Consider the following 121,896-nt stretch of genomic DNA (forward strand, 5'->3'; position numbering starts at 1 on the left):
TTCTGGCGATGTGGTCTTGTGTCATATGAACACCACACTTGGTCTGGTTGTTGGACAGGAACTCTCCTGTGCATGCTGCAGGGCCTCAGAGAGGAGGATGCAAAGAGCGTGTGAGGCGAGAGAAACTAAGGACCTTCTGGGGGGTGGGGGGGGGGAAGAGAGAGAGGATGAGATATCAGAAGTTCATATAGATATCAGGTCCATTTATGGACTGGTACGATTCAGGCCTGTGGCCCTCCCTGCTGCTGCCTTTTTGTAGGAAGGAAGAAGTGCCGCATGAGCAGAGAGGACAGCCTTTTCACGTTGTCTTCATCCCTCCGGCCCCCCGGACTTTACTCTTTTAAACCCAGGACCAGTCCTGTATAATGGTGTTCTCATTCATCAGTAGATGAATACGTCACTCACTCAAACAGTTGCTCTAACAAAGTCAGACAGATTGATATACTGGTTAATTTGATGGTGTTTTTGTGTTCTATATTTCATATAGTTCCCAGTGTTCCTCATAGATTTGGATGGAATGCCAACTAGCGTGTTTTTTTTAAGCCCTCACAAATTAAAGATAAATAAAAAGTTTGTACTTTGTTGAAATAATAATTTTACAGATAACAACGGGGGATATACATTATAGCTCAATGTATAAGGGAGCGCAAAAGCTGAAATGGTTTAAAAATAGATTTTGAAGAGCAGTAAACTTGAGCTGTGATGATTAATCATTTAGTCGATTTTAATAGAAAAGGTAGACTGAAAGAATTGTGTGTCATTTCAGCTTTTGCGCTTTATTAATTAAGGATGCAGGGAGAACATTGATTCATGTAAGAATCAAGATTCTTGAAAGATGAAATTCCAATAACAAATTTTAAAACTTTTCTTTCAACAAAATAATGTAGTTATTATTTCAGTATTTAATTTAAAAAGAAACATGTCTAACTGTGATAATTCAATACAATATAGCCAAGAAGAACCCTTTTATTGACGCAACTAGCAGCATTTCAAGTTGAATTTGTTGTTTTTGAAGTCATTCAAAATTGATAAAAAAAATCTTTGTGGGGAAGCCCTATACACACTTTGTCTGCTTTGATGCCATCGTTACTGCTTACATTAAAGACTGAAATGGAGCAGATGCTGACATGACCACACCCAAATGTGCAGAAGGAAGAATGAAATCGTTTTTTTGATTTACAATATTTTATAACAGAAGTTTAATGGGCTCTTGTGATACGGAAAGGTTCACACCCCTAGACCTAATTATAAGGAGCCGACCAGACAGCCACACCATTAGTCTCCAGCCCGGGCCGTGAAGGAACGTTACTCTTTGTGGCAAAAGAGGAAGTCAAAACAGCGCCTGTTTGGCAGTGAGGATCGACGTCAAAAGCAAATGAAGGGGCGCGTTTGTACGGTTTCGGCGTATTCTCAATCGTCGCGTCGGTTCTGATGCCACTCCAGATCACAGGCGATGTTGATGGCAGAAGTTAGTGCAAAGGGGACGTCTTGTCAAAACTTGAACCCCAGCCCCGTCTGTAACGGCTGCAAACCTCGACAGTCGGTCTCCCAACAAATGATCACCAGTCTGGCCTGGTCCTCGTCATCTTTATTTTGTAACTCTAACCTCATCCGCAGCTGTTTTTTTTTTTTTTTTGCAGCCCCTTTGATTTCCCCTTTTCTTCCCAACAATCAGGCCAACTGGTACCGCGTTGCACTGAAGGCTGCTTCTTCTCTGGCGCGTGACAGCTTAACAGTTTCTCGGCTTGACAGAGACGGAGTGCAGCAAACAAGCGGGCAAAGTCCCAGGGATTCAGCTGGTGACTACCGCCAGCCCCAGACTTCACAGACGCCGCTAACCGTGTTTATTACGCCGGGTCAGAGGTTGTGCATTTTCCTAATAGCCTAAAAGTCGGGGGCAACGCCGTTGTGGCTGGCTGCGGGGAAAGGGGCGGTGGCGGGGCGAGAACGGCTGTCGCACTTGTTCCTCGCCAGGAGGGAAGGAGGGGAGCGAGGACTGCGGGTTTTGAGTTTTGGGAATTGGGAGGGTCTACACCTGTAACCCGTCACTCAAAACCTGTCATCGCCGGTCTCGGCCATTCATCATGTTTGTAAAAATCATTTATCCGCAGCAACTGGATGCAGATGGGATCCATCTCTGTCTCGTTCCGCTAAGCGATACCTTTATCTGTTGCTTCTTGGTACAGAGGCAGCAAATGTGACGTTAAAGCCTTGTGGTAACTCTTGTAAAAACTCTCTCCCTCTCTCTCTCTCTGTGTCTTCTGACCCGAGGTTGTAGCAAGCACTCGCAATAAGCAGTGACACATAAATGTATCCGTGGGTTCTCTCCGGGTGATGAAAACCAGGATGTGGTCACATGCGGCCCCAAGTCTTCGCCATCTATCATGTTGTTTTACAAGACCGGACAAGAAAAAAGTTTCACATGCGCAGACCTGAAAGCGGTGGATTTGTACGCTGGCTGCAGCAGAGGTAATCTCCCCAGACTTGGCTTTATTGCCTCTCTCAGCCCGATAATGATGTTAGAACTCTGGGCTGCTTTGGTTTGTCGTGCTCCGGCTCCCCAATCAACCTCCATTTGGCTTTGGGGAAGAAAATGATATTGGCCAGACTGTGTTGAAACTTCCACTAACAGGTCCAACCTCCGTTTGGCAATGAAGGAACACGTAATGAAAGTTACTTTCAAACACGAGCATTCACAAATGATTTGTACACAGGCACTTACACATGTTAAAACTCATTAATAAACATAACAATGAGTTATGGGTGTCAAAATGCATTAGTTAAAATCTATCCAATACCATTGGAGGTCAAGCGGAACACACCACTGAGGACATTACATTTTAGATTATTATAAAAAAAGCTGTGATTGTGTGAACAGGCTGTCACAGAGGAGTGGTAGTCAAGTGTAGCTATGCTCCAGAAAATAAATATGAAATCATGGTTGTACCGATGCTTGACAGCACTAACTGAATGATTTTCCAAACCCAGGACTCTTTTTTATTTATTTATTTCTTTTATATGGCTACATCGTTATTCTTACAATTTCTTTAAGGGAGCTGATGCATCATTTAATACACATTTGGCCAAAACTCAAACTTATCTGATATCTTTTGGAACTCCGACAAAATTCCAAATAAAGTTATGTCGGCTGGACGATACGCGGCAGCACAGCATGAGTTTGTAATGACTGAGCCACAGACGGACTGCTGCTTGTTAAATTCTTTTAAACTAAGATTTTAGATTAAAGCCGGAGTTTTTAAATTGGTCTTATTTTCCGCCGTTTATAGAGGTTATGACAACACTGTACTCAGCAAAGTAATTGCTGTGATCTTGGGATGTGGTTACCTGCTTAAACGCAGTCCGAGAGAACTAATAACATTATCAGATTGGTAGTGCGCGAGCGACCTATTACGTTTACGTTTACAACCTTGGCTTCACACATTAAGCTTTAATTCCAGCCTAAACTGTGATGGATTTTTAAGATTGGTCAATTTTCTCTTCCCCAGAAGTAAAGCATGTTTATCCAGGGAGCTATTTAAAATAAAACTAATCTGATCATCTGACTGATCATGCTTCTTACCCTGTAGAACTTGCGTTTAACTATGTCCATGTTCCCAGATCTCAGTAATTAACTTTTTTTATACAGAGATAGGATCGATGGCAAACGCTACAAAAATAAGACCCGGGTTTAATGTAACTGGAATTTCCCTTTTAATAACATTGTGAGGACAGCGTGGGCGTAAAGGTGTAGATGCTATGCTGTTGCCAAACAACATAAAACAAATGATGCAATTACTGCCCGCTCATCTCTCCCAAATTGCACAACGGTGAGCGTGTGTGTGTCTGTTTGCGTGTGGCCCTTCGTTCACATGCTCTCTTTTGAACCCATCATGTCACATAAACCCCTGGTTGCTTAACTCCTTAGGGGGGCGTTTCAAGAGCCGCTAACTCTCGCAAACACACATTTAAAAACGCGAAAAAAAAACCCAACCGTGCCTGTGGGGTTCAACAGTTCACCTTTTGAACTACCTTTGAACCTTCGTTAGACATCGGTGGTCCCGCTACTCTCTCCGGAGCAAAGGGAGGACTTGAATGAAATAATAAATATCCTCAGTGTGGCTCCCACATGCACGCCAGGCCACTCTGACCCCTCTCAGGACCTTCCAAACCGGGCAGGAAGAGCCAGCGAGGGGCAGGCAGCGGGAGGATGTAGGAGAGGGAGGGCTGTACGCTGCTCAGGTGACCCAGGAAATGCCTGGAAAAGGCCGGGGGACCATATGATTGTTTCGGCGAGGCCCGGGCGGTTCAGCGGTGGCCAACAGGAAACAAAAGCGGAGCCATGGCTGATCCGGGGTGAGCCAAGCTTAACCAGGCAGCTGGCAGACATCACAGGAAATATGTTTGTGTGCTCTGGACTCAGCAGGTCAGGAGGGCTGTGATCCAGGGGAGAGAGAGAGAGAGAGAGAGAGAGAGAGAGATGGAGGAGGCAATGGAATAAGGAGATGAAAAGGAGAAAATAAACTGTGAAGGAAAACGGAAAAGGTGAGAGAAGGAGGAGGGGGCGTGAAGTCGAGGATAAACTGCTAAGATCAACAACACACAAATTAATTACAACAATATATACGCTTCATTTTTGTTTTTGCGTCACTGAACACAAAAAAGCCCCCCATATTTAGTAAGTAGAAATGAAGGTGGTTTCAAAAAATCGACAAGATACCTCACCGAGCTTGAAATTCTCTCAAACATCTGTTACGGGATCATACATCCTCCTCTCGCAAACTGTATTTTCTTTAACAAGTGATATATTTCTCCTCTTTTTTGATCCCCCAATGTGTCCTTGACCCCGAACAGGACACTGTAGGAGTGACGTCCACAGGCCCAGATGCTGCTTGGTCTGTGAAAACACGGTGTGGGCGATCCCCCTCTCTCTCAGGGCTCGGGTTCAGAGCTGTTATAACATGAGAGGACAGTGGGATTAGGTGAAAACCTACAGCTGTGGCTGGAGTGTGTTTGCAGTGGGGAAAAAAAAGGATGGAAAAGATTAAAGGATGGGTGGTAGATTCAAGGATGTCTTGCATTTGTTTGCAAGGAGGTGCACATACAGTATGTATACTTTTTGCATTTGTGTGTACATGTGGAGGTTAGTGGGCAGCACGCACAGGATGACTGTAATTTACTGGGCAGGTTTCAATCATGAATGTGTGTACTGTATATTTAAATGTAAATTTAAGTTTTGAATGAGGGCAACCAGGAGCAGGTGACCTATACTTCTTGACGAATACGTATATACGAAACATGTGGCCCTTTAAAAAATTATATGTGTGTCGATAAACATGGAGCTGGAAGGCCCGTCGTCTCCTGATCAGCTACAACAACAACAACACAGTAAAGTCAAGGACAACGTGTTGGCGTTGCTACACCGTTGCTATACCGTTGCTATGCTATGTTGATGGTGATACCACCTTAGATTGTTCTATTTATTTTATTTTAACAATTGCTTAGTATAAAATATTTGTTTCGGTCTATTCAGGGTGTCATGGGGGCAAAAAAAAGCTACCTCAGTCCACAGCAAAAGGATTTTCTTCATTTCTGACCTTGAACAGATCTGTGACTTCTGTTTATCGATACACCTCGCTCAAATAGACAATATTAAAGAGGAACAACTCTATTGAGGTGTTGTCACAATAACAAGAAATGTGATGCTGTGTCAATTTTGCTGAAACTTGCTATTCTGACAAAGCAAGAGATAATCTACTCATACAGCTTTATTTTCAGAGAGTGTGCAGCGGCACGCTCATAGTACACGGATTGGGTAAATAAAAAATGAAATGCTTGAAAGAATTCCAAGCAGAAAACATGGCAGCAGCGTCCAGAAGTTTATCACATCATTAGAATCCAAACCAAGCTGTTTGCCAAAAACCTGTGCCAAGAACCAAATTTCCAACTATAACACTAACAGAGCTGAAATAAACCAATGTCCAAACATCAGAAGCAGAATCACGATGAATTGTTGCTGTTATGAAGCAGTTTTATGAAACATTTTTGATATTTAGGGTAAAAAGAATCACGATCGTATTTGTTATCACAGATATAAACCACTATCAAAGTTTCTCCCCGTTCTCTTGCATCTGTCTGTGTCTCCTTCCAAGAGTCATCCAGGGACAGGCTTCAGTACAGCACATTTCTAAACAGCCTGTCTGTGGGGGTTCGTTTGTTTTATTGTCCCAGCAGGAGGGCTGATGGGAGTCAACCGGGGTCAGGGCAGGCTGAGACTTCATAGCAGTACTTTGACAGAGGGGCGTAGCCTCTTCAGACCCCACAGATTGCTGGTTCAATAACGGCGCCGCGCGCCGCTCTCGGCGAGTTTGTGTACCCTTCATGGAGGACAACTTAAATCAACCACGGTTGAGCTGTTTGTGTGATTGTTTTTAAAGGAGTGGTAGGTCCTTTCTGTTTTCTAATCCGTGTCAGTTTTTCCATTAGGAGCGCGTGGGATGCAGTCGCTCATAAACCTCTCCTCGGCTTCCCGCCATTAACGGCCTCCGTGCGCAAAATGGAGGGACATTTTTTATCAAGCTAGTCTTTAAACTGAAGGTTAAATGTAAAACTTTCCTGGTCCATATGGAGAATGGTGAGCAAAATGAGGGTGTTATTAAATATTCAAGCGGCATGCCATCTTAGCATAGATGAAGTTCCCTTCTTTTGTTGGGATGTATTGAGGCCAGAGTTTTTACCCGCCGTTGTCGTCGTCTTGCATCGTGATGTCCCGCCCCTGGAGGACGGGCGGGAGAAGTTTTACGGGGAGTGGCGAACAGCTCTTGGCAGATGTGAGCATCTGGGCTCCTGCAGAAGGGCTACTTAAAGAGGCCTTACAGGTGCTGTAATGAGCAGGTTTTTTTTTTTTAAATCCCCCCGCCGCCGCGCTCCTAATCAGCCTCGGGGCTATTTTTACCAACCCCTACGGGCCCCTCGGGCTCATCCACGTTCAGTTACTCTGAGAGGGCACGTTGTTCTCGCTGAAACAGACAGGAAGACGGTGACACAGCACACACACTCATGTACTTGCAAATTGAGTACACACACACACACACATGTACACACGCGCACAATAACACATTCATATCTAATGTGAAGCCACAGGCGAGCAACTGTTCACGTGCTTTCACTGTGTCGGAGCTCTTGGAGGTTCGGCTGGCGGTTTAAAGTTTCGTCTGAGAAGTACTGAAGGTTTTAACTCCTGTATCTCTCGAAATTGGAACAGATATCCCGTACAACATTGAGTTTAAAAAAAAAGAGCAGTGTCCAATTTGTCTGCAATTTAAATTGATTAAAGTTTAAAGAGTAGCTTTCAATTTTAGGAGCTGCCGTTGCTGCGGAAAAACCCGATGAGCAGTGTACATCACTTTAATTTCATATTCAATATAGTCTTGGAAGCATCACTAAGGCTCATTGGGATATTGGTAGTAAGAGCCGTATCGGCCTCACAAAACCGATGGTTGGAATGTCCAGTGATCTGTGACACTAAAGAGGAAGGTGCTTCCACTCTGTTACACTCGTGTCCTGAAATTGGTCCTTTAATATCCATATAAACTTGTGATGCACTAATGGTCCACCTTTAAAGGTCAACCCCCCCACACACACACACACACACACACTTTAATCAATAGCTGACTGAAAAGCAAGACACAGGAGCTCCACACGGACCTAGAGGAGTAGTAGCATTTATCTGTTAACAACAAATGTTACCACACAATGCACTGATGCCCATTTGCTGTCGATTTCAGACTCAACGTTAAGGACAGGTTCTCCCCCTCGACACTCGTTGTTATCAACACACTGCCTTGAACCGTGACAGGTCACGCCAGGCCGGCACACAGCTGATGGCTGCACTAATTGATGCGGCGGCTGCAGTGCCTTGAGCACTGTGATGGGTAACGTTCAGCGAGTCTAAACTATAGATTTTCAAACTACCCTGTCCTGTCACTCCTCTTCCCTACGTGTTGCCTAAGTTGACTTTGACTGTGGAAGGTCAGCGACATGCTTGGTGCAAAAGGCCACACGTCAACAACGCGCGCAAAACCCACAACGCAGCGCGCCGCAGCCCAACTCTGAAGAAAGCGGAGGCGGCGCGGTGGGGGCGTCGCCATGGCGGCAGCTTGCATTTGGCCTCTTGGAGCTCCGTAAACTCGTTAGTCCGGGTTACAGAGATTTGCTCTGCATTTGGGGATGCAGATATTCACACAACTTGATCTCGCATGACATACCAAAGGGGGGTTTTGTGCTCAGTCTGGTGCTGGCATCATCATCAGGGTAGTAGTAATGATTTTTATTTGCGTGTTTGCTTCCCCCACAACAACTCTTTCTCTACCCATCTGTCTCTCGGTCTGTCTGTCAGGGAAAGCCAACTTTTTGTCCCCCTCTTTCTGAGAAACTTCTCTTCTTCCTGCTTGAAAAGTGAAACTGCCGTTGATTTATCGTTGGTCGCTCACAATCCAAAAATAAAAAGAAAAGGATTGGGATTAATTATCCGACATGTGTACATTTTGAAGAGCAGAGTTCAAGGCGGCGCTTTCTCTTTGCCTTCATTGCCGTCAAGGGAGTTTGACGTCCCTGAAAACCCTCTGGTGGTCGCTAATGTTTTTAAATCCGTGCAAGGCTTTTAAAAGCGTTGCACAGCAAAGGAATGTTCATTTTAATAATATATCATTTTCTCATCTGCATTTGAAGTTCTGCGCTGCATTGCAGACGGGACGACTTGCAGTCTGTCTGATGCAGCAAATTCCACAAACCAGGGCAATCACTTCCTGGAGCTGCAGGGCCCGTAGCCCAAGTGCATATATTCCTTGATGACGGAACAGAAATAGGTTGTAAATCCGGTCATTCATCCTCCAGTGACAGATTTGCGCACAAAATGTGTACCTACAGCTGATAGTGGCTCACTCCGGACCCGCGGGCTATAGTTCTGACAGTCTTGCCTATTAGCCTGACATTGTATCCATGTGGATTCCTAAATTACCAAGTAGATTTAAACTCCTCATCTCCCGTGTCCCTTAAAACATATGGGTACAGTGTGTCGTATGCAGCGTATGATTCTCAATAGGCTCTCAAATATCAACCCAATAGTACCTTCAAGGATAAGCGTCGTGTTAATTCCCTTTTTGTTTGTTGTTTTTTTATCTGAAAAAACAATGAGTTTGTCTCAATGAGGTGTGATCTAAAGATGGGTTATGAACAAGTACTTACATTTTCCTAAAAAGTTATTTCCTCAAACAGCCGTGCCCTGAGTGACTCAAACAGGAGTTGCTAAACAGTGAATTTGTTGTGGACTATTTCAACTGTGGATTAATACGTATTTGATGCTCGAGGTGAGTATCAGGCAGCAGGATAGTAATAAACTGTGTGTTCGTGGTAATGAGGGTGCAACACTATGTTTTTAATCTCATAGGAGGAATAAAAGGAATAAGCTACATCAGGCTTTGACTGCTCTGAAAATAATAGTGGGATCAAATTTAAGTTGGTTTCGGTCTGCTCATGGGATTAGATGACAGAAAATGTAGAATATCCCCAGACTTATCTGTTAATATTCTCTCATGCGTTGCTTTCACTAAGCTGTAGTGTCACTAAATAACTGGTGTAAAAAATATTCAGTGTCTACCGAAACCACAACATTTCTAAATTGTCGTACTAATTATAAGCTTCATTGTGTCACGGTTAATTTGAACTGTCCATTACGTCGGTTATTAGTGAATCACACTTGTCAAGGTTGTAATGTATGTAAGTTTAATTATTATACTGATAGCAGCATTATTATATATGGAGATGATTGTCTCACACACACACACTTTATGCCCCTAGTTTGAATTGGTATCATCGCTGGTATTTCTGATATGTAACCAGATATTTTGGGTTTTATGGGTTTTATATGGTATTCTGGTAACATTAATTACTATGAGGAGGTGGCAGAATAATTCTGCAAAAGGGTGGGTTTTATACACCCATCTTGTAAATTGCAACCTGGTTTTGATATAATTGTACTTAACTTTTTATGTGTTCAACATGCATGCTATTTCATCGTGATAATGTCAATTATTATCGTTGCGCAGGCAAGGCATCAGGTCCAAAGATGAAGCTGTATATACAAGCGAGAGCTGCAGACACAGTCTGAGAAGCCAATTATTTCCAGTTTCAGTGGCTGTAAGAATGCTCCACTAATTATAGAAAACTGAGCTTGTTCACTTGCTGGAAAGCTGCAGCTACTCTTGAACAATTTGCACCCATTGAGTACCTCGGGTAATTAACGTCAGCGACGCATTTGAATAAAAGTTTGTTTTGTAGCCCTCCATTTACGTAAGCTACTTTGATGTACCACCTTAAACTTCAGAAGTATTTCAAGCAGCTGCGACTCGAGTTTTACCACCGGTGAAAGGAAACCAAAATTTTGAGGAATCACGATTGCACCACTCGTGATCCCTCAAAATTTTGGTTTTTAAATATATCTACCCAAAGGGAGAGGCGCACCGCCTCTCCCTTTGGGTAGATATATTTAAAAATGTCAGCTTCAAAAGACTCTCTTCCTGAGACATAATGGGAACAAGATAACAGCTATATTTACTAAAGTGATTTCATGCAAAGTTACCGAACTGCCAGTGAAACACAAACAAACTGATTTGCCCGAATGCACAATACACACAGTGACCACACACACACACACACGTATCTAAACACTGCACAAATAAATGCACACAGAACACATCTGCCACACAAATCTCTCCCTAAATCTGCGCAGTCTAATCTCCTCAAGCCAAGCTATTCAGCCTCACCAGTTTAAAAGAAAGTGCTGCATTTAATCGGAGCAAACAAAATGCGGCAGTGAGGCAGAACATTGCGACATGTCCACGCAATGAAAGAAGTTAAGCAAACTTAACCGATCAGGCCGAGACATGCATATACAATCCTACAGTGGTGAGCTGGGGGAGGGAACAAAATGTTGTGAGTCACTCTGGGATATTTACCACACCAGACATGTTTGTCTCCCCCTTCACTGGAGAGGACCTGGACAGCCAAAGGATCACCAGAAGGGGTTATTAACCCAGTGACCTGTGTCCGGCTTATTGTTGCAGGATAATGTCTTGGACAGAGGGAACTGGGGAGCCGTAACAGAGTCACGTGGAGTGGACGCACGGAGGTAAAAGGGATCGCCGACCCAGGAGGTCGGAAAACCTTCCAGTTTTAAGAGGGTTTACAGGGTCGACATTTAAAATTCCACCTTTTTTTTTTTTTTTTTTTAGAAAAAGATGAGGTCACAGTTATAGCTGTTTAAACCATCTGAGGTGGATTCAAAATGGCCGCTGGCTCCAGAGACTAAGCTGTGGTTTCTGTTAAGGGGTTTCTCCGGTTCCCTTCATGCAGGCGCTGAGAGCAGATCGGCCAGAGATCTGTCTCTGTGAATCATCAAGGTTAAAGAGATGATTGGGAATGATTTGGCATTTGTGGAGTTGGCAGCAACGAGGTGTAAGCTAAAATAAAAATGACCACAATTGAACATAAGAAAGTATCTTTGAGTAATGGTTTCATTCCCCTCATGTCTTCTTTGAATCCGCATTGTATGCATTAATGCCTGCACAAATATGTGTTTTTAGCCGTTCGCATCTGAATCTTTGTCCATTGGTTCAGTTTGTGATGGGAAAAAAAAGTGTATTAGAAAGATCACAGCAAACCATTTTTCAATTAAATGTCACGATGAGTTCTTTTGGCTTTTAGCTTCAACTAGCCCTCGACTAATTATAAGAAATGTAAATAAAAGGTCAACCTCCTCATTACTCAAACGTAATATCAAACAACTGCAAAACAAAGTAGAAAAAGAGGATAGGACCCGTGTAATTAGGCGCCCCGCCGCGCCGTCAAAGCCAGCGAATGAAATAAAGGTGCGACGGTTATAAAGACATCTGCTGGAGACGGAGCAAGGCCGCAGGAGGGACACCACACCGGAGGATCAGGAAGATCGGAACAAAGAGGAGGCAATTCAGAAAGACTAAGCAGGTAAGGATGAGGTCTGGACATCAGAGGCCCCAGTCAAACTGTAGCTTCCCCACCCCCTCCAACACCGTCACTCAGCTGTGGAGTAATAGGCAGAGTGAGTCAGTGGCTGCGGAGCCTGAAGGGACTTTATTGATAATATCCCAGCCTGCAAGGCTCAATCATCCCCCGGGGCGCTCCGCAGCCAAAGGAGGAAGAAGTCCCTGGACGGTCTTTTGGCTCCACGGCCCCACTCTGCAGCTAGAGGAAGCCATCTGAACATGATAGAAGGCAGGTACACATACACACTCCCACACGTGAAAGCAAACGGGCGCGATGCCCGGGCGCCTGCCCCACACCTCATTTATTCTCATTTTGAGTCTCTCTCCTCTCCCCCCTCACTGCAGAGTGAGCAGTGATCACAGAGGAGGCGAAAGAGAGGCACGAGAGAGGGGATGGAGAGAGAGAGAGAGAGAGAGAGAGGGGGGGTGGGGGGGGGAGAAAGAGTGACAGCCTACTCCGAGGATCGTCTTCCTTTCTTCTCTCCCATCAGAAGTGCTAATCCAGCCAGCGGAGGTGGAGACCACCTCTCACACCTGCCTGCTCCTCTCCATCTTGTTAGGGGGGCCAGATGGGAGAGAAAGTGACTTCCTGCGGTACTTCCACCACAGGGCTCTTTCCTTCACATTAATGCCTTTACTACCCGGCTCCATTTGTTGCACACACTCTGGGGTAGCCCGGGGCTGTGAATGATGGCCGTATGCAAAACTGTGCTCATCTGTAAACCCCCCCTCCCACCTCCCCCCGTAGCTGGAACAAAGTACAGTGGGCTCCTTCAGCGTTGAAACCAAGGTTAAGATTTCGGAGCGGTGCCGTGCACGGAGTCTGATTCAGCGGCTCGGCCTGGAAGTTCCCCCAGACCTACAGTGAGGTCAGGGAAGTGGCTTTATAGTTGGGTTACTGGTTAAAATGTAAATGCGCGTGTGTGTGTGTCTAAAAATGTCACAAGGCAGGTAAAACAAGACACTCGCTGCAATACCTTTTCGAGGAAATCACTGTGAGAGTCATGTGACCGCTCTGCAGCGAACAGCAGCCGGCTGTCTCGCCGCACGACTGACGAGCGTAGGAGTGTGAATGTGAAACAAAGCAGAGCTGCACACTCAGCACTGCCCTCCCCCTGGTAAATAGAGGAAACAACGGCAAAACAAGGTGACTGATGGGTGAATCGGAGAAGAAACGACGCAAGGCCCAAACAAACCAATGACTTGCCATTAAAATTCAAATAGGGCAAACCAAGGGTATGGAGACGAATACGCAATGATGTACTTTGTGTTTGTGTGTTAATGTGGGCATGTTTGGCCATGAAACAAAATGATGAAAGATTATTCTTTTGATTGCAATGATAAAACATGTTCTAGTTAGTTTGCTGATTAATGTGGCCTTTTGTGCTTGTTGAAAGACAGAAATGTGATGACCTCTACTTGAATAAACACATGTCACCTTGAATAAGCTCCATATTCTGCAGTTCCCTCGTGTGTGGTTGCGTGTGAATGCTGTCCTCATGGTTGGGATGAGGTGTAGGTGTCGATCACAACTAACAGCGACATGCGCTCCTTTTTCTACTGTGCTTTGTTTGTTACACTTCATCAATTTATGTAAATTATGGAGACTGGTCTTTAGAGAAATCATTTTAAAAAGAAACATGAGAATATGAGCTGCAACTCTTTGTTTTATGTTGATTAATCTGTGATTATTTTCTTAACGAATTTCTCAGTCTTCAGATTACATTGAAATGTTCACAATAATTCTCCACAGCTGGAGGAGGAGGCATATTGAAATGTCTCGTTTGCTCCAAAAACCAGAACTTAATTGTTCATCATAGAAGCTGCAGGAAGATTTTGGTAAGCCATTGTTGACGAATCAATTTTTCTTTTAACAATAATCTGAACATTCAGAACAATATTAAGACAATTTACACCGCTTTTCAAAGCACAGGGCGAAGCCTTTAAAAGGGCATCAGAGGTTCCAACCCCCCCCCCAGCATAAACTGAACTGCAACCACAACCCTAATGGTCTTTATTTGGTCTTGAGAACAACTAATGTCTACTCATTTTATTCCTATTTGCTCATTAATTAGTGGACTAATCATTCCGACTTTAGTCCAGCACTAGCAAAACTACACAATTTAAATAGCTTTTCAACCCCCAATTATATTTTTCTTGTATAAATAAATTAAATTCGGCCACTATGTTAATTAATCAAAAAAACAAGCAGTCAGAAGTCCCATTTGAATCATTTTGCACCCTGCTGGAAAGGTCCCCTCACTAGTTAAACGTCCTGTGGTCAAAGACCTGTGTTGCTGAGGAAACCGAAATGTGTGTGTGTGTGGTAAATAACCGGAGCCACTGGCAAGAGCGAAGGGAAGTCCATCCAGGCTCCTCAGCGTGCATGTGTTTATCTATTGGTTTAAGGCCCCCCGCTGAGAGCAAAGTCGCTGCAAACGAGGCCCCACGGATCATGTTTCGCAGCAGGTGTCATTGAACGTGTCCCTTTGAGAAGACACATTAAACACACAAACACCGGGACATAAAGGCAGGTGTGAGGCCTGAAGAAGCATTAACATGTGAGCACACACACACACACACACACACACACACACACACACACACACACACACACACACACAAACGTATAACGCAGTTCATTGCACACCGTGTGGGCAGGAGACATAACACCACACACACACACACACACTGTCATACACAGGCTGAACACGGGCAATATTTGTCTGATAAGAAAGGTCACTTTTAAAAGCATTCAAACCACTACAGGCTGCACTTTTAAAGCTACACTAGAAAGAGAAAAGAGGGCAGCCGAGCCGCCCGAACACCTCGCTCAGCCAGTCGTAATTACAGAACAAATCACACTGCTCTTTTCCCTCCATGTCATTTCAAGTAGTGGATTAAGAGCACCGAAAATCAGTGTTTTTTTTTTTTTTAGGCTCGACCATCTGCGTTTGCTGCAAGAGCTTGCGTGCGTGTGTGTGTGTGTGTGTGTGTGTGTGTCTCTCTCTCTCTCTAACCCCCTCCTTATCTCATCTGAACCATCCACCTCTCTCGCAGATCCCAGTCGCCTTTTTCACTCTCAAAGCCGGCGAGAGGTCGGCTCGGGGCCCCCGGAACTGGGTCATCTGGGTGTTGTGAAAAGAAAGGGCTGGACTCTGGCTGCGGAGACGACTGGACGCCCGCTCAGGTAGCGGAGAGAGAGAGAGAGAGAGAGAGAGGGAGAGGGATGGGGCCGATGGAGAGTGACGAGTGGAAAGGTCAGAACAGTGCGGCGCAGCTCTGCTGCATGGGGAGATATTTTTGGACAGCACGTCGGGGTCACAGCGGCAGACTGTCAGCCTCCGCTCCAGTCCGGTTTTTGAGGGGCCCCGGCCAAGGCGGAGGCAGGGGAGCCTCAAGGTCACGGCCCTGCACCTTTTCTGCTGACGGAGAGAGGGATGGGGGGGGGGAGGGGTGGTGGGGGTGGAAAGGTCACAAGAACCTGAAGGCCATTGCCGCATTTCCGGGTCTAAATAAAACTGTCTTTTATCGTTTTAAAGAGGAGGTGCGTGCGCACAAGCGATCATCCGCGGCCGGGTGGCGTTCAGGTCAAGATGGAACAAGAAACGGCTGCCGGGTACACACTCTCGTTTCGGGCGGCGAGGGGCGGTTCAGGAGTGTCGCCCTGCCCATCCCGTTCCTCTCGTGTGAAGTGTAGCATCCCTCAGAGGCTGACCCAGACAGGCAGAAAGCCGCTCGAGTACCGAATATCAGGTGGAAAGGAAATTCTGAAGCCGTCAGATTGACGGCACTCGAGTGTTTAATTAGTTCTGCCTGAATCATTTAGCCCCAGTATTTGCTTCAAAAGCTCCTAGTTCTATCAATACTATCTCGGCTAATTAACGGTTTGCAAAGTGACAGTGAAAATGATTGAAGTTGCCTCGCCATTATTCCAAAGAACATCAGTTGGTATTGGCTCAACCACGGCACGTCCCCCAAAAGCACACCGCTCCTCTCCGTCTTCATTAGCGTTCCGTCTCCACGCAATCTGCCGTCCATTGCAGGTCCAAACGTAGAGTGATGATGGAGTGAAGTTTACCCGAGCGGCTCGTGTCGCCTGCCGCTCTCTGCTGAGCTCGTGCCCCCCACCGTCTGGTTCCCCCCCCCAAACACTTTGCAACAAGTTGTTACGGGTTTTGTCAATGGTTTATGTTGGAATTTAACATCATTTTTCATTAGCCACCTCTGTCGTGTAGCTGGGTTTCCACTGGACTGGTAAACAGGAAGTAAACAAGATATTTGAAGAGAGCACAAAATGCTGTGTGTGGCTCCCACTTATTGACTTTTAACTTAACAGGTTGTACGAGCTATATTTCAGAATCAAGTGGGTAGAGACAGCCATGTCAGGTGATGAGTCATTTGATTGCACTTTAACGAATGTCAGCCGTCATTTGCTGCCACGGTAGTCGTCCATTCTGCAGCCTGATGGAGAGCGACCGGAAACTGGTGGAAGTGAGACCAGGTGCAGCGCAGGCGGCCTTAATATTTGTGATTAGAAGATGACTAAAAGAAACGCATTGAAATTGTCTGCAATCGTAAAATGTCACATCGGGAACCACGGTAAAAACAGAAAGACAGAAAGGGGAAATGCGTTTGTTTAAATATTTTATTGCTATGTAAAATTAAAAATCTCATACCTTCAATGAAAAAGTACTACTCTTTACACAAAGGAAATCAGGCAAAATGAAAATATTTGGCATTGTGCGGTAGTGTTAAGTGTATGGGAATTAAATGGGACCGATTCGGCACAGCATTGCTGCGACACTTGTTAGTCAGGATCGATGTTATAAAATGCACACTGACAGACGATCATCTTTAAAGGGTCTAGTGCCATCTCACTGGGTCAGAGCCAAGAAAAGTACATCGTGAACGCTGCGTTTCTCTCCTCTCGACGTGTAATGCATTGTCTAACTGAGGTCGTACTGTGTTTCGTGACACGGTGGCCGCACTGAAAACCCTGAACACATGAAGTACGTGTGCTTATTATTGGCACATCCGTGATCTCCCTGGCGTTTGTACCTACGGCGCGGTGGGAGAAAAGGCGGCGGCCGCTCGTCCCGGTGGGGAAACTTGCCGCCGTTAACAGTCCTGAACGTTTGAGCTGACGATCCAAGTGCCACACAAGCTGAAAGTGACGTCCTTATTATCTGTGACCAATCCGTACTCCGGACCACACGGCTAAAGAGTGAAGTGTCTCCTTCCTAGTGAAAGCGCTACAAAGACACAATAATTAATGACGGAATAACAAACGAAAAACTTCAAGTATATTCCAAACGCAGCTCCACCTCATCTGGTTGAGGGACTAAAAATCTAAACATGCAAACACTACTGCTATGTGCACCCACTTTCTCTTTCTGTGACGTACTGCAATGTGCATATCAGGAAACTGGGTGCTCTCCTAAGTCTTTAAGTTTTGGCCCTTTGCGCTGTGGCATCAAAGTTAGCTCCATCTCTAAGAGGCAAACAGGCTTGGCTTTACTACATTGACATTCTAAACGTTGTGTTGCTTAATAATGCAGCTCTCAATATCACAAAGGTAAAACATGAAGCATCGACATTCAAAGGTTTGCTCATTCAGAGACATTTAGTGCCCTCAGACCACCATCTCTCCACCGTAAAGTCCTGGAACATAAAGTGACTATCGAAACTCTTATAAACGTAAAGCCTCTTATATAAGTTATGAAATAAATTAAATTCAAATAAGCAATAACAGACATACATCCATACATCAAACAAGGGAGAGGTTTGTTAATCATTCCATATCTGCATTCTGCATCAGCATTCACTGCATTCGTGGAATACGTTCCAAAATAAGTAAGTACATAAATAAATAATCCTTGCATTGTTAAGTATTTGTCATTTTTTCCTTTTACAGTACCATGACTTGTAACTGTACAGTGAGTAGGTATAATACAGCAATTACAAGGAGAAATGATCCCCTAGTCTGTTGTCACTGGGGCTTAAAGGTGGAGCTTGAGGGTACCAGCGGTCTGCTGGTCTATGCCGGTCCAGACTAAATTGAAAAAAGGCCCTTCGGCAATCCGTAATCACCCGGCCCTTCTGTGTGGATCGGCCAATGGGGGAGTCGGCTCGCGTTTTAGGCCCCCGGGCCGCTTTCCGGAGTATGCCTGGACTTTGCATCTGTGCCGGACATGCTGAGATCGGTGTTTGGCCGGGTGAGAGTCGGAAGAGGGAGGGAGGGAGGGAGGGAGGGGGGGAGGTTTCGGGTCAAAAGGCAAGGTGAGGGGAGCCGTTGTTGCCCCGGTGACCTCAGAAGTGTCCCATCCTGGCAGCCAAAAGGCCACGTGGCCGTGGCACCGTCGAAGAGATGCGGCCAAAGCTGGACGAAGGCCACTTCATGATGAACTGGGAGGTCACTGGCAGCAGATACCTGGACAGACGGAAAACGAGCGAGGGACGGAGGGATTAGGGGAGAGGATGAACATAATGAGAGGATTAGATAGGCACAGGTCACATTTTAGAGGTCAGGGCGATCAGTGCGCGGCACCGAGGCCACACATTGCAGACTTTTCATATATTACAGCCATCGCCATTTGCACATTTCAACCATAATAATAGCTTGGTGATTTTGAGATATCATGACATCACCCTCCCCTTGAAAACGAGAAGAAAGGTTTGAGGTCCCGGTTATTTTTACTAAGGGCTGCTGTAACTGAGGATTAACATTTAATTGATCAATTAATAAAACATTTTGTCTATAAATGCCAGACATTAATGTAAAATGACGGTTTGATTCCTCACAAACCAACGTGACAAAATGTTCTGTTTTGTCTGACCAACAGTCCAAAACCCAAATATATCCAGTTTACTTTCATGGATGGCAAAGAAAAGCATCACATCCTCAAATTTGAAATGTGGAAACGGACACTGTTTAGGTTAACTATCAGTGATTAAAATAAGAATAAGTTTTCCAGTATTTATTCCAGCTCTAATATCATTCAATGTGCTCAAACTAAACCCTCAGTTAAGAGTCCGGTTTAAGTAGATTATATGCAGCATTCATGTGCTCGTAGAAAAAAAAATGATTGACCTCATACTGATAGAAGCAGATCCTTTCAGGACAATGGGATTTCTCAACTTTGACCTTTTTTTTTTGTTTTTTTTAAATGGTTGGTATCATGAACAGAAAATCCTCACCTATCATTCCGAGGCACAGGTGTCAGTACCTTTCTAAGACTTTTCTATGACACCTTCCACCGAGACAGAGCAGTGAGGCAGCTCCTGCTAACAGCGTTCCAGTACCTGAGAATGAGACCAGCGTCAGGTTGAGATAGAGTAAAGAGGGGCTGAACCCTGCTTCCATCTTCCTTAGCTACTGGAAATGAGTCAGATATGGTTGTCAGAGCAATGTCAGATGAGATGATCAGATCGCGGGGGCGAGGTTAACTGAAGGTTATGCAAATGTTGATGTTCAGACGACCGGAGCTCCCTTGGCTGATCAGTTGGAAGAATGACTTACTTTCTTACACACATGTTCTATTGCGGCGTTATACGTCATGTGACCCTTTTGCCACGTCCGCAGCGGGGATCTTTGGCTAATGAAAAATGCATCTAATAATCGTTTAGTTGAAAGAGTACCGTGGACAAAAGAAATCGTCCCCGTGGAAGTGTTTTAAAAGGACCCAATCCAATCAAAAGGGAGCCACCGGGCTGGTGGATCACAGGAGTGAAGAAAGGATATCTTCATTTAAGCTGGTGCAGAGATAGAACACGTTTTCCTCTGACAGCTCTCTCTCTCCGTGTGAAATAGCTCTTGGACAAATTAGCCGAGCAGTTTCTTCTAAAGTCGACCAGTGAGAAAAAGAAGAAGAAGAAGAAGAAGAAAAAAAAAAATGTCGCGAAGGGCTGCCGCTTGAAGACAGCCCCGGACTCAGGAGAGTTAGAACAGATCCAAATTAACTTCATTTAGTCCCAACGAGAGTGTCCTTGAAGCAGCTCCAAGTGGGCCGTGGGTGTCCCTCCAGCACGCCGCCTCTCCGGCTCCGGCTGGACCTGGTGAACGACGGCTCAGTCCGGCACTGGTGAAACTCCGCCGCTCAAACCCAGGAGAACCGGTGGGGAGCATGTGTTCAGCCCACGAGCCTCTCATATGTACTTCTGAGTGAAGTCTTCAAGGTGACATTCAGTGATTCCATACCGTGATTTGGTGTCAGCCTTGTGTTCAATTTCTCCGTTTGTTACGTTTCTGCTCGGCAGCTTAGTCCGCCCCCCCCCCTCCCCTCTCTGCGGTTCAATGTATTCATCCATTGGGATTCTGTTCAGGAATTTTTTTTATTTCTTTATTCCCTCCCTTTCATAAGGCCGTGGCTGAGAAACCAAAGCCCAACCATGGAAATGAAAAAAAACAGAAAGAAAACCAAATATTAAACATCTATTGGGGGGGGCGGAGTGTGTGTTCCCCTCTGCTATTCACTTTGTGAATATTCTGCTTACAGAAAGCATCACGGTGCTGGTAAGAGGCAGGGGGGGTCGGGGTAGGAGGGCTTCTCACGTCCGAGCGGCAGCCGTCTCTGCAGGCCATGTTTAATTGGATTCCCATTCGCTATCTTCCAGGTCCGTCGTCCTTTTGATCACGAAGCAGGTCTTAATACGGTGCATGCTCGAGACAGCCGGAGTGAGGCTTGTTCGTGCACTTGTGCTTCTCTTCAATCCGTCAGGTGACAGGGGAGACGGAAAGCTGCTCTCCCGCTCCGCTCCTGACATGCGAGAGCCACGACCTACGGCGGTTCCTCCTGACGGGCCTTCCACGCTTCCCTTTAGTCCTCTGGCGGGACGCAACCGCCACAGCGCATTTGGGAGGAGGCCAGACAAATACCAAATGCCATGACAACGGATGGAGGGAAAGACGGACTGCCTGACGCCGTCATGAACCAAGAGGTGCGAAGTGCCTTGGAGGTTATCTGCAGCCCACATTCAGCTCAACACCCCAATTAACCCCAATTACTGCCACGCTTTGCAAACGGATGGAAGTTAATAGAATCTAAAACTTTTGTCATCGTGGGGAAGTTGTCTTTGGGTAGTGACAGCAATTCCAGGCTTAACAAGAAAGTCATTAGTGGAGAAGTCATTTTGGCTACTTCCTCTCATCTGCCCACACAGACTGAAGGACTTTGCTTGGACCAATGGGGCTCTAGACGCACCTGATGAGGGCCCTCAGCAGAGGAAGAATGCTTGAACAAGAGCGGGCAGGTGTGGTCAACAATGTACATGATCTACACTTTGTTGCGTGCCAAGAACTCTGCGAGTGTTCATGTTGTGCGTGCGTGTGTGTGTGAATATCGGGTTAACCAGAAGAAATGCGATGTGGCTCAAGTCGTCTAAATGGGTGGGGTTTAATGACGTTAATGCTTTGTTCTTGACCCACTATTTGATTTTGTCACATTCAGTTTAGTTCAATTAAATTAAATCGAATGAATTTAATTATTGTTTTATTATTAAATCTTGTTTTTAGAAGTAATTGGGAAGAACATCCTCAATCGTCCTTCCACCCACAGTGCATATGTGCATAAGAGTATTGCTTTACATAAAATGAGAGGGGAACTGATTGAGTAGTTGCCGATGACCGGAGGCTGAACGGTCAGTTTATATTTCCATCTCTCGCTGATCATATTGATCGTTGCACACGGCTGCCTTACAAGCACAGAGCGTCACCAGTGAGTGAAGAAGACATGAAGCACACAAATCATCACATCAACCGTAAAAACCATGTGGAACAATGAACTTATTGAGACACACCTATTTTGTAATTGTAATTTGTAATTTCCATGCATGCTGCTCAGAGTTACCACGGCGACGTGCTCGTCTGCTGACAGCGCAGGGCCTCTCCCTAGCACAGTCCAATTTATTAGAGAGCAAACGGCTAACTTTAAGTTATGCCATTATTCGTGTTCAATTGTAGTCTTTAATCTTTAATACATTCGGTTTAAAAAGTATATTACATTAAGCTGACGCTTTAATCCAAAGCGACTAACATTGCATTAAAACCCATGCGTTTTGCTGTAATAAAACAAAATTGAAACTTGTAATTCCGAGATTAAATACATAATTTATTTCCTAAACATTTGAATTGTGTTTTTCTCCAAATAACCGCTATAGATGAAATTAATATAGTTAATAATCGGCTGAAGCATATAGCTGTCATTTATAGTTCTTAGAGAGAAAAGCTGAATGTGCAAAAAAAAACTTGGAAATGGAAATGGCCCAAAAAAAAATTGATGGCCCGAGAGAAATAGTGTAAGGTTAGTTTTTATGTAAAACATTGAGGGGTCCAATGAGAGTTAAGTAACGCTGACATGCCATGTGCATGATCAAGCACACATTCACACACACACACACACACACACACCATTTACCCTCCCAGAGAAAATGCATAAATGAGAGAATAATCCTAATTGCCTCTCTTCTATCTGAAGTGGCGCCACGTTGCGTCTGATCCATGCATGCCTGTTGGGGAGATGTGAAACGGCAAACCACACGAAGCAAGCCAAGCCATTTTCTGTCTTGTTTTGACAAGAAAACGAGCGGTGCTTACGCTGATCATGGCACTGATGCGATGTAGGTGAGGCTGTCAGCTCCCACTAAGCCCCCCCCCCCCCCTTTCTCTAAATGCACTCAGTGTAAGAAGCTCTTCATAAACGTCTCGAGTGAAAGGCATAGTTAAGCATGTGGCAGCAGGGGGATTGGCTGGTGACATACAACAAAGCCGGCCGAATGGTTGCGATGTGGACAAAGTGGTCTCAACAGTCTTCATGTGCTTTCTTCTCCTTCCTTTCAAACATATTCGTGATTGTTTTTTTTTGGGCACCAGATCTAATATGAAATGCATCCGATTCTCCTGCATAAGTGGATTCCACTTATTTGAATATTAGTGAGGGAAAGGAGAGGAGACCATGCCAGACTGTTGGTTGTGCAGCTAAAGCAAACACCGTCGAGCAGGCGGGTCCAAGCCGTCGTTGCAGCGGTGAGGTGGTGCAGAGCAGCGGAGAGCAGGGACGGTGCTTGAAGATGGTAAGTGCGGAGGGGGGGGGGGGGGGGGGCTTTGGGGTTTAGCAGAACTACACCAAGCAAAGACCTGCGTCGGGGGGCGAAGAGACGGAGGAAGAGGAGGAAGAAGCGGCAGCGACAGCAGCAGGGGTGGAGCCATGGGTAGAGGCTGGTCCAGCGGCAAATGGTAAGCTTTTTTACACAGACATATAGACAGAAGAAATAAGGAGAGACAAACCAATGCACGCTAACAGGGACTCTCAAGCACGACTACTGCAAACGTGGGTACATGTGTCATTTTGTGTTTGCCTGACTTATAAAATCCAATTACATTCTTATCTTAAAATCCACAGTGCCGTCCTCAAGTCGACTAATTTATCATCTTGAATCCCCCCCTCAAAATGAATGTGGTTAAAATAAAACAATCAATGGAAACAAATTGAGATTAGTCAAAGCACAAGTGCCTCTACAACTGTACACAAAACCCCCCACGCGCATTTATCTTTTAACGGCAGAGGTTTTTATTCTGGAGGCGCAAAGTGATAGCCTGTTAAAATATGCGCAAGAGTTATGAATCATGTAAAGCGAGGCCCCAGGAAAAGAAATCTCTCTCTCGTAAGGTCATTTGCTGCACGGGCTCATCTGCGCTCTAATTGAATTAAGCAGGCCTCGGGGGGCCCCGGGCTAACCTGAGCGCTAATCTGTGGGCCATTATTTCCTGTTAACAGCAACCCCCCCCCCCCACCCCCACTGTCTGCCAGCCCAAAGCATATGTGCTTTAAAAGTTCCCTCACTCCCAACCTGAGCTGCTGTCTCCAGCGGGGATCAACTGTAAAAAAAATAGAATGAGCGTTTTTTTGTTCATCAGGGTTATTTGATAAAGATGATAGCTCTAAGAGGGGGTGGCAGAGATTTAAAAAAATAGTATTTTTTTTTTTTTTTTTTTTTTACTTGTGTAGTTAAATAAATCAAAAGAAATTGAAGGGAGCTATAACAAAGTTTAAAACCGTTTTTTGTGTTTCAATACTGGCATCACCTACTAGGATATCTGGTGCACTAGTTTAACTACGGCAATATAAGCCAATTTATTTATGGTCTGAAAGCTTTTCGCGCATTTAGATGACTGCCCTTTTTTCCTCTTGAAAGTTGATACCAGGAACAACTGCAGACCAGCTGACTCATGAATCCCATCCTGTTAATGAACCGTATCCAACCACCATAACTCTACCAGGAACCTTTTATTACAGCAGCAAAGCTTTACGAACCGTTTGAAAATAAAGACCAAAGACCTCAAGGGGAAGTCATTGAAGGCCAGGGTGTCTCACCTGGTGTCGTCCCACTCTGGGCTGAGTCCGGTCAAAGAGCCCCGGGACTCTGAGACGAACTTGTAGACGACCAACAGGCAGTCTTGGCAAAGCTGGACCAGGCGGCGGGAGCACAGCAGCTCCTGGGGTGACACCACCTCGCTGCTCTTACTGAAGATGGTCTCCCACGATGACCTGGGGCACAAACGAGAGGGCGGGCATCAGATAGAGTTAGTAGTTGAAGACGACCATCGCCACGCATTCATCACCATGCAAAAAACGCATAGAGTACACATGTGCTGTATGTTTGTATTTCACGGATTAAGTCCCATTTGTTTCCCTTTTGTGTTCTTAAAAGCGTGTGGCCTCCACTGTACACCGTGTGCTCACACATTTGCATAGACGCAGACAGGCAGGAAGACACACAGGGAGGAGGCATGAAACAAATCCAAGTACAGTTAACCCCCTTTACAATGCCGGACATACCCCCGACTGTGAGGGAGCTTCAACAACTGAGACACACAACCCAGGGGGCTGCGTTTGATGTCCACCCCCCCTTTCACTCCTCGGGAGGTGGGTCGTGCTTCCTCTGAAAGGGTTCAAAAACAGAGTCTTTTTTTTTAAATTCTCTTTCTTTAAGTCGTTTTCAAAGCCTGTTGAATTCATCGCCCACAATAGCTGCTGGGCCGTTTGATTGTCGTTAAGTCCCTTGGATAAAGTATCAAACAAGAGAAAGAGGGTTTGGGGGGGGGGGGGGGGGGCTCTGTCGCCGCATGATGTCGAGCCCCCCTGTTAGGCTCATCCATGTTTGGGTCCGTTGCCTGTGGTGGGGAGGGGCCAGACGGTGGGGCCAGCCTTCTAGCTGGATCGGCCAGACTGGCTGTCGTGGGACAAAAGCTGCTCCGGGTGAAGCGTGCCGGGGGGGGGGGGGGGGGGGGTGGTGGGTGGGGGGTGTTAGCTGAGGCTAGGCTAGGCTAATCCTGCCGTGCATCTACCCCCTCCAGCCAATCTTTCCTCGACAGCCTTTTTTTCAATCAATCTTCTCTCTTTTTCTCTGTCGCCGGGGCCCCCTCCCCGCAACCCCCCCCCCCCCCCCCCCCCCCTCCCCCCCTCTCACCTTCTGCTTATCGTCCCCTTCATCTCTATCACCCGCTCGCTGCCTTTCTCACTCTCCCTCAATTACGACTGCCGAGGAAGTTAGGGAGGAATGAAAGGGAGAGGTGGACAGAGACTTCAATTACACCCTTTGAGCCCTATGTGTCGAGGAAAACATGGCCACCGAGCTACTGAACTGTAAAGAAGATGGAGGGGGGGGGGGGATGGAAGAAGGTCACACCTCCATCCCCGAGGAGATGAAAAGCTTCCGGCGCAGCACCTGTCTGAATGTGAGGGTTGTTTGCGCGCGCGCGTGTGTGTGTGTCGGTTTTTGTTTGAGCCTGAGTGTAAAATAAATAGTATGACAACCATTCTTGTCTTTGAGGGGAGCAAAATGTGTGTTTAAGAAAGCCAATATGAACCACTGGTGGAAATGTGTGTGTGTGTGTGTGTGTTTTTGTGTCTGCTGTTTGGGGGTTTTGGGGGAAATTGATCAAGTTGGCTGTCACCGCCGTGGCTCATCTTAGTAGGAAGCCACTTACTGTCGGATCAAAAAAATTACAAGAAGAAATGAATAAATAAAGAAGAAGAAGATGCCAAATGAGAAGTTCAAAGTATCTGATAACACACCGTACTAAAAGAACTGAGAGGCCTTCATTCACCTCCTTCCTGCTTCCATTCCTCCCCTCTCCTTCTCTTGCTCTCACCTGTGAAAAAGCCCTGATTAACAGCCCAGATTTGTGACCTTAATTTGCACCCAGCCTCCCCTGGGAAAATGTTTCTTTCATCCCCAAAGAGCTTTCAGGAAAGTGCAGCGGGGGCCTGGTCGGTCTGTCACTCGTTCTCTGTCATTCAGCTGCAGTCGCTTCGCTCGTCATACTGAATAAAAATGGCAAATTGTCTCAGCTGTCACTGAAAATGATATACCTTGACAAACACTGGGCTTAAGGACGTGGGGAGATTGTAAGGAGGTAGAACTTGTAGTTGTTGAGTTGAGAGAGTGGCGCTATGCTACGACGGGAGTGATAATTGGCCTGCAGTGGGATCGCTTCAAAGAATGAATGTCCACGAACCTCTCTGTTCAATCAATGGTGTTCTTTGTTGATGGTCAAATTTTTCCTGCCGCCTTTTGATTTGATCTGAATTTTTTTTTTCTTTTCTTGTTTTGAAGTTGCCAACTGCAGTTCTATTCGATGATTGTAGGCTTTTTGCAACTGTGAGGTGGTTGAACACTTGAGAGCGGCCTACCCGCTGTTGGAGAAGCAGTTCCAGAGGCCCTGGCCGTGACTCCACAGCAGCCGGTTGAAGACGCGGTTGAAGAGCCGGTAGAGGTGGAGACTTTCTACATCCGGCTCCCTCCAGATCCGCTGCAACACTGAGCGGACATTGGTGCGAACGATGTCCAACACCTGCGGGACAGAGCGAGTGGTGAGCGCAAAAAAAACCCGAGAGAGCCACAACGGTTGTATATAGAGAATGTGACGAAGAAGGAAATTACTCTTGCAAGACAAAAGGTGACCGCATTTCTAATTGAAATGCATGAGTTGTCCTTTGTTCCAAAAGGACTATTTCTTTATTTTTTTATATCTTACCTTAAAATTAGCAATCACAGAGGCTAATGCATTCACTCAGTAACCCAGAGCGAGCGTGCTTTAATGAATACAGAGACGGATGCATGCGCACACCCGAGCACGCCGGGCACGTGTTGTAAATTAACCAACACATCCCGAAAACATGAAACGCAGATAATGAGGATTTGTGCAGGTTTACCGCCGCATTCGTGGTAAAGCAATGCACAGGCGCACAGCCCGCGTGTAGTCTGTGCTTGTGTGGCTGTGGTAGAACAAGGATGGGGGGGGGAAGCTGGGGCAGACAGTGGAGAGCACGGGAGAGGACTAATTGCTGCACCGACGTCAGTCTTGGAGAGAAGGTGTCAGAAGTTCCCAAGCGGTCTGAGGACACCTGCGCCAGCCCTCCGTCTTCCTCTCCTCGTATCCCCACCCCTACCCACCTCGCTGCCTTCTCCTCCTCCCCCTTTTTCTGTCTCTTTTCACCCCGCTCAGAGTGCAACACTCTGGCTCTTCGTCTTTGATTCCTCGCTCCTCATTACTGACGTTCCCCGGCTGACTGTGTGTGTGCGCGTGTGATGCAAAGAGGGAAGATTTCCAAAATGAGGCGAGTTGCACGCGCGCGCGCACACACACACACACACACACTCCAACAAACTGATAGATAAGTAAACACACACACACTCACTCACGGATATGTTTTGGTTATGGTAATCAGATGGCGCTCCATTCCTGACCTCTGCCTGCTGCTCATTAGGCTGCTCCACTCCAAATAAAACATCGGCTCGCACCGCCACGGCCCACAACAGCGGCGAGCACAGTTGTGCAGGAAGCAGCGGCTGAGAGATCACATCATTACCGACACGCCTACCGGATGGCATTTCTCGTCTTGTCCCCTCTTCTGTAATGTTTACATCCTATTTGGTGTCTCTACCTCTCACTGACTGACATGATAATGATCTGCAGGCGTGTCTGTTTTTCTTCGGGGTTTTTTTTCCCTGAAGCTTGATTTGGGGATTATTTTCGCACTTTAAAAGTTTTTCAAAAGGATTCAGAGTAGGTAGGAGTGGTGACATTTTTCCTATTCACCAGTTTTAACAACGTCCATTCTTTACCGGGTGACTGTATAGGCTGGGATGAAAGGGCTAAGGCAGGAAACTTGTACAGGTGTCAAAAGATAAATCCGGCTCATTTTTAAAACTTCAGCATTTTCTCGGACATTGATCTTTGAATATTTCTTGCATACCAGTTTTTCCGTTTCTTTAGTAGGGCTGGGAACCTGATAATCTCTTTGTTTTGAGGCCACATTTCCTCCAGCCTTTTCCTACGACTCTCAACTTCTCTTTATTTCTTTTTCTATCAGTGGCGTTGTCAGCTAGTCCCCTCAGGAAGCAGTGACCTCTCATCCAAATTCTGGATTGATAATTAAGTTGTCCTATGTGTACTGTATCTTGAAGAAAATCAATATTTGCTGAGCCTCGGTAGCCACAAAAGACAAATTCAAATTCTCAGGAGGCACAAGTAAGATTTAAATTAGCTCCGATATCTATGATCTGATTCTAGCATAATACTCACCTTTCGCTGTTTAGTAGAGTCCAGCTTCACTAACCAATAGGAGGCCACTTTTGATTTGTGATATTTCCAGGTGTCCAGGATCTATGGACAAAGGGGTTGAGGATTAAAAAAAACTCAAGTAACCCATTTATATTTTTTAAAGTTATTCTTTTGAACAAAAAAAAAATACTGCAGGTCTACTTGACATTCTTTTAAATCTGCTGCTTCCCAGCAGTCCTCCATCAGAACCTGGGGCTACCACAGCACTCTCACAAGGCGGACTTTAGGTTGGTTTATATTTTTGGCAAGACAAAGTCGGCCAATTGAGAGCACGATCAAATATTAGTACTAGGGATTTTATACAGGCACGTTTTGTTGTGCACACACATTTAGATATATGTGATATACGTTTATATAGTGATGACCAACCAATAAACTAGGCAATAAGATCACAATAAAATTACATAACCTTGCAGACTGCATTTCATAACCCCAACATGGAATATGTCACATTGCTTAGTTCATCTACCTGATAACGTGATGCATCTTTTGCTTTCACATACACGTAGATCCCCAATAGTTCTGTATATATATATAAAGTACCAGTCAAGTTTGGAAACATTTTCTCATTCAATTCCATTAAAAAGTGTGTCCAGGCTGGTATTCTACATATAATATACATGGAAATGTAAATTGGTTAAGTGGCCTGCCCTAAATGGAAAAACACCTGATGCCATTTTCCAACTGATGTGTAGAATGTGTTGAGCATTTAGATACCACAGTGCTTCTCCGTAACAGACGTTTGTTTTCACAGGGATAATAGAAAAGTCAAGCAGCGATCTTTGGTTCTTAAGCGGAAAGAAAAGCCCCAATGTTTTACAGATGTGTGAAAAATCCTTGGGGCATTTGTCGTAAGGCTCAAAAGCTGGGCGGGATATTCCCATGCACTTGCTCCTAGTAGCGGCATCCCTGCATACCTACAGGCGCTGCCATCGTTGCTCTGTTTACTTTGTCTGCATCTCCCCAGTGGTGCACATAAACCTCTCATGTGCATGTTACATCCACCAGTGCTCCCATTGGGAGGCTCCAGTGTAAACTTTATGTTTACTCACACACGCACACAATAAACCATCATCGGTGATTCACTGAAACAGAGGTGCAGAGGAGCACTTTTGATTGCTTTCTAGAAAGTTACTTGTTTGCTTGTTTAGTATTCCCTCTCAATGAAACCTTATGAACCTTGTCTGGTAAGATGTTCGACTATTTGTCACATTTGTGTTGTGCGTAAACACATTACCCTCAATTAGAGCGTAACAAAGCACACACTCCATACATTTCCCCTTTAAATTGTTCCAAATGTGACAAAAAAAAGGTTTTAAAGGGAAGGATAATAGAGGTAATTACTCAGATAGAAACACATCATTAGTCCAATTAGACGTTACCTTTAACGTGGAAAAAAGGAATTGCCAAAGATGTTTTTTATGCCAAGAGAACACTTGTGTCTCTCCTGAGGCGAGAAGTGAACAATACAGATGCAATTGCTCATCTGCGTTTCCACAGTGCTCTCATTAGGGTTTGTTAACAGTACAGGTGCGGTGCTAATTGTCTCTCACGACCCGGACACACCCAGATGTCAGGAACTTTTTCTTTTTTTTTGCTCTTGCAATTGGTATTTCTATAATTAGTCAGCCTGGTGAAGACAGTTTGGCCGGCCGCTGTCCTTTCAGCACCCCGGGAGATGTGTTGCTGAACAGACGGCTGGTTCTGAGGGCGGCGGCGGCGGCCATGACGGAGGACAGAGTCAATGTGGACTGGACGGATGAACGCTTTCACAGTACATGTGTGCCACTGATGCGTGCCTTCATGAGTTGAAGGTTAGCCTGCGTCTCCCTTTTCATTATCTTTTTGTTTATGCTTTGACAAAATGCAATATCAATAGTAGATAGATAGTTAACTGTTAGCCATTGTCTTGCCAATCTTGGACATCCTGCTTCCAAAAGTACATGATGAACGTATCGATAAAGAGAGGAAATTACTGCCTGTCATATGATCTCATTCCTGTTTTTTTGTGCAGTACATTAGTATATTAAAATAAATGACTTTAGCAATAAAATACTGTACAAACACGCACCAAATGAAAGGACACGGAGATCTGACCAGGCATAGAGGTGGCATTGATTAATACAAAGGAGCAGTGGGGAATAGTGTGGGCCAGAAAACTGACCGACGTGTTGTCTGCTGGGCTTGTTTGAAAGACAATGGGAGCCAGGCCAGAGTGGACAGGCTATTGTGCCGGGAGGCAAGCAGGTCACTTTTAGTTAGGCTGCAGAGTGACCGCACCTGGTCCCACAGGGAGCTCTGGGAATACAGCGGGTCTGTATTACTTGTAATCCATGTCCGCTTTCACTTTGTCTATTTTAGTCTTTTTCTCCTGCTGCTTGTTTCATTTTCGTACAGTCTGTATCTACCTCTGGATCGGAATAATATAATTAAAAAATACATATTATTACATTATGTTGATTCACACACAAATGCAGTAGAAATGGTGCACACACCTCGTCCAGCACTGCCTCAGCTTCCTCCTCGGTTTTGCCAGGAAACCTGATTCTCATGGCGGTGAGCGCGGCCAGAGTCTGACGCACCAGCTCAGTTTCCTGCTCTTTGCTCCTCAGGTTTATCAGCGGATCGCTCTACACGCACACACAAGTCGGGAGAAACGGATGAGTCTAAAGATACACGTTACAATAAAGGTAAAACGTTTCACTCAAAGCTATGGCGTTGTAACACTGTTTATTATAGTTCACCAAGCAGATGTAATAACTTGAAAGGGTTTCAATTAACATATCACTTAGGATAATTAATTGTGAACACTCCTTATATATTTAGGAGGGTTCCTCCAAATGACCGAGGGACAAGCAGGCATTAAGGTGGTGTCCTATACAAATGTGTTAACGTGTCAAAACAACAATTCTCTGAGCAGGGTGTAATGTGACATCACTTATGAATATTAGTCATTATTATGAAACTGCCATTTTTTCCCAGAGCTGTCATTAATTTATGATCCTGCTGCCACCAGTATAGTCACGGATCATTATTGTGTTCACGTAGTAGTTAGCACGCAGCAGTTTCAGTAATATGCATCACATGAACCCTCCTCATTTAATACCATTTTTATTATTGCTTGAGCAAAGCACTCACCGGTGAACTAAAATCTAATATGAGATTTCCTGTACTAGTTTACAGCATCCCGAGAGGTTTAATTCCCACAAGGAATGCAAATGTGTAAGGAAAAAAAAAACAAAATCTGTCATTTTGTATACGTGTGTTTCAGTATACATGCACACAACTGGGACAGTCTGTGGCCTTTTTCAGTACAAAGGTTTTCCATTTAGCTCTATTCTGAATGTTAATTATTCTGCTCCATTTCAGGTTTGTTACAATGTGTGCAAAGGTTACCAGCAATCTTGTAAAGAAGGAAGGGGAATGGAGGAGGCAGGTGGAAAGCAACAGATGGCAACATAATAGAGCGTTACAGTAGGCTTATACAGTATTGAAGGAGCTGCTTAGGAAATTCTATCAGGGCCAGGATATAATAATATATGCCGCAGGAAGAGAAGAGTAACGATGGCAGAAGTTAATTTCTTGGTCAGACTTAAATACCTTTTTTAAAGGAATTCTAGATTGTTCACTTAAAACTCAATTAAAGGAGTTGCTCAGCAGAGGATTGCCACATGGAGCAAAATGACAGCTTTGCTACTTGAAAATGAATTTCATGTAGTTTTCTATAACCAAGGACTTATCTGAGCTACACTGAAATTGTGAACAGGTAAATTCTGCTTTGAGTAACGTGGTCAAGTCTCTCACTATGTTGGAGTGGATGGTCCCCAGGCTGTTGCTGTGAGGCACGCGGTGGGCGGAGCCGCTACGGCTCAGCGAGTGAGAGCGCAGCGTGGCGGAGCTCGGCCTGACGAGGGGAGTGGCCACGGGAACTGTGGGAGAAGGCCTGGAAGACAGCGCCCGCTGCTCATTGGGCGACGAGAGTGAGGCGATGGAGCGTGGGCAGGATATGGAGCGTCTGATTGGACCAGAAAGCGTTGGGGAAACGGAGGGAGCGGGGCTGGTTTTGAGTGACTTGATTGGAGGTTTCCAGTGCATGCGACCTGCAGAGACACAGAAGAGAGGGATAGTGAGTGAGTGAGAGGGGGGGGGGGGGCAGTGACACACTGTCACATTTCAATTTCTTTTCTTCCCTGATCCTGTCTCTGTGCTGCGGTCACTGTCAAGCTCTCCTCTCTGCTTTCCATCCGTTGCCTGGTGGCTTTAAAACTCCCAGCGCCGCGTCGCCCCCGGCGCGCCGGCACAGCGGCCCAGTGTGCGTGCGTGTGTGTTATTAACGACCGCAGCATGTGTAGTGGAAACCAGAAACTGAACAGTAGTCCTGTCTGCTTTGGGGATGGATTAAAGAGCAGCTCTCTCTCTCAGACACGCACATCTACACACACACACACACACACACACACTAATACTCACTAATACACACACAGAGACTAGAGAAAAACGGAAAATAAAGCTGAAACTCCACACTTCACAGTCTCTGTCAACCTTTGGACTCCTCCAGATTATCTACCAGCCAGCGTATGAGTGTGTTGTTGATTCGTGCAGCTTGTGTCCGCCTGACATCAAGTTTGCACACAAGTGATTATAAATGTGCGTGTGTGTGTGTGTGTGTGTGTGTGGAGTGCTGCCCGACTGTCCGAGGTTTGGACATTTTGCCAAATGAAAGTATTATGTGGCTTAGTCCATCAACCCTTCGGTGGCTTGGTATGGAGTAGTGCTTGGCAGGGTTTCTGTCTCTCTCTCTCTGCACACACACACACACACACAGATCTTAAAGTTGGGAATTTTCATGGCTTTGTCCCGTATTTGGTGACAAATGGAATGAGCCCATCGAGCAGCGGTTCTTTCGATTGAAAAGTGAAACCCTCCGCCCAAAAGGCAACCAGAGAATTTATTCTTTACAAGGTTTGCACAGAGACTGCAGTGAAAGGTGCCGTCTGAGTCCCTTCAAAGAGCTGCGAGTGAGTCAGTCTTTGTGACTTATGCGATTTGGTGGGAATGCTTGAGACTTATCGCTGTCACTTTAAAACGAAGAATATTCTATTATTAAACTCAAGGTGTTTTCAAGGTAAACACCGAAGAGGGTCTTCTTTTCTTTCCTTTCCTCCTCTCTGCCGTCACCTTCCGTTGAGTGCTGCTGTACTGTTCCCAGTGCTTTTCTCCCCTCGAGTGCTATTCAGTCCTTCATCATTTGTGTGTGTGTGTGTGTGTGTGTGCGTGTGTGTGTCCAGCTAGTGTGTAAAGCTAGGAAGCTACTTAACTTTAAAAAAATCCACTTTTCCCCAACTCTCAGACAATGATCACGATGCTAGTACTTTGATTAAAATCTAAGGACCTGCCTTCAATTTTATCACGTCAAATATGAACATATATATATACTGGGCTGATAAACATCTCTATTGCCCTCTCCTGCTGGCTCACATCATCACCACTGGCCCTGTGTTGTTGCTGGGGAGTATGTCCCTATGTGAGCTGTAGGTACTGATCAAAGCAAAGCATATGTATAAGTGTGTCTGGTATTACAGGAAGAATTTTGCATCATATATATATATATACATATATAGCATCATTTCAGCACTCAGTGATATTTAGATAGGATTGAAATAGCTCATGCTTCTTAATGAAGACATTCTGAGACACTTTTACATCCATACTGCCGCTTTACCTGAGCGCTCAGCCAAGTCCTTCTCCTTGCTCTCCCCGAGGTCATAGGACACTTTCTTCTCCCTCTTCTCTCCGCAACTTCCTCCTCCTCCTCCTCCTGCTTTCCCCCTGTCCTCTTCTTCCTCGTCTGAAGAGGAGCAGGAGTTATCGGCGCTGCTGCAGCTGGTGAAATCAGCCAGGTAGTCCGGTCGCTGCCGTCTTGGTGTCTGGCTGCATTCTGGCATGGCGGTCATGGGCTAACAAACGCAGATACGGACACGTCAGGCAAATACGAATGGATTCATGAGACGTGCATACCATGTTGCATTAATTAAGACGCATGACACAGCCTTGCGCCTTTTTGAAGACTTGGGACCAATGTCTTCCCTCCAAAGTGTAAAACTCAAACACCCTCTACAAGGACATACGGACAACCGTAAACAAACCCTCACACACGCGTGTGCGTAAATACATTGAGACGTTGTCATCCTCCCTGAGCCTCGCCTCACCCTCAGTCTGTTACCATCTGTCACCGGGAGACCTGGTGGTGACTCGGCGAGCCCACGTCCCCACGTGAGTGTATGTTTGCTCGCGGGCTCGTTATGCAGGGATGCACGACTACACATGCACTTTGCTGTCAATGGGAGCGGCAGCTTGAACACATTGGACCTGATTGGTCGATGGATAAAAGTTAAGAAATGGGAGTTTAAATGTTCCCTCACATGTCAAATGTCTAGGCTGACTGTGTAAATAATACAACAAGGAAATTGGAAGTCAACTCGAGGCTGAAACTATGGTTGCATCTTGTCTTGATGAAAACCAAGAGTGGTCCTAGTTCTGCACATGTGACATTGAGATCGACTTCGCCCTAAAAACACAAACACATTTTTTATAGCAAGGAGTTCATTAAGTCGAGCCTTGTCTGGTTCACATCCTGGAAGGGGACATACTGATAGCATTAATAAAGGATTTACACATCTGTTATTCAACGGTTAGCTCGGGCAGTGCTGTCAGGCCACCCGAATTAATGGGCAGGAAGTGATCACAGGGCTTGCGCAGTCACCGCTGGGTAGCTGTATGGGTGACTGATGGAGACAGACAGATTAAATACATGAGAGGAGAATAAAAGGGAAGATGGGAACACCAGATTGATGGTGAGAGAAATAAAGAGGAGTACAAGGTGAATCTGAGCAGGGAAATACAGAGATGAGCCATTGAATAGACGGCGTGAACGGAAATGAGCACAGAGAGGGAGAGGGAGTTGGGTGGAGAGACAAAAGAGACAATGAACATGTTGGAGAGAGAATAGGAGACAGGAACACACAGTGGATAAACACAAGAGAGGCAGACAAAAAAAAAAAAGCGACGGCCAGACACTGAACAGATGAGGAGCGAGGACTTTGGATGACTGAGAGTGAATCGATATATTCAGCCTAAATAGTCAGCTGTGAAATTTGATAGGGTGAATATCCTAATTACAAAAACTTGACACGAGAAGCCAGAAACAACTAAATATGAGGAGAGACTTAGAGGCACTTGCTCTCCCTCCTTTTCACCATCTTGCTCTCTGACTCCTGTCCTCTGCGTCTGAACATTTCCTCGGCGACGGCAAACTCCAGCGTCCCTTCCATTTCCCACCAAATCCTGTCTCCTAATCCCTCCGCCTCACTCCTCTCCCCCTCCGAGCTTTTTCGCGCGCTCGCCCGGGTTCCGTTTCACCAGATGGCTCGCGAGCGCTGCACCCCGAGGGGCGAATCCACCCGTCACAGCGCTTCCCCCCCCGCTCTCAATGTCTCTCTCAGCACACTCGGCAAAAATCGAAACTGACGGAGTCCAAATTAATTTGGACAACAGTGATTGTGTCTGAACAAGCCCTCATTGCGGCTAAGGCCCCTCTAATGCTGCGCTGTCGAGTCCCTAACACACTCTTTGAGTGTTCCGGCCAATTTAGCCCTTCGAGTGAGGGACGGATGTAGATGTGCAGAGAGGGAGAGAGAGAGAGAGAGAGAATAGGGATGAGGTGAAGGGAGAAGAGGGAAGCAAGGTGATGGAGGGAGTAATGTGCTGTCGTGGGAAATTGAGGGGGCATGGAGGTGTATGTGACAGAGGGACAGAAAGGAAGAGGGGGGGGGGGGGGGGGGGGGGGGAGAAAGACGGAACGAAAGATAGCACGCTGAGAGCGCGAGAGACAGCCTGACAGCTGTCCCCCAAGGGAGTCGGGTCTTTTCTTTGGCTCTTTTTGGGATTCTTTTCTTTCTCACCGCTGGCCCCCTCTTTTATTTTTAAGAATCATGTCCTGTATGCTTAGTGTGGGCGTTAACTTCAGGCACCTGCTGTCCCCCCTCTTCCTCTTCCCTTCTCCCCGATAGTTCCTTTGCACTTGTGCCGTGGTTCCCTTGAGTGTTGCGGACCTTATTGTCCCTCTTCTCCGTCTCGTCTGTGACTCGCTGACCCTTTCTCACTCTCACCCACCTTTGGGCCTCGTTGCCGGGAGGTTTTGCCCATTAGCTTCTCGTCGTCCAGCTCACACTGCTCCAGCAGGTCCAAGATGTCCTCCTCCTAGACGCCACAATAACACAAGGTTGATGAGAATGCGCAAAAATGTTTGTAACATTAAGAACATGATATAAAGTTTCATGCGTCGCCAAAGGCTAACCACGTACTTCAATTTTAACGGCGGTAATGTTCTTTTGATGGTTTATCACTATAATTAAGAAACTTTACTTAAAAAAAAGGGTGAGGCATGAAAAAGTTAGGCTCCGGCATGTGCACCTTATCTGGGGGTTACAAAAAAGGCCCTGGCTGCACATGCATTGCTTTTTGGCAGCGCTTAGAGGCTGACTTTGAAAAAAGGGGGAGTCACGGCCAGAGTACTGGGGTCTTGGCCATTTGGCCGTCGCTGAAATGTAAGCAAAGGTGATTAATGTTGCTTCACGGCTGGGGACATCAAAAGCGCCCACTCAACGCTCAAATACAGTTGAAAAGTGATTGTTTTCTCTCAGATTAGCCATCAAGCGGCTTTCTGGGGTTCCTGAAAAGGTCACCGGGCTCTGGCTCTCGGTGTTGCCGTGTTTGTGCACCAACATCTGCGTGTGGATACAAACGATATGTGCACACTGGCACGCTTTCACGTTTGGTAAAGTATGAAAATACCCCTGTGCGACTGTGCAAGTGTTTATGTGCGCGATGGTGTGATTGAGCCTGAACTGATCAGACCGTTTTAGCTGTTCAGAAGAAGAAAAGTGGAAAACATCAAAAGGTGTTAACATTTAAATTCTGAATGGAAGTATTATTCAGAATTTCAAAAGGAGAAATGAAAGATTTTAGACTATTTGTTTTTTAGCCCGTATATGTTGTGGCTGGATGTGACGCCAGCAATCTCTGTGTATGGAGATCATAAACTATATCGTCCAAATAAAGTGCTTCTTTGGCACAACCAGGTCTGTCCTGTCCAGAGAGCTTTTGTATTTGTATCCATTATTATTAAAAAGCCGTCATTTTCTCTTTCTGGCAGCTTTTACCATAACATTCACTGACTTCATATTTCTTGGCTGTTTGACGGATGACTCTGTCTCATCGTGGTGAGGGATTTACTTCCTTGACTTAGAAAAAAAAAAAGAAAAACATACCCCCGAGCCAGAAGAAAACCTCTTGCTAAAATCATGCTCATTCTTTTAGACAAATAAAAGAAAAACCCAAAGGACACCTCATTCATTCTCCGAAGCATGGGGGATAAGCTTTGTAGAGACTCTTCCCATCTCACTGAAAAAATGTCACCATTTTTAAAGGGTTCTTATATAACAAACAGCAGCTGTAAAAAACACAATTCTGCCAATCATTCCGTGTAAATGGGTTGTTTTGGCCCGTAGGTGGCACTGGTCGGGCTGGAGCTACAGGACTAAAAGCGCTGCGTGATGCCGGCCCGACTCGTCCCCCCCCGACTCGTCCCCCCCCGACTCGTCCGATGTAGCAACTTGGTCAGTGAACCTGCCTACACAAGACGCGCGACGTATCTCGCTGGGTCAGTTTTACATTTGTCATCTTCCGCTTGTTACGCCTATACAATGTATTTTCAAAATAACCTGCGCTGCTATAATAACTTTAGGAAATAAAACAACTTGGTTGGGTTAGAAAAAGTGTTCTGTTTGCAACTTTGTTAAATATATTGAGATTAGAGCAGGCTATATCGGTCCAGGTACTTGGCCTCAATTATGTGTTGTTTTCTGTTCCTAACTTGTAACTTAAAGCGCCTATAGAGCTCATGTTTTCTTCCTATGTTCCTATTCTAGTACAAGTACTGGGAGTCAAGTTTGATGTGTGCGCAAAAGGGAGTATTTGATTTCTTTCCATCTCAGACGGTCATTACTGTGTTTTGCTGTTATTTACTGACCCGCTGTGTTTTCTCTCTCCTCTCCTTTGACCTCTGTGTTTGACCGGGGGCAAAGCTTTGTGTGCACAGAGCTGAGAGACACACTCGACAGTCCGCTAACTTGTTTCTGCATCCACCGCACTGCCTGCATTAAAGGTGTGTCGCGCAGATTTTTGTATTGAAAACATGCAGATTTTTACATCAAAGCAGTTTTCTATTAAAAAGATAATTCAGATTTTTCTGAAACTAGCCATCTGTTTTAATATAAAATATTGAGGATGCAATGTATTGAAATGCTTCTAGAATCTCTTGATTTGTTGACTGAATTGTAGTCAAATCCAATCGTGAGGCCAGTGAAGATTCACACCTCTGACTGTGAAGTGCTCCCACAGACATTTTTCATTACATTGGCAGCTTGCTACAGGCCAGCTGAGCATTTTTTATTTTTTAGTGTCCATATGAGAAAAACAGAACAATGGGAATGCATCAGCTGAGCGGGTTGGAAAGCACGGATACCTAACAGAACATACAGTTTGATGCATACCTGTCAACCATCAGTAATGAAAGTGGGGAGAAGAGTGATGTAAACCCTGTAGAAACGGGCATAACCACTGGGTGTATTGTCTGTAGCACAGCAATGAAGCCAAGCTCAGCAGTGCATGTTTTCGCCAGGATAATAACAGTTTTATTTTCCTTGATGGTGTGACAGTCCATGACATTTCTCAATTCATGGTCCCGTGAAGCCACAAAGGCATCAAACATGAGTCTTGCAGGTACAATGTCTGTCAGACTTGACAGATGTGTTGAACGACTGCTGGAAAAATGACCTCTGGCCCCAAAAAAAACCGTCCAAGCAATTCACGTCAGACTATGACAGATTATTGATCCCACCAGGGTTGTGGGCCAAAGTACAAAGACTATTGCACATAGTTAAAGGCTTTGGATTAACACACAATCATAAAAATAGAAAGGAGGAATAGGTTTATCCACAAAACGTAAACGTTCAATCAACTTGTGTTTTTCCCTTGTCTGCTGAAAATAATATTCAAATTGAGGAGCATCCTTTCTACTCCTCCTCTCCTACTTTTAACAACAGTCACATTTCTTTGTGTTGACTTAATTAAATTTACCTTGGCCTTTTGTACCATCTCCCGCCTGATATTTAAATGACATCTCTAAGGATTCTGTAATGCTAGTTGCTGTTTGGGTAGAGGTGTCTCTAAGATGCAATCATTGCATATTACATCTCCTCTTTGTGCTTTGGTGGAAATGTGTAATGTCAAAAATTAGTTGGAGATAAAAAAAAAAGTAGTATTTACTATTATTATTTACGTCTGTTTTTTTCCGACTCAATGCATCTTCCCTCCATGTGCTTTATTACCCCACGATGGCTTCCTCTGTGTCTTTTTGTTTAGTTGATTTGTTCTTTGTGAAGAAAAGCGTCTTCACTTTGAAATCCACAGAAAACCTGCCTGTCCCAGTTTTCCATTAGCACTTAAACGCAGCATACGTTTGTAGATTTATGTTGAGCAGAAGGCCGTGAATATAGGACTCAACACACAAATGTAGTTATTACTTGTAGATATGCAGTTCCCCTGTTTGGTAAAATGTATGGCGACAATGCTTTAAAATATAATATGAACTTTTCATGTTTGGAATTTGTATGTGGATTGAGACATGCATTTGTGAATGACTTATAATACACACAAATCCCTGGACAGCTTTTTAAATCCTAATTTTAAACTATTTTATCAATCTAGATAATAATAATTTAAGATACATTTAAATTCATATACCCCCTTTTTCCTCTTAAGATGTATGTAATGTACAACTTCTCTTCTCCCCACATTTTATTACCCTCAGGGTTTAGCTGAAACTACATTTGTTCTGGTACCAAAAGAGACTTGAAATTTATATTCCTCTACCTTAATTCAAGCATGTGCATGTCTTGGGTGGCGTGTGTTCTCATAAACATGTTCAAATGTATGTCCCTGAATCTTAAAGAATAAAAAACGAATAGGACTGACATTGTTATGTGGTTTGCGTTTAAGAGCTCATGTAGGTATTTGCAGAGGAAGTGAGTGAATGACAGTCGCAAAGTAAGGCAGATAGAGAAGAAGGACACACTGTGAGACGTCTTAACAAATCTAAAGGACTGCGACACACTTTCTACATTACTTGCGCATCCTTTCGCGTCTCTGTGGGCAAAATCCTAATAGAAATGCAATGTGTGTTTCTTTCCCTTTAGAATGTGCTTGTCCACAAGAGTCTGCATATTGTGTCTATATGTTTGTGTATCTATGCATGTTTCTATGATGTTTGTGTCGGTGTGTGTGCGTGCGTATCTGACAGTCTGCCACTGACGTACGTGCCTTCATTCGTTTCAGAGGATTATTCATTTCCTTTTGAAGTGAGGCAGCTCGCCCGGCGAGGAAGGTCTGAAAGGCGGCCGAGAGCAGGCTTTCATACTTCTCCAGCAGCAGCTTGTCGTCTGGGGGGTAAATACGTCTGTGGGCCGCAGAGACGGAGAGAGAGAGAGAGAGAGAACAGCCAGGAGAAGGAGGGAGGTGCGGAGAAGGGGGGGGAGAGAGAGAATAGGCAAAGAAGGAGGGTCATCAGTGCAGCGAGAAAAGGGATGAGATGGGTGAGAGGAGAAATGATGAAACAGAGAAAACACAGGTTGGGTTCACCAAGGAGAGGGAGGGGGTGATGAGGTGGGGAGAGAGGAATAGAAGAGGTGGATTGGGGATCAGCAAAAAATGATATGAGGTGAGAGGAGGAATGGGGACAGTTGGGAGGGAGGGAGCCATGACAGGGGGGGGGAGAAAGGGTAATAAAAGTGGAGAAAGTAGGTTGTTTGAGAAACAGAAAAAGGAAAGGGAAGCAGCAAGAAAAAGAATACATAGATGAAGGGGGGGGGCAGATTGAGGAATGAAGAGGGAGGAGTGGATCGAGGGGAGGCAGAGAGAGGTCGAGGCACAGCAGGTGAGCGTGGAAGATGGACAAAAAGACAGCAAGCAGGAGGGGAGAATTATAAGTAATTCAATGAGAGGCGTGATGGAGGGACAAAAGAAAGGTGAAGAAGTATTAATGGAGACCTTGAGGCAAGACACTGTACAGACTTAAAAACTTCACACTCCTCCCCTTCGGGTGGAGTAGTGCAATAATGCTGTTTCACACACACATGCAGTACATTCTCATACACCCTCGTTGTGATGGGCACTTTAATGGGCTCATACACACTGTCTTCCCAGCTCTGTTTCTTTTTAACAATGCTCAGTGTTTATCTTAGTCTATAAGGGATTTGGAAAATGTCTAAAACTCCGCCTGGTTATCCTCATAGTACATCTCCGAACTCCCCCCCATGTCATTGCTTTAGCCATCAAATCAAAACAGCGAAAGAGTTTTAATAAGCATTGGCCAGTTCGGAGTGTAAATGCACGGAAATAGCGAGAGCCAGATTCCTCTCGCGTTGGCCTCTTTGAGTCAACAGTTTAAAGGGACTCAAAGGCCAGCCGGGTTTTTTCTAAACAAGTAGATGCAAAGTGGTCTTTAATGTTTATGCAGCGTCATGACTAAGCCATTAATGCAAACTATTCACACATATTGGCCTCTGATTTGTCTATATTAATGGCAGTGCAATGCCAAGTCAAGTTTAACACAATTTAACCCAAATTCAGCATTAAAACTTTTAATGCGTTCCATCCGCCATCTAAAAACTTTATGCATAGAAGCTGTTCTGAGTCACTTCCATATTGTTGAGAGGTTGACCCAATTCCATGGACCTATCACTTCATTACCTTCCTTTGGCTCTATTCTATATACAAGATTGTATAACTGCCACCCTTGTTAACCATCTTTAAGGTATACGGACCAGATTTATTTCCTCTTGAGAGCAAAACTGAGAAATGTGGAAAAAATGATCTTCATAACAGGGGGATAAACTGTATTTAAATCGTAACATATGAAAAGAGCCAGAACTTTTTATATCCTCAACAAGCCAGATAAATCACTTGAGTGGAAAGCAAAAGTTCAAAACTTTAGGAGTGGGTGTTAACTGCTCCCTCGTTTTGGCATATTATTTGAGGGTGACCCTGCAGTATTTTTTTTAAATTTAAAAATGTTCATGCCGGGTCTTATTTTCCACCCAAACAAAAAAAAAACATTCTTGTCATATTACATCATTTTACACTGAACTGAACTGTTGTTTTGGTCAGCGGTGTCTCTCAAACCTCCCGATTCCAACTGTGTAAATCATCTTAAATGAACATCTACAATAGCATGAGCCCGCTGGGTTTCTTCCTGATACCGCGGGGTCCTGGCTTTTCTGTAGCTGATACAATTCTCATCTAATAGCAGAATGTAAGTAAGTTCATTACCAAAACTCATTTAATGAGGAGCAGTGTGTTAATCAGACTCCAGTGCAGCGCTGGGACACCATTTGAATGCTAAGAGGTCTTTATTAAGGATGCTCCAGACAGACCTCAGCCTGTCTGATTGACTGTCTGGCTGCATGTCTGAAAAGAGGAGAGATGTGACAGCACTTCATGCAGGCTGGGATCAGTATTCTCACTATCCATTCCCGTCAAGTGATGAGTCAAGAAGTCACTTACACTTGGGCAGACAGCAAGAAAAGTGTATGTGTGCGCGTGTGTGTGTGTGCAAGCCAATTGTGTAGGCATGTGTGTCTGGAGGAGAGAGAGGGAAAGTAAAAAACTGGGGATGTGCATGTGTGGACATGTTGGACAAAGAGATAAAAGCAGGAAGACAAACTGAGGGACTGATGAGGCTTAACTACTTGGAAAGTGATAATCTTCAAATCAGAACTTTGTGTGGCTGAGTCATCCTCGAAGATGGATCTGCTCCATCTGTGAGGTGACTATAAAGAATTGACACCCTCAAACGTCCCAGCTGGAGTTAAAGGAGCAAAGAGTAGAAATGTGGTGGAAAGAGGAGAATAGCTTGCAGTAGTCAGGCAAAGTATACGTACATTATAATTTGTAAAACGCTGAAAACATGAAGAATAGAAGTAAACGTTTAGTACTAGACATAGCAAACTAACTCTGATTCACTTATTCTCTGTTTTAGTTCCTCCACCTCGCCTCCTTAAAGACGTTGGGTGTTCTCTTGTGTTTTATTCTCTGTGCAGCAGCATTATTTATTCTCCTGAGAGTGCAGCGCTGTGCAGATAACCCCATGAATGTAAGCGGAGGCCGTGTCGATATGGTGGGAGGTTTGTGGAGGCAGAGCCCCCTACACCCAGCTGTTTCCCTCTGCCTTACCTGTAGTTCCCCAGATGTTGCTTTTCATGCTGCTCCCTGGAGATCTGCTTGCGAACCTGGGCCAGTCGCTCTTTCTAGAAATAGGAGAAAAGCAAAGGAAAATTACCTAATCTCGCAGGTGATAGTCACTGTAACACCCTACTTAACACTTCTTAAGGATAGAGAAAAAACTGTGATAAAAACGAGGCAAAAAAGGGAAGAAAAATTGAAAAAGTCATCTCACCGAGCAATACCGCATAAATAAGAGGCATATTTCCAACTATTCCCTTATTGATATGTAAGGAAGGTATGATTATGGAGCTTAGTTGTTCCAATAATTATACCTTCCTTCCTGTTCCAATTCCGCATAAAACCGAGAGGGGGGGATTCACTCAAATACTGACAATGGCGTATCATTGAGCTCTAAACGATATGTGCCTTCAACAAGAACCGATCCCCGTCTTGCACTCCAGCAATAACAGTACTCAACCATAAGGTAGTCCTAAAATTATGCCTCTGTGGCACCTTTCCTAATTCCTATTGATTACTGCCAAGCCTGATAAAAAGGCTAATCAAGGAGCGAGGGAGGCCGAAAGAACTAGTAGCCCCTACTTTTCCCCCCTAAAAGCTCCCCGGACCCTTTCATTTCAAAGAGGTGAGAGACTGCCAAGCCACCTTTTGTGCTCATTTTGGTGTGGCCTAAAAGGCTCGGGAGGTACAGTGCGCCTGCACAGCCAATGTTGTAGTTTCCAGGTTAGTTTTCGAAAGTCTTTTGTGGGGGCAATGCGTGCGGTCCGTTGCCAACTGGCGTGAATAAGTGTAAATGTCTCCAGTTGTCTTGCTCAGCATCGTGCCCAAAGAGCGCCATCGGTGTGTGCTTGTGCCTCACCAGCTCTTCTCTCCTACGCTCCAGCGTGTGACGTTGTTTCTCCCAGTCGGAGGAGGCGGCCGATAGTTTCTTCGTGGAGCCGTGTCCGTAGAGCCGTCGTTGGGCCTCTGCCTTTTGCTGTGCTAGGTTGCGTTTCTTATCACTGGCTCTGAGACAACATGGGACATGTACGGAGTTAAACGAACGCACATTTAAAATGAAAAGGGTTTAAATTTGTCTTGTTTTTTTTTTTTCTTCCAAAACCGTAATACTTAACCACTCACAATAGCATGTCAATGTAAGGAAAAAAGCACATTGAAAGCGCGTTTTTTCTGTTCATCAATAATTCAAACTTTTAACAATTTAACAAAAATGTTTCTGCAGCAGGTTAAACTGCACCATTACTGAAATGCTGTTGTCTAAATCTGCTCATGTTCTCACAACCTTTCTCATATCTATTTCATAACAACGTACTGTCATCGTTGTTTCAGAATACAGTGTTCACGAATGCAAGCGACGAAGGAGTTTAACAGCATGCAGGTCTGTAACATTTGGAGCAACCTGAATTTTCCCATCATCGCGGTAGTCAAACAAATAAAAAAATCCTCACAAACAATTCAACCACACAGAGATAAAGGATAGAGCCGAGGCACAAACAAAGTGACAACCACAGGACGAACAGGACCAGACAGCTAATTCTGAACAAGTGGGCTCCTGCGGTCTGGAGAAAGGGCAATTCATTTTAGTCAATCGCTGGCCCCTTAAATTGGATATTGAATGCCGTTGGGCGGCTGAGGTTTATCAATGTCCATGCCCGACCGGGTCTGAATTGATCCCAAGTTGATACAGTTGGTGTTGGGAGCCGAGCTGAGAGCCGACCCTACCTCTACACACCACCGACCCCTCCCTTGTGGGAAGCACGGCCATTGCTATATAAGGGAAAAAGTGAGCGGGGTAGAACAAAGCCCTCATTCACTCCAGCATGAACATACGCAGTTTGTCCAGTGGAAAAATACCTCCCCGATGCCGTTCAAGGCCTCCTACGATTTATTTGGCACGAAATAATCAAATCTCCCCTTTTAATCTGTGGGAACACGGCAAACATCGGCCATGAAACAAATCATTTTGATAAGGGATTTGTCTGTGTCGACTGAAGCAGGGCGGGAGGAGAGGGGGGGGGGGGGGGGGGTTGTTAATGTGGGATGGCTGCACCCAGCACCACACTTGGCCAAACCACATCTACGGGGATGCATGTAATTGATCAATTGATCTGTGTGTTTGCTGCATTTGTGCATGTGTGTGACTCACAGGGTTGCCACTATATTTAGAGCAGTGAGAGGAGGACGAGCACAAAGAGAGAAAGAGGAAAAAAAAAAAAAAAAAAAGGAAGCAGAGATCCAGAGGTCTGGTGTGCGATGATCAATCAATGGACCGGCTCTCTGTAGCCAGGGGACAGAAAAGCATGCCAGCAAACACGCACACACAAACACACACAACACGTACACAGAAGAGACATTACACAACAAGAATGAGCGTGCGCATAACCTACTGTAAACAGGCAATCAAATACAGCAAAAGTAAAAAGTACACAGTGAGCTTATATAAATATAGAGGAGGAGAAAAAAAGTAAACTTTTTAAATCGAGATAGCAGAACTTATTGTTGTTTCTGTAACGCACACACACACACACACACACACAGCATGCCTGATTAAAGGTTGCACAAAGCGCACAGTAGTAGCATAGCTTTGTACCTTGGCCATTGTCTGTTTTTATATCTACTACAGCAGCACCAACACACATTTACAAGGACAGCAATTTTTTACACCCACAGCCCCTCTCGGGTTTCAGACTAATGTTCCTACTGTGACGTCAGATTAAAAGTGAACCGGGATGAAAGCTGTATTGTATTGTGTAAGTTTTCGGGGGTTGCCAAATAAAAGAAACCTGAAAGAATCAATTTGAAATCCTGAAATTCAGAGCGCAGAAAAATAAGCTTTGCCGTGAGCTTTGTCTACCTCTACAATTCAATTCATGTATGTTTATGTACAAGCCCGTGCGCGGGTGTGTAGGTCCACGGTGGAGAACAGTACCGAATGTTGAGTAGTTTCAGAGCATTTAGCAGCACCCCTTTCTTCACGTCGTAATCAATCTTCTGATCGGTCCCGAAGCTCGGCGCTCGATTGATCTGCCAGAGAGGAGAGGAGAGAAACATTCAAAGAATATTTTCCTACTTCATTTCATTTTTTTTCCCCTCTTTCTTCTCAACACAGCAGACAGAAATGCAATTACAGGAGTGTATTCAGGGCACGTTTGGGGGGGGGGGGGAAAAGGACATAAGAAGAGGAGAGAGGGGAGAAGAAAGAGATGGAAAGGGAGAGTTTTGTCTTCTTGAAGGACACTTTGGATCTCTTACTCATTGCCTGGGCTTGAATCTACCCCGACACTGATGTGTGTATGTGTGTATATACTGCATGAAGCAGGGGCCGCGTGTGTATGACTGCGTGCATACGAACAGATTGCGCAAGTTAAACAGTCACCAGATCAGTGACCCTGTCCCCTTTTCTGCCAACTGTCCGTGCCTCAGTCATTTGAGTGATCCAGGCACCGCGAGGCCAATCCGTACCAATAATCTCTTTGTGAGCATCAGTGAACTACCGGCGCTCTGCTCAATCCCGTCATATAAAATTGAGATGGCTCGCATAGGGAGACTTAACCGAGCGGGGACAGGATAAGCCACCTGTGATTCGAAGGTACAAAAGCCAGTACCACCAGGGGGAAAATTCAAGAGCAGCTTAGCATTCTTAATCATTTCCAGCGATGGTGCAGCTGTTCAGATATCGGTTATTACAACTGACACGACAAATCAATTCTTCCCTTTTACTCTTTGTTTGTTCCTTCTGTCTTCTTGCCAAGGTGAGAAAACAGATTGGGAGACAACAAAAAAGGATTAGCAGCTAGAGAGAAGTGCGGCGGGAGTGTGAATGAACTGGCAAGCGCAGTGGAAGTGGTGTCGTCCCGAAGAGGTGACTTGAAATGAAAATGCAACAGATGGCCTCCGAAAGGCTGGCTCGGGTTAATAAACCGCGGTGGTTGAAATAAGTCGGGTCTCGTCCTAACGTCGTTAAAACTGCTTTGCTGTTTTTCATTTGTCTTTTGATTTTATTAGATTTGTAAAAGCTGCAATAAAGATGTACTTTATGAACTCACTTTGGTGCAGTGTATATAGACATGGGTGTTTTTCTCTGTTCTCTGGTGAAAAATAAAGCATTGTTTTCTTTCTGCCATACTGATGGAAACCTGCCCCCCCCCGCCCCGCAGTTCAGTTATGGAACTCATATTCTATAACCCAACGTAAAAAATGTGTGATCATTTTCAATCAAAGAAAGGTCACAGCTAATAGTGCTGTGGCTGGAAATGCATCCCTATCCGTAGCAATAACTCGCAATTGGGGGGAATATTTGTATCACAGAGACATAATTCGTCCCGTTCCTGTCTTGCAAAAGTAGTTGGATAGAGTTGAACTCATGAAAAGCAGCACAGCAGCCAATCACAGATCGAGACTTCCGTAAACGCGGCAGCATTGAGCCAATCTGAGTATTTAGATCCATCAAATCAACCATTCAGGACCTTGCGTAATCCTACCGAAGGGAAAACAGATCGACGACCAAAATCAGGCCATTTGTAAATATATAGATATTTGGGCAAAAATCTGCAGCAGAACCTCAAAGCTGTACAGAGAACAAGTAGCACTCCGAAACTCCATCTCGTGCTCTCTTTTTCTTCTACGGTAAGAGCCATTACTAATCCTGACACAAAGGTGCTCAACGCTGTGTGGCAGATTGGGGAACAGTTCTGTAAGATGATATTTACATCACAACCAGGCTCCAAGGAACACAGAAAGCCAGTGGGTTGAATGTGTTTCCAGGCGAGGGGCAGCTAGTCCAAAAAAGAGCCGGTTCTACTCAAATGTAATAATCAGAGAAAAATGATTAAATACAAACTCTGGCCGCTAAGTGAATCAGTGAAGTTGCTCCATGCTTCAACGGCTCAAATATATATGAGAGGGGGGGCGGGGGGGGAGGGGCTATCCAACTCTATCACTCAATAGAATGAACTGTCCCATACATCCATCTGAGACCTTCAACCTACTGTACCTTACCAAAGGAAAAAAAAACACAAAGGAAAAAGAGGGAAAGGGTCTGTTTTCACTTAGAGCCCTCCCTGATATGACAGCCACAATGAAAAGAGCATGGCGTCAGAGCGCCGCGGCCCGTAGGTAACCGCCAGGCTGGCGGTGATCCGGGCGACGGTTGTCTCGTTACTTGTCTTCGTTTCTCAAGGTTTGATTTGCGGTGTCAAGCTGTCACGGAGTCCACGGGCATCGCTGTCTCTCTCTTTGCTCTCCCTCAAATCTCTCGTCTCTCTCCGCCTACTCCCCTCTGGTCGCCCCTCTTCTTCTGGTTAGTTTCTCTTCCCACTCGGTGTCTTCGTGTCACTCAAGCCGCTTTCTGCCCGGTCACTCGTCCCCCCCCCCCCCTCCACTCCGCGCAGTCCCTCGCGCTCTGGTCATTACCTCTCTTCTTCTTCTTCTTCTTTTCTTCTCAGTGTTTCTGTATTCTGCTTTTCCTCTCTGGCAGAGAAAGTTGGACCGGTCTGGGACTAATGAACCCCTCCAGGCTCCCAAAACCCCTGCTCTGATTTCCTTAAGTGACTCTGGCAGGGTCTTAAAGGAGCTTTCGGTTGCTCCAAGACGCATTCAATAAAAATGTCAGATGAAAAGATTAGAAACTCCTTTTTACTCATGCTTTGATTTGGTTCAGCATCAGCATTGCATCAGTGGGGCCCAAATAGCACTCGGCCAAACGGCAGAACCCAGCATGTAGGAGAAGAACATATCAGTCTGTAATTTTTCACAGGACAGGTTTATCCTCATCTGATCAGGGGGCTATCCATTAGGTTTGAATTATCTGTGAACTAAATCCTTTCTACCGATTTTTATTGCAGGCCCTAAAGTATAGAGAGGTGCAACCAGCACATTTGACTTGCCTTATTTAACATGATGTAGTGTGGGAGTGACAGGGGAATTGCTCAAGTAAAGTTAATAAGTCAGCAAATTCCCACCCTCACACTAAAACGACCATCAACGTGGCCACGGGACAGAGAATTCACCGAATCCCGTCCACAGCGACTCAGGGTCCGACTCGACTCACTCATTGTTCCAGACTCACTTATTGTTGAAAATGTGAGCCTCGAGCAGTTTTTGCATGTGGCCTCTGCTGTGTCACACCGGCCCTAATAACACAGCAGCAGCCATGGATCAACAACAATCACCAGCTTTCTTTTCCACAACAAATTGCTTCCCCCCCACCCCCCCACCGACATCCATTCTGTGTCTGGAAAACTCGTCAGACAAGTGCAAGGGCTGCTCGTGATTAATCGGTTCAGCAAAAAAACAAAAAAAAACGACCCCCCCCCCCCCCTCTTATTATTCCTGGCAGAGTGTAAACAACTACTGCTTTGACAAGCCTCCCATCCTGCCCCCCTGCACACTCGAGGGTATCGGCACAGTTCAACCGCTGTCAGAGAGGGTTTGTTGCCGCACAATGGCGGAATGAGAGAGCGAGGCGGAGAGGGGGGGGGCACACGAGTAGCGGAGCGACAGGAAGACAAGACAGACAGACGGCCGCCATGTTGGAGTCACTCTCTTGTTGCAGCCGTCTTATCAATCACTGTTTTTTGTTCCTTTCGTGGCGTTCCTATTGGTCCAGTCGGACCCAGGGAAACTCTAGCCGCGCACGCTGAGCTGCCGGTAAAAAGGTCCTGGGAGTAAGCGGGCCGGCGCTTAGCGTAGCCACCAGTCAGCCTGACCTGCCTGACTGACTGGCTGACTGGTGGCTGGCTGGCGGGGTGCAGCGAGGGCTGCAATTCCTGTTGTCGCTCTTTTCTCTTCTTTAAAGCCACGCAAAGATCAAATCGGACACAGCCACAGAAAGCAAAAAGGGGGGCTTTAAAGTTGCACAGAAAGGTAAAAGTGTACATGGCTTTGCAGCCGTGCACGCACACTTTCAAAATTACGCTCGCATACAGCAACAAAACACACCTCAGGTGTATGTCATAAATATGCAAGAGTATGTCTATCCCTTTATAGTTTCTAACACACTCAAGCACGCGCACACACACACACACACACACACACACACACACACACACACACTAGGGTCCCATATGTCACTCATAAACCTGCAATATATAACTTCCCTCTCAATCAAATGCATGCACACAAACACACACACACACACACACACTTGTCACTGCTGCTGCCGTACATGCCTGATGATAAATGACTAAATGTTGGGGTGTGTTTTCCACTGCCCCACATACGAGGCCTGTGCTCTCCTAATTTGATACTTATTCCATGAAATAGTCATGTTGGGGGAAAATGGATGTGGATAGAGACAGACAGTCCCATACATCATTCTAATTATTCTTTAATAAACCTCATAGAAGCCAAAGAGTGGCTCGTAGGTAACTACTGCCACCTAGGGATCGCAGGGAGAAAGACGCCCCCTCAGAGCTACATTTAAATAAGAATGAATCCCACTAAGTGCAAAAGATTGATCAAAGGCAAAATGAGAATGAAAGGTGGAAGGGTGCAAGAGAAACTCTGAAAGATAATTGAGTATATTAAACTTTATCTGTTCTCCTGTATCATTTTTCACCCTAGAAAATTCAATCACGAGGGGATGAAATTTGGAGAGCACGGGTAGCAAGTGAATTCATCCTTAATCACCCTGAATACACAAGGATGTTTGACTCTGTTGTTTTCGGGGCTAGAAAACACACCCCTCAAATTTCCGGAGGAAATATCTGAAAGACATGCTAACCTCTAAAGCCTTCTTCTAAAACTCCTAAGAAAACAGCTACACTTTGAATGGCTACACTTCTTTACGGAAGGAGTCTTCATCCAATTCAGCACAGAAGAAACTGAATTTTTAATATTTTCAGTAGTTGTAATACATTGCCAAGTCTCTTTTCATGTGTGTTGGAGATGTGCAATAGTTTCTATGTGTACGTGGGTTTTGGTGGCATCTGTTTACACTTGCCAGCGCCGATTTCTCCCCGCAAACACAGCCCCGACACAAACACCCACACATATACACTTGCATTCAAAAGGAAAGGAAGTCTGGATTATGTTGGCTCTGAGGGATGGAGAGGCAAAACCAAACTCATCTTGAAACAATTGCAGGGCAAAGCACAGAAAGAGAGGAAAGTTGCAGGAAGGGGTGAAGGGAGAGAGAAGGAGGGGTGAAGAATCACCGCCCTCAGGGGAGCAGTCCAGCTGCAGTCTGTTGTCGTAATGCCCATTCACACACACACACACAAGCGCACAAACACACTCAGACGCAAACAAACCAGTGCCACGGTTGACCAAACCGTGCCCGCCTCATTAGCTGCCAATCACTCTGCACGAGCCGTCCTGAAGCGGGGCACGAGGGGGAGAAAGGAAGAGAGATGGATGAGGAGATGCTAGTTAAGTTGCAGCCATCAATAATCAAGCCGCCTAAGCTCCTGTGGCCAATGGCATCTCGGCACGCAGCGGGGGGGAAAAAAACAACACAAAAAGCTGTCACACAGGGCTTCTTCCTCCTCTCATCAATCCGTTTCATACTGATTTCAACATTTTTTATTTATTTTTTTTCTCTCTTTTTTGGATAAAAAGACGTGCTGTAGAAGGGAGTTGTGTTTGGGACTCAGATCAGAACGTACTGACACACGCGCAGACACACGAGCTGCTGCCTAACGATTGTGCCGACTAGCCTTTGAGCGGCTGGAGCCCGACAATAGATGGACAGCCTTTCACAGAGCGTTTGGAATTATACACGCTCACTGCAAACATTTGTTTCGTTCTCATTTAGAGTTGGCCAGCGCTAAAAAAGGCTTTAAAGCCGGCTTCTTTTTCTAACAACACAGAAAATGAAGTCAGCCACAGCCGGTAATGAGGATGTGCCTCAATCCACCCGCTCTTGTGTTTTTGTTGTCTATGGATACCAATCAGGACCACATGAGAACAATTAATTGTGCTCTTTATCGAGTTCTGTTCCAAAACAAGCATTTAAAGAATGCATTTTTTTTGCGTGTGTAAATATTCCCTTTGTCCTCGCCTATTAAAACCAAAGCTCAAGTCATTTTTTTCAGATTTTCAGATTCCTTACTCCTTATTTGTCACGCCGGCTTACAGCACATGGGCCCTGGATATACTTGAGAGAGGAAGGGGGGGCAGAGGTGGCATTGCTGTTCCATTGCTATTTTCCATTGAGTAGAATTCATTCCTCATGACGCACTGACTTTTAAAAATGACTGCTGTCCTCTTTGATCCATGTACCCCAATTTTAAGACACCACCACAATTTATATGCAACGCCTATTCTGAGGGAAGTTTCTGAGCTTAATTAAATCTGGATTTTTTTTCTCTTCAGTTTGGTAATTATTATCTTTCTTCGTACTATTATTTATTATTTTGCGATAGAAATAAAGAAAGCATTCTTTAAACGCCTTTAAAGCAAAAGGCATAACACTAGCAGCATAAACCACAGCCAAAGCTCACTGGGCATGTGTGCGTGTGTGTTAAGAGAAGATCACGACTCAATGAAACGCCTTTCCCATACGAGACACAGATGCTGTCTGGGCTGGTTTAGTGAAAGTCAACGTCTCGGGTTTCGACATTTGAGCAAGTGTGTGTGTGTGTGTGTGTGTGTGTGTGTGGGGGGGGGGGGGGGTCTATGTAGTGCTGATGTTTTGAATGTCAATAGCAGGTAAAACTTGTGTTGAAAACTCTGGTGAATTAAGATAAGGATCCCACAAAAGCCGGCCTCTCTCTTTTTACCTTCTCTTCTCAACCTTCTGTACTCTGAAGGGCACAATGTGCCCGTTTGATGCCTGGCCTTGGGTTGAGAAGCATCACTCTTGCCCCCCCTCCTCCCCCCCACTCCCTTGTGACAAGCTATTTAGCAGGGTTGCGCTGGTCTGTGGGTTGTTCCTCTTGAGTGTCCCTATTTGTTATCAGTATATTTGGAAGGATTTCTCTTTGCGCTTGTCGGCTTACAAAGAGTCGCTGTATTGAATCTTGAACAAGGGTCTTCTTGCAAAATAGAGGCGACAACTTGCCTCTAATCACAGGGGTTTGGAGTTGCACTATTTTGAATACCTGGTCTTGAAAAAAAAAAAACAGTGGCTACTTTCTGGAGTTGTAATTGGAGGATGTGAGAGGCAATCATGTTCATTCTGCCCCCTCAGCTTCCTACACACACACACACACACACACACACACAAAATAGCAGACCCAAATACAAATATAAAAGGCAAGATTAATGTTATTTGACAGTTTGTTGTATATGATACTATTTAGCTTTCAGGTATACGACTGACTTGGAGTTTACACAGGTTTAACTTTCATTTCCTGGCTGAGAGTTTGCATGTCCAGCAACCAATTTTGACATTTTAAAGAGTAAGAGAGGAAGACATTGTCGCAACAGCAGTCTGGGTAAAGGCCCAACGAGGCATGGCATAGGTAATTCACAGTGACACTCTTAGGAAAACTTGAGAGCTGTAGTCCAAAAATTCCAAACAAACCTGTGAGACCTAAATTGTGTTCCAACTCCATTTTTTAATTTTTTTCCGATTCGAAGGGGTGACAGAAATAAAAAATGAAAGATGTTGAAATGCAGTGAAATGCATTTGTGTTGCCACAAAGATCTGCTGAAAAATGTAATTTTGACCAGAGGGCTTGCCATGGGGCACCGTTTGTGGCAACCAGCCTACGGGCCACACTGCGTGTGTGTGTGTGTAGCGTCGCTTCAGAGTAACAATGAACGTCAACAGGCTAAAAACGGAAATGAAGTTATTTTGAGGCTTGACAGCTTCCACTGTGAGGATCTGAGAAGGGTTGTCTTCGCTTACAAGTATCTCACTAACTAATCAGCTATTATTTTGGAAATAAATGATTGTTGTTGTAAATGTTGCGTGAAAGTGAAACACTGTTGTTTGTGTGTGACTGGTTGTGTGTGTGTGTGTGTGTGTGTGCGTACGTGTGTGCGTGGGATGGTAATTGATGAGCTATAGAGAGCTGCTAGTAGCACAGAGGGGATCATTACTGGCGGAGTGGAACAACTGCATTCACGGCTGTTTGCCATGTCTCATACACAAACACGCGCACACTCACAAACACACATACGTACTATCGCAGTCAAAAGGGAACACCGCCGTCTTGCTCTCTCTTGTACAACCTTTTGTCACATAGTACAACTACTCAACCACGCAGAGTCAGGTAATTATGTCATGATGGGGAAAAAAAACAAACAATTATCCTCGAGGCATTTCTCTTCCTTGAGTTAATTTGTGGGAGAGGAGGGGGGGGGAAAAGGCGCGCAACCACTTTGGGTTAAAGGATTTAGGTCAAGCTTTAACTGACTGGCTGACATCAGAACGGTGAGACAGAAATCCTGGAGTGGATCTTAAACCCAAATCCATCTTCTGATTTAGTGACACTCGGAGAGACTGACACGGAGACAATGGGTATTCAAACCTTTCATGTTTGCCTTTGTATCAGGAAAAGGGGTCTTTTGTCTTGTCATTTTACGCAGCTGTGTGGGCCTGCATCTCCATTTGCAGTCGTGGGTGTGTATGAATGCACACAGCCGTGTAATTGTGTGTGCATGTTTGTGGTTGTGAACATACCTTTCATTTTACATGAGAGTGTGTCTTCTGGTTGTGTTTGATTGTGCATGAATACATACTTGAGACTGTGTGGATGTTTGTGTGTGTGTTAGCGCACCAGGGACAAAAATGTGTAAGCAAAATCAGGGTGTGTTTATGCTTTCCGTCAGTGCGGAGCAACGACTCCCTCTCTCCCCCACTGATGCCACATTACTTCAGTTTGGGAGTCGCTGTCACTTTAGTCGCAGCACAGACAGGTGAGAGAGCGCAGGCTGCAGCCCTCCTCTCTTAGACTGGCAAACCATACACAGCCAAAAAGTCCCCTACAATGCTTTTCAATATTTTTCACTATGTGACAAAATATAAAACAACAATTACAACTTTCAAATCAGTAAATTATACTGTCCCGGTAAATGTATTAAATACATTTCTTTGCCAATGCCAAAAACAGAAAACCGATTGGCCCATTTCACCCCGCCTCCCTCACACACACACACACACACAGCGTTGTACCTCAAGCAGCCAGGGTTTGAGTTTGCGGTCCAGGATGATGTCAAAACCCAGGACCTCAAAGCAGACGCTGTCGCTCCCTGGTGGCTGGCCGGGTCGACACATCCGATAGGCGTGCAGTACGTGGGGCTCAGCCACTATAATGGTCTTCACCACCAGCTCCTGGCAGGATAAAAAACACAAAGAGATGGAGAATTACCATACCTCACTTGCCTATATCCTAAAAAGCTATATGCTGCAATTTTTATAGGAGCTCCTGTTTTTTATGCAGGTCCTCTTTAACGGAAAATGCTGCAATTAAAGGTCTAGCTTTAATTGCAGGTTGTGATTGCAGACAGATGCTTGAACCTTTTAGATTCAGGACTAAACTCCGACAAGTGAGTAATCGCAGCACATACTACACCTGTAATCAACACCTTCTTTAAAGAGGTGGGAAATGATTCACTTGTTCAAAGATACTCATGTACGAGTATAAAAATATTAGACACAGACTTGCCTGTGGTCCATCTGTGGGGCTGGTGGCTCCCAACCTGTGTTCATGTGTGTGTGTGCACATTTTGCTGGCTGCTACTTGCCGGCTTAAGCCCCACTGTGCAGCACTGCACAAAGCTCGCCGTCACCAGTCAGGCCCCAGGCAGTGCTGCTGGCCTGCCATTTTCCCAGTCTGACTGCCGCGTGCAGGAGTGGGGTACGGTGGTCTGGCCCTGACCTGATAAGGCGGCAGCCCCATCCCTTTTCTGTCTGTTGCTCACACACCTCCATCAGCGCTTCTGACCTACGGGCCGCACCAACACCTGCTCCCGCCGCTTATGCCCAAAGTCCCCAATACCGGCTGGTGTGCGTGTGTGTTTTTGTCCCTACCCCCCATCAACTCCCTCCTCATCCTGAGCCCCCAGCACTAGCCGCTGCCTAGCGCTGTGCATGTCGCTTTTGTTCGCAGTGGGCTGAAATGGTTTTATAATCCTCTTTGAACCATTTTATCTATACATTTTTCTGTTTTACCGGCATACATTTTTTAAAATGATGTGTGTGCATGTGTGATACATGTTTATCGTCTCGGTTTTAGCAGCGTCACGAGCCGGTGGTGTGTAGACTTGTGGATTCAAGTCACAGAATCTGCAACCGAGTCACAAAATGTATTACACACAACAAAAGTATTTGTTGACTTCATTTGGACTCAAATCTTGACTGACTCAATTCTTCCCCCAAGCCCAAAGATTAAAATGTATGCTATTTAAAAAACCTGCCGAGAATCAATCATTATCATCAATCCACTAAGGGTAACTGCTTTCATTAACGGCAAGTCGACACTTAATTCCCAGGTTCCACTGACTTAGAACCAATCCAACAGTTTCCAATCACGATGCACGAGCGAACCCTGACGCTACGTCACCGAGCAGCAGATGGAGACAATCATATTACAGATAATTGAGTTGCATACATAAACTATGCAGGGTTCAAGAAAAAACAGAAATGTATCGATCGCACATTACAGACAAAGACGCAACTGGTAATACATTTGTTTAAAAGCTCACGAGGACTCGTTTAGGATGTGAAACTTAAAGATTAGCACATGGGACTTGACTGATGCACGTATGTGCCTAATACCAATACTACTTGGTTACTCTGACACACACAACATCTTTCCCTTAACTAGTCAAGCCCCACGCAGGGCTGCTGACCTGCGGTTTTGTTCGCAACACTGCGGGCTGCAGGAGAGCGGTACGCGGGTGTTGCCCTGCACTCTATAATTAGTATTGGTAGTCAGACGCTGCTCTCAAAATTACCCCCGCATGATAAAAGCTGTGGCTTTTGCTGGCCAAACCTTGGACCCCATACAGCACATCAATAATACCTCAACATGAAAGAGAAATCAGTGAAACATGGGGGGGCGGGGGGGGGGAAGAAACAAATTGACTCTATATTCTTAACCCCCACAGACAATCTTTTGGCAAACTCTCGGACTCTGCGACCGTGACCGCTGGCGGGAGGGGTTGGGGCGGCCTGCTTGGTCCGTACAGGAACAACATGTAGGAGGAGGAGACGAAAAGAGACGGGACGAGGAGAGCGAGCGGGGAGCATAGATACCGAGTTGAAACAAAACGGACAGCACTGACACCAAAGTGAGGCAGCTTCTGAAGAGCAGATGACGGTGAGAGAGCGAGAGGAGAGGATGATGGCCTAGCTGAGGCAAAGGGTGACACTCTGATGTGTCACAGAGAGGCAAAAAGGATGTGAGAAAAAAGATTACAGAACATGGATAGGAGTGGAGCATAATAAAAGGAAACATTACCTAAACAGTATCTTAAACGTGCGAGGTAAAAACAGTTTTGGTCTTAAACACTTTGTACATGAAAGTGAACACAAAGAAGAGCAAAGGCTGATGGAGAGAAGAAAAAAAAAATTGCCTTGAGTATAACAACCAATGGGATTTGATTTTGAGGTTGAACGCTCGCAGCACAAGAACAGACAGTGGAACATAGAACAATCACTGAGGGACCATATACCCTAAATGAATACAGAGGGACAAAAACTCAAGGTCAAGACGAATGAAATAGAAAACGAAAAGGGCGAAAGAAAGGTGTTCCTGCGAGAAAGCTACCAGAAAGACGCCAGAGCAAAGGATGGGATGGATGGGTAAAAGAAAAGGTGCGCTGGTAAAGGTGTTTGGATGAGCCGAGAGAAGGACCGGATAGAGCCAGCTCATCCTCCTGGAATGATGTTTTCACCGAGCTCTTCCTGGAGTTAAACAAAGCTCCGTAGCTCACTGAATCACTGTCATAACAAATCACATCAAACCTTTCGCTGGTCCGCTTGTGTTCTCCGCGAAACATGTTTTGTTTGGTGGAAAGAGCACGAGTCCATGTGAGTGTACGCGTACACAGATTACACCTAGGGATGCGTGCATGTGTTGTTTGCACTTGTGGTGTGTGCTGTCATCATACCGCACATCCCTGCCTTTGTGGAAGCACACATCCGCCGCCATGCCACGTACCCTGCAGTTTTTGTGTGTGTGTGTGTGTGTGTGTCTGTGGACTACCCACGTACAGAGACGTCTCCCCAGAACTTGGCCACGTCGTAGTCGTTGGCGCGGAGGAACTCTGTGAACCAACTGATGGACCTCTTGCTGCCTTTGTCCACCGTCTCGTCTCGCTCGAAGTTCTCGTTGTGTTTGTTGACTGAGTAGTTGGTCAGATGCATGTAGAGCTGGCTCTGTGGAGACAAAAGGTGAGTTCAGAGGGCGTCTCCTCTGAATGTCTTTATTTACTTCGCTGATGAAGAAAGCAGCCTTTTGTTTAGCTCTTTCCCCAAATTTAGATGCAAAAATGGCTGAGAGTCAAGTAAATCTGCTTCCTAGTACTAATGGCTACAAATTACTCCACTGAAGCAAGTTCAATGGCAAAATGAAATGTTATTTTAATACATGGAGTATAAACTGGATATTGTACCTAAATAGCTGTGGTGCCCGTGCAAGTGCTCTTTAGCGTAATTATACCTTTGTCAGTGATTATAATCATCTGAGCAAACAACATCCTCAAGTGTGTCCATGGTTTCATCCCCGCAGTGCACCTACCCACATTGTAATGTGAAACATTTTCTCATAAGTAATAAGGACATGAATAAAGGAAAAAATAAAAACATCCCAAACGTGTCCCTTGGCAACAACTAAAGATGGTAAGAAATGGTGCAGTAGGAAAAGTAAAGAGCAGCTCGCTTTGCTATATGGGGATTTACCAATGCTGATTAAAACCAACTGCTTTGTCTTTTTAAACACCATCCCTCACGGTTGAAGACAATACATCCTTGCCCTTAGCCTCAAAGGTAATAATGCTGTGACCGCGGGCCACTCCAGCCCATGATGGCTGCCTGGGAGCCCCTCTCTGTGGGATTGAACATCCATCTCCGTGACACGACTCACTCCATCATGTGTCACACACTGGGTAAGACAATACACATTTGTGTCACAGGAGGGGTCCGGCGCGTCTATGCGAGCGTGTGTTCATATTATAGATAAGGATCACACTTGATGGGAAGCTGGGTGGGTGTGTGGGTGAGTGAGTGAGTGAGTGAGTGAGTGTGTGCGCGCGCGCGCACGCGTGTGTGTGTGCGCGCCTATGCATCCCATTGTCAGCGACAGACTGTGCTTCAGCAGGTGCAGAACCCGGAGGCAAATAGGAACGGCTTAATATTACAGGAGACATCTGGCACGTTGACATTTACACTGTTACAGTACGCTTTTCCATTCTGTGTGTGTGTGTGTGTGTGTGTGTGTGTGATCCAATATCAGCCTCACAGTTGTCTGCATTTGGTCACTGTTGACCGTGTATATGAGTGCATGCATGTTTTGCGGTCTAATTTGATTACTTCCACAAGCCCCACGTCTTGGGTTCACGAGAGCGTTCTGTGAATCTCCTTCTACTATCCGTCTGTGGCGCATTATCTGACTCGCCCCCCGATTGGCCACACACAAAGTTCCGTAGGTTATTTCCAATTTTAAATCCATGGACCGTTGAGCTTGTGTCTACAACTCATCAAACTGACCTTGCGCGCAAAGAAGCATGTCCTGCCGTGAGCCACAAGGTTTGTGTGTGTGTGTGCGCTTTTCTTAGTCTAACACTAACAAACGTTCCCATGGCCTTCATCCGCGGTATTGCTGCTTGTGACTCACCAGGTTGGCCTCACTGGGCGCGTGGTACTTCTCCGTGCCCATGCGAACCAGGCCGTCGTTGTAGAGAAAAATGCGAAGTGGGTCGCAGGAAGTGACGAGGATGTAGATGCGCAGGTCGAACTTGTAGCCCTCCATCAGGAAGGGCTTGTCCAGGTACTCCTGAACGATGAAGTGCTCCTGAGCCGGCAGCTTCTCCCAGTTGCGGATAAGCGAGATCCTGCATAGACAGAAACTTTATTAATCCTCGGGGGGGAAATTGGGATGTCGTCAGCAGGATAATAAAATATGGCGTAGTAAAGACAAAAAAAGATAATTAAAAAAATGATAGATGGCAGCATAGCGGAGACCATGAAGATGACTGATGATATTGGCACGGTCTCACATACGCGTTGAAGCAAAAGAATTAAGCCAAACAGTATACAGATTTGATGGGTTTCAACACGATATGTCATTCCAAATCATCAGGAAAAGTTTATGACATATTACTGGGGGGGGGGGGGGGGGGGCACATCTGCCATTTATGGTGGGACTTTTAATCTTCCCACTTCCAAAAGTAGAACGAGCAGTGGATGCCATCGTAGGGAGAAGATCTATCCTTACTGAAGACATTTAGCACTTAGCAGTGAGCGGCTCAGAGTCGCCGTGGCCCTGGTGGTATTCATGATACGACCTTTCACTTCCACAGAGCGTTCCCTGAAAACATATGTAAAGTGTGCTCAGCATGCCTGTGGTCTGGTCTTAACGGCGCACTCTGTTTCTGGGCATTGAGCGTTCCAAAAACCTTTTGATATTCTCTTCTTCATCACGTGGCCATTTAAATACAACTCTTTCCAAAAAATCAATGTGCGACCAACAGACGGCTATGAAACAATGCTGGTTTGTCCTGACAAATATTTGGCAGGCATCTGGGTGACGTTGTGATTTTCTGTTTGAATGGCAGCGTGCATCGAATGCTGTAGCGGGGTCTTTTAGCCGGTCGCAGGTTAATAGGGGCGGACATTGTGCTCTGGTCGGACCTTGACTGTAATTCATTTGCTTTGGTCTCATGTCACTGGCACTCAGGCCTTATGGTATGCAGGCCTTTGCGAGCTGGACCTCAAGAAAGCGTTGTGTTGGTTTATGTGCATTCATGTGGCCGTGCACGCGAGGTTGAGGGGCGACATTTCTGAAAACTTTGTGAAAGTGTGTTCTTATGTGTGTGGGTGTTTGCGTGTGTGCTGCGAGGGTGAGGGGCGCTTTTTCCTAAACAATCTCCCACTATGTACAAGCATCGCGACTGACCTATATCCCCATCACTCTTACTCAAGGCAGACTTGGACTAAATTGGTTACATGCACAGCCTGGAAGGCTCCATTGTAGACATGCAAGCAGGAACACCACATTAAAACACAATATATGGTCAGGAAGTAAAGTATTGGTTGTTTAAAAAAAGTACATTTGGCGGTATTAATATATTGTGTGCACAAAGCCACAGGGGGGGCAAACGTCATTCTGCTCTGTAATCACAGCTAGAACGTTATGTATCATTGGAACAGAGCATTCTATGTTGTAATTCAACAAAATAATTCACCTTGGTTCATTCGAACGACGGGAAAAACTGGAGCATTGGTGATCAAGTATCGCCTTTCAAGTTAGTTAAGCTCTTGTTACTTTCAGGTTTATCAACCGCCTGCTCCTGCCGACTGGAATCTGGGCGCTTTACGGACGAGCGTGTCATCGGCCTGCTTATCACAGTGATGGAATAGAAAGGAACAGGGACAAGTTGATAGCGGGCTGGCCGAGTATGTGAAGGGCCTTTCAAACAGCAGGCTGAGTGATGAGGACGGGGTTAACAGCGTTGGTTAGTCAAGGAGGAGTAGCTGAGGAGAAGACTCCATGATTGATGAGCTGGGGTGTCAGATAATCACGGCCCACTCTCCCCTGCCTATTTAATTTGCCACTGGAGGGGATCGCCGGCTTTTTTATGCGCTTTTATTTTGTTTCCCTTATAACACGCTGCGCTTCAGACACAAACAATAACTTAATTTAGTTGGCCGACGGAAAAATAAATTACAGGGGGTAGATATAAGTTAATTTCCTGCCGCGTAACAGTGTGCAAAAAAAAGAGAAAAATCTAATCTTGTGAACGCCCGCCGCTGAGTGGTCGAGCTAAACTCATCATCTTTCATATTCTTAATGTATTGCTGTGATTCAGCCTTTGCTGCCTTTTATTCTTTAATAAATAAGGGCTTAGTGCAGCATGGAGTTATAAGTAATGCTCACATTATACCAGAACGGACAAATTCAAAGAGAATTAGAGGGAGAGGTGAGGCACACTGAGCTATTTGTACTTCAATATCCCCACCTATTGGTGCCTGTGATGAATGCACTCCAAAGTATTTCTCCAGGCACACACGACAGGGATCACATTTCCAAAAAATAGCAAGTAAAATACTACAGTTTCAATGTATTCTGTACTGTGCAACGTGCAAAAAAAATTGCAAATTCTGTTCAGAGCCCAGAATTTTTGCCAAAATATATCATCCACATTTTTGTCTTTTATTTTTATTTCATTTATTTTTTTAACCACTTTGCATTCCCGTAAATGCTTGCTTTACCTGCACCCAGTAGGTTAGAAAAACTCTGTTTTGAGTGTCAAATGAGTTTTCTATTGCTCCTAAACAGAATGCTAGAATCTGTTACTCTGTTTATTTTGTAGACAATTTTGGATGCTTGTGTTGTACGCAACAATATTTTGGTTAAATAAGTATCCTAGATTGAGCAGGAAAGCTCAAATGTCCCTTTGCCCGGGAACATTGCTGATTTAGGTCAACAGATGTCTTAGTCAGTGACACCAGGAACTCTTCCAAAAGCAAGCAGCTTTAAGATCAATGCCACCCCGATACTCACCCAGGCTTAGAGGGTTCACTTCTGTTGACACTGTGTCAGAGAGCGGTCAATTCAACCCTTTGGTAAACTTTGCTTTGTCCACACCTGTTTTCCCAGCCAGGGCTTCACTGAAAGTCTGTTGATTGCTGGAATTTTACATCTGATTGCTTAAGAGGGTAAAAGTGCACCTAATAAACCGGTCAATGTGGGGGCTGGACGGTGTGTCAGAGTAAGGAGTCACCATGATTTGATGCTGACCAATCAATAATTCAGGATTATAAAAACATCCTGGATAGTAAAGACACGCCTTAGGAATGTTAGATCAAAACCTGAGAGTGGCGCTGACCAAATGGGCCTGGAAGTTTGAAATATGCCTTCTGGTGCCACAGCCAGCTTGTGTTTTAAAAAAGAGATGCTATCGTGAGACAGAGTCCCCTGCAGCAGCCATCTTGGTCCATTTTCTGGACTGATCGTTGTCTGCTGATGGTGCCTCATAAAGGAAATCCAAATAATCGCATGCAGAGACCTTCAGGGAAGGAACTACAGTAACTGCCAGGGACCGTGTGTGTGTGTGTGTGTGTGCGCGTGTGTGTCCCCTCCAACGGCAGCGATAGCCTCTGATTTATGGAGAGTGTGACCATCGAGGACAATGAGGCCAACAATGAGATTCACCACACTCTCTCAGCTCAAATATTCAATCTGGTCCCAGCCTTAATACCTTCTCCATAGACACTCATGTCAGGGACACAAACCTCTTATTGCCTTGTTTTGTTGTGCTTGTCATCTATTTGCTCTATATTTTCCTCCTCTACTCACTGAGCCAGGCACTCATTATCTTGCTTAGTTTCTATCCTCTGCTTCAGTGACTCTCCCTTTTGTTAGATGGCTGTGGGGCGCTCGCTAGCCTCTGACCTACCCGTGACCCATGGCTCCGTTGGCGGGTTTGACGATAAAGGTCTTTTGCTTGCGTTTCCTCCGTAGCTCCATGACATAGTTCTGGAACTGAGTGTACTCGGCAGGGAAGATCCACGTTTTGGGTATGAAGCTGTACTCTTGAGGCTTGCACTTGATCATTCTGGGAAAAAAAAAAAAAAAAAAGTTTGTGTGTGTGTGTGGGAGTAAAGCAAGATTTTGTATTTGTACAGGTTACAAGTTGCAAAAAGTGAAGATGAATTTAGCGTTTTTTCAGTATCTTCCAGTTATTCGGCTTGTGGTGGTGGAGTGCTACAAGCACCCACTTTTTAGCGGGATGGGCGGCTAAACACTGTGCTTCGAAATACTCATCTTTTTTGTACATTTAACTCCTTCAAAGCAATCTCCTTTCAAAACTTACTTGGACATGTTTCTTGCTAGGCAGTCCTTCCGGCAGATCTCGCCCATGCCGGGGAAATGGTTAATTCTCTGCAGAAGGACAGGCAGACATAATAATGTTGTTAGGCCCATTACGCCACTCAATTCCACCCCCACCCCTTCATAAAAATGTGCACATTAAAGGCAGCAACCTGAAGTGAGCTTACAATGTTCTGACATTTATGCCCAATTACGGACCCAAAACAAAAAGGTGACGCTGAGACCTTTCTCAACCCTTATTTAGTTTAGCATGTTTTCTTTTTTTAAACTTTAAAGGTTGGGGAGGGAAGAGGCGAGAAAAAAAAAAGATCAATCTCAACTGCGAGGGGCCGAGGTAATTGGTTCTGCATCGTAAGCTCCTGCAGTGACAGTTGAATGAATTGCTTTGAATGCGCCGAAAGGGTGGTGGGAAGGAAAAGAAAAACTCTGGGTTTTCTGTATTCTTTGACCAAATGAGCCTGAACAGGGGCGTTAATTAGGCTCATATGAAGAGAAACTTGACAGCAAACTCACAGTACATCACTAAATGGGAAAAAATGAAAGAATTAAAAGAGGGAGACAGAAAAAGCGAAGCGGAGAAGAAAAAAAAAAGAGTGTAAAAGGATCCCATGATTATTATCCAAACGAGACAGACGTAATTAGGGATTCGGAAGAGATTGCACAATTATGCCGATGCCGCGAGACGACGTGGCTTGCGAGGGGAAATCAAAAGCAATTGTTGAGGGACTTCCACGTTTCTGCTGAGAAATTATCTCATGAAATAACACAGCAGAGCAAGAGAGCAAATGGAAACAATTGACAGCATATCACCAGTTCTATGCAAAAACATTTGCCACGTTGCTACACGTTAAACCGTTACAGTAATATTCAATCCACTTCGCTGAACTCTCGCTGCCCTTGTCCTAACAAGCCATACTCTTCCTAGCATGTGATTTAATCGATCATTAGTGCCCGGTCTAATCAAATAAGCACTCTGGAAGATGGATGGTTAACGGTCGGAGCTGAGGGGAAACCAGTTCAGTCAGCAGGACAAGGGGAGGGAGGGGCGGGGGGTCAAACAGAGGTAAGATCCTTTCGGAGAGACAACACTAGTTGCCCTTGTTGTTTAGGCCCGTCTTGTCAACATCACTGGACACGTCAAACCTGCCCCGGACCCCTGCTGCTCACAACTTGTCGGTCTTGCTGTCAATCTTCTTATCTGTATCTGTGTACTCTGTGTTGTTCCCTCTCCCTCTTTCCTATTTGCTGTCTCCCTCTTACCTCCCAGGGTCTGATTAAAAGCAGATGGGCGCTTTCAGAGTCTTTCATCCATCACCACGTTTTCATTTGTTTCCATTCTATTTTACTTTATTCTGGTGTTTGCTACTACTTTGTCCAAAATATCTCTATACACCATCCAAATTCATCTGCTCTAATCTATATATAGTTAATGGTAATAGTTGTTTTTTTTTATCACCTATTCTTTTATTTCAAACAAGTACAAAAACGTATTTTATGGCAGGGTGGTATGCAAACCTTTTGGAAACTCTACTTTGTGTGGTTTTATATGATTCTTATTTGGATAAAAACTTCCAGAGGTCAGTTATTTGAAGTTGTAAAATAATTAAGTAAAATAAATACGCTTTAATGAGTTGATTAAATCCACTTTTCAGGGTTGTGGCATCCCACTGATCTATAATACATTACATTACATGTCATTTAGCTGACGCTTTTATCCAAAGCGACTTACAATAAGTGCATTTCCACAATACAAGTCTATAAACTTATCCATAAATGGTTTGCGCTGGAAAAACTTATTGTGGGTAATTGTGTCATCTGTATCCAACGCCTACCAAACCAGTTTAAAGGAGGAAATTTGGTTTTCTTTGTCAGAAAATCATTTAGACACTCATAAAAAAGCATGGGCAGGTTTCAGTAGCTGTCGTATTTGTTTCATCCTTTGTATTCCTTTCCACTTTCCCTGTTTCATTTCTGAGGCTTTTGGTTTTCTCTATAAAATCAGCTGAACACAAACTGCTGTTGGAGGCCTTTCACTTCCTAAGTTACATACAGTACATCCGCTGGGAGCTGATCTGTATCATGGCCTTTGCTGCGGGCCACTGAATAGCTTTCTTGGACTACTATAAAGGCTAAGGTCCCGTTTTTTTTTTTTTTTCTCTTCAGTGCAGCTATTGGATCTGACGCCGTTATTCTCTTCTTTAACCTCGAGCCTACAGTGCCCCTGAGCAATGTTTGCTGACTTGACATGGTAGCCATGGTGTGTACCTGATAATTCCTGAGCTCAGCGATTTTCTCATGCTGCACGGCAGAGTCACTCCAGATGAGGTTGGCAGTCTCGTCATCTTCCCGGGTCCTGGTGAAGTCCACCTCGTTGATGACTATACGAACTGGGGAAGAATAATCACATTGGATTTTATATATATATATATATAGCAAAATTAGCTCCACAGTTATTAAAATAAACTTTATATTCATGATAACAAAGTCACTTACTGTTGCAGACACCAAAGAGGACACAAGATGTGACTCACAAATCAATTATTTCCACTTTACAGATCAATGCTTCACTCAAAGAGTTTCACTTTCTGCTAGGCTTGTTTTCTGTTTTTGCATACATTAAGAGCGAAATGGATCCGGGAGATTATAGATCAAAAAGCTTGCAGCAATATTTACCATTCATGGAGCAACCTATCGTAATGCCTCGCTTCAGACTGATAAATTAATTGTCTGTAATGCATTCGAATCCCACTGGAAACCTCATGGTATGAGAGATAGGTGGCAAGCCCATTTGGACATTAATCCAACAACTATTCATTATTCAGTGGGTAATGAAAAATTCATATGCCCTAACGAAACGTGGTATTAATTAATTTCTTGAAAGCCTTCACAAACCAGGAGAAGGCCTGCCTAATGTTGCATGATGGCACTTGAATGGGAAAAAGGTGTTTCCGATGTAACTTCCTCCATCTGTTAATGTCTGTGGAGGCCAACTGGGTTTGCATCACAGCAGGCCTATGCTTACAGATACCAGTAGGGTCTTTGAGTGCAAAGCTATAATCAATCCTGAGACATATTGCGTAACCGAGCCCCCCCTTTAGGCCAGAGTGTACATTCCCTTCTCAGTGGGTGTGAAGCACATTTCCAACCTGACCTTTAGCCTTTACCTGTAATACTATCAATTCTGAAACAAAAAAAGACAGCTGGGGAAAGAGGCTACAGCAGAAATGAGCCATCCATCTGGCCCTTAGTGTTAATTTTACTTTATAGTTGCCCTGCACTACTCTCAGAATGGCCACCGCGAGGGTCTCGTCACAGCAAGCAAACTGAATCACAGCTAGACTCCCATCTACCTACAGGGTCTGGTCAGCCCCCAACTTCCACTTTCTGCTGCTGACTCCTTCATTTCACAGGCCCGGAGCTCACCCTTGAGAGCGGCGCTGCCACACTGGCATATACTGACCATGTGAGGAGTGCTTACTATGCTTCTGTTTGCCCTTCTCAAAAGGACCTGACTGCCAAGGTAAATTACCTCAATAAAGATTTATGTATGCACGCAGAGCCGAGCTGCCTCTGTGCGAACTAGTTGCTGGACTCCGACTCCATTAGGTTTCATTTTAACACGTTAAATAACAATGGTCTCCTTCAAAAAAAAAACAACACGGCTAATTAGACTTTATTGTCCCAGGGTACTGTTTTATTGTTGACAACATTGTTATTAGATTTGCTGTGTTCTAAAGGACTGACTGAGCCATACTGAGAGCGGTTTCCAAAATGAATATACAATCCACTGTGTCACAGTACATTAATCTTACCTGCAGGACCACCCAAGATGTTGGTCTTGCTCACTCATGAAATTTTCATGAAGAAAATCATTATGCTTGAATGCTTGATATCTGAGGCTTTAGGGGTGCAGGCTAAGTATACACAATGTAGCTAAATGGGAATGGGACAATTCGCATTTAGTGTGTGTTCGTCAGGGTTAACAGGGCATCCAACATTTATATGCAGGCAGTAATCTGAGAAAAGAAAACTAAAGTTATACATTAACACTGCTGCTTAACCATTTCAGGCAACGGAGCGTTTTTCTGACAAAAACAAGATCAATGCGAGGATAGTGTACAATGTACACTATCCTCGCATTGATCTTGTTTTTACACTGTACATTGATGAAAGGGTTTCATGTCAAAGAAAGCCTCTTCTCATCCTGCACTGGTTTCCCATTAGGACGAAGTCTGTGATCAATAGATGTCTTGTGTTTCTGAAGTGCACCTGCCCGGTCCAGCTCCTTTTTTCTAACACGTCCCACTCCCAAATCTTCACTAAACATTTCTATATATTTGTGGCGTCGGGCTTAACGTAATTTGAAAAGAGTTTAACGCCATTAGAAACAGAATACTGTACCAATCTCATATTTGGTGCCGGTGACGTTGGCGGCGATGGAGCCTTTCTTCTTTTTTGTGCGCACCTTCCTCTTCCCGATGCTCTGGAAGGAGCCCACAGATGGCCTGTTCATGGGGGACGCTCCTTGATCCTCTGGAGGAAAACGACGGCATAAAACAACACGAGATACAGTCACAGCTTGTGCACCAGACTGGGAGGGGAGCCGGAGTTGCTGGAGTATTGTAATATATTTTGCTCATGTCTTCGGGGGATTTAGTGGGGTTTGTTTACGGAGCTGGGCTGTAAATGAATTAGGCGTCTAGTTTGCTATAGACGCATGCATCATGATCCGCGGTGTGCTCGTGTGTAGGTGTGTGCTGCTTGTGTGGCTCTGCGCAGGGGAGCATGGCACGGATGATGGCGGGTACATACATAACCAGGTGTTTGTGTGTGTCAAAAACAAATTAAAAAAAAAAATGCAACCCAACTAACCATGTAACAGAATAACCCTGCTAGCACCCAGAGAGATGGAGCTCTCTTACTCACCTCCTTCATTGGGAGGAGAGGGCATCTCGAGCTGGAGGAGTGAAGGGGAGAGCCAAGCTTGGCCAGGGGGGGGGCGGGCGGGCCTCACAGGATCCTCACACCACCCTTTAACGGATCTCTCACACTCGCAGTGGTTAGTCTTCACTGTCTTGGGTTGCGTGGACGCTGTGGTTGAGGATGGCCCAATGGATCATCTGAGCATCTCCCCGGGGCCTTTCAGCGACACGAGGAGCAGCGGCAGAGTGAGAGAGGAGGGCATGGAGGGGGGGGAAGAGGGGCCCTCTCAGTGGTTTACACAGACCCAGCTCTGTTACAGCCCTGAGAGGAAGGAAGGAAGGAAGGAGGGACAGAGGGGCGGATAGCACGGCCTGTGAGGAGAAGGAAAAAAAAACAACTATGTTTTACAGTACAGTAGTGGGAGGCCGACTGCGAGTCTGTGCGCATGGGCTCTCGAGTGCATTGGACACGCTCTTTAATGCAATGCAGCAGCAGCAGCAGCAAGAACAGAGGCCTATCACAGGCGACATCAGTCAATCTGACACCGAGCGTAGTTCCGCTCCGAGGCTGTAGTACAACTAATGAAATAATCTCAAGCAGCGTGACGTCCGCCCGGACTAATTGGTATTCCACGGAACCACCGTGAAATATTCATGCGGTTTGTCAAGCAAAGGGTTTGCAGACTCTCACTGTGCGTGTGATGCTCGTGCCGGCTGGGTTTCCTTGTGTGGCCGAGGTCACTTCATTCAAACAGATGGCATCGTGGCAGTGGTTTATTAAAAGGCCGCTTCGGGCTATGAAGTTGTGTGGGAAATTAACACCAGTCGCCCGCCAGATTATGTTATTGTTTGGCTGTGCTCCGAGGGTGTCTTCAAACATCAACCACTGCGTAGATGCCTCGTCACGTTTCATTTTAATGCCGGCAGGGTGAGCAAAGTGACCCAGTGGTCAGCAGTGTTGCGTCACAGCGAAAAGGGGAATATCTTCAACTCCCCTGTCATATTTGCGTGGGGGTTTGCGTGTTTTTCTTTTTGTCACCGTAGGTTGTTCTCGATTCCTCCCGTTGTCATGAGACATTGGTTAAATGCAATGTGTGTGAATGTGCGATAGACTTCATAACGCAACAGACTGTCGAATTAAATGCAGTTGGTGTTCGTTGCCTCGGGGCCTGACTGAGCGCTGAGTGAGTCACAGCGGGAAGAGTAACGTTGGAGGAGAAATGGAGAAAAACTCTAGACTGAAAGGGTAGGCGACGCACTCTTGATTTCTTTTAGGGTTTTGTTCAAACTTCTTTTTGCAAGCGGAGAAGTCGTCCCCTGCTGGTCAGTGGAGAGAATGCAGGTTCTAAGAGACCTCTATGCCTGGTGACAACTTGCTTACGGGTCGCACTGGAAAGAGAGAAAGACACACAAGACAAACCGAGAGATGCACTTTACAAAGTTAACAAATGTTAAAAGTGGTGAAAGGACTCTAAATTTCTACTTTAGCAAAATGGCAATAGTGTAAAATGCTCTACCATATTAAGTTGAAGTATGAAAATATCATAATAAAATGTATTTGAGGAACCCAAAGTGAAAGTACTCACGTAGAATAATGTGTATTGTATTAGTAATAGAATATTAGTTATGTTGGGTAGTGTACTCTATAATAATATATCACAATATTAGATAATATTAATACATTATATATTTGGTACTGCTATTTTGATTCTAATCTTAATCTAATCTGAAATAACTATTTCTATCACTTGTGGTGCAGTAAAAAATGAAAAAATGAAGAAACTCAAAGTGCTTCAACATTTTTCTGGATTACAGTAAAAGTTTCCTTACAACAGTTTTTCCAACTTTAGTAAGATAAACGTGGTGGTAGCAGTAGGGTATTCTGTTTCTACACAATATAATACTAGTTACCAACAAATATGCTAATATATTGAACAACACTATAATTAATAAATCCGTAATATAAACAACACTTGCTTTGTGTTAAGACACCTTATATTTTTAATGATGAAGACGTGTGGCGCTACTTTAAATGCAAATAAGATGCTAGAAAAAAGCCTAAAAATTACAGCTTGTTTATAGAAAATAAAGAAGGTTCTGGGTATAGGATCCCCCCCCAAAAAAGAGATCCGGGCGAAAACCCAGGTGCCCTGAAATCTTTTTTAAAGACGATGAACCTTTGAGGTGAACTGGAAACTCCAACCTTCCCCTCTAATGATGGATTTGCCAGTAATACATTTACAGCATGATGAAGCGACTCTAGCTGCTCATGGTCCTCGCAAGTCAAACCGTGCATGCAGCTGATCAACTTTGAATCGACAGCGATGGACACTAAAAGGTTGAGAGGTCAGAACCCCCCCTCCATCATGCAGCCGCAAGAGACATTACAATAGTTGTGACACGATTAAGGGAGAGATAAAAGAAAAAATCATATTTGTTCAACGCAAAATGAGGCATGTTCCTCTCCGTGACTCAAGAACCACAAGACACCAAAACCACATATTGCATGTGTGTAAGGGAGCTTCACGCTCAGCTTCTTCCTATGGCTGAAACGGGGGACATGCACATTCTAATCAAAATGTGTCATTTTACATGGAAAAATTGCCACGGTAAGAAATGGCTCATTAAGACACTGGGTGTCAATTCGTGAAGTGTAGTAAAATCACCTCAAATCATAGGGAATATATACCGGGGTATTTTTTTGGTGCTCCTACTGCATTTCATACGGAGATCAACAGTAACCTCTAGTGGTGCCGCTGTACGGAAAACTCATCCTCTATCTACCCGAGTTTACTGTCCAGGCACGCAGATGTAGCTGAAGGTCTACATGTACACATCTGCACATCACACAAAAGCCCAACAAATTCAATCAGCATAAGCTTGTATTTTGTATTAAGCTATGACAACTTTAAATTCTCGTTATCGTGACCAATGAACGCAATAGAGCACCCTCATCATTAGAAATTCATTTTTTTAAATTTCATGTCTGAAAATGTGATGCCATTTTTTCCTTGGTCCCTCTAAATTTAAGACTTCTGTCTACGCTTGTTTGCATGAATCCCGCTAATGGACAAGGTCACAGTTGAAGCACTGATTGGTTGCTGATCGAAGACCCAGCAGAGAGACCTTGAGTACCGTTCATTTGTCTTAGTGGTGGTTATCGGCGGCAAGTCGGCCTCGTTTTAACTACTGCGCTCACAAGATAGGAGAGGGATTTGAGTGTAACCTGACGCCAGATTAGCGGGACGGATAGAGGTTTGGAATGAGCTCGGTGGTTATCGTCACACGCAATACTTCCTGCTGTCATTTTGGTTCAAATTGAGTCAAATAGAAACCACATTTTTTACATAAAGATATTACAAACACAGCATGTTTAACTTATAATTAATAGTTACATCCATAATACAACACCGTCCTTGATAGTGACTGTATTATGTTGAAGGATATGTGAGCTTTGTTCAGCTTTTTTTGCCAATTCTATGAACCCCCTGTTTGTTTTTTTGTAACATTGTGAGGAATACAACACGAGTACATTCACAGAGTGGATTCAGGCTTTAAAACGATGATACAATCTACTAATAGCATCAACACAATTAATCCTCGAGTGAAGTATTAAATAGACTCTAAATGCATTCCTTTCACTGCAAAGAGTCTGTTTAACCTATAATGCCACGACACTTTATCTCCAGCAGAGGGAGCCATAGGACCACAAAGGCAGAGCAGTGCTGAACAGGCAGAGCTTCTATTGATGCTGATCTCATGCACTTTTCCCCACGGTCCCAACAGCTCAGAAAGGCTTCATTGTGGACAGGCGGCTCTTCGTGCTGCTCTTCTGTATCACTCTCTGTCTCACGGGTCCTCAATGCGTGACAAAGGCCTGTCTGTCTTGCGGGGCGTTGTTATGCAGAATGTACGCCTAATTACCATGCACAAGTTGAAGTTGTAAACGTGTGATTCACGTAACTATACCCCAAGGTTCTCTCTCAGGAATGCTTCTCTTTCTGCAGCATTTAGACTACATCACGGAAAAATACTGACTCCATATTCAGAAATAAAGTAGTTCTCGTTCAGAACTCTACCAAGAAATGTTTCCCAAATCGTTATTATCCAACCGCCAAAAGACAATTGCACTTCAGATATACGGTAGTCAGTTCAATATAAAAAGCAAATTCAAACGAACAGAACAAAGGACGTTGCAGAAAAGTGTGCCAAAGGAAAACCTGAACCAAAGCAGCAGACTGTTTGTTCATGATAGGCAGCGTCACATCTATTAAAAAGTCAACAACTAGCGGTGCTTCCCTAAAGGGATCGTTTTTTAAGTTCTTCCTTCGTTTCAAGAAACTATGTCCTGAAAACCTGAAATACAGAATCAATAGAGAGGCTTGGGGAAACACCGCTTGGCCTTGTGTCAGCAGTTCTTTTCTGTACATGCTGTGTGCCCCGGTCTTGTCGTTAGAACATTGCAGAGACCTCAGGGTATCTACAACCAATCAAACACTGGCTATAGACAGAGACGATTTATACAAATAAACACCGAAAAGCCAATGTAAACAAAATGCTTTTCAAGTAAGAAAGGACATTGACATTGACACTGAAAGGAACAATGCCGATGTGATTGTGTACATCTCATCCACTTCGCTGTTATCACCACATTGTCCTAAGAGGAAAGATTATAGCCAGTTTTTCTGGCTATTCTCCCTGCAAAGAAGTTGGTTTAGAAATGCCGGTGGATCTAAAATTAGCTCAAACCAGTGACCCAACTCCAGCTTTGGGCCTTCTTCCAGATAGGAGCGAGTGTGGGAGCTGTCAGCCCACTGGGTACTGAAATACACCAACAAAGCGCTGAATGCTACGCTTAACTTTATTGGATATAATCTACAGTGATTTGTAAAACTCAGACATCTCTTAGAAATGCCATTACACTTTGACATTAACTAGGATCTTGCCTGACCTTATTTTCTGTGGGTCAAAGTGGGGCAAATGAGGTACAGTTGCAACAGTGGACACATTGCTCTTTGTTCCGAAGCGATGGGCTCAAAGTGAGCTGTACTGTGCATGTATGCTGATGTATCATCGCCACATATTATTAGGAGTCAAAATGTCAACGTTGCTCAAACAGTGTGCAAAATCCAGTCTGATTCTATCAAATCAAGACTGGGTTTCGGGTTGTGGTTTAAGGTTGCAAACCCAGCGACAAACTAGGTGTCGACACAGAATGCATTAAAACGGTTGTGCATATGGCATGTAATTAAAAAGTGTTCAATCAATTAGTTATCGTTGGTTCAATGTGCTGCAATGAGTATCCCGTACTGACAGAAACGTTGCCGAATCCCAACTTTAGCCTGCATTAATATAAAAGCTTACACATACCACATCCTTCTCAATAGCCAAATCTCTTGGATTACTCCAGAGATTACTCTACAACTCATATGTTATGTTGCAATTGTTATGTAACGAATTTTTTTTTAGGAATTGTAATCTTCGTGTGCCCCCCCCCCTCCCTCCCCCCTCCCCCTAACCTGCAAATCAAATGGCTCTTCAAAGAACATGTAACACATCAGGGTAGATGTATTTACACACAGAGCCTTAGCCTGAACTAGGAAGCTATGCTACACGAGCAGCTAGGGGACCAGTGCTTGTCACAGCATGGTAGTCATCACGCTATCACCCTCATCACTCGAAGAATAGTAGGCCATCCCCTTTAACGCCTCTCGTCTGTATTTCGGGATTAACTCAAGAGCGGATTTCTTAAAACCCCCGCAGGCATCGTGGGTACCACGGTCCTCCAAGGGATGGAAATTGTTCGCATTTTCCCAAAGCCGAAGCCGCTGAATTGTTGTTGTCCGCGAGTTGCTAGCCAACGGCGGCTAACGTTGCATAGGTCAGGTGGAAGGATCACACAAGGAAACAATCTGGTTCACTTGCTTGCCGTCAAATGTAACTGCTGCAGCTATTTCGTAACGGCCTCGCCGTGTACTGCAGCTTCCAAAGGAAACGACACATTGCCAAGTGGGATGCGGTCCGACACCTGAGAGGAAACACCGTGACCCCGGGCTGCTGTCCAGTTAGCTTAGCAGCACTACCTAGCGAAGGGATGGAGATGCGGAAGGGAAGTAGCCCGTTAACGTTACCTTATTTATTCCAGACAGTGCGGCTCTTTCGCTCGTGTCGTCCGAGCGACACAGCCGCCGTTAAAGTACACCGTGGTCTTCTTTCAAATAATTAAAATAAATAAATAAACAGTTCAGTCGCTAGAGTAGTTTAAAGAATAACACTGTGTTTGTGATGTGAAAAAGGCGTTATTACGAGCGTAGGTTGGTTGACTAAATCTGTATCTTGTAGTCTCTTGTGTGTTGGAGCGAGTCCATGGGCTAAACCATTTGCTCTGCGAGAGGGGGGGGGCTGAATCAAGTGCTGAAGTTTGCATTCTCAACGTGACGTTTGAGTGTACTTTCATGTAGTACGTGTGACGTTAGCGCATATGATTTCAGTTTGAACTAGAAGTGAATGACAACACAAGTCTTACCGAAGCTGTACGGTGTAATTTGCTCATCGTTCGGGTCATTGTTTACCGTGGGTTTCGACGCGACTTTTCCTCCACAACTCGCAGATACAAACACGGGGAAGCTCCCTAGCAACTGTGTCGCTGACCGTGGTGCTAAAAGTGCACCTATCGATCAGAGGTCATTATTTATCGCTGTGACAGCATGACAATAATCTCAAACTGACACTTTATTTCATACTCATATTTTGTACAATAATTTATATCCAAATCACAGTTATAGTAAACAGGTAATTGGATTATTTGTTTGTTATCTTGTTATAGGTCAACTATGAAAGAACTTCAGAGCATCGATTTAGTTTAGTGTTTTTTTTTCTTGAATCATCTTTAATTGAATGAATCCTTCATTTTATTTGACATCACTGTTTTGAAATCAAATTTATTCCATTAGATTACATCATGCTGCTTTGGCTTTTTTCAATGGTTTGTTGGAATGTGACTTTTATTTTTCATTCTTGTTTTATTAGGCAATTCATTTAAGGTGTTTGAATAAATGAGTATATAAAGACATACTTACGTTTCTGTTCTTACATGACACATGGTGTAGAATCATTAAACAGGGGGTTTATTAACTAATACTTACAAGCAGGAGGTATAATTTACCATATACACTGAGATATGCTTCAAGGCTTCACCAAGGTCTTTTTCTTCATCGTCAACATATATACTGGAAAGATATCACACATGTGAAAGATATCACACGTATCCAACCTTGGAGGGAGGACCATCATGTTCTTTACCCCAAGACATACATCTCTGACCATCATGGGATATCGAGTGGCCATCTGCACATCGGAAATATTATCTCAGTTGACACGTCACACACAGATCACATTGTACAAATGATACATACATAATCTTCTCTAAAAACCCTTTCTTACTATGACATTACATTTTTGCAATTTTCTAACAGGGACTTCGAATCACAGGACACAGCTGCCTGTCTGGTGTTTGTAAAACTGTGTATTATGATGTAACGCTTCTGATCCTTGAAGGATATGTAATACTGGACTTGTGCCCCCGTCAGTACCCCTCTAGAGCATCTCATGAAGATCAAGGTCGGTATATTTAGCAAGTTATACATATTGTTACATAACAAGTTAAAAGTGTATATATAACAAACATTTTACCTCAAATTTAAGCTTTTACTACTACTTTACTACTAGAATGTACAATGATCACTGATTAATCTTATCAGGATTTTCTCCTAATTTTGGTTAATAATGTTTGCATGCTTTCCTACAAAAACAATCGACCCTGAGGAGGAAGAACTGACTCATCTGTCAGTGATGAAATAGACATTTTTACTTTCTCATTAATAAGCTTTAGATTTGATCTGTTAAAAGTCTTTCAGCAGAATAGTTGTGTTAATTTGCATTATGCAAAATGATAGACTTAAATAGGGACTGAGAAAGGACAGTTGACTAGTTTTCAACTTAAAATGAACACTCTGTTCACTATGTAAATGAAGGAATGTATTTTTATTACATATCACTTTTACATACATTTACATTTGGCTTACCAAAAATGTTTTTTGGCAACAAAATGTAGGGGCTTGAGGGCTTAAGCATGTCAAAATGTTCTAAAATAGTTTAATATAAGTATAATATAGACTATATATTTTTTCTATACCCTATGTTAAAGCACCCCTAGATGGAGGATTGTCACTATGGTAATTACAACAAAACAACACTAGTAATAACAGTTTTGAGAGGCAGAAAGGAACAAAGTGATGCCTTGTCAACACTGAAAGTGACTGAGTATAGTATAGGAATAAATGCTAAAAAAAATACTCGCTATGAACAAACTACTTTTACATAATAAATCATGTGACACATGAGTAACTACAATTCCCACCCGGTACGTGAAAGCAGCGTTTCACCCACTGAAGGCTGTCGCACGGGTATTCCCACACGACGTGAATGCATCACGAAACGACAGTAAGCAGAGGTGAAAAGTCTGGATCATGTTTTCATTCCAGCGGAGTCATACTTGAACGCTCAAAGGACGTCGCACACACAGACCGACCCGGCGGGTAGCGCAGCGCGTCGAGGCTTCTGTCCGCCAGGAGAAGACATTGATGTTGTTGTCGTCGGCCAACCAGCCAGCACAAGCTGAACGTCGTTAGCTAGCGTTAGCTAACGCAGGACCCTGTTAGCTAACGGCCACCATCGTCGCGCCCAGCCAGCTGTGCATCGCCCCGTCCTCCCAACGATGGGGAACGCAGCGACTGCCAAGAAAGGCAATGAGCAAGAGAGCGGTGAGTGTTGTGGAAACCGGCGCAGCTAGCCACCCGTTAGCCGTCTCAACCCTGCTATTGATGACACTGAACGTCGGCGTGTGAATGAAGTCGGCGGAGTGCAGCCCTTTAGCAGCGGCTGCCCAGTGGCAGCTGACAGCAGCGGTACAGTAACGCGGGGCTGCAGAGAAGAACCATCTTCTGTAAAGGGAGCCGTGGAGGTTTGTCAGCTCCCTCGTCACGGTGTCTTTTTACGAAAACAGTGCCACGGACGGTGCACCCATAAATCCCAATTATTTACACAGTGATAATAGAGCAAGCGGCGGTGAGCTCCCCACCATCCAGTGGAAGGTCTCTCACAGCAGCGAATGCAATTATGTCCTTGACAACGAAGTTAGTGTATTTATTTAATTATCCTTCTAACGTACAGCTTAGTGTTCAAATCCACTAAAGTTGCAGCACAAGGCCTAGTCACTGCAACAACAACAACAACAGGTACCTGATTAGACAGGACAAGTTGACCAGATGGCTGCTTGGTTTGGTCAAAGCGAGCTACGATGGCAATACAGGTGGTGTTTTTGGTGTCTAGTGATGCTTTCTTTTCCAAACAAGGGTTAGAAAATGCCCCTTTTCTTTCCAGGCCCCTCACTTCAAGCGTCATGTCAGCCGTCAACAAGTTTACTGTACATCAAAACGTTGCTGCTCGACCGCAGCTTTCTTGCTGTTACATTGTGAGTGTGTTGTAATATCAGCGAGAAGGTGGCTCCTTGTCCAACTGCACCTGTTGAATGGCAACGTTTCCATCTGAAGTGCTCCATCAATCCCCTGACCCATAGCCAGAGGCCGCTGTGTTGTGTTTAGGGTTCATTTGTTAGTAATGACCAAACTAATCCACTAAACGGTCTGTCCGGAGAGCACTGATCTTGACCCGCTTTCCTATTGGCAGTAGTACAAACAGTCTTCTTACCTTCTAGGTGCTCGTAGTTTCCGCAGGGAGGCATCGAAAGATGCGTACAATAATAGTTTAGTTCATTTATTATTTAATAATTCACAGGGCCCACACTGCTGTAGCCAAAAATACATTTAAAAAACTGCATTTTCAATACACTACGTTCAATAACGGAAAGAAAGTATGCAGCTTTAGGACTCAGTTCGTCAGGGTGACTTTAAGCACCGGGGAAAACTCTTTTGAAGAACTGCATTGATAAACTTTACCGCCAGAGAGCACGATAACCTGGAGATAACTTCCCTCTCAGTCAGTCGGCTTGTGCTACGAGCCCACGGTTCCCTTATCAGCACTCGGAATGTACCACTGCGGTGCAATTTTTTTTTGGACATGACCAGAAGAGGCTGTCCTTTATGCGTGCTTTGCTTTATTTATATACTTTTTTTTTTTTTTAAAACAAGCTCACCGTTTTGTATTTCGGACCAATGAGCGTTCCCCATACCCCGTGCAGTTGGCCGCTGGAACTGAAGCAGAACAGGAAGCTTGTTTTTTGTGTGGTTAGCCGAGCGTTGCAATGCACCCGGCTGCATACAGGAAGTGTGTTTCACTCGTTGGTCTTCAGTCGGAAAACTTACTTTGCCTGTGAGCCATTTCCCTCGCGCAGCAAGAAATCGGTCTAAAAATGGCCCAGGGGAAGGACCAATCCTTCGCCAGCCGCCTTTTCCACAGATGTCGTAAGAGTAGCCAAGAGCAGAGGGTCCAAGAGAGTGAGGTGCCTCATGTATCCGAGTACACCATCATGTGGGATAAGTGCAGTAAGTGCGTTCTGTTGCGTTTACACTTTTTCATTTCTTTTCTTTTTTGGCGGATTCCATCTGCAGCCCCTTGAGCTGGGCGAGTCTCAGCTTGCATTTGTACTCTTTTTTTTTTTTTTTTTTTCTCTTTCTGTATGTGTCCCGGGAACAGATTTAGACAAAGCTTTAACCAAGTGGCTGTTTTCGTCTAATGTCGTACACGTCCATTGACGGGTTTGGGCAAACGATCTGTTTTTCACGAGTTTGTATCAAGCACAGTCGCTTGCGTCATCTCTGTCCTGCGTCCTTTTTGTGCTTACTGTTTTTCAAGTATGAAATGTGATTCATGTGTGCTTTACAGAATGTCTTTTCAATCACTGTTGTATTGTCTCTGTCACAGACGTGTGTAGTTTAACTATTTTCTTCATTGAAGGATTGTAGAGCTTCCTGTAAGACTGGTAAGAAAGGAAGAGACAGGTTTACGTTTCAAAAGCTTCCTGCTGTTTATAATCAAACCTACATTTACAGAACTATCCACCTATTGCTAAATTGTAAGTAACTAAAAACCCATGTCTATTGGTTTTAGCTACATATCTTTTTTCCTAGACTGTAGAAGAAATTCCGACCAAAAACATTGAGTTACTTGAAGGGGGACTATTTCAGTCCAGGTTTAACTTCTGTCAGGTGATAGTCGTCCTCTCTTGTGTCATTTTGTTACGTGTTGCATTCAGACCACTTGGATCTCAAATGTTCTTGTTTCAAGCACTTCATAAATGTTTCCTCCTCTCTTTCTCTTCTCCACCATTTCCATCCATGTGGGTGAATGTTCCTGCAAACCCTTGGTGAACTGTAGAGACTTTTGGTATGCTCGTTTTTTCCATGAGCCATCCTAAGTCACAGAGAACGAGTGTAACCCGCAGTTAATTCTACCAGGCTACCCTACATATAAGTATTAATAATATCGAGGATAGATTGTTAACACATAGTCGCTTCCACATAGTCCTTCAATGCCAGGTATGCACTTAAATCAGCAACTGCATATGCGGCCGTAACAAGACATTCGATACCTGCCGTGACTCTGTGACTTGGGACATCTCATGTCCGCTGTGACTTTCGCAACGTTTTTCTAATGCCTGCACTGTACCCTCAGTTATGTTTTTGGTACTCTGTTTTGTTCCTGCCTCCCTCCTTTACTCCCATCTACTCCTGAAAGGGATGCACAAAAGCTCGTCTTTGAATTGGCCTGTTAAGTAAACAACAAGAGCTTTTTGCATCACTTCATTAATACAAATTTCCAGCTAAGACGTGTGTTTTTGAGTGAGGGGCGGGGAGATATTTTTTGTAGTTTCCTGCATCCTAAGTACTTGACATTTGCCTGACCTTAAAATACATTGGTTTCCCCGAACATGTGACCTGCCTCTGTTTGTTTTTCCCCAACACGTTAAAGTGTCCAGTTTAATTTACTCAAACTAACTGACATTGTGTGAGTACAAAAATGCTGATCGATAAATGATACCTGTCTCTTTTTTTATAGTGAAAGAGTTCTTAGCTAAAGCCAAAGAAGACTTTTTAAGAAAATGGGAGTGTCCACCACAGGTAAGTTGTCTCTTTTGCTTTATTAAAACTGTAACTTTAAATTTCTCTTCACTTTTTGAGTCTGAATGAGGCAAACTGATGGATTTTGTAGCACTTAGACACTTCCTGGCTGCGATCTTGTTGACTTGAATGCTGACAGTATAATGGTACTGTCACACTAAAGCACATTCATCGTATAAACATCGCCTAGCTCATGTGTTTTTACTCAGAGCTTCATGGAGACAAAATGCCACATAAGAGCTGCACTCGCACCAAATGTGCATGCAGAAAACAAAGCATTTCAATCATCAGTTTGCTGTCTTCAGTTCCAATGCCAATGTTTCCTCAGAGCACAACTGGCCTGGATGACTTCGACAGGTTCAAGACGCTCGGCACTGGTTCATTCGGGCGAGTTATGCTTGTGAAACATAAAGAATCTAATCAGTTCTACGCCATGAAGATCTTGGATAAACAAAAAGTAAGTGTTTAATGAATTCTCGTTACCCTTTTTGTTATAATCTAAGTCATCTGCAAAAAGCAAACGCTTGAGAAAGTGTGTAACTTCATCGATGCCGTACATCTTGTAAAAGGAAATGGAACTTTTTCTCTTGTGCACGGTGGCCACGTTATCGTTGAAAACCTCAGAAGCGCTTCACATAGCAGTTTCGATCTCTTAATGCTGATGTGAGAGTCGTAGGAAGAAGTTAGCGTGTCCTCCGCGGCTTCCTCATGTAACAAGCAAACTGTGTGAATAAAAAAAACCAGTTGACTAAGAGCTAAAAACGGTCTTGCTTTTTGTTTCAGCTGTAATGTTAAAAGGTTTTCCTTAACACCATCGATGTCTGCTCACACGGCTCCTTTTTTGCATTTACACTTAGTACTTTTATTAGTGTATTACATGGGTTTGGAATTTTATTCACTTTCACCCATGCAACAGAACCAACAGAACTCCATTGGATTTGCTTTTCACACTTTACTGAAATGAAGGACGACGGACACGATCCTAGTAAATGGAAAAAAATATTCAATGCTTTAAAAAGTGGCCGCTCACAATTTAGCTTAAACGTGTATTTATTGACTTTTAAAATTGGGCGTAGCTCTCTCATAAATAATACAACTGTAGTACTTACATAGTTTTATTTTTCTTCAGGTAGTGAAGTTGAAGCAGATAGAACACACACTAAATGAGAAGAGGATACTACAGGCCGTCTCCTTCCCCTTCCTCGTCAGATTGGAATACTCTTTCAAGGTACATGCAGGCTTGTTAAACGCCTCAAGAGAGGATAAACCCATGATGTACAGTCACTTTTGTGTGGTTTTTTTTTAAATTTCCTTACTGTATCATTAAATATGTCATCAGTTGGTACTGGAGACCTTCTGCTTAAAGATTCCTTTCTTTATGTAACAGGACAACTCCAACCTTTACATGGTGATGGAATATGTGCCCGGTGGAGAGATGTTCTCACACCTCAGGCGTATTGGAAGATTCAGGTAAAGTGGTCATTGAGATTATATTTAAGGGCGGGGTGTATTTTAAAATGCGGTATTAGCTACTTATATCTGGACCCTTTTTGTTTAATAGCTGTGGTCTGTCAAAGTCGTGGAGGGAATAGCTCATGAACTACATTATTTTCAGGCCGTGCACTGAATGATTGAGTTTGTCCGTTCACTCAGAGAAGACTCTTGTTCATACATTATGTCTGACTTTCCACCCTGCGTTCTTTCAGTGAACACCATGCAAGATTTTACGCAGCTCAGATAGTGCTCACCTTTGAGTACCTTCACTCTCTAGACCTCATCTACAGAGACCTGAAGCCTGAAAACCTGCTCATAGATCAACATGGTTATATCCAGGTACTCAAGTCTGTGTGAAGTTGATAATAACAAAATGTGAACTGAATGCAACGGTATCAGTCATCAACAAGTTCTGTCTGTAAAGTATTAGTTGGAACTGAAAACTGAAACTAATCAAATTAAAACATTTAGTCGGCTTAAGCCAAGTCGGATGTTAAAGCTTGACCTTCACGTCTTTACTTTTCTTATCATGCTCCCAATTTTCTTCATTCAGGTCACAGACTTTGGCTTTGCCAAAAGAGTTAAAGGCAGGACCTGGACATTGTGTGGAACTCCTGAGTACCTGGCTCCAGAGATCATCCTCAGCAAGGTGAACCCTTTGTACTCAAAACAGCCCACATACCTGTGTGTTGACCTTCAATTTAAAACGTTCTTCACACACATATATATATATATATATATATATTTCATTAAAATACTCAAGAATTGTTGCTCTTTTTATCGATGGTAACCCAAATTTTATCACAGAGACTTTATTTATATAGTGTATTTTAACAAAATGACAAAGTGTGTTACAATAAAGCAATAAATAAAAACTATGAACATAAAACAAGACACATTTTTACAATCTGTGTAATCCCGTTGCGGGACCTTTGTCGTTATTGATGTTTGGCCCTCATCATGAGGAACTGTAAGGGGATTACAGATAGTTTTAGACCTCCAAATCTTTTAGCATAATTTCAACATGATTGTAATCAGTTCAAATCTATGAGCTGGACTATAATTGCTCAGTACAAAAACAAGCCGGAGGAGATAACTGTGTTTCCAAGCAACCTTAAAAGCGCACCAACAGTTTCAGTGAAGAATCGACAGCGCTGGTTCACCACAGACATTTCCTCATCCAGTTTCACTTAGCCTTCTGCTTCTTGTGTTTTTTTTTCTCCCTGCGCTTCCCTCACGAGATCACATGCTCTTGATTACATAGTGCAGTGTGTGATGCGCCACTATTGTCAGGGTGGACATGTTTGAGACTAGAGATTTTAGTCGTGATAAGTTGTGTGTGTCACTCTGTACTGTGTATATCTGCTCTGCATATATCAAGCCTTCCCTTCCGGTTGTGGTCTAAGGTACTGACAAAAATAATAAATAAAATTCTTTCAGGGCTACAACAAAGCTGTGGACTGGTGGGCTCTTGGAGTTCTCATCTATGAAATGGCTGCTGGCTACCCTCCCTTTTTTGCCGATCAGCCTATCCAGATCTACGAAAAGATTGTGTCCGGCAAGGTATGCAGAGATCCTACATGCAAAGTTTTCTAAAACTCTCGTCACTATCTGCTTGCCCTTCAATCACAACCATCAACTCTGCATTGCTTCGTTTTCTACTGTAACCATCACTTCAGTTGCTTTAAATGGGCGAATAACATGTCTGGTGTCGGGTCGTCCTTGGCTCCTGTAGGTACGATTTCCGTCTCACTTTAGCTCCGACCTGAAGGATCTGCTGAGAAACCTGCTGCAGGTAGACCTGACAAAGAGGTTTGGCAACCTGAAGAATGGTGTGAATGACATAAAAAACCACAAGTGGTTCTCCCAAACAGACTGGATTGCCATCTATGAGAGAAAGGTAGGGATCCACTATGTCGTAATGACATTGTTTGTGAACCCGGAAATATGTAATGAAGCATCTGTTACTATCCAACATCTTTTATAGATTGAAGACATGATGTTATCTTATTGTATATTGTATATGTTGTCGTCTGATTTGTAAAGAATATCAACCAATGTCAATTGAACCAATTCATTCGAGCATTCTTATTTCTGAATATCTGGTATTTTGGAAAAACCTTTCGATTTAAAAATGGATTGGTTCATCGTGTTTGATCCCTGGACTTTGATCCCTCACTAACTCGGGGTCCAGTACCATCGAGCTCATTTTACCTCACAAATAGAGATAAGATGGTTGAGGTCACAACATAGACTCTCTTTATCTTGGAAATAGACGGATGGACTAATGAGGTTCAGTATTTAAACAGAATAATAGTTACAAATAGAAACACCAGCCATTGTCTGTTTTAAAAAAAAATAATAAATCTGAATACAATTCCGTCCTTTTTGCTCCATTCTCTAGGTTGAAGCCCCCTTCTTGCCAAAGTGCAGAGGTCCAGGAGACACGAGCAACTTTGACGATTACGAAGAGGAAGACATCCGTGTGTCACAAACAGAAAAGTGTGCAAAAGAGTTTGCGGAGTTCTAGTAGATGGGCAAGAGTCCCGTCAGGGCTCACAAGTTTTGGGATATTTGCACTCTCCTGAGGGTTAAGGTGGAACTGAGGCCATCGCGTGTTCAAAACAAATGCCTCGTTCCGTCATTCCACACAGCATAATGAGGTCCTTCTTGCCATGATCCTGCGTGCAGTTAGCACTCTCCTATACACAGGCACATTATGCAGACACCCCTTGTGCTGCAACACAAAAAATACTAGACCACGTTCTCATCCGTCTTTCTTTTTTTTTTTTTTTTTTGCCGCTTCCTTCTCATTTGAAATCAAATAGTTATTTGAAAAGCAACTAATCTCATGCCCATTTTGGGCAGGGTAAGTGAATGATTGTATTAGCTTGTATTGCACATGTTGTGATTCAAGCTTTGGGAAAATAGAAGGGATTTTTTTGGTTTGCATTTCTGACATTGAGTCTTGCCATTTTTATGTTGTCTGTTATAGGGTTCAGTTTATTATTCCTCGATCATGAAGACTTTAACATGAACCGCTATTCGTCATTCTGGTGTCCTTAAGACCCAGAACCATTTATACATATAGATTTATACACATATATGAGACATACGATATTCAAACACTTTGTGTTGTTAAAGCATGACCAAATTTCCAACAAAGAAACTGGTGCTTAGTGAAATAATAGCAACACTGATTTCTTTAGCACTCAGTTCTTGAATAGATAAATTGACAAGAGTTCTTATGGAGCAGAAACTTGTCAGTGCTGTATTTAGTCAATTGTAGCATTGTTTCATCCATATCTGGTCACATTTCACACTGGAACTAAATGTACGGAATGAGAGGATATATTTTTCAGGTACAACTCGCCAGGAGGGACCCCCAAAGGGGTCCTCTGTTTTTGGTACGTCCAGTGTATGACGTTTGACATGTTATAATTGCTGGAAGATCCGTTTGTTAGATTATCTCGAGAGTATGTTGCTATGGATGGGAAGCTGTGTTGGTCACATGGGCGTATTTTGTCCCGTCCTGGGTTCCTCTCCGATTTTGTTTGTAAATTGTGCTTACACAGCACTCTGAGAAGACATTGTGCAACTGCCATGTTATTTTTTTTTTTTTTTCAATTTTACTTTTGCATGTTACGTCTGTATAGCGGTGTCACAACGAGCTACTAGTGCCCTGAAAATGTTCCGATACGTCTCCGTTGTCGTGTTTTGTTACCTTTTTAATTTGTTTTAATATCCTGGGATGTTGATGCATTCGATCTTAGATTTGATCTGAGTGACCTATTGCTTTAAATAATCCCATGGAAGCTAAACTAAACCATTAACCATGAATAATAACAGAAAACGGAATTATCATAACCTAAAGTATTCATCTTGGTCATCACTTGGTTGAAACATATTACCTCAACTATGGTTTGTATTCTCTTTGCATTGTTTTTAACCAATTTATACACTGTGACGAAGCAATATTTGCTCTCTTCCTCACAAAATGGCTAAGGCTGTCAGGTCAGTTAGAGAACTTTAGCAGACAAAAGTATTTTTGTCATGTTACGGCTTTTAAAAGAAAGTACGGTCAAAAGAGTCTGACTTGAAGAACATTTTCATTGTAAATCCCTTCCGTTAAGTTAAATTTGACGCATCTAATTAAAACATATTTTACCCCCTCAAGAGAATAATTTTTCTAGGCGGGATCAGTCTATACAGAGCATTTGCCATGAATTCGGACATTGCCCGTTCTTGCTGCTTTAATGTAGTCCCAGGCCAACTGGTTGACGTGTGTATTCAACAGGGGATTATAGAATCTGTGTGTCAAAGATTCAATACCCACAAGGCCACGGTGTCCACTCGATGAACTTCCAGAAGTCAGAGAAGGCTTGATTTCACCTGCTTCAGTAATCTTTTCATTTTCCAGAAGGAAGTTTGTCCTTGCCGTCCGCACAGAGGTCAGTTGGAGGTCATTACTGCAGGTTAGGGATCCACCCAACATAGGCTGTGGGAAAATCCAAAGTTTTACTTTTCGCCATCTGGTTGGATACAATAATGCATTGTTGACGGTCCATACAATTAACAAGTCTTCAGAAGTTTAGATCATTATTTGACATGGTGCTCAAGTGTCTGGGAATGAAAGAAATGTAATTTAATCAAGTTCAACAATCCTAGACAACCAAATGTGAAAAAGGTTTGGTGACTGAATGTTTTTTTTACGATAGGGATCTGCTGTTTATTGACATTGGCCATGCCTGAATTCAAACATTTCTTTTCATGAATTGAACAGATGATGTGACATTTGATTAAGCCCCGGGTTCATTTCAAAAGACAGAACTTTTTCGTATTCTATTTTTTTTTATATTAGAGATATCTAATAAAATGACATTTTAACTGTTTGACTTAGTTTTCGGTAAAGATGAGGAAAGTCCTATTGTTTTATTCACAAAAAAGTGTAATTTATAGTGAATATCTTGGTTTATTTATTTGTACAACCTTTGTCCATTTGAAAAATAAACCATTAAAAGAAATGAAATATTTTCAACAGTTAATACACATTGATGCCTCACGCCAATTTCAAATTGTAGCCTTTTAGGTTATTTTTTCAATTCTTTTTATTAACTTTTTGGTTGTATTACTTTGAAAATAACCCATTTCGTAAAGGGGATCTAACATGTAAGTTCCCAGTTTGAAGGGTGAACAGAATGTAATGCAGAACTGATGACATTTTTATTTGGACAAATTTTGAAAACCACTCCGCATGTTTCCATCCAAACTGCCTGTGTATAATTCTTCCCTTAAAAGGTGTAGGAAATCCACAGCTCTTCTTATGTGTTATTTATCCCTCATGTGTGTAACAATGTTTGTCCTATTTGATGTAAATTCAAGCACTTTTTCTTGAGCCACTTCACCGTCCTGACTGAAGGAAATCAGTTTGAGTTCCTCGTAGCTAGTCACACATGCCAGTATGGGATCAATAATCTGAAATGTGTCTGTATTACGTTTGTGGGATATCTTTCACATCATTTAGAAGGCTGACACATTTTTCCCACCCATATTTACTTGTGTTTGCAAGGGGAATATACTTTGCTGTAGCAGATTTTATGTAACAAATGATATGTCACTATAATAAATTCTTTTTATTATAACTCAAATGGTCATGATTAAACGTGATGATGATGATACATAGTGCGTGGTGAAATACTTTTAACAGGCGCTGGATCGCGATGAACTACGGATGATGGCGTTGAAACGGTCGAAAACTTCACTTCCCATGATTCTCTGCTGTCATGTGGGCGAAGGAAGCTAAACCGATGAAGAGGGCTAGTTGCCTTTACTTGATTAAATCTTGATTCTATCAAATGAATGCCGTCGATTAATCATTCGTAAAACGGCTCAGTGATTTCGGACGTCTTTTTTTTATTCACCGTGCGTGTACAGCTTTGAACGCACCCGTGTTGTCAAGCGGGAGTCGGCAAAAATAAGGTAACGTTAACTGTTAACGTTAAATTATATATTAGCAAACCCCGGCTAACTATCCCTGTTAGCTCAATACGAAATACGAAGAGGCAGCGATTACGTGTTAACGTGTTAGCTATCGCCGCGTAGCCACAAGCCATCTTTCTTCTAACGTGCTGTTCTGCAACTGCCGCTTCTCGTTACGTTACGTGACAGTCGAGGCCATTTCATGTCGTGTGTAACGTTATTGTGTTGTGTTTAAATCCAGCTAACGACGTGAGTTGTTTGGGGGTCGTCATTTTGACACAGTGCGCGCGCGCCCCCCCCCCATCCTCTACTAGCGTTAGCTTTGTTCTGGTCTTTAGGTGATGTTTTGGTTTCACATTTAGTTTTTTTTTTTACTGTGGGAACACCTGTACTTATTGGATGTTTGTTGCAGCGAAGACACCCTGTCAGTGCCCAGAGAGAGAGAGAGAAACACAGAGAGAGAGAGAGAGAGGGAGACGACGATGGTGTGTGAGCTGCGGAGAGAAGATATCTGATGAAAAATTACTGCAACGTTACAGATAGTAAGAGACTCACTTTTAGCCTGCGATGGCTGGATTGGTGCATTGACTTTAAAGCGCAGGAGCGTCCCTCGGTCCCCTGCACAGTCTATCCCATGAATGCATGCTGTCAGTCCCGAAGAAAAAACATCAACTCGAGTTGTCGAGCAGCTTTTTGTCCAAGTTAAACATTCGTGCAGCAGTAACCTGTCATGGCCAAGCATTGTTTAGACTTAAACAAACAAAGAGTGTCTACGTTTTTAATAATGATACAAAACATGCCAGTCTAAATACAACAAGTTAATGTGTGTACAATGATGCAAAACATTTAAATTAAATTAAAGTTGTTTACTCAAACTGCTGGAGGAAGGATGGAGGAAAAAAAAGTTATTTTTGATTGCTGTTACCGTTTTATTGCCTGATTTTTTTCCGGTTTATTGTGATTTGACTTGAGTATTTAATGGTCAATGGACTGATTTTTCTCAGTTTAGTATATTAGCTTAAAAAAAACCTAATAATCTTTTTCTTCTTCTTCTTCCTACAGCTGGCATGGAAGACAAGGCAAATGGCTCCGTTGGCACCAAAAGGTAGCGTCTGCTCTGTTTAGTGTGAGACATTTATCGTGTTAAACGGCATGCACATTAAGACGAATGCATCCGCTGTGACTGTGCAGCCCGGTGGAGAACGGCCAGCTGCCGGACCCCGCCAACTGGGGGGTCGCCGACGTCGTCAACTACTTCAAAGCCACGGGGTTTGAGGAGCAGGCCACCGCCTTTCAGGACCAGGTTGGTGTTCTCCTCTCGCTCGTGATGAAAATCAACTAAGACGTCAGTCTGATACTTCTATTCTCCATCCGACAGGAAATTGATGGCAAGTCCCTGCTGCTAATGACGCGCAACGACGTCCTGACGGGACTGTCGATAAAGCTCGGCCCCGCACTGAAAATCTACGAGTATCACGTGAAGCCGCTGCAAACTCAACACCTCAAGACCAACGCCTCGTAGCCCCCGCAGGCCATCCCAGCACCCAACTCAGTGACAATCATTGTGTCCGGAGACCCCAGGTTAGCTGCCACTTCACTAAGACCTCTCTGGCCACAGTGGCACCTTGACAGAATTTGAATGCTGTAGGTTTTTATAAGCGTGGACTGCAAGAAAATAGCAGCTGTTTACCCTTTGATCCATTCTCGTTTCTGCTGCTTGAGATACAGTATGCTTTTTTTTTTTTATGTGTGTTTGTTTTTTATTTGAAAGAAGGTACAAATACTGTGCAGGTCTGATTTCTGTGAGTGAGTGTGTGTGTGTGTGTGTGTACGTACATATGTTTGCACTTGTACAAAGTGAATTAACCCTTGCTGGTTCAAAAGGAAAAAAAAGTATTTGTATAAAAGATGATAAACAGTTTTCAACTGTATATGTTGTACCTGGATATTTTGATACCTGCAGAACATGATTCCCTAAAATCGGTCAGTATGCTCTGAACAGTGCAGCTGAGTCCATGAAACGTTCTTAGCATGTAACAAAGAAGCATTTTGTTTTCCTAGAAACGAGCCAAACAAAAAACTCTTTGTTGCTGCACACCTGCATTATCTAGGCACAAAGCTTAGTGTATATATATTCTTATATTCCTACCTGTGGTGCTTTCACAAATGTTGCAAAGACAACTGTATTGAAGCGTGTATGACCAATGTATATGTGCAACATAACACTGGATTTTGAATATCTGAATCAAAGATTTGCAATAAATGGTGCTCTTTTCTCACAATAGAACAATATTTGTTTCATGAATTGATTTTATTTACTTACATCCAAAGTTTACCATATTTAGGAAATCTTTAGTTGAAGGTGTATTTAAAAGGTCATTTTAGTTTCCTAAACTTCCTTTTGGGTTTACGTGATGTAAACATTTTAAATTAATTCGATAAAATCAATATTTAGATCACATGAGCCACATTTCCTGCGTGGGTAGGTGCCTTCACAGCTTGGCTCGCTGCTTCCTGCGCACTGTGCCTGTGATGCTGCCTGAAGGGTTATCCAAGGCAAGAAGAACCTTTTTAGGGGAATATTACAGGTCAGTAACAATGTTGACTGAACATGAACGATTGGTAGTAATGACAGAACTTACTTCATCTTTGTTGGTGAGGCCCATTTTCGTCATGTCTATGGTGATGTAATGCACGTTGGGCATGATCATCTCTATTTCATCAACCTAAAGGACAGAACACTTACTGTGTGGCTTAGAGTTGATGTTTAAGTGTCTTAATTTTCATGCAGCAACTACCACAGATCTCACCTAGAGGTTTGAGATGTGTGGACTTACCTCAGGAACTCTATCCAGGACCATAACCTGTGTTTCATAAAGGGTCTTCTGCACAGAGGGTGAGAACTCTCCACAATCATACGGGCCGGCAAACTTCTCAATAATCGTTTCCTTCACACACTTCCTGTGAGGACGAGGAAGTGATTGGAAACAGCTGAGACATTCATTCTATTTTGTGATTTGTGATTAGAAATTATATTTTTTTCCAGATAAAGTTTCAGGCTCCATCATGCATACCCATACCTAAGACGTGTTTATTTAAGGATTTAATTACCATGCAGCATCAAAGTCGATATCCAGAGTCTTGTTATAGCGCCACCTAGCATACACAGAGGTGCAGAAACATCTGTCCTTGGCCTCTTGCAGAGTGGTGAAGCGGTCTTTGTGGAAACCCTCAAAACCGGACTGGGTGGTTTTCAGCACAGTCATGTTTTTCAACCCACTGTGAACAACAGGGACGCCTGCAGTCCAGAGTGCACAGATATCAGAAACATGTTCATCATAGCAAAGTTATGATGAGTAGTAATCGCAATGGCTAAGCTTTAGTTACACCTTTGTATATAGTATTTACACTACGTTCAAACCACAGGATTTAATCATTAAGCACAGATGAAACCGTGTTATCCAATTACTGACCTATTCAACTCAGGATAACTCCAACAGGACAATTATTATACGCACCACTCTACAGCCACTAATTACATTAAGGCACATAAACACATACAACCTAATCTGCAAAAATAAACACCTCAAAACATGCATGGAATTAAAATGACCAATACAAATATCTAAAATAGAGAGTGCGTGTAGCGTGTTCATGTTCTTTGCTATGTCTCAAAAGCTACATAAAGTAAAATTGTGGAGGCAAATCAAAGTTGGATGTGGAGATGGATGGAACATCTCTCAGAAGGAAAATCGAAGCGACAAGCAAATGCATTTTTTACTGCGCATGTGTTTTGTGCTAACCATTGAGATCCTGTTCAACATCACAGAAGTGATACGCTTCTGGGCTGTGGATAAATGCATGAACGTGCTGGACCCCATTCTGAACAACAAAACAAATGACAAACAAAAAAAGAGTGAAAGTCATGCTTGAATTGATGGTGTAAATCATTTGTGATGTTGTTTAAATATCTTGGATGAAGGCCACACAAGGCAGATCTTCTGACATGTCAGGAAAAGCCTTTGCTCCAATTGTGCCTTTTCCTGTTTTGACCAGAAAAAAAAGAAAACTATGTAATCCAGGTCACTAAACTCTGTCTTCTACCTTCTCCAGCCGTTTCCATGGAGCCTCCTCTATGTGAACTTTGACCTTCAGCACATGGTTGAAAGAGGTCAGGAAATGATGACAGATATCCAGGGAAAACCGCTCGATGGTCTTTACCTGAACAGGTGAGTATGACGGAAAGAGAGAGAGTGACACATTGTAAGTAAAACCCTTTTAAGACATTCTCGTGAATGAAAAGTCACATGGAGGACGTGCCTACTAAAACCAAAGTCCTCGCCGAATTTCAACAGGGTTTGTTACCCCTTGATTTTATTTGACCAGTGTGTGTTTGTGCTGCAGGTTACCAGGGATCACTTACTGTCAATATGGTGACATGAAAGTCTCCCAGTTAAACACAGGTTGAAAAAAACATATTAAGCATATAGAAATGAACCTTTAAAAGGTGGAATAGGTTCTGTGTTTGATCTACTTTAATCTCGCCTTTAGACTTCTGTAAAGCTGCGTCTAGGTGCTAAAAGCTGAGTGAATCCATTTTCTTCTTGATCATTTCAAACTCAATTTCAACCACTCCTCAGTTACACAATGTTCAATTTAGCATGATAATATCCTTCTCACTCGAAAAAAGACTGACAAAAAACGACACTTATATTAACACATGCGATTCCTTAAAACGTGATCACTGGCGGGGTCGACAGTCAGGTCTTTGACCCTTTTGGTCCAGACTGCCCTCCATCACTTCCTATAGATATGTATATGTATTATATATATTGTCAATAGAGTGATGCAAGTAGAGGGCGGACAGAGAGAGGCCGGCTACCCCCTTGATCTTGGCCAGGGCGTGGACGGTGTTCTTGATGGTGTCGGTGGGGATGATGTCCGAGTTGTCTCCAGTAATGTAATCCTTGCGTGAATTGAGTGTGAGCTCCACGTTGGCTTTCAGCTCGATGATGTAGTGCTGGCCGGCCTTCCTCCTGATGACCAGCACCTTCACTGCGTTCTTGCCGTAGCCCGTTCGCACAAACTCCACGTTCTGCGCACGCACAAAGGGACGCATAGCCGACACGTTAGACTTCAGCAGTCAATGAGGTGATTCAACAGTTGTTTTTTGCAACCAGTGTATTTCTGGTTGTTGTTTCAAACTTTGCTTTGGCTGATTTTGATGTATATATTGCATTCTTGTTTTGTCCTTTCCTTTAAAGTTTGTTCATTTTGTAATCTGTGTCACCTATGTGCAGAACTGGGGTAGTTGTTCAGAACTTTACATCATCTAGATTGGTCTGTTACCTTTAACAGATGGATGGATGAATGTGTTTAACCGTAACAGTTGCATGATTTTTGAGTGTGTGCTAACATTAAGCTTACAAGATGTTAAAATACATTTTTAAAATCTGTATGTGCATCAATGAAAACATTTCATTAATTTTCATAAAAAACAATAAAAATGCAAATATATATATTGTTTGAAATAAGAGGATTTGTGAGGAATGCAAAAACAATCTGCATTGTCCCACAATGAATGATTAACCCTCCTATTACTTTTGGGGTCAATGCGACCCCATTCGATGTTCAATGTCTCCAAATAGATACCTAACATAATTTCTTTTGCTTCAAATTTTATGATTTCATGGGGACTAATTTAACGGGGACAACTGGGTAAACATAAAATTAACATGATGATGTGTTTTCAATGTCCTGTACACATGTTGTACGCATCGGTGTTGTTCGGGGTCAATTCTTCGACCCCAGGCCGTTTTAGCTGTATAAAACGGTCAGACAGGTCAGACACAAAATCTGCACCTGCAAACCCAAGCACTTGCTCCTGCAGTAAATTATAAAATAATCTACAAACTAACACATTTGAACCAATTTGGGTTTGGTGGGGGGGGGGGGGTGGAACTGGGACTGCTTATTATGTGCTTATTATGCTTATAAGTTATTATGGTCTGTCTCCTCACATGAACAACAGGTAGACTTAGTGCTTCTAATGTCATCAGAATGCTTTCAGGTTCCGACAGATACGCTGGCAACCAGGTCCTTGACAGAAAATAAGCATTTGAGCTCTTCATCAATCGAAAAGGATCGACTTGAGATGACAAATTTAGAGGGCAGGGGGGTGTACGGGGAGAGTTGGAACGACTTGGATGTGATCGACGTGCAAGCCTACATTGGGTTGCTCTTTTCGGCAAGAATGTACAAGTCAAAAGGAATGTACAGTTGAAACGGTAAAGCAACCGCAAGCCTTTAGGCTGCTGACACTGGAAATATATTATATTTGCTCTGGTGCTAATGATGACAACCACTGCAGAGAATATATATAATATATTATAAAAATGATCTCTTTGAAATGGTGTCTCAATCAGTGACATTTTATTCTGATCTGCATATTTCTCCATAGTCGCTTAACAGGTATTTCCTGATGTTTAAGGGAGTTGGTTGGTGTTTGTTTTTTATTTGAAAGCGCTTTCTATGTAGGTCAACGAACTACCACCAAGTTCCAAATACATAAACCTGGGGAAAAAATATAATTATCATCATTTTCTGGGTGTTTAAATCGCTGGGGTAAAATTGACCTCAATAGTAAAAGGTGTTAGTCAATTTGAAGGTAACAGGAGGATTAAGACATTGTTATTTATCTTTGTGTATCTTAGTTTGGAAATTAAATAATAAACAATAAATAGTTACCTGGTTTGAAGCGGATGCCATGTTAGATCCTTTCCTCCACCCTCTGTTTCCACGCTCAGCTTATCCAGCATAACACGTTTCTCCAGAGGGAGGAGGATTTTTTGGAGGGGTGGTGCTATTGATATAAGTTTAACCCATTTTATAACCTGTATGAATACTCTTTCAGAAATTCACACTCTTCATTAAAAGCACATGATGAGATAATCAAAGTACACACCTGAGCACACTAATATTTTTTGTTTTATTGTGACTAGGGTTGCAAAATTCCGGGAATATTCAAAGTTGGAACTGGAATAAACCGGAATAAACCGGAAATTCTGGGGAAATGTAACTTTATTTACATTGTCATAAGCAGACATGATTGCAAACATTTCTAATATAAAGTTTTTGTTATTTTTGTGAGTAGAAGTTTACTCTTTAATCGAACAACCAAAACATGATCACCCCCCTTTGGTGTCCCTGTCCAAGCATGTTGAGGATGGCTTTGTGTCAGGCTCAGAGAGGTTTGCCCTGATTGCCACACGTTTTTTTTACCCTTGCAGAGCCTGTTGCACTTTGGTGTGCGTGTTGCTAAACATCATACTTCCACGCCGAGGCACCGTATGCTCAAACACAACCAAACGCACACACACACACACAATGAGCAAACGTCCTTCATATTACTTCATATTTAGTGTACCAGTGTGTCGTCATCGGATCTGAGCATAGACGTGTTCAGTGTGAACGTGCACGTGATAAGTTGCCCAACTCGCGCTTTTTGATGGACCCCGAAATCCGGAATCTACCGGAAACTTTCCACCGCTCTGCCACCCTGATTCTGACCCACGTGTGGACTCGCTTAACCCTCCACTTTGAGGTGTGGAACGCTTTTTTAGGTTACATTTGGAGATTGAGTGGCTCAAACACTCTGCACAGATCATGATCATGTTCCTTATGAGATGTGTCCATGATATGTCAATAAATAAAGCGTAGATTTAACCATACTCATTTTATATACAGTGTAGCCATTATATAGTGTCACAGGATATAGTATTATTGTAGTAGTATTATTATTCCTAGAATATTGTTAAATGGCTTTGTTTTTCTTCATGATTTTCTACTTTTTATTCACTTTCAATAAACAACATTTACATGTGACCACAGCTGTGAGTAATGTCTGAATTTTATTAACATTATGACGTGTTCTGCTATGAATTCAGTGTGTTTTGGTAAAGAAGTGAAAGCAGATTTTAAAACACAGACTGGCAGTTATGGATTATTCCCTTTTAGTCAAGAAGCATGTTTCTAGAGGGGAAGCTATTTTTTTGACCCCTCAAAAGTACACTACATATTCTAGGATGACTGGATTTTATTCCAATACAATTATGTATGAACCCTGACTTAATTATCTACCTTAACTTGTTTTTAATGTTTTGTCTCTGAATGATCTTCATGTCAATCATTTGATTGTTGACTGACATGTTTCACTGTTTTTTCTATATTTTGGAATGTACGCAAGATATGGGTAACTGCACAACTTTTAAAGTTGTATTAACACGCTTGATTAAGTCTGTCTCAAGTCTGACAACAACTGAAATGTAAAGTTAAATGAAAGTGTGTTACTTCACTTCTCTCTTTCAAGGTGAAAATGTCTTTTGAACAGGTGGTTTCTATCTCTAATGAAAGATGAGTGGTTTCACTAAGCTGCCAGATGTGAACACAGAATATACTTAGACTGCGAAGGAACAATGCTGGAAAAAAGCCCCAAACTGTCACTGAACATGAAGACGTACAGTAGTAGACTTATTGGTTAAATGAAAGCCTCCAAACATTTAGTTTATTATCGCTCCTAATTTATCCTTGAACATCCCCTTCATGTCATTACATTTTAGGACTTCCTGTTCTGCATTTTCATGAAGCGGTGCTTTTCACTTTCACTAGTTGCTCAACCATGGAGCAGTCAAGCACAAGCGAATTCTCAAATTCCCTTTTTTAGTCACTTTGCCTGTAGGAGTCGTTCAGTATGGCCGCACACTTAAGTTTATGCTTCCAGATTGTTATGATGTTTTTGTGTTGTAGAGTGTGCATTACTTTCATTTCCTGTAAGAACGAGGCTGGTGAACCTGTTGATTGGTGAGTTGTTATGATCCTATGATGCATTACCTGTACTACCTGTGTTTCCTCTTGACAGGAATAGACAGCTAGCTAACACCTTTTCCTTCCTGCGAGCTGTATCCACAAAGGCGAGGCCTGCTAGGAACGCTGCATTGCAGCAGAGTTTCACCACAAACGATTTTAGCTTTGGCGCTTGAAATGTCCTGTGACTTTTTTTGTGAAAAAAATATTTCCTTTTCCTTCTACTGCAGGTTTATCATCTACAAACTGCCCAGGTATAAGATTGGCGAGATCGGCAGTGGGGTGGACTACATGTACCTGGACTCCTCGGTGGGGAGCTGGCAGCTCAGTAAATTCACCATTAACTCCAGTCAAGGAGCCATAGGGAACACATTGAACCAGCTGTACATGGGAAAAGCCTACAAGGTGAACTAGTGTTCCAGCTCTTCTACTGGTTTATGTACAATAATTCCTTTAGACATATAGAGAGACAGTAAAGAGACGTAAAGGTGCTGAGTAGACAGTCTTTCGTTTTATTTGGGGAACTGAACTACTTCCCCAACTACGTGGAAGTAAATAACAAAGTCCTCCGACAGGCCGATCATCTTCATGTAATCGTGCACAACAGTATTCGGAAATCTGTGTCTGTGCGACATCAGAACATTTATCAAGACAATTAAGAAGTTTCGGGTAACTATTGCTGACTGGACTGTGGCTCCATATCAACTGAGCTAAGAGGAGCTAACTCTGCTAGCGGTCACTTCACATTCACTCTTACCTCTGACAAGAAAGCAAAATGGTGTTTTACAAATCGCAAACTATTCCTTTAAAAAATCAACAGGGGCCGCATATACAACATAACTGGAAAACAAATCCCACCCCAAAATTGATTCCATTCCATATGTTGTGTACATTAAACATGATAAACATGTTGCATGTGTACAGACTGTAAAGCCCCAAATTTGTAATTTGCGATTTTGGGCTATACAAAATAAAATTAATTGAATTGAATTAAACAAGTGTTTCCCTTAGTCCAACAGTTCAGTGTATGCACTCTACAATGATGGACCACCAATCCTGGATTACATAAAAGGATACGGACACACTAAAGGTACGGCACCAAAGAAAATTGGTTTTCATTGATTTGATATCGACTGTGAGACAAGATAACGCTCCGTGCCTTTTGGACCTGTGTATGATAATGAATGACAGCACACTGTTGTGTAATTCTATGATTTTGCAAAAAAAACCCGGATCAACATGTTGCTTTTGGTGTCAGGAGGAGGAAAGGGGCGAAGAGCGATCGGTTGATAACTGCCGTTGACTCTGGATCAATGACTGCTGTAACCTTGACGTGACATGTTTGCCTGTTACGTGGTGCGTACGTTGAGCGCTGTTTGTCTGCATCTTGCAGGGGTATTGCTCTTTGACCGCTCTCAAGGTTTCTGGCTTTCGCACAGCATTCCCCATTTCCCGTCGTTCCCCGAGAGAGGCTACCTTTACCCCTCCTCCGGAGAAGTGAATGGGCAGACTGCCCTCTGCGTGACCTACCCCTACGATCAGTTCCTCCTTTTAGGTTAGTGAGTGCTTATCTCGGAGCCTCCAATGCATACACAGATGTAACTCTTAATGTAACAATAACCTATAGAGGGTTTCCACAATGATGTTTACAACTTAAACAAGTTCAGGCACTTGAAACCTCCTCCATATACACTGACAGTAGACACTAAACTAAGAGAGATCTTGAATTCAACAGTTCTTGATTTGAGTAAAAATAGAAGGAAGTAATTCTTATTGAAAAAATTAACTTCAGGAATCATACAGATCCGAGAGGGTTACTTTTGGGGAGCTCAGTACCTTTTTGAATTATCAATGGAAAGTCAACAAAACATTTAAATAAACAAATAAAAAGAGAGAAGGTTTTGTGGTTGTGTTCTCAGTGGAAGAAGCAGAATACGGCAACACAATAATTTAGTTCAAGATGGGATGCATGTACTTTTTTTTATTCACTCTTTCTGACTTTTAAAAATATTGTCCATTGTGATGCAGAAGCTTTCAATAGTGCACTCTTTAGTTTTCTAACATACACCGTCCCTCTTCTTTGTGATGCACTCGCTTCCCCTTCCAGAGAAGCAGATGGTGTACCTGTACCCGCGGTTCTATAACTGCTCGGTCCCTGCTGCCTTCATGGCCGACCTGCCACAGTTGGCCAAGTTATGTGAGGGCGCCAAACCACCTCTGCCCTCAGATAAGAGAGTGGAGCAGCTTTTCTCACTGCAAGGGGACAAGTTTGTCTATTTCGTCAAATCTGAACACTTTGTGGATGGTAGGATTTTCCTTGTATACCGTTGGTCATTTGTACTGCTGTGCAGAGACAAGCATTTACAGCATTTAGTATTTACAATAGATGTCTTGCAACAGAAGCACTTTTTAGCAAAAAACACTTTTTCTGCTTTCTCAAACTGTCTTGTTTGCAGATTCATTGTCAGGTGCAGACACATTATCTCAGAGGTGTAGGGACACACCGCACCCAAAGCTTTCAAAAGTACCAAATGGCCTGTGAACCCCTACAATGAATTATGATTTACTTTTGACCCCCCGCGTTAGTTTGGACAGTTGTGATCGATAATCTTTCACCCTCTCTTTTTATTTGAGAGATTTTAACCCCCAGTTTTAAAAAAGAGAATAAATACATCAAAATTTCCCATGAAATTTTTATTTTTGCTATAAAGCATTGTAGCCCATACAGAATGTGAATTTCCAGGCTCATTACTGAATGCTCACACTTTGAAGCGCATTACCTTTACATTTCAGTAATAAAAAACATTTCTAATTTTGCATTTGCGTTTCATATATATACTGTAGTCCCTAATAAATAGTGCAAATGCAACATATATAACACTACTATATCTATTACCATACCTACATTTTTCTATTTATGATTTTTCATCTTAATGCAACTGATCTAACCCCACGCAGACATCTACACGGGCTGGGTAGCTCAGGCTCTGGATGCCGACCTGCTGGTAGAATCCTGGCAGAGGCAAGGCCACGAGCTTCCCTCCAACTGCTCCTTGCCCAAACACGCCCTGAACACCAAGAGGATTCGGATCCCCGGATCGGTCCCGTTCCAGTCCTACGATGACCACTCAAAGTGGTGCGTGTCGTTGTCCTACGAGGACCAGGTCACCTGCCTGGGGGATCTGAACAGGGCAAAGGCCCAAATGTGGCGCGGCGGGGGCCTGGTCTGCACCTTCAACCCCTTAATTTACAAGGCGTTCAGACAGGTTGTGGACTGGTACATTGGCTGTTGAACGAGAGAGAGAGAGATACTCATGGCTCATGGTGTGTGAGTTACTTGCATGTGCATATCCAGTATGAAAATGTCTTTAACTGCATGAGGTTTTGAGGACGGTGGCAACAGGTTTGACAATCTGCTGAAAAAGCTACAGAGGCTCTATGACTAAATAATGAATTCATTCATATGCAAAAATGTGAGTCATCACTGTCACTAAATCAAATGTAATCGATCAAGTACAATGGCGGCCTGAAGAAGTGGGTTGAATCTATTTGGGGAGAGAGCATTCGCCTGCAATGAAATTCCCCTTCTGAAGTTGTACATATACAGGAGTGTGTCAATGTGAATGGGTCATTACTCCAATAAAAAGCAGTTCCTATTCCTGAACAAAATAAAGTCACCTTTAACTACCGTATGTGTACCTATTGAATGTTTATATTTGACACTTGCATTGCGTGATTGCATTGTCCATCATCATGTCTGTGTCGCTGTTACCATGTCAGGAAGATGCACTTAGTGAATAACTAAGTGCATGTTTTGGGTAAACAGTGTCTCCCTGTGGTCAGACTTATTTTAAGGATTTTCTAGAACCGTGTCACATTCTTAAGACTGAAAAGGTCTTATTCTGTGTTGTTCATAGAAACTGAGAATAGAGAAATTTTACAGGTAACAACGATTGAGAAATGAAAGTACAGTGCACCGTAAAATGCAGGCAGCTGTGTGGCTGTGGGCTCATGCAGCAGCAGCAGAAACCTGTTCTTCAAGAGAAATGTTTTTCCCCCAAAGGAAATATTTTTCCCTTGAAGAACAAGTTTAGTTTTTAGCAATGTACTTACTTTTTTCGTTAGTCTACAGCTTATGAGCACATCCGGATTCTGGTGTGTCACAACATAGGTTTAGCGACGTAGGTGGTGTTTGAAGAAGGAACAAGAAAGAGACATTGGTTTCAGCTGTGTCTTACAGTGAGACTTTACAATCGCAGCTTCGCAAAACAGATGCCCAGTTGACTTTGAAGAGAATTGACGATGGCTAGATACGTGAGTATTCAAATTAGACAGTCGTGGTTTCAGATGTATTTTAAGAAATTAAATTAGATTAAAATAAAGAACTACTGTATTTATATTTTATTACAGTAAGTGGATGTTAGATTACAATATTCACTCTTGTTTTAACCTAATACTTAATACCTGTGAAAATGAAACCTGCTGTGTTGCGCTATTGTAGTGATTAGTAGTTCCAGGAAGTTCATTTATAGAAAAGCAGAACTCCCTCCCTCCAAAACAACACAGGAAATCCTTTGAAGAGCCTTGAAACAAATTGTTATACAGCATTTTATCATTTGATATTGATGGTTATGGCAGTTACAATTATCTATTCAAAAAGATCAGTTATACAGGTGCATCCTAAATCTCCACTACTCTCATAAACTATTATCTGTAGTCTAATTTGGGCCAGTAGGCTTTGAGGTTGTTCTGTGGACGCCTTACGGGCAATATGACGTTCATCTATGTCACAATGTGGAAAGAGTAAAACGAGTTTTATCAACTATGGATTGATCAGCAAAAACATGACTGCTGTCCTTCTTATTCTTGTTATGTTTGGTTTCAGCGAACAATGTTGGAATTACTCCTCAGTGTCGGGATCCTTTTTAAAGGATGTGATTCTGATGTGAAATGCAGGAACGACAACGGAAAAGAGGTGGACTGGTTGGTGGAAATTTTGAATGATTCGTATCATATATTTTCACCCGGCCAATTCTCAGTGTCTGCTGAATGTCTAATAGAAAATATTTATCTCTGCATCATTAGGTATATTTTATATAAATATCCCAAAGATGGGAATGACGGTTTGCGCTATCTGTACATGGATGAGAGCACCAACGGGTGGCAAGTTAGCAACGTAGCAATCAACAGTGCATCTGGTACTCTGGCAAACACCCTGAAACCTCTGCTTGACTTCTACGACAGAAAGGTGATGAATTAAAGGACACGCGTCTCTCTTGCGCAACACAGAGTTTAATCTGCACACTGATTCAATTTCCTGTTTTTGGTTGTAGTCGGAAGGTTTTGGATACATGCTCTATAGTGACCAACCTCCATCACCTAAACATGCCTCTTCATCATATGGCCATAGTAAAGGTTGGTGCAGCCATTTTCCACTTTATTGAGTTCCAAGTGAAATATAAAATTGTTTATCAGACCTGTGCTTCTGTTGCTTTCTTCTGTTTTACTTCCTAAAGGAGTCGTGATGTTGGACAAACAAACAGGAGTTTGGCTCTCACACAGTACACCGAGGTTTCCAAAATATCGCACCAAAGACTTCTGGCCCACCAGTGGAGCCGCAAATGCTCAAACCTTTATGTGTGTGACTTACTCCTACGAGACATTCATGGACATAGGTAGGTTAATGCTGGTTACATTCATGAAGTTATTTTACCGTTAAACAAAACGACTTGGTTTTGATTTTCAGGATTGCAGATCCAGTACATCCATCCTTATTCATATGACTACGATATTCCAACAACCTTCCACAATGAGCTGCGATGTGTTGCACAGCGAGATAAATGCTACCCAACGAAGGAACCGTGGTTTCGTGTGAAGACTCTGACTTCAGTGCACGGACGCAAATTCACCAGCATTGCAAAATACACACGTTTTGGGGATGGTGAGTGGTCTCAATCAATCAATCAATCAGGAGTGTTAGGATTTCACATGAGGTTAATAATAAGCCCAATGATTTTTTTAACAAAACAAAATTAAGATTACTTTTATATTTCTTAAATTAACACATACATAACATATACATTTTTGTTTACAGTTTGATTTATCTTATGTATGAATGGAATGTATTTCTAAAATGATATCCCCACTGCCTTTCTCTATGGATTTCTTCTTTAAATTAACAGTTATTTTGTTTTGTTTTTGATACATTTGTAGATCTTTATTCTGGACTCGTTGTGAACACTTTGAAGAATGATCTGTATGTCAAGAGTTGGGGAAAGATGCAAACGAACGCCAGTCTGCCTTCTAACTGCGGCCCCATTATCCCACATGATGTGTACAATGTGGAGAGCATAAAGATCCCAAAGACGAAGATAACCTTTAAGGATACTTCAGATCATTCCAAGTGGTGCGTGACTTGCGTTGGTGACTGGACCTGCATAGCCGATTTGAACAGGCAAAAGAGTCAGATGAAAAGAGGTGGAGGAGCACTATGCATTGAAAATTATACGGTTGCAGAGGCTTTCAGAGACATGATAGATTCGTATGAAGAATGTAAACAACCACGTGTTGGTGCTCAAACTAGAGAGCTTTAGAGTAACGACCCTTTATGTCAATGTAAGGAAAAGTGTGTCTGCGCTACCAGACAAGACCCAAAACTGCAGCCTGGCATCATTTGCCATGAACTGCACCATTACGTACCCAGACTTAGAGACGCTGTGAGCTTGATATTATGGAAGTTAAATACTCCATGTTAAGTGTAAGTGAATTTTTAATATTATTTTTTATTAAAAACGTTTTAACTTGCGGGCCTCTAAAACCCCTATTAAGTAAGGTATCTCTTAATGGTGGGGTACTTAGGAATACTAACTGGCTCCACATTTAGAAATATAAAGCACAACATTAAAATAACCTTAAGATTTAACATTTTTTGATTTTCCAAAATAATTTGACTTACCGCAACCCGAAAGATTTTTATCTCTAATGCTGAAGGTCTGTTTTTTTTTTAAGTGTGCACTGTGTTCTTTCTTGAAAAGTGAGACAATGAACAACACTCAAAAAATCGCCTTTTGAGAGTTCTGTTGAAGAACACTTGCCCCTCCTTCATCAAAGGTTTCTTGCTTATAACATTGTATTCATGATGGTGGTTTTAGGATACAAATAGGAGGCATTTTAATGTTGTATTGTATACTGGTTTGACCAGCAGGGAGACAAAGGGCACTAATGGGATCTGCAGTTGTTAATCTACTTTTTATTTTGGATGCTTCATTTTAAATGGATTCTGATGATTTTACTTGTTAAGAAATACACTCGTGGTGATGCTCTTTAGTGTTTTCTCAGGAGTTGGTACAAACCAAATACAGAGCCAACAGTAGTGTGAATATTGGACTTCATCTGGCAGATGCAAACCTACAAATTAATTAAGCTAGTTGTGTAAATAAGCAAATGTTTGCCATAGGGCCACTAGGGCCATATTAATTCATAATATAAATAATCTGTCAATGTTGTGTTTGCAAATTATTTGTTGTGTAAGTGTTGAGGGTCAAGCTGTGCAGAGAAACCTCCCCACTTAAACAGATGACTGCATACTTTTCATAAATGCATCTATCTGCACAGTGGAGATTCAAACAAAGGACAGCCAGCATTGTTGGGTGGAAGGGGGCTTTGAGAATCATACTTGAATGTACTGATCATGGATCACAGGATTATTTCAAGTAAAATATATGGATCAATCAAGTGGATTTATGTATTATTTCTATTCAAAATTGAAAATGACTCTGAAAGTGTGTCCAGTTAGTGTTAGTTCCCACTCCTCACCGCCAGATGTCCCCACAGCTTTATTCTCAACCACCACAAACGTGTCACTTCCGGTTCCGGTTGCGAGCACGCGAACCGGAAGCTAGCTCCAAACACACGTGAAAACTATTTTGCCAAACAGACAGCCTACCCAAGATGGATGTCCAAGAGGTTCCCGTTAGTCAGAACAACACAAGTAAGAAAAAGAAGAACAAGAAGCCAAAGACTAAGCGCGTGAGTCCGGCGGGAAACCCAGGAGTCGATGGAGTCGAGACGAAGGAGGACGTCAAGATGGAGAAGAGCGAGGAAACTGTCTTCCCCCCCGCCTTCAGTGCGTCCGAAATCAAGAATAAACAGCGAAGACACGTTATGTTCATGAAATACAAGCAGGAAAAAAGCAAGGTGAAGAGTTACTGTTGTAATGAACCAAGTAAACGACACATTAACTTCAAGATTTTGAGGCGTTCGCTCGCTCCACGACGTTGATGCTATTTTTAAAGCTCCAGTTACCATATACATTTTCATTTATAGTACAAACAGTTAATAATCTAAATATACAAGTAATGCGTCGTTTTAGTGCTTCAAATAACGCTTGTTTTTATTACTAAGCGATCTAATCATTTTAATATAAATACATATTCATAGAGAAATTGTCTCGATCTAAAACTCTTAAAACGTGAGCAGAAAATAATAACATTAGAGAAGCTGGACCAAAGATCATTTTGCATTTCATCTTGATATCTGACGTTTATAACTTTCAACGTTAAAGTTATTTTAAGTTGCATCACACTCCTTCTGGCATGTCAGTGTTTTTATTTTTTTCTGCCTTCATATTTCAGCTAAAGTTGATGCTGAAGAAGAAGAAGAAAAAAGAAAGGGCAGCTTTAGGTGACAAGGTGAGTTTGTTATGTCTCTTCACCAAATGTTGTCAAAGACTAAAGTAAAGAACTAATGTTACCCTTTAGTTCAATGCATTTCACCACTGAACAAGGTAAAAACATTTATACCGCACATTCATGTTTTATTTTATTCCGTCACTCATGAAGGCGCCGCCGAAAGAGGTCCCGAAGACGATAGAAAACCAGAGGGTGTACGACGAGACCACAGTGGATCCAGAAGATGAAGAGGTCTTTACTAAAAGTTTGGTGGAGCTTGTTCGAACCACCTCATGTTATTATGGATGGATTTCCATTGACGTGTTTTTTGTGTGTTTTTTTATGTACAGATTGCATTTGACGAGGCAACTGATGAGTTTTCTGCCTATTTCAATGGGTTGACAAACCCCAAAGTGCTCATCACGACATCAGACAGACCAAGAGGGGTAAGTGGCCACCGCATCGTAAAAGATACGCTTTTCATCATTTGATAGAACCAGTATCGGTCACCCTTTTGAAATGTTATACCAGGAAAAATCTCTTGCGAGAAGTGATTTTGATGTTATCAAACCATTTTAATGGACACAGGTAGATTTGTTGACACTTAAAGGTGCTCAATATGGAATTCAGTGCACTTCTAATTGCTATGAGTGCAAATGGTTATAAGAGGGCTGACAAAGCTAAAGGGGTTTAAAGTGGGGGGCTTTGCTTAGTGGGGTTTGCAACTTGGCCCAGTGTAATAGGTAAAGTGTTGAGGCTGTTAAGCATTTATTAACTTAACATCTGGTATTTATATTTTACAGATGCTTTATACATTCATGAAACCTTAACATCTCTTATGAAACCTTAATATCTTGCAGAGGACGGTGAGGTTTTGTGAGCAGTTGGCCACAGTCGTCCCGGACGCCCATGTCTACTACAGAAGAGGTTTGGCCCTGAAGAAGGTCATTCCTCAGTGCGTCGCCAGGAACTTCACCTACCTGATGGTCATCAATGAGGATCGCAAAATGCCCAGTATCCTCAAAGCCATCTGTGTGAAAGGGTTATATCTGCCGGCGGATAAAGGTGCTCAATGCTCTGTATACAGTTCTATGTTATCCTATATTTGTGATATTTCTGTCTTTTTAGCTAAGGAATGAATGGGGAATGTGTTTTGTTATATCCAATGAGATTTTGATAATTTTTTGACTCACTAACTTCAGAGACAACTTTCATGATGAAAACTAAGATATGAATATATGTAAGTTACAATACGTTTTTAAATGATTGGAATGACTTCCTAGCAGACTTTTACATGGTGATCTAGTTCACCAGGCCCGACTGTGTTCACCACCCTTAACCACCCAACTTTCAGATGGTTTGGTTCTCTGTCATCTTCCTGATGGACCGACTGCACACTTCAAGATCAGCAGTGTTCGGTTACGCAAGGAGATGAAGGTCAGTTGATACATTTAAATTCTATTCCCCAATTCTGTTTTGATTAAAAGACACTTTTGTAATCTAATGAAAATATCAATGGTTTGTATTGGATTTCATTCAAAACAATGGGCCTTTTTGAGGAAAATAATGTTGACAATGAAATTGAGCCTCCTTACTCTACTTTTTTTTTTTTTGTCCTTGCAGAGACGGGGTAAAGATCCTACATTACACTCTCCAGAAGTTATCCTCAACAACTTCACCACGCGTCTGGGTCACAGCATCGGCCGGATGTTTGCTGCCCTCTTTCCACAAGACCCTCAGTTTGTGGGTCGACAGGTCGCCACCTTCCACAACCAGAGAGACTTTGTCTTTTTCAGATTTCACAGGTGGGTGAAAAGTCAACTGAATTCCGTCCTGCGTGGTATTATATCCCTTATTTCCCAGAAGCTGTTCAACACCATTGACTTTGAATATTTTGTCTATAAATGCACTCTGATCTCTCAAGGTACATCTTCAAGAATGAGAAGAAAGTTGGTATCCAAGAGCTGGGGCCTCGCTTCACTCTCAAACTGCGCTCTCTTCAGAAAGGCACCTTTGACTCAAAGTTTGGGGAGTATGAGTGGGTCCTGAAGGTGAGTCTCTCAGTGCCAAACCTTTTCTTTGAGAAGAGCTGTTGCTTTGGAACCAATGGAATCAGCATCTCTGTAATAGTGGGCCACAGGGGGCTAGTAGTTGGGTAAACGGTTCTGCCGATCGGTGCGTAGTAGTCACTTGTGTTACAATGGTAGGAGGAACACTGATGTGCCTGTTTGTTTTTCCTCTCTAAAAAATACATTTCTTTTCTTCCCCCCCAGCGTCATGAGATGGATGCCTGCAGACGAAAGTTCCAACTTTAAATGCAAAATAACAACCACCATTTGTGATCAGGCGAGGACAAAGGACATCCAGATTCTTTGTGGACGACGAGTTACCGGATTACTTGACTTTTTTATTATCACATCGATGTAGATTCGAACTCCCTCTGAAAACAACTTCTTTTAAGCTGCATCGGCAGGCCAAGTGGAAACTGGGGCCAGTAGCTCATCCCAAGGACTTAACTCCGTGTGTTAGATGTGAGAGACCAGTCAGGAAGAGACACTCTACAGGAACCCTACTATCCTCAATACAAGTGTATGTCACAGTTGTACTGGTGTGTGTGTGCACTTCCTTTTAAATGTATATTTTCTTAGACTGTATGAATGTTAGTCAAAATGAATCCTGATCATAGCCTGGCATGCATACAGGCCTGTTACATCCTGCTCTATGTCAGAAGGAGTGACTTAATTATGATAGTGTCTGAAAATGGTTACACGGTTCAAAATATGTCTACAGTGCAGCAGCTTTGTATTTGATCGGAGTTCAAAAATAATTATGGATGAACCATCAAACACATTTATAAAATGTGTTGCTGTAGATATTGATTGTGGAAATACCATTTATTCTAAATCAGGAATGAAAAATGTACCATTCAGAAGGGACATTTATCTGTTAGTTACTTCAAAGCAAGTAGGCTAAGACTAATATTGTGCCCCATAAGCACCATGAAATATTTCTCTGAGATTATACATAGGGCAAAGGAACAAGACAGTTGCACGTCTCCAAATTGACTGAAGCTCTACTGTACCGTTCTACCAAACTGGCAGAACGGTTTCTGGTATCAACAATCCAAATCTGCAAAGTAACAAGTTATCAGAACAGGCCAAGGAAATATTTGCTCATTTTTGTGTAGTCGAAGCATACAGAAAGTCTCACTTCAGTACTTCTCTACATGTTCTTAGTTAATTTCCACCACTGTTGTTTGCATGAGTCAAGGGACAATGAAACTCCACAATGTCCAAATATCTGCAAATACTTACATCAAGGAAGTCTTTTTCTGGTGGTCTGACTTAAAACCCTTTTGATGAGTTCAGTTTTTGGATTGCAGTATTTAAAGAATCCTGCATTTGGCCTTAGTTGTCAGTAGGTGGCGCCAAGACAATCAGCTAATAGAAGCATGAATCCCAAATCCTTTATGCATCAAGCCTGTCAAAGATTGGTCCTTTTTTTTTAAAAAAAAGGGTGGCCGGACAAATACAAGACACTGGTGAATGAAAAAAAAAATACAGTGGAAGAAAAGTGAAACTATGCTGGGTTGAAAAATGTTATCAAAATGATTGGTTTTCATAGAAAAAACTAGCATGTTAAGTCTAAAATGTCATCAAATAAAAGTAATATAGTATACATGTCATGAAAGAGGACATCGAAATTCGATCAAAACATTTTCATTGGAAAAAATATGTTTGGTAGAAAAATGTCATGGAAATAAAAGTAAAAAAATATGAAGTTGAAAAATGTTGGAGGAAATGAATGTTTTTTTTTGCTGTCACCGCTATAGTGGTCAAAAAACGTCACAAAATACAAAATCGAATTCCATGGTATTTTAGTACGTCCCATCACGTTACATATACTGTACATTCCACTGTGCAGCTAGCTGTAACCCAGTATTGTAGCTAATCAAAAGGGGTCGCCAGTGAGACGATTCTTCCTTCCACAACTCAACGCCTATCGAAGTCTAGAATTTATCATAAGGAATAATATGAAAAACATTAGAAGAACAACAAATCCTCCGTTCCATCGACGTCGGTGCTTGTGCACTAATTAAACTGAATGTGCCTGCATGGCGGATGCAAACTTAAGAACGTTAGGTGACAACAAACTGCATGTGCTGCCTCTCTCTGCAGTGGTTGTCATCATTAGCACCAGAGCAACCAGCGCTGGCACTCCCATAAAATAAATTCCACCGGGCGACTGTCTGTGTCTGAATGCACCAAATTGTTGCCAAGCAGCCCACGCCTTCACACCCCAATAAACGAGGCTCCCTGCGAACAAAACCTCTTAAAGTCCTTTCTGCTGCTCCTCGGACCGGTGATGGAGCCGTCTTGTGAGTCAATGAGACATCATGAGGACCGAAGACCGGCCAGTTGCAAGGTACTGTACGTTGTTTTTTTTGTGTGTCTCAGGGAGGTATTGATGCAAATATGCAACCTGAAATGTGTTGATGAGCGTTTTTATGTGTTCAGTTTGTGGAGCTCCATGTGCTGTGTGTACCAGAAGACCAGTGGAATGTGAAGCTCAATAAAGTCCCTGCTGACGCCATAGAGAGCTTTGTATCTGCCGGCTTCATAAGGTAAGGAAAAAGCTGTTTTTATCAGCAGCCTAGTTCTGTGACGGTGAAGTGAACGTTACAGTATTTATTTTTATACTTTTGGATTGATCTCAAGATTCTTAATGTTTTTGTAGCACATGTGGAGCATGTCAGTACACAAACGTCCCTCTAAATGTTTCCTTTGTATTATGTCACATTCGCCCAATAGCGTAATATAATAATTGTATTTGAACGTAAATTCTTGAAACCTCTTACATATTGATTTTCCTCAGATTCTAATTGGAGTTGCAGTGTTCAGACTCTTAACGAGTAACTAAATCCATAGAAACCCACATTGCTGATAGTTTAATACATAGTTGTTAAATGCAAAAGCGTGGAAACATAATTTGTGTTCAGCTATTTCAAAACCTCTTCTCACCACTCAGGGTCTATCCCGATATCACCCTGAAAACTCTGAGGAGCGAGTTGGTGGCTGTTCTCGGCACTGAGAGGCAAATCGAAAAATGTTCCTTCCTCAAATGTGTGGGCCGCAGTTTGGCTCTGGTGAGTGCAGCTTGCTTTTATTGTGGTTTTCTAAAGCCGGTTGGGTTTTTAAATGGGAAGACAGTTTGATTAACAAGTTCACTATTCAAGCTTTGTGCGTGTGAGTGTGTGTGCGTGTGTGTGTGTGTGTGTGCGTAGAAGACTGGGAACCGAGTACAGTTTTTACTGCTATGCCCCTTACAACAAAGAAATCCTTTTCTGTCACAGGTCAAGAGCAAACAGGAGAAGGATCTGAAAGTGAAAACATTCGCTCCACCATATGTATGTAGAATCCATATGACATATTTGCAATTTTTTCTTCTTTGGAATAGTCACTAACAAAAAAAACAGAATAATTTGTACTGTAAGTAAGGTTTTGAAAATAACCAAAATGTCTAAAAAGCATACAATCATACAAGACCAGGGCTAATCACAGGAAGAGGATTTCAAATTGTATTGCCATGTCTATCTATTATAGAGTAATAGCTCTTCATCTGTGTGGCTTTCAACTTTGTATTTATTATACCATCAACGCTGCTAATGTCATCTTCAATTTTGTTATGAACTTAATCAATTTCCACTAAGTACTTGTCTAGTTAGTTTGATGTCCTTGTAAGTATTATCTTCATAATGTACCAGTTAAGCCCCAATAATCTTAACGTGGACGCCTGTCGGCAGGCCCCACAGCCGGAACTTTACCTGCTGCCCAGTGTGGAGATGGACTGCAGCGTTTGCACCGATTTGCTCACCCCAGACACCAGCAGCAGCTCCCCAGACCTCCAGACCAGTTACCACCCTCCCAACCAGCCACCTGGAACAAAAGAGGGCGTTAAATTCCCCCTCATCCCCCAGTGTTCCCATCAGCCACCTCCCACTCCAGGCCTGCAAGAGGAGGAGGAGGAGGAGGAAGAAGAAGAAGATGAGGACCCAAGCTATAGTTCTTCAGAAGCAGAGAACGAAGAGGAAGGTCTCTCTTCCAACAAGTTAGAGTGGGCAGAGCAAGAATGTTGCCCGAGGAAGCCTCATAATCAAAAGGCAAAGCTGCTTGTTTCACAGAAAATAAGTACAGGTACAATATATTAGCTTTTACTCAGCAGCAATGAATTAATGATGTATTCTAGTACACATTTGCCGGCAGTTATCTTTTCAACCCTCCCACATGATGAAAGTGCAGGTTTCTGTCATTTGAGACAATACACTGCTGAAATTGCCGTTGTCTCAGAGCCGATTGTATCACTGCTGTTGTGACTCATTTGTATGTTATAGTGGAATTTCATTTTTTTTAAATGCTTAGGCAATTGTGAAAATGATTTTACATCTGCAAGTCAGCCTCGTTTTTATCGTCTTTTAAAGCTAATCTTCTGGATCTCCCATTACTGCCCTGAGCTTTTCAGTCGTTGTGCATCTGCAGCTTTACAACGACGTGAAGCCGATTCCGCTCAGACGACGGAGCCGTCGGAGATCAAAGACTCCGGCAAAAAGGACAAACAGTCCCACGGGCATAACGGAGCGGCTAGAGATTCAGGACTCCTCCAGACCCTGGAGGACAGAGACTCAGGCCTCTCACTCACAGACGGGTACGCTGCAGCATAACGCAGTGCCCTGCTGTGAACACTCATGCTACTAAAGCTTTCTGTAACAGTGGGTCTTTTTGCAGGCACAGCAAATCAAAAGATTCACATGCATTGAAGCCCATTAGGACTAAACCAACAAAAGAGGTAGTGTGTAACATTTGATATGTACCAGCAAATTCTGAAAGCACTTCAAAAGATGTCTCAGCGGGGTGACTTATGTGTAAGAAAAAAAAAAAACCTATGAGAACGGTTGCCGTTAAAAGATTAGTCCATTCAAAGCCGACTGTTCACAATGTATTGTTTCTTTTTAAGGTGACAGAAAGTCCGGTTGGATTGTCTCGACGTGTTGGGCTCACCTCTCCACCTGCAGGTCGAAAAACAACCGTCCGTCCCGTCTGTCAGACAACCAGTGAGCCGTCACCTGGGCCACCAAGGAAGGGGGGCAATTGATTTTGTAACCCTGCTAACACGTTTGTTACCGTTAGGAGAGGAACTGATGGAGGAAATCAAGCTGGTGAGGGAGGAGAGAAAGGAACGGGAGTGGACAAGGCAGGAGTTGCTGAGGAAGGGGAAAGATCTGTTGGCTCAAAATAGACATCGCAGGAACCAAGGTGAGCAATCAAATTCCGTTTGGTAGAAAGCTTACATCTCATGAGATTGTAAGTTGTCATTAATCCGCAACCCAAACCAAAGACTTTAACATATGTGTTTTTAAAGTGCTTCAACATACATGTAAAATGTTACTGGTATAAAGAGAAAATTAACTTTAGTTTAAGTGTAAATATTGCAGTGGTTGGTTGCTAATACATAGTTGTACAATACAGTATCCCTTCTTGTTTTAATTGCAGTTAAATAAATGCATGTCTATATTTTTTTAAAAAGGTCAAATTTGTCATAACTAACTCTCATCAATGTAAAGCACGTGACAGTTGGAAGAAAAAATACTTTGAGACCAAGAAGGCCACAGCACCATTGGAGGAAAATCTGAGAAATTTACGGCGAGAGTTGGAGACATTTTACAACAAACTGCTGCACCAGCTCCAGGCCAGAGATAACAGAGGGAAGCCAAGACGATCGGGAAGATCTCACATGAAGGTAAAACTGAATTTATCTATATATATATATATAGATGCCTAATGTCTTTCGTGTCCGTCTTGACTCATATCTAAAAGGTAGTATGGGTTTGGAAGATTCACAAATATCATTCTTACTCTAAATATGGCAACGTTTGAGCACAGAGTGGCATCTGTAATTGCTAATAAACATTTTTTCACAGCATACATTTCGAATTGTCAAAGGAATAGCGAAGGTTTGAATGATAATAAATCACAGCAGAAATTGAAGTTCAAAAGACTTATTTGAAACCTCCTGAGTTTCAGAATGAGCTCATCATTCAGATCATGACAGAGAGCCATGAGATTGACAACCTGAAGAGGAAGGTAGAGGATGCTAAGATGAAGCTGGTAACGGAGATAAAGGTAACAGATTTTCTAATTTCTATGAACTCAAGTATTTTCCCAGATTATGGATGTCTCATCGAGTTTCAACTTTGTTGCTGTATGTGGGTAATAATTACATTCAATTGGATGTGTTTTATTAACAAACCAAGTCATGTTTTCATGAATGGCTGTGAAGCTGAGGAAACAGGCTGCCACAGAGCTGAAGGCTCTGAAGGTTGAGCTGGCCCAGAAGAGGAGTCAGTCCTCTCATCCTGTTCCCATGTCCTCTCTGGGCTTTGGAAAGATCACACGGGATCGACGACAAGTTCAAACTACCTCCATATAATTCTGAATTTACACTTTGAATGGAACTCCTTGGTTGGGAAACCAGTTGATGTTAATTTGTTTGATTTTATGCTGCAGTTAGGTATTTTTCTACATTTACTTCCAGTTTATTACTACTACTACATGTAAAGTTGTGTGAAATTATATTTTTTCAGTTTTAACAGATTTTAAAAAAATCAATGTTTGCGCTTCATAAAAATGTCATTACAAAGTGTCAAGTGATTGAGAGTAGGTGAAATCCTCGACACCACCTTCTGTGGATTATTAACCAAACCTGAAGAATCAGTCCTGTTGTCCCTTGGGAAAAACACTGTTAGGTTTGCCAGATGATGACAAGGATTATAACATACCAATTTTAAGCAAAAATGTACTTTTAGTCACAATTTGTGGTAACCAGATGTCGAAATATAATATTATCCTTTCATTGTCATATCACCTTTTTGTTACATCACATCTTCAAAAGGTTGGTTGTTGACTTTCAGCGCTTTCTGGCACAAAAAAAATCATGATAACCTTCAACATTTTTTTGGCAGAACGGTACAACGCTGTCCTTATAATCATATTTTAGCATTTCATTAAAAAAAAAATCACTGAAACATTTAAGTTAGGTATGGCATGAAAATATATTTTAGAATAAACAAAAAATGTATGTCATTAAAAAGTAAGTGTGCCATTAAAATTGTTAAAAAGACTATACATTGCCCGTCAGCCCCTTTGCTTGATTACTGTGATTTTGTTCTCCTGGTGAGAGTAGCAAGCATCATGGGTGTGGACACTTAAAGGCCAGAACAGCAAAGTCCTTTGAGTGGAAGATATTCTGTCCTAAAAAATAGATTTGAAAAAAATATATCATGTACAGCATGTTGAAAAAGAATAGAGAAGTAGGTCATGAAAAAATAGTCACATTACAGTATGTTGAAAAACGTGCTAAAAGTATGTCAGAAACTAAAAGAATAAGTCATAGTATATATATATATATTCACACACAAACGCTGAAAAACATGTAGCTCGATATCTCGGAAAAAGGCGATAAAAATGTCATAGCATGTCAAATAGAAAGTTATCGTATAGAAACTATTAGCAACTCGAAAGTCACTTTTTAAAATTTATGTTGGAGATGTGTCCAATTAAATATATGTGGCTAAAAAATTTTTTTTATTAATTGTTCAAGGGAAACCTGGGTTAATCTCAGGTCATTGCTGGTTATTATATTTGTCTCATCTATGAAAATTCTACAATTGTCAACAGCAGGCTTTATAACCTTTTGTATTCAGACTAACAATAACTAAGTTCTGCACTACTAAAGACAAAGACATCAAAACACATTGTTAATTTCTAAAGGTGGTGTAAGCCAGTTACGGAAGTATAAACGGTTATTGAACTTTAATAACATATCAGAAAATGTTAATTTCTAAAGGTGGTGTAAGCCAGTTACGGAAGTATAAACGGTTATTGAACTTTAATAACATATCAGAAAATGTTAAATTTATGAAAAGCCTTAAAGTGCAAAGATCTCAGTTAGCTCAACATTTGTCAAAACAATCACTGTGCAAATCACATTAAAGAGATGTTTTTTATCAGTTTCCAGAAGCAGTTCTTTCAGTTTAAACGGGAATGCCTGACCCGTAAATACATTCAACATCAATAAATTCCACAAAAGTGCAAAGCTGCACCTGATTACTGCAACAAAGGGATGTATTGATTAAGCTACAATTAGGTGGGGTGATGTACATCTAGCATCCCAAGAGTGCATTCCACATCTCTGCAGTCTGCTGCTTGGCAACCAGTTCGTCACTGTAGTCCAAGATGTTGCCATTCCACATGCCGATGCCCCTCAAACCTTTAGATTTCACAGACTCCGCCTTGGGACAGATGCTCTGTGGATCATCGTACCAAACCTGATGAATCTGTCCTTTCTGGTCCTGAGGGGAAAAAAGGAATCTTACATTCCAAGAGCCTTTCCATAGGTTTAAGACCTCATTGCCACTTTGAGTCTATAAAAGTTCTGGGACACCATTTACCTTACATTCATTTGAATACTACAAATTAATTGGACTTGAGTTTGTGATTACTCATTTGACCACTATATCAATGAAGCATAAATGACATGGGAACAAAGCCCAAGAGGCCGACCCAATGTAATTTTCATTAGAAAGAGCAATATCAGTTATATACAAAACTCATTGATTTGTTATTTCACCAATGATTGTGGAACTTTGGTAAACAGATGACAACTTGGAGAAAGCAGATGTTTTTGAAGTCATAGTATAATAAAATGTATCGTGTTTTATGAGTGTCCAATGGGTGAAGCGCACGTCTGGTAGCCTGAGGGGAAGCCGACACAGGCTGAATAAACAGGCTCAAGTTGTAATGTATACTTTAAACTATAAAATAAAAAGTATAAGTAAAATGTACCTTGTAATTGAAGTAAGGAGCTTGCTGCTTGTCGTCCCAGAGCCTGCCAGAAAATGAGTTGTTGACCTGCTTCATTATCCACTTGTACGTTTTCTGTTGTCCCGCTGCATCACTACAGGAGGCTCCACGGAAAGGAACTTTCATTATAAAACACACTCCGTCCTGGTATGGAAAAAGACATGAAGGAATATCTGTTCAAATTTTGGACGAAGAAAATAATTATATACTGCAGCAACAAAATAAATAATAATAAATAATAGGAATGATAGCAACAGCAAGAAAGACCATGAATGAGAAAATATAGATTTTAAAAAGGAGCATATCTTACCTGGGAAAAGTTAAGGCACGGGTAGTCATAGCCATACCACGGCACTCCCATGACCAGCCTCTTTGGATCGATCTTAAGACTCAAAAACTGGTCATACCCTTAAAAGAATGACAGGCATTTCATATGTTGGTGCTGAATAGGTCTGCATTGACAAAACAACGTACCACGATGCGCTACTCAACACCTGGGAAACCAACCAGTCAATGTTTGAGAGAGTGGGGCATTTGCCATTGCAATACAGTCCCCCGTGATCTGGCTCTGTTCATCGTAGGACATCACAAACAGCAGGTCACAGGATTCAGCGATGCTAACGTAATCGTAGCGGCGCTTGTCGATGCCGCTTGGTGACCAGGCAACGTCAAAAGAGACCTTGAGATCGGGGATAAGATCGACGAAACAACGCGTACAGGCGAGTTAGGCAAGGCTTAAAAGTACTTCAATCATTCATTCACTTTCTTGCACGTTTCTTTATTCCCGTTCAGGGCGATGGAGCTACTTTAGGTAAACAGAAGGCTGCGTGTTAACACTGGAGAACCGTGTCGAAAACAGCTTTCACCTGGGAGCCCGGGATGGCCCTGTGGAAGGCGTCAGTGGTCTCTCTGACCAGGTGTGTTAAAGCGTGGTACTCCGGGGAACCCTCCTCCACTGCTTGTTCGATGTCGATGTTGATTCCATCCATAAATTGACTCTTGGCCAAGTCTACCTTTCCCGTTATCCACGCCGTCCTGTTATTCGGGTCCACAATGAAGGGGAGGTGAACGTCTCCTTTTCCAACCAAAATGGAAAAGGAGAGACGGAGATAGTAACGGGTTGATGAATGTTGACAGCAGCGAGAAGAAGTGACGAAATGTATTAAAACGCATTGAACACGTTTCTAGCTCGAAGCTCTACGCGCCAAAAACATTCCCAGGATGGATAAATACCAACAAATCTCAATGACAGGGGATGTCCTGTCATATCGATGTAGATGGATTGTTTAGATCTTGATTTTATGAAAGAACAATGGACCATACTCTACATTCGCTAAAAATAATAATTCCACAAAAGGAATTGGTTATCCTACCTTTCAGTACAACCCGTGCTCCTTTGGAGTGAGCATAACACATGAGATCAGCGTCATATTTTCCAAACATCGCCACTGTCGTCACCATGCTCCAGTTGTAGGACTTCCATGCCTCTCCGCCCACGTCAAACACAAAAACCTTAACACACAGAAGTTGATTTCACATTTACATACTCAGGTAATGTCAGTCACTTCTCCTTGTCCTACCACAAAGAACTGCATCCCGATTACAAACTATTATAAACACAGTAGGGGTGAAGATGGTTACTGCAAATAACTTGCTCAATCCTCAATCAAGAAGTCAATTCATAATTTAGTTTGGTCTGTATAATATCAACCACAATTTAACGGATTTCTAAAACTAATCATTTTTCAACTGGCTTACGATGAAGTCAATCAATACATGTTCATTCTTCTCATGATGATGTGTTGAAAAATACTTTGGAAAAGAAGCAACGTAAAGTAAATGTTCGGGTAATGTCAATTTAATGATTTTAACACCCACAAACACTTCCTGAACAATAATTACTTTGACATGAAGCGTAATGTCAGTGTGCCAATAACCCCGATCGAGTTACATTGGACAATAGGGGGGTTATCAATGTTCGTAGTCAAGCCTGTATTTGTCAAGTCAAATTGGACATGACTCAATAAAAAGTATGTTAACCAGTCAAATAATATACATTGGTGGTTGTTTGGTTACAAATGGCTCAATAGCAGGTAATGTATGCCCACAACAGGAAGGCTTTTCATTCATTGCACGGCCAGGCCGGAAAACAACTAAAAATAGACTACAACGATAAAGAGGAACAGCATTCCATTTGTGAAACTTGACAAATGATAATAGAAATCTGAGCAAATATCACTTGTTGCCATGCAGCAAACACAAACGTGAAAAACATTATCCTTTTGAGTTTTAGATGTTCAGACTAAAGAGAGAGATCAATTTGTAGTTTTGTTGCCCACTATAACAAAGCAGACATCCATCACATGACCTCATCACTAACTGAGGGTTTTAAAAGTGATGCCTCTATGTCATAGTGTCGTCTTCCGAGTGCGCGCTGTAACTTTTAAATAGTAAAAGTAGCTCATGGCTCAGTGAACCTTCGCAAAGGGAAATGTATTCAGGAAAAGGGTAGTCACGTGTTGCAGGTCGGCGTCGCGCTACACCACGTCGCGTCAGTTTGCGGTGATTCAACGAGCTGAAGTTACCTCGAAGTCTCTCTGCGCGCGGACCTGTTGACAGAGCTCCGGTTTCTCGCAAGGGCACGCGGCAGCGCTGCACACCGCGATTATCGACGACAGAAACAGAAGACAGTACGACATTAAAGTGGCAGGAAGCATTTTTGAACTGAGTGACGGCTGAGCGGTCGGACTTTCAGCTGCGAACGCGTCACGTGGGCCGAGTAGTGCCTCTGGTACGGAGGCTGACGCGGTTCAATCTTCATCCATTTCATGCACCGCGCCAGATTATTTGTACCCAAACGCGCACCAAAACGCAGAGAGATTATTGTCGATCAGCCTACGTTCATGAATCAAACAGTTGCAAATGTTGACGCAAAAAACAATGTCACTTTCAGACCGAAGTCGACAAAACTGATTTTGTTTGAGACTTTTCGCCATTTCAGCAACCGTGTCTTTCTCCAGAACGATACGCTACCGTTAGGGAACTCCCCAAATAACTAATTTTTGAAAAGCTAAATGTCTGTTAGCCGTGTAAATATATGTTTAACAAAATAAAATGTCATAACATTATGCTTATATGGTCCAACCTTCTTTCATCCATCCACACTTCCAAAAGGTCACAACCGTCTTTTGATTAACATTTTTGAGCCCCTAATTCATGGTCCTGCTTCTGGACTGCACTTTAAACCTCTATACCAGCAAGACATTTCTTCTGTTGATGTGTTTTAATGTCAACATTAAATATGTTCATATTTGATTGAAAAGTTGTTTCACAAACACTTGTTTACTTTAACAATCATCCCAAATCCACCAGAGAAATATCATTAGTTGATTTAATTCAAAGAGGAAAAAAAGTTTCTTAAATTGCTTTTAGATCCAGCTATGTGGACACATAACCTGCTGCACTAGAGGCAAAAGACATAACTTAAGTAACGATATAGCCCCAAATTACTGGGCCAGCGAGGATAATATCTGACCAACCAAATAAATACATTTTTTCAGTTGGGCCATCAATACTTTGTTAAAAGTGTTAATTTCCTAATGAATCTGCGTTAAATATATATACTAAATAATCATATTTGAACAAAAGAGGTAATAATTCTAACTGAAACAGGAAAGGACAGTTCCCATTCACCGTACTTTTTGCCTCAATGAGCGAGTCCTGTTGGATTAGTATGCTTGGAACGTTGTGTGTGGTATTGTTACACATTCTGTGTCATATGCATGAAAGTAAACTGTTCAGACTTTATTACAGAAATGAAAAAGGGTATTGAAAGCAACATCAATCAATTCAGTTCTTTAACTCTGACAGATATCATTCATTGCATGTAACTGTATCTACTGAAG

At 43.1% G+C, this 121,896-nt stretch overlaps 9 protein-coding genes across 15 annotated transcripts; 6 read left to right on the forward strand and 3 right to left on the reverse strand.

The window, feature by feature from the left end:
- Window positions 1-16,713: 16,713 nt before the first annotated feature.
- Window positions 16,714-76,352, reverse strand: ttll7 (tubulin tyrosine ligase-like family, member 7). 3 transcript variants are annotated; one of them, XM_037469238.2, is made up of 23 exons: window positions 76,066-76,352; window positions 69,939-70,306; window positions 69,414-69,545; window positions 67,278-67,399; window positions 64,996-65,063; window positions 64,579-64,737; window positions 60,795-61,011; window positions 59,174-59,338; window positions 56,129-56,287; window positions 46,994-47,088; window positions 44,924-45,071; window positions 44,056-44,129; window positions 41,146-41,281; window positions 36,877-36,963; window positions 34,427-34,661; window positions 32,509-32,804; window positions 31,200-31,334; window positions 28,666-28,746; window positions 26,771-26,931; window positions 24,449-24,622; window positions 23,212-23,315; window positions 19,278-19,382; window positions 18,378-18,510 (listed from the first exon to the last, which is right to left on the reverse strand). In XM_037469238.2, exons 2-22 carry the CDS (start codon window positions 69,961-69,963, stop codon window positions 19,300-19,302), a joined length of 2,856 nt encoding a protein of 951 aa, XP_037325135.1. In that variant the 5' UTR covers window positions 69,964-70,306; window positions 76,066-76,352; the 3' UTR covers window positions 18,378-18,510; window positions 19,278-19,299. The 3 variants fall into 3 exon arrangements, with proteins under 3 accessions (XP_037325138.1, XP_037325135.1, XP_037325139.1); XM_037469242.2 differs by lacking the exon at window positions 23,212-23,315 and having other exon boundaries at window positions 76,066-76,350; XM_037469241.2 differs by lacking the exons at window positions 19,278-19,382; window positions 23,212-23,315 and having other exon boundaries at window positions 16,714-18,510; window positions 76,066-76,350.
- A 2,002-nt stretch (window positions 76,353-78,354) lies between these two features.
- On the forward strand, window positions 78,355-87,188 carry prkacba (protein kinase, cAMP-dependent, catalytic, beta a). 2 transcript variants are annotated; one of them, XM_037468977.2, is made up of 10 exons: window positions 78,355-78,756; window positions 82,010-82,071; window positions 82,400-82,528; window positions 83,201-83,299; window positions 83,459-83,541; window positions 83,778-83,904; window positions 84,119-84,214; window positions 85,006-85,128; window positions 85,301-85,465; window positions 85,970-87,188. In XM_037468977.2, the coding sequence occupies exons 1-10, from the start codon at window positions 78,711-78,713 to the stop codon at window positions 86,093-86,095; spliced, it is 1,056 nt and encodes a 351-aa protein (XP_037324874.1). In that variant the 5' UTR covers window positions 78,355-78,710; the 3' UTR covers window positions 86,096-87,188. The 2 variants fall into 2 exon arrangements, with proteins under 2 accessions (XP_037324874.1, XP_037324871.1); XM_037468974.2 differs by lacking the exon at window positions 78,355-78,756 and adding an exon at window positions 79,261-80,496.
- Window positions 87,189-89,337: 2,149 nt separating this feature from the next.
- On the forward strand, window positions 89,338-91,822 carry samd13 (sterile alpha motif domain containing 13). 2 transcript variants are annotated; one of them, XM_037468979.2, is made up of 5 exons: window positions 89,338-89,544; window positions 89,957-90,086; window positions 90,607-90,649; window positions 90,736-90,847; window positions 90,923-91,822. In XM_037468979.2, exons 2-5 carry the CDS (start codon window positions 90,059-90,061, stop codon window positions 91,064-91,066), a joined length of 327 nt encoding a protein of 108 aa, XP_037324876.1. In that variant the 5' UTR covers window positions 89,338-89,544; window positions 89,957-90,058; the 3' UTR covers window positions 91,067-91,822. The 2 variants fall into 2 exon arrangements, with proteins under 2 accessions (XP_037324876.1, XP_037324877.1); XM_037468980.2 differs by lacking the exon at window positions 89,957-90,086.
- Window positions 91,823-91,964: 142 nt separating this feature from the next.
- Window positions 91,965-96,482, reverse strand: uox (urate oxidase). Its single transcript, XM_037468978.2, has 8 exons — window positions 96,292-96,482; window positions 94,427-94,639; window positions 93,649-93,765; window positions 93,348-93,426; window positions 92,656-92,842; window positions 92,382-92,505; window positions 92,187-92,270; window positions 91,965-92,111 (listed from the first exon to the last, which is right to left on the reverse strand). The coding sequence occupies exons 1-8, from the start codon at window positions 96,310-96,312 to the stop codon at window positions 92,037-92,039; spliced, it is 900 nt and encodes a 299-aa protein (XP_037324875.1). The 5' UTR covers window positions 96,313-96,482; the 3' UTR covers window positions 91,965-92,036.
- A 1,743-nt stretch (window positions 96,483-98,225) lies between these two features.
- On the forward strand, window positions 98,226-102,090 carry dnase2b (deoxyribonuclease II beta). 2 transcript variants are annotated; one of them, XM_037468585.2, is made up of 6 exons: window positions 98,226-98,403; window positions 98,637-98,811; window positions 99,418-99,496; window positions 99,800-99,961; window positions 100,514-100,711; window positions 101,365-102,090. In XM_037468585.2, the coding sequence occupies exons 1-6, from the start codon at window positions 98,294-98,296 to the stop codon at window positions 101,697-101,699; spliced, it is 1,059 nt and encodes a 352-aa protein (XP_037324482.2). In that variant the 5' UTR covers window positions 98,226-98,293; the 3' UTR covers window positions 101,700-102,090. The 2 variants fall into 2 exon arrangements, with proteins under 2 accessions (XP_037324482.2, XP_062419403.1); XM_062563419.1 differs by lacking the exon at window positions 99,800-99,961.
- A 410-nt stretch (window positions 102,091-102,500) lies between these two features.
- On the forward strand, window positions 102,501-106,123 carry LOC119216449 (deoxyribonuclease-2-alpha-like). Its single transcript, XM_037469309.2, has 7 exons — window positions 102,501-102,720; window positions 103,292-103,389; window positions 103,492-103,654; window positions 103,740-103,821; window positions 103,923-104,081; window positions 104,153-104,347; window positions 104,620-106,123. Exons 1-7 carry the CDS (start codon window positions 102,709-102,711, stop codon window positions 104,997-104,999), a joined length of 1,089 nt encoding a protein of 362 aa, XP_037325206.2. The 5' UTR covers window positions 102,501-102,708; the 3' UTR covers window positions 105,000-106,123.
- A 133-nt stretch (window positions 106,124-106,256) lies between these two features.
- rpf1 (ribosome production factor 1 homolog) lies at window positions 106,257-110,146 on the forward strand. Its single transcript, XM_037469310.2, has 9 exons — window positions 106,257-106,602; window positions 107,040-107,096; window positions 107,247-107,327; window positions 107,426-107,521; window positions 107,936-108,089; window positions 108,430-108,512; window positions 108,699-108,880; window positions 109,000-109,126; window positions 109,349-110,146. The coding sequence occupies exons 1-9, from the start codon at window positions 106,357-106,359 to the stop codon at window positions 109,388-109,390; spliced, it is 1,068 nt and encodes a 355-aa protein (XP_037325207.2). The 5' UTR covers window positions 106,257-106,356; the 3' UTR covers window positions 109,391-110,146.
- Window positions 110,147-111,061: 915 nt separating this feature from the next.
- On the forward strand, window positions 111,062-115,757 carry spata1 (spermatogenesis associated 1). 2 transcript variants are annotated; one of them, XM_062563374.1, is made up of 12 exons: window positions 111,062-111,500; window positions 111,593-111,699; window positions 112,104-112,221; window positions 112,429-112,482; window positions 112,879-113,269; window positions 113,612-113,777; window positions 113,858-113,918; window positions 114,087-114,183; window positions 114,260-114,385; window positions 114,694-114,869; window positions 115,154-115,252; window positions 115,410-115,757. In XM_062563374.1, exons 1-12 carry the CDS (start codon window positions 111,441-111,443, stop codon window positions 115,557-115,559), a joined length of 1,605 nt encoding a protein of 534 aa, XP_062419358.1. In that variant the 5' UTR covers window positions 111,062-111,440; the 3' UTR covers window positions 115,560-115,757. The 2 variants fall into 2 exon arrangements, with proteins under 2 accessions (XP_062419358.1, XP_062419357.1); XM_062563373.1 differs by having other exon boundaries at window positions 115,154-115,573.
- A 151-nt stretch (window positions 115,758-115,908) lies between these two features.
- On the reverse strand, window positions 115,909-120,792 carry ctbs (chitobiase, di-N-acetyl-). Its single transcript, XM_037469313.2, has 7 exons — window positions 120,577-120,792; window positions 119,365-119,503; window positions 118,858-119,066; window positions 118,499-118,670; window positions 118,302-118,399; window positions 117,974-118,135; window positions 115,909-117,480 (listed from the first exon to the last, which is right to left on the reverse strand). Exons 1-7 carry the CDS (start codon window positions 120,706-120,708, stop codon window positions 117,292-117,294), a joined length of 1,101 nt encoding a protein of 366 aa, XP_037325210.1. The 5' UTR covers window positions 120,709-120,792; the 3' UTR covers window positions 115,909-117,291.
- Window positions 120,793-121,896: the final 1,104 nt, after the last annotated feature.

This window comes from Pungitius pungitius, chromosome 7 (assembly GCF_949316345.1).
Source record: "Pungitius pungitius chromosome 7, fPunPun2.1, whole genome shotgun sequence".
NCBI classification, from domain to species: Eukaryota; Metazoa; Chordata; class Actinopteri; order Perciformes; family Gasterosteidae; genus Pungitius; species Pungitius pungitius.

Bases quoted from the DNA above. Each gene is read 5' to 3' on its own strand.
- ttll7 (XM_037469238.2), bottom strand. From the start codon at position 69,963: ATGCCCTCTCCTCCCAATGAAGGAG. The intron at 61,012-64,578 runs GTAGGTCAGAGG...CTGTCTATGCAG, and splicing joins AACGGAGCCATGGGTCACGG to GATCTCGCTTATCCGCAACT. The intron at 56,288-59,173 runs GTACGTGGGTAG...TTATCCTGCCAG, and splicing joins AGTTCTGGGGAGACGTCTCT to GAGCTGGTGGTGAAGACCAT.
- prkacba (XM_037468974.2), top strand. From the start codon at position 80,364: ATGGCCCAGGGGAAGGACCAATCCTTCGCCAGCCGCCTTTTCCACAGA. The intron at 82,072-82,399 runs GTAAGTTGTCTC...ATGTTTCCTCAG, and splicing joins AATGGGAGTGTCCACCACAG to AGCACAACTGGCCTGGATGA. The intron at 85,129-85,300 runs GTATGCAGAGAT...TGGCTCCTGTAG, and splicing joins AAAAGATTGTGTCCGGCAAG to GTACGATTTCCGTCTCACTT.
- samd13 (XM_037468979.2), top strand. From the start codon at position 90,059: ATGAAAAATTACTGCAACGTTACAGATA. The intron at 90,087-90,606 runs GTAAGAGACTCA...TTCTTCCTACAG, and splicing joins TTACTGCAACGTTACAGATA to CTGGCATGGAAGACAAGGCA. The intron at 90,650-90,735 runs GTAGCGTCTGCT...GTGACTGTGCAG, and splicing joins GGCTCCGTTGGCACCAAAAG to CCCGGTGGAGAACGGCCAGC.
- uox (XM_037468978.2), bottom strand. From the start codon at position 96,312: ATGGCATCCGCTTCAAACCAG. The intron at 93,427-93,648 runs GTAGAAGACAGA...TTTGTTGTTCAG, and splicing joins CATGGAAACGGCTGGAGAAG to AATGGGGTCCAGCACGTTCA. The intron at 92,112-92,186 runs GTAAGTTCTGTC...TCCCCTAAAAAG, and splicing joins GCCTCACCAACAAAGATGAA to GTTCTTCTTGCCTTGGATAA.
- dnase2b (XM_037468585.2), top strand. From the start codon at position 98,294: ATGGCCGCACACTTAAGTTTATGCTTCCAGATTGTTATGATGTTTTTG. The intron at 98,812-99,417 runs GTGAACTAGTGT...TGTTTCCCTTAG, and splicing joins ACATGGGAAAAGCCTACAAG to TCCAACAGTTCAGTGTATGC. The intron at 99,497-99,799 runs GTACGGCACCAA...TGCATCTTGCAG, and splicing joins AGGATACGGACACACTAAAG to GGGTATTGCTCTTTGACCGC.
- LOC119216449 (XM_037469309.2), top strand. The intron at 103,390-103,491 runs GTTGGTGGAAAT...CTGCATCATTAG, and splicing joins AACGGAAAAGAGGTGGACTG to GTATATTTTATATAAATATC. The intron at 104,082-104,152 runs GTAGGTTAATGC...TTTGATTTTCAG, and splicing joins CGAGACATTCATGGACATAG to GATTGCAGATCCAGTACATC.
- rpf1 (XM_037469310.2), top strand. From the start codon at position 106,357: ATGGATGTCCAAGAGGTTCCCGTTAGTCAGAACAACACAAGTAAGAAA. The intron at 107,328-107,425 runs GTCTTTACTAAA...TTTTATGTACAG, and splicing joins TGGATCCAGAAGATGAAGAG to ATTGCATTTGACGAGGCAAC. The intron at 107,522-107,935 runs GTAAGTGGCCAC...AATATCTTGCAG, and splicing joins CATCAGACAGACCAAGAGGG to AGGACGGTGAGGTTTTGTGA.
- spata1 (XM_062563373.1), top strand. From the start codon at position 111,441: ATGGAGCCGTCTTGTGAGTCAATGAGACATCATGAGGACCGAAGACCG. The intron at 112,483-112,878 runs GTATGTAGAATC...GCCTGTCGGCAG, and splicing joins AAACATTCGCTCCACCATAT to GCCCCACAGCCGGAACTTTA. The intron at 114,386-114,693 runs GTGAGCAATCAA...ATCAATGTAAAG, and splicing joins TAGACATCGCAGGAACCAAG to CACGTGACAGTTGGAAGAAA.
- ctbs (XM_037469313.2), bottom strand. From the start codon at position 120,708: ATGCTTCCTGCCACTTTAATGTCGTACTGTCTTCTGTTTCTGTCGTCG. The intron at 118,400-118,498 runs GTTGGTTTCCCA...CATTCTTTTAAG, and splicing joins ACTCTCTCAAACATTGACTG to GGTATGACCAGTTTTTGAGT. The intron at 118,136-118,301 runs GTAAGATATGCT...TTTCCATACCAG, and splicing joins CGTGCCTTAACTTTTCCCAG to GACGGAGTGTGTTTTATAAT.